At 40.2% G+C, this 144,179-nt stretch overlaps 4 protein-coding genes across 12 annotated transcripts in view; 3 read left to right on the plus strand and 1 right to left on the minus strand.

Moving 5' to 3' along the window:
* geko overlaps window positions 1–6,932 on the plus strand; it is a 15,104-nt gene extending 8,172 nt beyond the window's left edge. For all 3 annotated transcript variants that reach the window (XM_012279783.2, XM_012279782.2, XM_003700814.3), the window contains exon 4: window positions 6,336–6,932. In XM_012279783.2, the coding sequence (XP_012135173.1) occupies window positions 6,336–6,507 (172 nt within the window). In that variant the 3' untranslated portion in view covers window positions 6,508–6,932. The remainder of the gene's footprint in view (window positions 1–6,335) is intronic.
* Window positions 6,933–10,786: 3,854 nt separating this feature from the next.
* On the plus strand, window positions 10,787–18,810 carry LOC100879065 (uncharacterized). Of its 5 annotated transcripts, XM_076537792.1 has the most exons (5): window positions 10,787–11,015; window positions 11,093–11,415; window positions 12,462–12,657; window positions 14,294–14,495; window positions 18,433–18,810. In XM_076537792.1, exons 2-5 carry the CDS (start codon window positions 11,218–11,220, stop codon window positions 18,572–18,574), a joined length of 738 nt encoding a protein of 245 aa, XP_076393907.1. In that variant the 5' UTR covers window positions 10,787–11,015; window positions 11,093–11,217; the 3' UTR covers window positions 18,575–18,810. The 5 variants fall into 5 exon arrangements, with proteins under 5 accessions (XP_076393907.1, XP_076393909.1, XP_076393908.1 ...); XM_076537794.1 differs by lacking the exon at window positions 10,787–11,015 and having other exon boundaries at window positions 11,308–11,598; XM_076537793.1 differs by lacking the exon at window positions 10,787–11,015 and having other exon boundaries at window positions 11,308–11,594.
* A 111-nt stretch (window positions 18,811–18,921) lies between these two features.
* On the plus strand, window positions 18,922–24,283 carry LOC100880222 (uncharacterized). Its single transcript, XM_076537791.1, has 6 exons — window positions 18,922–20,758; window positions 20,841–20,976; window positions 21,727–21,992; window positions 23,206–23,444; window positions 23,691–23,971; window positions 24,174–24,283. Exons 1-6 carry the CDS (start codon window positions 20,607–20,609, stop codon window positions 24,225–24,227), a joined length of 1,128 nt encoding a protein of 375 aa, XP_076393906.1. The 5' UTR covers window positions 18,922–20,606; the 3' UTR covers window positions 24,228–24,283.
* A 22,803-nt stretch (window positions 24,284–47,086) lies between these two features.
* Window positions 47,087–96,590, minus strand: LOC105661826 (uncharacterized). Of its 3 annotated transcripts, XM_076538502.1 has the most exons (6): window positions 96,275–96,590; window positions 88,301–88,712; window positions 88,140–88,233; window positions 84,398–84,615; window positions 67,246–67,676; window positions 47,087–58,826 (listed from the first exon to the last, which is right to left on the minus strand). In XM_076538502.1, the coding sequence occupies exons 4-6, from the start codon at window positions 84,534–84,536 to the stop codon at window positions 58,647–58,649; spliced, it is 750 nt and encodes a 249-aa protein (XP_076394617.1). In that variant the 5' UTR covers window positions 84,537–84,615; window positions 88,140–88,233; window positions 88,301–88,712; window positions 96,275–96,590; the 3' UTR covers window positions 47,087–58,646. The 3 variants fall into 3 exon arrangements, with proteins under 3 accessions (XP_076394617.1, XP_076394615.1, XP_076394616.1); XM_076538500.1 differs by lacking the exons at window positions 88,140–88,233; window positions 88,301–88,712; XM_076538501.1 differs by lacking the exons at window positions 88,140–88,233; window positions 88,301–88,712; window positions 96,275–96,590 and adding an exon at window positions 85,010–85,969.
* Window positions 96,591–144,179: the final 47,589 nt, after the last annotated feature.

Below are 144,179 nucleotides of genomic sequence, written 5' to 3' on the forward strand. Positions count from 1 at the left end.
TTCGATGCCACGCTCGAATCGGTCTGTTTGCCGCACGCTGAAATCTCTGCTACGCGTATCTGTGCCTCATTCGCATTTTTTCACGCCTCGTTCTCTTTCGTTGCGAGTTAATTGAATCGAAATCGTTTCGCGCCATTTTGCTTAATGGACGCTACTGGAAATGATATTTTTTTATCGAAGTTCGGATACAATTTTTTTTAAGTCTCTTTATGTATTCTGTAAGACTATATGTCATTTTTTAGTGTATTATGTATTATATTTATTTTTTTAATGTAGGTTTTGTAACACATAAAATGATATATTCGTTTGTAGGTTATGTGTTACATACCTGTTTTTGTATCACATATTAAGTCTAATGTATGAGGTATAATTTTTATTATATTTTTATTAGTTGTATTACATTAATTCTTTTAATGTAGATCATGTATCACTTCCTTATATGTTTCATATCATGTCCGTTCTTATATCATTATGTCTAATATATGACGTATTATTTCAAGTTGTAATGTATTGTGCATCATGTTATTCTTCTATAACATAAATTATTTGCATGTTACATATATATGTATACATATTTTTTTTTATATTTACTCATACGAGTAGTCTTTTGCAATTATGTAGATATTTAGTTCAAACACAGTATATCCCTATAAACCAATTTAAAGAAGTTAAACTTAATTGATAAAAAAATACTACTTCAATAAAAAACAATGTTAAACATATCCTAAGCTAATTACATCCACATGAGAAACTCTGAGAAAAATTGTGTACAGAAAATTCCCGTCCGCCATCTTATGTACTTGCACCCATCACATAATGCGAAGTCAACCAAACTCCGTCACATAACAGTTTGTATTTTAAACAATTTCCAGTTGCAAATGTCTCTTTGCCCAGACGCGCGAAAACTTTCGAAATTCCTTTACATATTTCAATAAGGAAGAAAGTGCAGTCCCGACCGGTTAAGGCTACCGGAAATTTCGAGTTTATCCAATATTTTCGGCGAATAAAGAATGACTTGTACGAGCGAAAGGTCGAAGTACAGCGTGAAAGTTTTTCGGTTCTTACGTAAGCAGCCACTCCGAAACCGGAACATGCGCCGCCATAACAATCCGCCACTTTCCTTTTCACGAGTTACACAATCTTCCGACTTTCTACGGCGCCCGAAGCTTGAACTTCACGTTTTTATATTCTTGAATTCACTTGTAGACCTTCAGATTTGACTGTAGAAGGTCGTCGAAGTCAACTATTATTTAAATATAATTGATATCTAATTTTAGATTCTGAAATTTTCATGATTAAAATTATGATCTTATTTTAGAAAATTCTCTACTATGAGTGATTTAGAGTTGACTATAGAAGATCGTCAAAGTCAACTATTATTTAGATACAATTCATATATAATTTTAGATTCTGCAATTTCCATGATTGAAATTGCAATTTTATTTCAAAAAAATTCTCCACAATGGATGATTCAGATTTGACTATAGAAGATCACCGAAGTCAACTAATATTTAGGTATAGTTCACATCTAATTCTAGATTCTGCAATTTCCATAATCGAAAATACGATCCTATTTCAGAAAATTCTCCACAATGGCTGATTCAAATTTACGATTAAATTTCCATTGATGCAGAAATTTAATATTGGGATTGAATTTCGGATACGAAGAGAATTTCTGCGAAAATCGCTTACTATTATAATGTACGCTGATATTTGTTTGATTTACAGAGATTGTGCTGCTATTGTTGATAGCCGTACAAAGATGCGGTAATTAATTATGATATAATCGTACGCATATGAGAATTTCCCCGACAAATTTTCTCTTCGGCTTCGGTTTTATGGTACATAAATGATTTAAAACGACAGATCTACTTTAACGATTAATACGCGGCTTCCTGGCCGCAGAGCTTCCGTTCATTTCGCGAAATTATACTCGACTCTACCTCTTTTCCGGTTGAAAAGGTGAATTTCGTTCTGACCGTGTGCCGTTTAATTGACAGCAATTAAACGACCTGTTCCTCGTCAATTTCTTTCTCTTTTGCGCAATTCATTAACGGATTAATTGGTCCATCAAAAACTCGCTGTTTCAGACCGCCGAGTGGAATTTAATAACACATAAACACTGTTATTAAAATTATTCTTCCATTAAAGATTTATATTACTCGGTAACAGATTTTTTAGGGAATTTTCTCAGTCATGTTATTTCATTTCATATTAGTCAAATTATTTGAAAAATTGTAGGATTGTGGAAGTGTATTTCTTTCAAATAGAAAAATGTGTGCAACGTAAGAAAATAATTTATTGCATTTTTAGTTGTTTTGGGGGAACAAATATTTTAAGGAATGCTATTAACAAATTTCACATAAAACATATGATGCATTGTAGAATTGTAGAAGAATATTTTTTTCAAATAGAAAAAATATGTGCAAGGTAAGAAAATAATTTAATTGCATTTTTAGTTGTTTTGGGTGGGCAAATATTTTAAGGAATGCTATTAACAAATTTCACATAAAACATCATATGATGCATTTACATAAATAATTTAGTCAGTGATGGAGGAATTAATAAACAACAAATGTTTAAATTTTTACATTTATAAATTATCATATTTAAAAATAGTTAAATTTATAAATGGTCAAATTTAGAAATTTGCAATTAGAAAATTAAAATTTAAGAATTTTAAAGTTAAAGTTACTGAATATCAAAATACTAGAATATTAAGAAATATGATATCGTTTCAGATTAACATATTATCTGTCTAAATAAAAACAGTCAGTAAAACATAACTAAAGGCAGATAAGAGTAAAGAGTCAGTTGAATAATTTTATGAAAGAGGCCTACCATTATATCCACAATATCCTTCATCTCGTATTAGCAAAATCAATTATCTACTACCAATCTACCAATCAGACGAAGAATCCACCGAACCCCAAAGATAAAACAAAGCTAAAATAGTCCGAGCCGAAAAAAGGGGGAAAGGAGGCAAACAACGAGCAATGATGTCACGATGGATCGTCACGGTTAATGTCCCGGAAGGATTCGAGCTTTATATTTACTTTTATGCGTGCGTAAACGCCGCTCCCGGCTTCGAGTAAGCCCGATTTTTATTAGATCGCGGATCGCTGTGGGTTAAACCGATCAAGATGGAAAAGCTAAGAAGCCGTTTTGCGTTTGCTCGTTATACCGCCTTGAAGAGCGAGAGCCCGAGGCGCATAGACGATCGTAAACGACCAAACAGGGAAGAGTTCCCTTTTGCGGCTGAAACGACGACGTCTTCCTCGGGAGCCATGCGTGACGAAACTGCTTCTTACGACGCGTCCTTCTTCCTGTTGCCTACCATCTTCCCGAAGGATCCTTTATTTCCGCTGCCGCGGTGCCTTCCTTTATAGAATCTGTGGCCACGGATATTGCTGATCGTCAATTTTTTCTATACTCTTCGCAACTTTGCCAGGTTCAATCATCTCTTCTATCTTCATATCGTACCGATATCTTCATGGCGTGCTGAGTTTTAACGATCCATATAATGTTCTTTCCAATTTTTATGTGCATATTATCTAATGCATAAACGTGTTTAAAATATTCTCACGTGATGGGTCAGATGAGTCAGAAATGTAGAGCAATATTTTTCATTTATTCATATGACATTTTCGTATTTTTGAATTTTTTTTTTAATGGATAACATGGTTTTGAAATAACGTTTTGGATAACATAGTAGTGAAAACAATTTTTGCCATTATTACCTTCTGTGATTTTGGCATTATGCAAACATAACCTCAACGAGGAGCGACAGCAAAATGGAGGAATCGCTGTAGATGAACTATAAAGAGCCTAGGTCTAAATTGTTTGATCTACTTCAGGTTCCATCTCGTTAAAACAAAAATTCTTTGCTAATCAAATAGCTAAGTGTTTGCTAGATTATCTGATATAAAATTGCTAGTAATATAATTGAATACTTTTAATGTATTTTATGCAATTATATGTATTTAATATATTTAACGTATTTACTATAAAATGAAGCTACTTGATGCCCTTGCAGTCACTTAATACATTTATTGTAAAATGAAGCTACTTGATGTTTTTACAGCAGTTTTATATATTTATCGTAAAATGAAGCAATTTAATTCCTTTGCAGGTATTTATATTTACTGGAAAATATGATCTAATATGTTTATCGTAAAACGAAAAATATTTAAGTCTACAGTCAAATAAGTGCAGAGTCAAATCAGTATGCAGTCAAATAAGTGCAGAGTCAAATCACTATGCAGTCAAATAAGTTCACATGTAGTCAAAGTATCAGGAAAGTAGAAAAGCAAAGAAAGTCGAAATAGCTGAAAGTGTGAAGGAGTAGTAACCGGAAGGAAGTTTCGATTTTTCCGTGGTTATTGCGGACGTGGAGATACATGTTGCAGTAGAGAAAGGCGAGCGTGTAATTTTCAGTGGGTTTTGTCGAGCGTAACCGGATTCCGTGTCTCGTGTTTACCGGCTGCCGTCGATATCGAAAGTAAAAGGCGACTTGCCTTGTGCCTGTTCTTATATGTCGTACTCCCGACCAGTTTATCATGGTCAAACGTTGGGAAAGTAGAGTTGATTTCGTGCCACCCATTGGCGTCGATTCTTTTCGTACGTTTCGAAACCACTTTATAGTCATTGCGAAAGGTGTTTAAAAAACTGACATTTATTTTGTATTATTATTCTTGCAATTTCTGTTTTACGTTTTCTTTAGATTTTTATCTATTTTTAAGTTCATGAATGTACAGCTATTTGTGAATTTTGTTATTTGCAGTTGTGTATGGAACTGCGATTTTGTACGAGATTAGATGGTTATGAAATAACCAATGTAAACTTGAAATTATTTATAAATTTATAAACTTGAAATTATTTATGGAATTTACGAACTTCAAATTATTTGTAAATTTATAAATTTGAAATTATTCATACATTTATAAACTTGCAACTATTTATAAATTTTTAAACTTGCAACTATTTATAAATTTATGGACTTGAAACTATTTAAAAATTTGTGAACTAAAGTAAATCTATGTACCAGTGTAACTGCACAAAATAAATCGTCAGTATTTACGAATTGTTGAAACAAAAATTTTCAGAAAAATTACAAATAAAAATTGTCAAAGTTATAAATTCTACAGAATATGTGACAATCAAAGTCTCCATCTGAAAATTATAAATCACTAACCAAATATTAAATATTGAATAACCACACAATATATAATATTGTCAATCAATAATAATTAATAACCTTGTAAGCAAATATATTTGTCCACGCACTTTTAAAGCCTCTGATTTCAATGCGAGTTTGATTACTACTACATAATTTGATTAACACGTGATACCGCGTAATTTGATTAATTGGCAGCTGAAATCAACGTTTCGGCTTGCAATTAATTAAATGATATAGCAGAACCATTTGTTTATCTCTTTCTACAAAATGCATTTCAAACATGATTAAAAACAAACACATATTTCATCCCGCGAAACGAGAGCTGTTTATTCGTTTAGCGATTATATTCGATCAATTCGCTTATTTTGTACTTTCTCATCGTATGAAATATAATATTTAATTGTCAAACAATTTTCTGCTAATGTATTTTGTCAATAGAAGTCAATTATTTAGCGATTTTTACATTAAGGTTAGAATAATGAGGTTAGGTTAGGTAAAGTTATTAGAATAATAAGGTTAGGTTAGGTAAGGTTATTAGAATAATAAGGTTAGGTTAGGTTATTAGAATAATAAGATTAGGTTAGGTTATTAGAATAATAAGGTTAGGTTAGGTAAGGTTATTAGAATAATAAGGTTAGGCTAGGTAAGGTTATTAGAATAATAAGCTTAGGTTAGGTAAGGTTATTAGAATAATAAGGTTAGGCTAGGTGGGGTTATTAGAATAATAAGATTAGGTTAGGTTATTAGAATAATAAGGTTAGGTTAGGTAAGGTTATTAGAATAATAAGGTTAGGTTAGGTAAGGTTATTAGAATAATAGGGTTAGGTTAGGTAAGGTTATTAGAATAATAGGGTTAGGCTAGGTAAGGTTATTAGAATAATAAGGTTGGATTAGGTAAGGTTATTAGAATAACAAGGTTAGGTTAGGTAAGATTATTAGAATAATAAGATTAGAATAATATTAGTTGTTGAGTCTAAAGTTAAAATAATATTAATTATTGATTGTTAGGTTTAAATAATATTAATTATTAATTCTAAGGTTAGAATAATATTAGTTATTGATTCTAAGGTAAAAATAATATTAATAATTGATTCTAAGGTTAAAATAATACTAATGTGGGTAAAGAGACTAATCGATATTGATAAAAATGTTTCAGGGACACAAGTTTGAACACAATGGCGGAAGTGCCCTCGAGGTACCACTTCGCAGCTCATATGGGTCAACTGATATCCGGTCTGGAAGGTCAGGGATGCCATAATTTCTATCCCACCTGCCCACTGCCCGGATCCAGCGTTCTGAACATGATGAAGAAGATTCGATTGCGCTGACAGGACGAAATCCTCGTCGACGACAGAAAAACACGACGACAAAGCCTGTGATATTGCAGACGATTCTTTCCTCTTCCAACTTCCACGTTCCAGGATTTTCATTTTATCGAATCTGCAAAATTTCTTCGTGGAAGCGTTCTTTGCGAGGAGACAAGATGGTCGTTTCCTGAGAAAGGGACCATTTCAAATACGTTTGAGATTTTTGTATCTGACCACAGCTATCTGGGTCAAGTTATCGATATAAGATTAATCAACGTTAAGGGAATCGAATAGTATTTAAGCTTCTGTTATTACGGGACACAAATTCACTATGATCATTTATTTATGAAACATCTTTTTAATCATTTTTGAAACTCGGTACCATGTATCCTTATTCCGGAGGTCTTCTGGAAATAAAACTCGAATAAATATTTGTATTTCAACAATCTGTCATTTGTTACCAAATCATTCAAAGCATGAAATCATCCTACTTATATGCTATAACAATATGCAACAATTGTGCAAAGTATTCTGCAGTCAATATTCCAAAAAATAAATTATAATTATAATTACTTGGTCAACAGAAGATGATACAAATTATTATGTATACAGTAGTCGTTATTTTTAGAATAAAGAATATCTAAAAAATAAAACTGACAATTCCTGAATATCCATTTTGAATGGAATAGTTTCAACCCAGAAAGAGTAATTTCTAAATAATAAATTGTTTGTAAAACAGCAAACAGACCTCGTTATCCCTCTGTATATTACACTTTTCTCGACGATTCTTTTTCTTCGACCATGTAGCATAATGGTTTCGAATAGAGGCCCGCTAATTCGCCGGCAATTACCGAGATATTTTCTGCGTCCTCGAGATTCGTTGTTAATAGCCGTTCCAGCGGCGACGCTCGAACTGATTTCAACAAGAACAGCCCTTATTTACCACCGGTGTATATAATATTTAGCGAGAGCGTTATAAAGGTGCACAAAGGAGACCAGACGCGGCCGAGCTAATGGCCCTTTCGCTCGAGCCAGCTTCTTGTAATTATTTCGCGCAGCCAGCAACGAAAAGGGACGTCTAATTTGTGCGATACCAATTTATCCTTTCCCCAAGTCGCTCGTTATCGTCGTTTAATCCATCGCGATCACGGTTTTCGTCAACGAAACCGGAAGCGACTTTACGCCTATGCGAGTCTCTCATGATTTACTCTTAATCTATTATATGCAAAATTTTTAGCAACTTTTATCTTCTCGTGGTAATTTTGCTTGTTTTATTTTCTGTACCTACAGTTTCATTTCATGCGAGTGAATTGTGGTATGCTTTTTTAATTTATGAACTAAAGAAATTTAATTTCATTACTCTTAATGGGAAATGTTAAATTATTACTTTTTTTAAATAGGGAATATTAATTTTATTCTTTAGTGGTGGATTTTAAATTATTTTGTTTTCCTAGGGGATATTAAATTAATTTTACTGGGGAATATTAAATTATATTTTTCAATAGAGATTATTAAATTAATTTTTTTAATAAGGAATATTAAATTAATTTTTTGTTTGATAGGGGATATTGAATTATTTTTTTTAATGGGAAATTAAAATAATTTTTTTAAATAGGAATATTAAATTAATTTTTATTTTGATAGGGAATATTGAATTACTTTTTTTATTGGGGAATTAAAATAGTTGTTTTAAGTAGGAAATATTAAATTAACTTTTATTTTGATAAGGAATATTAAATTATTTTCTTTATTGGGAAATTAAAATAATTTTGTTAAATAAAGAATATTAAATTAATTCTTTTCAATAGGAAACATTAAATTAATTTTTTTTAAATGGAAAATTAAAATAATTTTTCTAAATAGGAAACATTAAATTAATTTTTTTTAATTGAAAATTAAAATAATTTTTTTAAATAGGGAACATTAAATTAATTTTTCTTAATAAGAAACATTAAATTCATTGTTTAATAATACAGTGTACTAAATCAATTCATTTTGAGAAGCAATATTAAATTAATTCATTTTAAGAAGGAATATTAAATTACATTTTCAATACTGAACATCAAATTATTTGCATTTCCAATACAGAATATTGAAATGAAATTTTATTATTTAAAAATCTAGCACGTATGAAAACGTAATTTTCGTTGTCAGTTATACAGAAACAGAATCGTTTAAATGATTTTGCAAACATCGAGAGAGAAATGGAAAATCGAACTGCCACGCGCTGTAACAATTAAACGTCACCTACACTTTATTCGTATTTTATTCCACGCTCCGTTATGAAAGAATTTAATTTTGCGCGTCGGAACAATTGACTTTTTATTTTGCGAGTGATAGCAGGAATATTACACAGCAATATATTAAATTGCAATTATTTAAAACGATAGACAAAAATTTTTATTAAAATATTATTCAGCTCTATAATATTAAACAAGTTTAGTTTTCGCGTTATTTTGAATGAACTGAAAATTAAAATTTATATAATAGAAGTTGTGTTTGTTAATTTGTTTCTTCATTGTTAATGGAACTGAAATTTTAAATAAAGGAGATACATCGTTAAGTTAGGTTAGGTTTAAAAAGAAAAGAAAGAGTTTCTTTGTTGATGTATATAATACATTTGTTTATATATTGACAAATGAACATATGTAAATAAGTTTCTATGAAGATATATTTTAACAAATTTTTATGAAGACACATTATTAAATTTCTGTGAAGATACATCAATAAATTTTTTCCAAAATACAAAAATAAGTTTCAATGCAGACACGTCAATGAATTTCCATGAAGATACATAAATGAATTTCTGTCAAAATAAAAAAACAAGTTTTAATGAAGATGAAGTACCTCTAATGACTTAATTATTAACTTCCAAAAAATCCTCACAAAATTAAGAAATTTCTTATTGAATATACTTGAAGCAAAATACACACTATAACAATAAGTATCAAGAAGAGTTTTCAATTTGATATACACCCGAATGAAAATCCTGTAATAGCATCGCTGCAGGGGAACAGTTCATTTCCTCCTCCAAAAAAAGGATTTCTGAAGGCAAACGTTTTCGTGTGGAAAACAATCCGGACAATTTACAGGGGCAGAAAAGTTATTGTAATAATCTCCGGGCGCCAAGCACTAACGTTTGCTAGCTCGCAAGCTCCGTAACGATCTCAGGAGGAAATCGTGCCAAGATCAGAGGCGGATTTCAAGGAAGCGTGCGATATCCTCGCAAAAATGATCGCACCAGGTTCGTTTATCGGCGCCACTGCCAACTCCGCGATTCAAGCAATCGCAATTCCAGGCCCCGAAAACAGCGGATCCCCTGCTGTTTCGCTCGAAACAGCGTCGCGACGTTACGAGGCTCCTCGCGCGGATAATTGACGAGCGTCGAAAAACGCGACCGGTTATGGCACCGGAATTACGAAACTTCGATAGGCAATTGACCAACGCAGTTTCGAAAGTCGAGTGAAATTGCTTCGGAAAATTCTGAGTCTCGTTCGGGTCGCGAGATAATTTTCAGTGAAATTTGCTGGTTAATGATGTGGACACTTAGGAAGAAATATTTGATGTACATTAAATTGTTAAGGAATTCGGAACGAGTGAAAGCTGCGAATTTTTATTAACCCGTTTCTAAATATTCTAAATATTTGTAAAAGGTATTAGATCTGAGATATTCAAATTTGGTATATTGTTTTTAATTTGGTATATTGTTCTTCTTCGGTATGAGTTAAATTGGGAAATAGTTATGAAAGTCTTAAGTGGCTTAAAATGTGATTACTTCCTGGGGAAATCACCTCCAGATCGTTCACCTATGCAGCCCGGTAAAAGTGCAGTCGCGACACACATTTGGACGTGAACGGGTACACGTAGGAAAATCGTGGTCATTGAGCAATCATTCCAGTTGTTCAAACATAATCGATTCGTTCACCGTGTCGCACAAGAAATTATATTCTTACGAAGTCGCTGCTGCGTGATCGCACTTGGAGAGTAGTTCAGTAAAATATATGCAAATATCAACGAAAGTGATACTCAATCTCAAATTAATACTGTTCATAAAATCTTGACAAAAAGTATAAACAATATACAGTAGATAAATATGTAGACAATATACATATATACATGTATACATACATGTATTCATCACATATAATGTATTCATCATCTGATGATCAAAGAAGAATTAATAGTCGCCGACAGGATTTACAAAGTCTAGAAGATTCATTGCAAAAGTTCTTAAAATTCTGATCATGTCAATCCTTCCTCTTAGACAAGATTGATGATTCCCATCGGATTTCTATCTTCCAGAATTTCAAGATTGTCTTGATAGCAACCTCGACCTCGTTCGAATTCAAAGAGGATTGAAAGCGCTTCAAATTCTGCGAACGTCTTCAATTCTTCCAAATTTCAAAGAAAGTTCCACATCAATCTTCTACGAGTAATCTCAAAATCTCCGTTCAAAGGATCTTCTTCAAATTTGTAAAACTTCGAAAGCTCTTCAATTTTCTTCAAAGTCTACAGAACTTCACACTTCGGTAAAGATACGAGTTTCAAAGAAACTCCTCTTCAGACCTAAATTTTCACTGAAATTTTTCGACTTCGGTTTTTGTAGAATTGAGGACCGTAATTCTTAAAGGAGTGGAGTTCGAAGCGATTGAAATGTATACGACCTTGCGGAGGACGCAACCAGGAAAAGGGTTCGGAGGACGTCACGTACGGGTCCTGTTAGCGCACTAAATGTCGCAATCCGTTGCTCGCCGTTCGTTTGAACGTAAGACGGCGGGTAGGGGCGATCACTTTCTCTTGTCGCAAACCAGCACCAGGCATACGTACAGTGCCCCGAGGAACACTTCACAACGAGTTTTTACCAAAGGAACAAGCAGTCCACGCTTTCGTCCGGTGTTCTGGTGCACGGAAGCCACGCGTTGCGAACAGGTGACATCGTGATCGATTTTGCGAGGACGTTGCGTTCGGATTAAAATTCGGGGTTTGGACCCTGAGGAGGATTGGTTGGTGCATGCTTCCGGATATTTGTGGATAAGGGTTCGAGTGCATCTCTAGGTTCGTTGTGGAAGGACTGTGCATTTGGAGGAATTTTGTGTGGACATATTTAGGTTCGTGAGTTGAGAAACCTTGGTGCATTTGGAGAACTTAGGTGTGAATGTTGTTAGATTCATTATTTGTTGGGGGACCATCATATATTTTGAGAAGTTTGATGTGAATGTTGCTAGGCTTGTGAGTTGCTGAGGAACCGTGGTGTACTTGGAGAATTTAAATGTGAATGTTAGGTTCATAATTTGCTGAGGGACCATCATATATTTGGAGAAGTTTGATGTGAATATTGCTAGGTCTGTGAGTTCCTCAGGAACTGTGGTGCACGTGGAGAACTTAAGTGTGAATGTTGATAGGTTCATAATTTGTCGAGGGACCATCGTGTTTTTAGAGAAGTTTGATGTGAATGTTGCTAGGTGAATAAATTGTTGAATAAATTAAGGATGATGAAAGCTGTGAATGTCGACTAGTTCAAGTCAGTTTTCTACATATATACGTGTGTGATAGTCTCTGAAAATTCTTTTAAAAGTATTTGGTAGTCATTTAGAATTTGATGACTAATAGCAATATTTATATACGTCAAGTTATAAATAGTCATGAAAAGACTACATTGGTGCATATAGTTCTAAATATTTGTTAATGAGGATCTTTCAAGTACCTCTTCAAGTATCTTCTATTTGCTCACGCATCATAATTTGGTAGCACTTTGTGAAGATGTTAATGAATCTTTTCTTTGCAAACAAAAAGTTTACTCAAAACAGAAGTATGAAATGTACATCAGATTTTTTTATAAAATTGCCAAAGTCATTGAAGTATTAAATTGTTTAAAGATTCACGTACAGAAATGTATAAACTTATAAAATAAGCTTTGATAGATTTTATAGACTAGTCGATGTGTCAATAGTAATAGATCAATTTCTTTTATATAGTATTCCACAATGCGAATGACAAGCGCATTTTTTTTACTGGGATGCTACTTCTTGGTTTTGGCACTTGTCAGCGGAGCACCGAGACCAGATGAACCAGCTTTCGAGCTTCCGGTACAGCTGGTCGGCTTTCCGGTGATCATAGCTGCTGTTAGGATTACCAATTTTGTGAAGAAACTCGCGTACTCGCTCAACCCAGGTAAATCTACCAAATGAACTTCTTTTATTTCTGTCATAAAAATTACTTCCATGAAATTTACAAATCCTACCAAAACCTTAAAACTTGAAACCAAAATTAAAATAAATAAATTTTGGTATCTAGAAAAAAATTGTGAACTTAAAATGGTACCTAACAAAAATTTTTCAAATTAAAATAGTACCCAACAAAAATCTTCAAAATTGAAAAAAGTATCCAATAAAATTAAAGTATAAAATCCATAAAACTGGAAAAATGTACTTAACAAAAAAATTTGTTAAATTCATTAGAACTAAAAAGAAGTAATGTTGATGTAATTGACTTCCTTAATAAAATAATCAAAAGAAGAAGTAATTTCCTTAATAAAATAATTTGAGGCAGAACCGTGATATTTTAATGAGAAGATAATGATACGATGCGTAGTAAAAAATGCAGAGTTAACGAGAGAGTTAAAACAGAGTTGCGTTTTAGATCCAGTGATCGCATGAGCAAGTTCAATGCTTCTTGATTATTCTAATCAACGGGAAGTTGCATCCGATCGCCGAAGCGTAGAGAATCTAAACTTCTTTACACAGGTAATCCATGCTTTTCGCGCGTGGATCGAATCGACGAGGAGCGAAAGCGAAAGTGTTCCACTTGTTGCAACTTCGTCGAAAGCACGGAATCTCGTGTAACGCCGTCGTAATTGAGGACATTGACGTTGAAAACGCGAGGTTCAATTTCCCCAAACAAAAAACAACATTTATTACGATCATTTAGTAATTATGGTTAAACGATTTGCATACATTAATAAAACTTTCTATCCAATTACCTGAAGGAAATTATAAAAGGTCGTAATTCCTGCTTTAGGTAAATTATACTTCTACATAAAATTTATAGACGGTTGTTTTCCTTCTGGTTAATTTACTCGAATGGCCGGCAAAATAATAGCTATGAAAGGTAATAAAGTTTGACGAACAATTATGGTGACAGTTTAATAGAACGAACTGTATCGTGCGCGTCAATTTTCATTAAAGTGAACTTCGAAGAAGCGTTGATTGCCCGTTGCGGACCGTCATTTGGTGACTTCGCTGAAACGAATCACTAAAACGCGTCTGGATTGATGACAGCCATATGTCAAGGATTTCTGCTGAAACCTGAATAATGCATTAACGGAACTGACAGTGATGTGTCGTGGAAGTTTTAAATAATTCGAACAATGACATCTATCGCTTTTGACGGGACGTTAAATAAAAAAGTCGATAAAATTAAACTAAATTTTGACAGGTTGTCACATTGCTATTATTTGAGTTTCTCTAAAAGTCCATTAGCAATAAAATTGATGTTTACTTAAGAGATGCTTTATTTAATTTAGACATCAAATACTTCTAATCAGAAAAATATTACAGAGATAAAATACAAGTAGCGAAATTTTGTGAAACTTGTAGATAAAAATAGAAGAAAAACTTATAGATAAATAGAAGATAATAAAGAAAGTGTGGTAATAATTAATTCTACATATGTGTAAATACTAGTGCTAAGATGATAAAGAACATTATCCACATAGACAAATCCATTAAGACCCAAGGTCAAAATTTTTAAATAACAAGATTTCTCAAGGATGAATCAAAAAGTTTTGACATTTACCACGTATTTTCAGAGACTTATGCCAACAGAGTGAAACGGACCCTGCCCCTAGTGCACGACGAAGAGATCCTAGACGTTGGTGAAGTCGAAAAGAAACTAATATCCGAGCTAGGAAACAATGTCTGCGTCTACGAAAGAATTTGCGCCAAATATGCGACCAAAACTCTGAAAAAACGAAGTCGCGAACGTGTTCTGGATTGGGATGTCGTCTTCAGGTACAATCTATATTTTACTCGATAATTATACTGATATGCCATAATCACTATTTATCACCAGTATCACCTGCCACAAATATTTAATACTTCGGGTTTATTACAGTTATTAAGAGATAATTGCGGATGTTCACGCAGTTATGTTGCAGACGCGAGTCTAAATAAAAATATTTAAAAGTAGTTATTAGAGTAAACATGTGTAGATCTCGTAAATCAGATTATTTTGATCTGGATCATAATTATATAAACATCCGCAATTTCGTGACATCTTCTGTAATCGTTACCTACTTCTTGCAGTAAAAAGCAACTATCAGTGCAATTAATTGAAATGCATGTAGGCTGTCTCTGATAATTAGCATAAGCTGCAGATCTAAATGGACTTAGATTCACTCAATATTCTTCCAATAATAAAAACTACACGATCTGCGATAAATTATTCAACTGCAAGTATAAACGACTTTATACCAAAATATAATTTCTCCATTTTAAAGTAGAACAAGAAATAAATAATAATAAGTAATAATGAATAATAATAAATAATACCAAATAATAATGAATAATAATAAATAATACTAAGTAATGAATAATAATAGTAAATAATAATGAATAATAACGAAAATCGCAGCTGTATCTTTTTCACAATAGACTATGACTATACATTCTCGCGTTCCGACGCCATTTTGTGGTTACGCAAGATCTTCACGTTTTCCTGAAAGCTCACATCTTTTCCCCCCATCTTCAATTTGAATAACATTTATCATTCAAAACAATAATGTAACAAAGTGTATCGCTGATTTCTTGCACGGATGTCCTTCGAAGATCGATTATGAGGTCGCATCAGTAAAACAAGAGCCGTGCCTCGATGACGACCGCGTTCCCGATACAATTGCATCTAATGCAACCACGACCCTGAAGTTCACGGTCCAGGTTTTTCACCTTCGCTTCACTCGATCCAGTTGTGAAACGACATGGATATGGAAACTTAATAACACTGTCGTGGAAAAGTACTAACCCGTTTGCGCGGCCAATCGTAAACTAATGAAACGTGTTTCCTGTCATTTAGTTTCCTTTTTGTCCCCTTCGTTCCTTAATTGCGGGTCGACCCTTTTATCAAAGTTGTGTAACGTTGCAGGTTAATTAAACTACTTAATATATGTGAATTATTTTATACGGATATTCGGTAGCTGTCCAATTAAATTATATGGTGCTGGTAATTTGTAGCGCGAGATATAATTTGATGTCTTAATAAATGCACAGAAAGATTTGATACGGATATTAGGTTAATGTATTTTAGATAAAATTAGTATAAAATCTTTTTTTTATGCTCAACACGTTATATTTGAGTTTCATTTAATGTATTATACACTCGTTTAAAGTAGGTAAAGTTGTTCATTTACAAATTGTAATTATTAAATGGTGATAATAAGGGAATATAAATAGAATGTAGTAACGCAACAGGTTAAATTGTAGGTTTTATAAGTTTTATGGTAAATAGCTTTTTCGTGATGTTTAATGTGTAGCAATCCTAGTAAAATGTTGCAAGGTATTACGTTGCATGGGTGTTCTAGGACTTCGTTCGTATTCGCAGAGTGTTTATGCTAATCAGATTTGTGTTGCGTCGTCTGTGATGAAAGGCACTTTCGAGGTTCTATGAATCACGTAATGAGAGAAATGTCTGCGACTTCGACATTGATTGGAACTTGTGAAATTTTCATAAAAATTTAAATTTATGAAATCTTCAAATATTTAGCCTCTGGGTCCTCAAGGTCTCAGACTCTCAAATTTTTATATTTCGGGATGAACAGATTCTCAGATTTCTAAATTTTTCAAATTCTCAAATTTTTTAATTTCCAAATTCCCACATTCCCCAATTCCTGCATTCCTCAATTTCCACATTCTACAATTTCCATATTTCTCCATTCCCACATTCCCCAATTCCCACATTTCCCCATTCCGACATTCTCCAATTCCCACATTCCCCAATTCCCTCATTCTCCAATTCCCACATTCCCCAATTCCCACATTCCCTAAATTCCAAATTCTCCAATTCCCACATTCCCCAATTCCCTCATTCTCCAATTCCCACATTCCCCAATTCCCACATTCTCCAATTCCCACATTCCCCAATTCCCTCATTCTCCAATTTCCACATTCCCCAAATTCCACATTTACCAATTCCGACATTCTCCAATTCCCACATTCCCCAATTCCCACATTCCCCAAATTCCAAATTCTCCAATTCGCTCATTCCTCAATTCCCTCATTCCCCAATTCCCTCATTCCCCAATTCCCACATTCCCCAAATTCCACATTCACCAATTCCCACATTCCCCAATTCCCACATCCCCCAATTTCCCACTTTCCTAAATTCCTAAATTCTCAAATACCAAATTCCCAAACTTCAAAACCCCAAAATCCTTCACTCCACGAATTCCAAATAAACGTCAACTTTCCCATCGCCAGAGGTGTCCCTATACCTCCAACACAGACTATTCCAGGAATTCCCCGATAATTCGTGCAGGACGATCGACCTCGATAAATTCCTGGAAGAAGGTACGAGCCGAACGGTACGGTCCTCTTCTAATGGTCCGGCACTTTCCTCCAATAGAGGAGCTAATAGAAATCCGTGCTACCGGTTCTTTCTCGGCCGCCTAGCCACGAGCTCGCACTAAATTCGGTTGCAAGTAACGCCAGCACCAGATAGCCCTTAATGGCCGCTCCACGGGCGACCTAATGCATCCTGATAACTCTGCCCCGTCCCTTTGCCCCGCTCCTTCTCGGTTTTACGAGCGTCGCGAGCTATCTGCGAGCTGTATTCTGGGGGTTCGAGGGCTTATCTGCGATTCCTCGACGTTGCTTGCTTCGAGATGGCCAGCACGTGTCGTCGACGACAAAACTCGTCGGTTAATCGGTTCTGTCACCTGTGCGGACAACTTGCTGAAGAGCAGGGACGACCAATCGAAGATTGCTTGTGGCAACTTCAGCTTTCGAGAGAATTAATGGACCGTGGATGAAGGACCGACCACCGGTCCTCGCCAGGACCTCCTGTGGCTGAAGAATTGAAATTTCTGAGGTTTTAGATGTTGCTACCAGATTATCTCTTGTAACAGGAATTTATTCGTGGCCACTTTGTATGTACATTTTTTGGAGGATATTATAAATTCATTTTTATGGTGATATTATAAGTCAATTTTTGCGATGATATTACAATTATGAGTTCATTTTTGAGCTAATGTTATAAGTACATTTTTATGATTGCGATGTAAATATCCACTTAAAGCTGATAATAAGGTTGTTTCATTTAGGGACTGTTCATAAACATGGTTGTATAATTAAATTTCTAGAACATTTATTGTGAGTGTGATATATGAAAGCATATTGCAAGGATGGGATATGGAAAGCATTAAAGAAGTTGGTTAATAATATTTCTAAAAAATATTAAATATGAAACATGACCTAAATTATTTTTTACAAGTTGACCATCAGGGTGGTCCATTACAACCCTCATTACAAATTTAGACGAATTCATCATTTACAAAGAAAGTAGACTGAAGGACCTTTTGAAGTGTCTCAAATTTTAGAATTAGATTGGTAACTGTCCTACATCAATATCTGATCAATATCTATTGAGTAATCGATACCTGATTGATCAGTACCTGCTTGAGTGATCGATGGTTAAAGAAGTATCGTCTCCTTTGAGAACGAATATAAAAATATGTCCCCATCTAAAAGTTCATTAAATTAAACTAAAATATGAAGGTACCAAAACCAAACACCAAACACCCATCTTTTGCAAATCAAATTTCTATAAAATACTTTAAAGAGACAATGCGTCTTTGTACCCAGCACACAATAATTTATATCCCCAGTACAAGAGCTCGTTAAATTTTCATATTGGAGCCGAACACGAGGCTAACGTCTCCGATTCGTCGTTTCACAGGGAGTACAAGTCGTCGCCAAACCCGATGAAGGAGAATTATTTATTGAGCGTGTTCCTGGGCGACATCATAGGCAGCCCGCGGCTCTGTCATCAGTTGGCGAAGAGAGGAAGAGGTTGCGACCAAGATACGCTCTCGGATTAACTGTAAACCATCGTTTATGCGGTGCAAAACCGAACTGCTGTACAGACTGTAAATACTAAGATGATATAAACTTCTTGTTTTCTACTGGGTCGTTAATCCCCTGGACAAGGCTGCAGCTGCGTTTGAACAAGAACTCTGTTCCTCGAACTGCGTTCATACACTACCAGCCAAAAGTCGCGGACTAATTGTCGATTAATGTACAGAAAGAAATATTAGTATTGTTTTTATGAAAATTATGGGAAGTTTTTTTTATTTTTCACCTGGTATGAAGGCGATGGGTTTGGGGTGATTTTGGTGAAGTGGGAGGGTTAGATCTACATGTGCTATGTTATGTTATGTTTCTTATGTTTTCATTTCTGAAATTCGTAAATTTTCAAATTTCTAAAGTTTACAAATCATGAATTCTTACAATTTTCATGTACCCAACGTTCTGCACACTTCCAAATTTTTTAAGTTCTCAATTCCCCAAATTCTCAAACTCCCAAATTACTAACATCTCCAAATTCTCAAGTCTCAAAGTTCTCAAACTCCCATAGTTCTAACTTTCCCAAATTCTCAGTTTCCAAAATTCTCAAGCTACTAAATTCTCAATTTCCCAAATTCTCAACTCCCCAAATCTTCAATTTCCCAAATTACTAACTTGCCCAAATTCTCAATTCCCAAATTCTTAATTTTCCAAAATCTCAATTTCCCAAATTCGCAACTTCCCAAATTCTTAATTGCCCAAAATCTCAATTTCCTAAATTCTCAACTCCCCAAATTCTCAATCTCCCAAATTTCTAACTTTTCCAAATCCTCCACTCCTTAAATCCTCAGCTCCCCAGATATCTAAATTTCCCAAATCAGCTCCCCAAATTTCTAGCACCCCAAATTCTCAAATTTGCAAATTTCCAACTTACCCAAATCCTCAATTCCCAAATTCTTAATTTTCCAAAATCTCAATTTCCCAAATTCGCAACTCCCCAAATTCTTAATTGCCCAAAATCTCAATTTCCTAAATTCTCAACTCCCCAAATTCTCAATCTCCCAAATTTCTAACTTTTTCAAATCCTCCACTCCTTAAATCCTCAGCTCCCCAGATATCTAAATTTCCCAAATCAGCTCCCCAAATTTCTAGCACCCCAAATTCTCAAATTTGCAAATTTCCAACTTACCCAAATCCTCAATTCCCAAATTTTCAAATACTCAAATTTTCAAATCCCAAATTTCTACACCTTCAAATCTCCAAATCCCCAAATTCACAAAGGTCCAATTTTCCAAACCCCCACATGTCTAGATCCCTAGACTCCTAACTTCATTATCGACGTTCCAACGTGTGTTCTGTTTACATGCTCAGCAAGTGAGTCGCGTAAAACGAGCACGCGAAGAAGTGAGAGTAGCACGATGACGTTTCATCCTACCTACGCTTCTTCAAGTTTGTATGCGAGGAACGGTTCCGAAGAAAGTTCCAGTTGCCGTGGAACTGTGACACGATCATCCGCGAAGCGTGTCAGTTCGCTTCACGATTCTTTAGCAAAACATTCACTACTTCTTCATATTATCCACAAATTTAAATTTAACTCCCTTAAAATCACTTGATTCAATAACTTTATAAAATTCATCAAAGGTCATCAGAGTAAAGCTATAAAACTTATCAAAGTGAATCTATAAAATTCATCAAGGTAAATTTACAAAATTCATCAAAGTTCATCAAAATAAATCTACAAAATTCATCAAAGTTCATCAAAATAAATCTACAAAATTCATCAAAGTAAATCTACAAATTTGATCAAAATAAGTCTACAGAGTTCACCAGAATAAACCTACAAAATTAAAGTAAATACAAAAAAATTCATCAAAGTTCCTCAAAATAAATCTACAAACTTCAAAGTGCAAAAGTACCGTGATATCGAATTAAGTATACATTACGGTGTCACTGGAAAAGTGACAGTGATCCTTGTCAAGGCGGCCTAACGAGTCCCTGAAACGTAATCCAGCGTTAAATTGAACACTGAGAGGACAAGACGTTGTCGAAGAAACGAAGAGTCACAGGATGATATTCAGATTCGTCCTTATTTGTCTGGTGCTTCGATTCGACGTTCGCGCCGAGGATCGTTTTCAAAGGACTTCGCAGGATAGCGACGGTGCTCGTTACTGCGACTTCGACGAAGCACGAAAGAACTACAACGTGACCGATTTGCTGCAGTGAGTACGGAATCGAATTACTCGACGACCGAGACGGGAAAGAGATTTGAATAATTCAACCGGAAAAACGTTGGTCGCGTAGGTGTATCGATCGATTGGTTGCCGATTTGGTGGATCGAGAAAGCGATCGGTGGGTGAGCGAAGGTCAGTGGAACGGGTCGACTGGCAGACAGATCTCGTTTATGGATATTTTCTCCAGCTTTTTTGAGAATAGTGGGGTAGGTTGAAAAATTTATTATATTTGAGGCGGACAATTTTTAATTTAAACTCAAGTTTGTTTAAGATTGTTAGTTATTGAAGAAAGTAGAGAATGTTGAATCAGAGTTTAGGTATTATTTGGGTAGGTTCTTTGGTTTTGATGATTTGAAGATGGTATGATATTTGACAGTGAATCATATTTCATATTGATGAAATATTTTAGAGTTAATGAGAATATATTTTCAGTAAATTTATTTAAATTTGTTTGAACAAAATTTATTCCTAGGAAAAATTATAAATTAGTACTTCAGATCAGTATATTGTAACAAAGTTATACATATGAATAGTTACTAAATTACTCAAAATTGTTATTAACCTCAGTCATCCTTGTCACTCATTCATTTTTATAAAAAAATATAGTAAAACTTGCAAATATAAATACAAATACAGCTGCACATATAAATACAAGCAAAAATACAAATTAAATGCAAAAACACTGAAAGGTCTAATAAGTCAAAAACAATAATAAATTTCCTACACGTTCAAAGTTTATTTAACAAGTTTCAAAGTTTCATTTCAAACTTTCAAGTTTTCCTTTGTTTATCTCGAATGACGTTTAGGGGTTAGGTTAGGTTAATTTTCAATTTTGTTCTCTAACACTCGAGACAGATCACATTTCAGAAACCCAAAGCAAAGAGAGAACAATGATCAATTATTCCAACGAAATTCGCTACTCCCACACGAACTTTCCGTAACTTTTCTGCTTGCAGCCACATCAGAGCAACCCCCTTCCGGTGTACCCTACTTCCGGCCAGTATCCATCGAATCACCCCTCTGTATCAGGTGGAACGTTCGGAATATCCCCAGGATTCAAGCTGAACCTCTTCGAAGCCTTGTCGACTATATCTCGACACGATGACTATAAATGTGTGCCCAGAATACTCTGCGAAATGGCCAGCGGAAAACTTCCGGGAAGGTCGATAGGCAAACAATTGTCTGGGTTCTTTGACTTTTTTGGGAGAAACACTATTATGGGGTATGTTTCTTGGAGAGCAGTTGTGAGAGATTATTTTGGAAGTACTGAATATTTTAGTAATAATGGTTTTCTGCGTTCACTTAGTTATTACTAAATAATTACTTAAAGACATTAAATACTTAATTTAGCTGTTACTAAATTTTGCAAGGTTATAAATTTTTAAGTTTGCACAGCGGTAGAGATATACATTTCTAAATTTCTAAATCTTGAATTCATTAATTTTATCATTCTCAAATTGCCAAATTTTCAAATCTGCAAATTCTTAAATTTCTGAATTCTCAAATCCCCAAATTCTCAGATCCCTAAATTCTCAAATTTCCAAGTTCACAAATCCCCAAATTCTCAATTTCCCAAGTTCTCAAATTCTCAAATTCTCAAATTCTCAAATTCTCAAATTCTCAAATTCTCAAATTCTCAAATTCTCAGATTCTCAAATTCTCAAATTCCCAAATTCCCAAATTCCCAAATTCTCAAATTCTCAAATTCTCAAATTGACAAATCCCCAAATCCCCAAATCCCCAAATTCCCAAATCCCCAAATCTCCAAATCTCCAAATCCCCAAATCCCTAAATCCCCAAATCCCCAAATCCCCAAATCTCCAAATCCCCAAATATCCAAATCCTCAAATCCCCAAATCCCTAAATTCTCAAATTTCCAAATTCTCAATTTCCCAAGTTCACAAATCCCCAAATTCTCAATTTCCCAAGTTCTCAAATTCTCAAATTCTCAAATTCTCAGATTCTCAAATTCTCAAATTCCCAAATTCCCAAATTCCCAAATTCTCAAATTCTCAAATTCTCAAATTGACAAATCCCCAAATCCCCAAATCCCCAAATCCCCAAATCCCCAAATCCCCAAATCCCCAAATCCCCAAATCCCCAAATCTCCAAATCCCCAAATTCCCAAATATCCAAATCCCCAAATCCCCAAATCTCCAAATCCCCAAATCCCCAAATATCCAAATCCTCAAATCCCCAAATCCCTAAATCCTCAAATCTCCAAAATCCCTATATCCCCAAATTCCCAAATTCCCAAATTCCCAAATCTCCAAATTCCCAAATACCCAAATACCCAAATTTCCAATTTCACAAATTCCCAAGTTATCACTGAAATACTTGCTACAAAGTTTAAAGGAACTCTGCATTCACAAGATTTCTTCTTCTTCTCAAAAGGCGTCAAAGATTTACTTTTCGTCGCCTGTCCATGTTTTCAGTTGGCTGAGCAACTTCGACATCGAGGGTGCGTCTCCTTTACTCAACTTCGGCAGAGCCGTGCTACTTGGATATAGTAATCGCGGAAATTCTGCAGCGTGTTACGAGACTTTTCCAAAGTGTCCAAAAGACATGAACTCTCTGATTTATTATTTGAATAATTATAATGGCGGATTTTTTAGGTTATTCAACAGAGTGCAGGGTGGAAATTATCGAGATGATAGTAATCATCATTATACAGGTACAGTGTCAAAAACAATTTAATTTTGGCAATATATATTTTTACTATTTTAATTCTAGTCAAAATATCATCTATTCTAATTTATAATTAGACATGTATCTATAATCTAGATATGTATCTATAACGTATCTATTATCTATAAGTTATAATAATTATTTAGTATGATACTTTAGCAAAATGATATAAGAAATAAATTTTTATATGTAGTTATTCAAGTATTACTTTTTGAATTTCTTTCTGTTACAGATAATTCGAAGGTCATAATAAAAGGAAGAATAACCTCTGGAATAAAGAAAGATAACAGAATCAGACCCGTTGGAAATCAAATTTATTTTCCGAGCATCAAGTATTATGAACACTATGAGAAACAAGAACCTTCGAGTTATAAGGAAATTTCTAGTGGAAATGAAATCATTTTCCCCAATCAAAAATCGCCAAAGAATACACTTATTATTAATAGTCTACAGAATCATGACTATAAGTCGGAGTCAAACGTTTGGCACAAGAACGTCGCATTTTTCCCTCAGGTAATTGAAGGCACAAAATAACTACAATACAAGTAATAATAATAGACATTGCAAGTAATCAAAACATACATTTGTAAATTTACTTATTTGCAAATAATTGATCGATAAATCCCTTAGAAAGAAGCTATGTGAAAGTGCGAACAAATAATTTATTTGCATTTACAATAATTTTCAAAAATTTAACCTGCATGAAAATTTACAGGAGACAAGTGACAAGAGGTTCTCTGGATTTCGATTTCCAACTATCTACCATTAAAACAAAATTATATATTATAAATAAAGCGATGAATATAATAATTATCCAAAACGGAACTTTATACAAATAATTAATTACCAACAAAAATTTAATAACTATCAATCTCAGATCACTAGCTTCTCAGCTACCTTCGTTATTCAAAATAAAAAATTCTCATCTTCGCTCAAAATAAGTATTGCAAAATTATTAAGTTAAACGATAAAGGTAGTTATTGACGAAATAACAAGTTTGTCGTAGATGAGTGCAAATTTGCGCAAGATTATCAGGGAGAGAGGATTATTTCGTTTATTTCATCCGTGCCGCTCCCACCGAGTATTTTCTATCCACCTGTAGAAGGTGAGCTCGTAACAGGAAGTCCCTAGTCGGTGAACGCGATGTTACTGGCCCGAGTGCCGTTTGTGGAAACAGCATGGGGTGCCGTTAGAGCACCGCCAACTTGTCCAATGAATCTGCGACCAAGCACGAGCCACTTTATGTCTCAGTTACGCGACTCGATAAATTGTATTTTATCCTGCATCGATTTCCTGCTCCCTACGAGTCCGCGTACGGTATCTACAGGGTGTATGTTACTGTATTACACACTTTCGGTACGTGGCAGAAAAATGTTTATGAACAGGAGTTAATTTTGACGTGGTTATAAATTGATAATATTAAGTTCATTGTGAGTTGATAATTTCAAGTTTGTTGTAAATTGATAATTTATTTGAAGTTCGCTGTAAGTTGATAACCAATTTCAAATAGGGTGTAGATTATTACAATTTTAAATTGGGTATAAATTTTTGATGAATCTCATATTGGGTGTAGATTGTTGATCAATTTCATATAGGGTATAGATTGTTAATCTCAAGTTGGGTATAGATTGTTGACCAATCTCATATCGGTTGTAAATTGTTAATCAATCTCAAATCGGTTGTAAATTGTAGATCAATCTCAAATGGAGTATAAATTGTTAATCAACCTGAAATTGGACGTAGATTGTTAATCAATCTCAAATTGAGTGTAGATTGTTAGTCGACCTCAAATTGGATGTAGATTGTCAATCAATCTCAAATCAGCAATTACTATTTTTTAAGACATAAATCCAACACAATAATCACTATAAATTTGTTGCAATATAAAAATATTGATTCATTATATGCACTGCGAAGTACAATTACAAAAAATATAAATAAACATAATAATATAAAAAATCAAAATTAAAGGGTGTTTTTGAAATCTAAAATCTTGTAAACAAAATTCCTACATGAACCATTACAAAAATTGTACACAAATTTTCACCAGAAATTATAACTAGGTTATGTCAGGAATTCAGATGCATCTGCAGTAAAATCAAAATTAGATTAATTTAATTGTACCAATATTGTAATTATATGTATTGAGTTATACAGAAAGAATGAAAATAAAACTTACATTGTATTTCAACAATATAATTTTTCACTAATATTAATATTTGAACAATATAATTTGCTACTAATATTGATATTTAAACACTATAATTTTACATAGTTTCTTACAGTAAATTTGAACAATTTAAGTAACGAGAATCTCCAATATTAGTTTTTCAAGTTTTAACCCTTCTATCCCGCCAGGCACATAATCGTCCGGGTGAAAAATAAATATACGTGTGAGCGGAAACATTATCGTGATATTCGTAGGGACTTTTCAGTAACGATCAAATGGGAGGAGCTGCGAACGGTCGACGACACGCGAATTCTCTCAAACAGTTTCGTTATATCTACATTTTTTAAACGTCACGCTTCCACGCGTGTACCTTATTGCAACCCCTGTTCACCTGCGATAATTTCGCGAGAGAAGCGATAATTTTCGACCGTGAGATAGCAGGTAGGTAATAAGCAATGGCAACAGCTTGCATTTGTCATCATTGTAGCACACAGAGGGATTAAATTATGCACAACGGTATAATGACGAGTTATGAACTACCCTTTAGCTTCATAACCAACGCGACGAGGTGAGCCGCGTCATTGTGAGCTCGTTAATGCTGCATGTTGTCCGTTGCAAACGATTACCTTTTTCTCGTTTTGACCTGCTATCGTAAATACTCGGTGCACTATTTACTTTTACACTTTCCATGTTCTCAGATTTTTCCGTTTCAAGATTTTTAGATTTTTGGATTTTTAGGTTTTTCGATTTTTGGATTTTTCGATTTTCAGATTATTGAATGTTTAGATTTGTAGATTTGTAAATTTCAAGATTTCTAGATTTCTAGCTGTCTAGGTATTTAGTCTTTTCAATTTTTAGAGTTTCAAGTTTGAAGGTATAGAAATTCTAAATTGAATACTTGAAGAGCTTGAAAAATAAATAAAAAATTACTGAACCCCCAATTTCTACATTTATCAATTTCCAAATTACCCAGCACCTTAAATCCACAAGTCTTATCCCCATAAACCAAAAAAAAAACCCTCTCCACTCCCTTCCCTCCTACAAAAAACCGGTCCAATATTCAACCCAAAAGATCCACCATCGTTTCACAAGCCTCCAACCGTCCATAACACGCGCCTCCCCCCAAATTCACGCATACAACGATCCCCGAAAAAAAGAAAAACGCTCGAAAAGAACTGGGAAGGTTGTGGGGGAGGACGTGTAATTATTTTATCCTTTCTAGCGTGTAATTCGAGGCGTGCTCGCGTCCGAGAGTTCGACGTAGGGTGAGTCGAAGGGGGTGGAAATAGTGTGGCCACGGCGATTGCCGTAGCCTGGAGGGCCGTGTGCCTTGGACAAGGCCAAATAGGGTGCAACTGACAGCGAAAGACAATTAGCCTTCTGATACATCCAATGTCGCCCGAAACACCGAGACACGTCTCGTGAATTCGCTACGCGCCTCCTGAACACCAGCCTCGACGATGGCAAACACTCGGGGGTTGTACGTGATTGTTCCTGGCAACCGAATGGGCCGTCCTTCGATTCGGCTTCTATAGCATCGCGTAATTGAACGGTGATTTTTGTATCGGATAGGGGGTCATTTCTGGTGAACGTTGTGGGAGATTCGTTTTAATTCCTAACCTATACGTGAATTGTAGATGGCGCTTTGAGTGACAAAATTGTGATGGACGTTCTCTTAAAATTATACTCAATTATAGTATTTCATTTTTGTATGAATATTACAGATAATCGTCTGAATACTATAACAGTGTCAATAAAATTTAAACATATTCTTGCTCCATATGTTCATATGTGTTCATATGTTCAACAAAAATACATGTTATCCATTAGGAGCAACGAACTACCAATTATTAAAAAATTTGAATGTAAATGTTAAAACTTGCTCCACATGTTCATATGCATTCATATGTTCAACAAAAATACATGTCGTCTATTAGCAGCAATGAACTATTAATTATTAAAAAACTTGAATTTTAAAAATGTTAAAAATTGATAAACAATTATGAACATATTTAAACACCCTTATGTGTAAGAATATGTGTAAGGATATGTGTGAAACAATACATCAATTTTTTGCTCAATTACAGTATAAAATACAAAATGATACACAACTAACCCTCATCCTTTTAAAATCTTCCACCTGGATACACATAATGTGTGTAATCGTTACTAAACCAATTGCACGCAACCACCATTAAGTACCTTAATCAAAGGCACTGCGAAGAAATCAATCCGCAACCCCGGTCGAAATTGAAGACACAAATCAAGGATAAACGGGTAACAGGCTGAAGGTAGTCCGCAAAGGACGAGACTATGATTCCGTGCGACGCCATCCCGCGTAATCTCACTCTATTAGGACGGTATTATTTTCCGTGGTAGACATCAAAGAGGATTTCCCGCGGGCTCATTGTATCGTCGTGATAATTCCTCGTTATTAGGAGCTCGCCGGGAGCGTTGGTCTCATGTCGGCTTACCACACCCCAAGTGCCGAAACAAATCCTTCCGAATTGGAGCCGATGCAAAGGAGCCCTCCTCCTTCGACGAGCCACCGACAAAAGGACCAACAGGAGCGCGACGAGGGGACGCCATAGTCGCGTCATAATCCCCGTGAAAAATGCGTCACAGGTGAACGGGGCCATCGAACCAGGTGAGGCTGAAAGGGAAAATCGAATTTTCCGGGGACTGACGGGGTTAATCAAGTGTCCTTGATCGGGGATCGAGCGGCAACATAATTAGACGGTTTCAGGGGTGGATTGTAGCTACATAGGGGTGCTGCGAGGATTTTGTGGTCCGTTTCGAGGAGTATTTGCGTTGGTAGTCGGTGAGGGAAGGGGATCTTTTAATTGGAACTTGTAATAATTCTTTCGGGGATTGTTTTCATTTCCTTAATATAGTGACACTAAATAAAGAATCTTAACTATAGAGCATAAATATGATAGGGGAGGAAGAAAATTAGGAATCCGTAGGAGTTAATCAAGGATCAATAATACGGTGGACGGTGCACAAAATAAGACATAAATTCCCCGGGAATTCCAACCCTCCGTTTAACCATAAAACACCGCGTTCTATTTAGCTATATATTTTTCTCCACGAGCGGTCCACAATGGTCCAATATCGCCGGATAGCAATATACCGGGTGAACTGTCCTTTCCTCAGGACTTTTCAATTTGGAGGCATCGCAGGGACAGCAATTCGAGCGGACAAAAGGAGCCGACCGATCGTAGATCTTGTTGAAAACTGACTCCCGACCACCACGATCCCTCTCGACCGCTTGATCGACAGAATAATTCGGCGGGAATGAAAATTTCGCGTCCCATGCGTCTCACGATCGCGTGAATCTCCGGGATAACCGTGACCGGAGACCAGGATAAGTGGATATCGTAAGGGAAGGAAAAATATCCCTTCGGCCTTCATTGTCGTCGCCGGCGTGATTTTCCCCTCCCTTTTAAAACGCTCAATCGGTCTCAGGAATCGCTTTGTCGACCAAGTGTCGACCCGTGCACTGATCGATTGATGCTTTATTGGCTGAAGTTTAGATGATACCACTGGTCGGTGAGTTTTAATAAAACACGGGCTAGGATTTAGCTAACCGTTGATGATTCACAGATAGTAGAGATACTTATATCTTTATCCGTGTACATATGTGTTCATAGATCCGTATGTGTAGGTACACATCATGGATTTATACGTTTATACATGTATATTGTAGATTTATGTAGGTACGTATTAGGGCTTCATGTGTAGATGCATATGCAGATAGGTACATATCGTAAGTCCACATGTAGGTACATGTGGATATACGTCTATATACGTATATGTATGTATATGTATATTATAGGTATATGTGCCTACATTCAGCAGATGCATATGTAGATACGTACAGGTAAATATTGTAGGTCCACATACATGTAGATGTATGTGGGTACGTATTATAGGTCCACATGTATACGTACACGTATGTATACATTATAGGTCGATGTGTAAATACATGAACTTACCTTTTGAGGATGTATATGCAGATACGTATAGGTAGGTACTGCAGGTTCAGATATACAATGTAGGTACATGTGGGTACATATTACAGGTCCTCATATACGTTTATGTACATGTACATTATGTATAAGCACATACAGCTTTATATAGCTACATTAAAGGTGCATATATGGATACACATAAAATAAAAATTTTCCTTTTCAAAAGTCAACAAAACCATTTAAAGCATCAACTACGTATCTCAAACATTCGAAACAGCCTGCAATCCTTCAATTTCCATCCTCGATCCCGTTGATCCCATGTCCAGGATCTGCAGGTTTTCCTCATTAAAAAGCGGAATCACCGTCGTCCTTTATCGTTTGCTCAAACACCGATCACTCCCTTTAAAACGTTGGTCGTTGGCCGTAGTCTGATCCAGCGGATAGGCTTTCAAATCGTTCATAAATAAAGCATCGAGCTGCGGGTCGCGTCTCGTGCAACGTCAGTCAGCCACGTTGATTGCAGCATTGAAGACACGTGTCGCGGATCAATTCTCGGCCGCGTGTCAGTATTTTCGTATCATCGCCCGGAGGGAGTGCCTTCGACTCGTTCGCGGTCTCTTTTCTTCGTGGTTGCCTCCTCGTCTCCAACTTTCATCCCTTAGCAACACCACTCTTTTGTGGCGGCTTTTATTTTCTGACCGCGTCTGTCTCGTTCTCGAAGCCGGTCCAACGTCGTTGGAAAAAGGTATGGGTCTCTCCTTCTCTTCCTTGCGTCGTTTCTCCTCTTGCTCGACTGTTGCTTCCTTTTTAAAACGACTAGACGACGCTTTAATGCGACGGGATTATGCGGCCGGTCGAAAGCTCGGGGTTTTCCTCGAGATTGTCACGGATAAAGGGCCGGGCAAACACAGGGGGGCAAAGGACACTCGCCGATTATCGACGCCTCCTCGCTCGCAGCGGGGCTGCTTTTTTTAATTAAAGTATCAACCGTGGCTGGCTTTCTTGCACGCCTTGCGATTTATAAAAGCATTGAAGAGATTTCGTTCCTCAAAAATCAAAAATTAAAATAATATTATTACACGATATTTCATAAGAATATTACAAGGTCCGATGTTTGCAATTATTCTTAAATAAGCAACCAGATCATTCAACTCTGCACAAAGCCCAATATTTTGTTTCCTTGTTTTCAGCAGTTAAATCAGTCATATTTGCGGCACTGTCAGGATCCGAATTAAAACCAACTCTCAACCTTGAATAAAACCGCACTCACGAGCAACCGCAAGCGACCAGAAGTATTTCTCGCGCGAGGCTAGGCGCCAAGCCCAGTGATGTTCCAAGAAAAGCATCCTACCAGGAAGCGTTCCAGGACGAAGAGAGACAACCGTCTTGTCGGCTAGAAGCTGGCTAACGTCTGTGTAAATGCTGGTTCGCGTGGTGCCCGAGGGTTTGACCGACAATGAAGCGTCGTTTTAGGCTCCGCTAGGATCAACAACGTCCGTTCCGCATCGCCGAGGGCTAATTCGTCCTCGAGGACGGGGCAGAGTACAGCTAACCTCGTTCTTGCCGCTGGACGAGTCGCTCGTTTCAGCTCGGCTGCGATGTTGCGGCGTTTCGTCAACAAAAACGGGACGCACGCCGTTTACCGCATGGTGGCAGCGCGGAAATGTGGCCGCCATTGCGAGGAGGTTTTATTCCGGCGCATGGAATCGCGACGGTTCTTTGCAGAATTATGCAATTATGTAAAGCGCGCGGCCGAACGGTTTTATCGCTCTCCATGGGGATGTTTCTTGTCGCTGTCGGTTGAGGTCACGGAATTGAGGAGAAATTGGTGCTGCGTTCTTACACAGGCGTTTATTTAATTTGACGTTATGAGTGAGGAAAAAGAAGCGGTTTCTTCGGCGCAAAGTGGTCACAGATTCCTTCGAAATATATTTCTTCTGACACCTGGGCAATCTCCAAAAGAAATAATATGTAGAAAACGCAGATCCTACTCTAAGACTGCAAATAAAGCAATCTTATTTTGCATGTATCATATCAGAGAAGATTCTGTATTATATTATTAAAAAATCCTAAAAGATATGAACTCTGAAAAGATACGTTATTACAAACTTTTTTGGGGGCTACGAGGGTAAATTTTGGGGTTAGTTTACCCATTCATTTTTGACGACATCGAGCCCCGGAAACGTCAGAACGTCGAACGAAATCAAACAAGAACTCGCAATTACGAACGAATTGGTGTTCCAGTTAATTCACCGGTCGCTGTTCAAACACCTCAACGTGTGTCTTCGCAGTATTTGATATTCGTAGCACGTATGAATCATTGCCAGAAGGTATGTGGAGATGTGATTACACGGTGTCAATGGCGTGTACGAGCAAGGAGTCCCCGCACTTTGCTCCTGCAGTGTATCATTAAGCGGACAATGCGACCGGGGTTTGGGGTGGTTGCAGAACGGTTACCCGATGGGGGTCGAAATTCAATTCCCATGCATCGTGATAGACAGAAAGAGACGCGTGTAGACCGGTAGCTGGTCGTTTTTAAAAAGTGGCATAATTATACGCCTCCCTGTCGTTAATGGCTCTACGAAAATCAGCCTTGGTTTCGGTGGCTCTATTCACCCCTTACTGTCAGTCGTTTTATTTTTCGACTCTCACTTTCATGGAAGTATAATCAATGTTCAAACAATGACAACGATAGGGACGTCGTTCGTTTGACAGGAAAAAGAAATTCTGAAGGATAACTATCATGTTGGATACTTCATTATGTACGGTGCGTTTTGCAATTTTATGAAGGGTGAATGCTGTTTAAGTTGCGTTTGGGGTTGGAAGTTACTTATAGAAGCATTCGATTCTACACTATTCAATTTGATATAATTTGGGTCGTTCCGAATTTAATTCGATACGAATTTAGTTGCTACGTATTAAATTCTATACAATTCAAGTCGTACGTATATCAAATCTCAATACGGTTCAAGTTGTGTGAGTATCAAATTTCAATACGATTCAAATTGTACGTGTATCAAATTTCAATACGATTCATGTCGTAGGTGTATCAAATTACAATATAAGTCAAGTTATACGTGTATCAAATTTCAGGGCGATTCAAGTCGTAGGTATATCAAATTTCAATACGATTCAAGTTATGCGTATATCAAATTTCAATACGATTCAAGCTATACGTGTATCAAATTTCAATACGATTCAAGTTATACGTGTATCAAATTTCAGTACGATTCAAGTCATAGATGTATCAAATTTCCATACGATTCAAGTCACGTATATCAAATTTCAGTGCAATTCGATACAATAAGATTCAATTTAACACCGCTCAATTTATCTCGCTTTAAGTTTAACGCGATTCAATTAAATTCGACATAAAACCGACGAAGTGAAAAATTAATCTCGCTCCAACTTTCTCACGCCACGTTCTCCATAAATACCAACAACTTGTCCGAGTAGTCAGCGACGTACGGGACCTAATCCATAAATTGCAAGCCTCTGGAATAGCAAGAACTTCAGTTTTTCAATTTTCTCCCGTGCAAGAGTCTCGACCGACGGCTCCGCTATTAATAATCCCGGCTGATCAAAATATTACGACGCATCGTGCACAAACACGATTACCCGCGTACCATTTGCTGGCCATTCAACGCGCCACTAATTAAACGTCTTTATCATCGGATAATACATGCAACGGGGGACAGAAAGGGACGAAGAGAGTGCAAAGACGGTGGCAGCTAGAGCAATGGACCACGAGGGATAATCGGCTTATTTGCCGGAGAGTCGAACGGGACTCCGGCATCCGTTTGTCATTCGCGCCACGTGCTATCGTGCTTCTAGAATCGTGGTTTTATTCGGTGCGAGCGATTAGTTCGATCCTTCTGATGAAGAATGTCATTTCTATCGACGTTATCGGTGACAAAAGAGGATCGAAAACGACAGAGGGAAAAAATTAAACCAGTCTATCTTTTCGTTTAACATTTTAATAGGAATGAGATCACATAATTGTAACTGATGAATTTGAACTTTTTTGCCAATTTTTACCTTACTTTAAATTATATAATTTAAGACAAAATTATAAGACATTGCAAATGTAAAATGGTGACGATTCACCTGTCAGCCAAACTGACTGACCAATTGTATTTGTACTTTATTTTAAATTAGATAATTTATAATATAAAATGTAAGACACTGCAAATGTAAAATGGCGACAATTGACCTGTCAGCAAAATTGATTTACCAATTGTATCAAACAGGTTCAAATATATCACTTTCACTCCCCTGACAGAACTACGAGATAAATCATATCGAAAAGGGTTAACTTAAGAGATCAACCCCCTCCGAGTTTAAAATCGAATCCGTGAAGCGTTTAGCGTACACGAGCGTCACGCATAATTGCTTCGAGCAACGGGATAAACGAGCAACCAAGCCCTCGCTTTTTATCATGGCAATTAATATCACTTCACATCCCGGCCAAGTCGCGACCACGGCGTATAAATTCGACGCTCGAATAATTTCGTACATAATTCAACCCTTTCGGTCATAACTCAAACCAGGTCGCTCGTGGTGACTCGTCGATGCAAATTTGGGGTACGAACATTCCTAGATACCGCCTTTCACTATTTTCACGAGTCTGACGCACACTTCAGCTTTTTACTCAAAGAACCCCGCACAGATCTTATGGAAAACGGCCCCCGGTTAAATTAGCTGAACTTTTGATGTGATGTCATGATCAAACGTTCCAATCGGTTTAAGCTCGTAAATTGAACAGTTTTCGAGATACGGGAGATCAAAAGTCAATAATAGCGTCTCATTCGAGACTATCATGTTTGAGCATATCTGAGTGTAAGAAGCACTGTCGCGCACTGTCCATTTACTTGATTCCTTAAAACTCAATGGTAGTACTGTGGGCCCTTAAATATGACCCCTTGATTCCCTGACCCTGACTCCCCTTCAAGAATCAAAATAAAAAATCGCCCAAAGGTAAAATTGAAGGTAAAATTTTTTCATTATACAAACGTGAAGTACCGTCGGCATTAGCGTTACCCAGTGTGCACCACGAGGAGGTTGCTCGATCGGATTTTGCACACCATGTAGCCCTGAAAAGGGCTGTTTTTATAGTTCTCTCTATTCGTTCATAAGAATCTCAACATTCATATTGTCCTGATGCTCTCTATTAGCGGCATCTCTGGTCGTATCTCGAAGACTGCTATCCGGATATTTGACATGCCTTTGAGCAAATCCTAAAAACCATAAAACACTTGCAATATGTGCGCATGTACCCAATGTTCTGACACCGGATTGACAGGTGCAGTAGTAACCATTTATTACTTCCTCTTCTAGTTCCAATTCCCCAGTTTCTTCCCGAAAATGAGCTGGATACATATATGGGTGACACAACGGGTGACATAATAATAGGTGACAGAAGTGTTAATACGCTTTTGGAGTTCAAGAACAATTGTAATTTGCATAGTCCACGATTGTATAATACAGTGACATAACATTTCTATTTTCTTCGTCTGTTTTAATAATGTGGCTGTGATTAGTTAATTCTGACTGACGCTGACAAATAAATACACATAGAGGTTAATGCAAGGATCAAATTAAATTTCTTCGCATTACATATAAACATAAAAATCGTAAATATAAAATTCTTCAATAATTCTGACTCATTATTTTGCAAATGTCATCGAAACGAATTGATTTATGCTTACGTTAGCACGAAATGTGACGTGATTTCTTAATGAGCTGCGACTTGTTTCAGAAACACGAAGATTGTAACAAAGTTTACTCGTTCCGAGGTTCGTCTTTCCTTTTTGTTTCTTTAGCAAAACTTTTCTCGGTAACAAGCAGGGAAAGCATGTTTATTCTTGACTTTTCTTGTGTCGGGTAATTACGGAACATGTTACATGTTTTCTTATTTTCTTAAAAGAAGTTGAACAGTCTTTCTCTGTGTATTAGGTATTTGTGCTTATTATCACGGTATTTAATAATGTTTCGATGCAAATAAGTTATAGGAACATTTGTACGTTATTATTTGTAAATTATTATATATTATTATATTTTTACATGTACTTGTATATTATTTTTATATATGCAGTATATATATATATTTCGAATTTAAAATTTTTAACAATGAAGAAGATAAAAATATTTATTTTATTTGTGCAACTGTTAATTCTTTCATGCAATTGTAAGAATATAGAGTAATTAATTTTGATGGTTTACGTTGATTTCTTGTTTTAGCAACATTGAACTATTCTTCTGACTTTCTTCAAACTCAGCTACATAAAAAATATTCAACTATAATGATATACATATTAATAATCCTTGATTTGTTACAAATTTCACAATTGACACATCAATATTACTTACATCAAACGCACTATATATACTGTTTATATATTTACATTAATATTACCAATTATTACACCGTTCCTATTAAATGTTCATCTTCATTAAGTACCTCTGTGCAACGTACATTGCATTTATTTCCCGAATTAAAAATTTATTTCATTCCTCACCGAAACAAATAACGTTCCACATACAAGCATGAAAACTTCAACGATTCAATCAACCAAAATTGTGTTTCGCATCTCAAAAGATAAACCGTATAATTAAATATACATAGCACATAAAAGAGACTCCGAGAATATGGTTACTGAACATTTTCCATTATTTCTGTCGTGGAAGAGCTCTGGTTCCATTTATTGCGAGCAAACAAACACGCAACTGGCTCGACATTCCTTTCATTTATAATGCACACGGTTCTGTACACGTGTGCAGAATCGAGCGAACGTCAAATCGAACCGCTATCAGGCTCGCTGTTTACTCGTCGCTCGTTTCCGCCGGACGTCAGGTGGAGGCGAAGGTTTTCTCTTACGAAGCAGAAAACTCGGTCACGCGCGACCCACTCATTCAAGATTATTTCGAACGTGCCTAAACTTATTTCAAACATCATGAACAACCTTTGATCCGCGTCTTTTGTTCGCGTGCGAAAGTGTAACTGCGTTGGTGTCTCTTTATTTTGCGACTAATCAAGGTTGGATTTGAACGGTGTCAAATATTATTGTTTCTTGGAATGGTAGGTGGGGATTTGGAATTTTGGGAAATTGGGAATTGAGGAAGATAGATGTTGTGGGATTTTGGGAAATTGAGTAGTGGGGGAGATAGAAGTTGTAAGATTTTGGGAATTGGGATATTTAAAATTTTAGGAATTTGAGAATTGGGGAATTGGGGGATTTAAGAATTCGAGGCGTTGGGATTTGGGAATTTGAGAATTGGGAAATTTAGGAATTCGAGGCGTCGGGATTTGGAAATTTGAGAGTTGGGGAATTTAGGAATTCGGGGCATTGGGATTTGGAGACTTTGGGTATTCGGGAATTTGAAATTTTAGAACATTGCGAATTTAGGACGTTGGAAATTGGGGACTTTGCGAATTTGGGAATTTAGGAATTTGGGACGTTAGAAATTTGGGGCGTTGGGAATTTGGGAATTTGAGAATTGGGAAATTTGGGAATTCGAGGCGTTGAGATTTGGAAATTTGAGAGTTGGGGAATTTAGGAATTCGGGGCATTGGGATTTGGAGACTTTGGGAATTTGGGAATTTGAAATTTTAGAACATTGCGAATTTAGGACGTGGAAAATTGGGGACTTTGAGAATTTGGGAATTTAGGAATTTGGGACGTTAGAAATTTGGGGCGTTGGGAATTTGGGAATTTGAGAATTTAGAACGTTGCGAATTCGGAACGTTGGAAATTGGGAACTTTGGGAATTTGGGACGTTTGGAATTTGGAAATTTAGGAATTTGGGACATTAGAAATTTGGGGCGTTGGGAATTTGGGAATTTGAGAATTTAGAACGTTGCGAATTCGGAACGTTGGAAATTGGGAACTTTGGGAATTTGGGACGTTTGGAATTTGGAAATTTAGAAATTTGGGGCGTTGGAAATTTGAGAGGTCCGAAATTCGGGACGTTGGAATTAGGAAATTTTGGTATTTGGATCGTTGCAAATTTGGGAATTTAGTAATTTAGGACGTTAGGAATTTGGGACATTAGGTATTTATGATACTGAGTACTTGAAAGATTGAGAATTTGGAGAGTTTGAGAATTCCTAATGTTAGGAATTTGGACCTATGATATTTCAGAACACAGGAATTTGAAGCATCACCATATTGAAATATAGAAATGTTTCAAGTCTAAGCCTTCGAAGCTTTAATATTTCGAAACAATAGAATTTCAAGGTTTAAAACTTTCATATCATTAAATCCCCAAAATTTTTTAAGTTTCATGCTGCAGAAATATGTGATCTAAAGTTTCAGAAACTTCAAGGTTTCATATCTTAGGAATTTCAAAACAATACAGTTTCAATACATAAAAACTTCAAATCTTTCTCCATCTTAAAACTTGACAAAATAAAAACCCTGTTAAGTCTAATATAAAATTTCTACAAAAGCACGAATTTGTACTTAGCTTGATATATCATGCGTAGCTTGATACTAAACACTTGCCTTGACTAAACACAGTCCCATTATACAATAACGCTAACTCAGCACAGTTTCCATTAATCTTCACCGATATAAGTTATCCAGCGACACTTTATTACGAGAAAATCAAAAAATCGTGACAAAACACAGTGAACCAAGGTGATTAAAAAAATAAGTGATAAGGGAAGCATGATATCGAACGATGAGTCATGAATACACAGGAGTTTTGAGAATCGCAAATAGCGAGGCTGTCAGTGAAGCTTCGATAATGCATCGATTTTCTGTCTTCGTGAAGCACTGTTACAAATGGATGTACGTGAGAACTACCCTGGCTGACTCATTCGAAGTTACGTGTAAAGCACGGGTGAAGAATTGATTTTTAGAATCTACTTGTTGCTCGCTCGTCGCTATATAGACTCGAAACACAATGTACAACAAAAGAAGCACTAAGAAAAATCATTTTTAAAGAGAAATTATTTTTCCTGACCAACACTTTTATTGAGAAAACAAATTTAATTCTTAATTTCTCTATTTATTGAATTTATTAAATTTATCTATTGAATTTTACTTTAAAAATTTCATCGAAAATTTGTAAATATATCAAGAAAATAATTTATAAATAAAAACTTCAAAATTGTTGTTAATATCTCAAATTAAATTCTATATTGAATACAATATTTAAAAAGTACTTATTTTTGTTGAAAGTAAAAAATATTTGTAGAAGTGAAATAAATTTGAATCAATTACATCGAACAAACAAAAGACGAAAATTAGTTCGCATACCCAACAAATTTTTCAGATTCAATTCCCTAAAGCCGTAAACAGCCGCCAAAGTTACCCACAACAGAGTAATCAAAATCCACCAACTACCGCAGCCACCCTTACACCATTGGCGTCGATATTCGTTCAAAACCCCGAATCCACCCAATTACAAACTTTCACCGATAAACTGCTGGTGAAAAAACCGATGAAACCGTAAGCGTACCCTCTGCGATAAAAAATTCAGGAATCCGTTGGAAGGAGGGTTGTTTCGAGCGGGTCGGCGAACTTTTTCGCGAGCCTTGACGACAAGCTGTCCCGAAGGCGGCTGATTTACAGCGCTGCCAGAGAAATGAATCACATTATCGGCCGGTCGGCTGCCGTGACGATAGCGTAGTCGTCGCGAGGGAACAGGGGACGGAGAAAAAGGCGATAAAGCCGCGGCGACAGGCAGTCTAGCGCGATACGAAGCGAACGTGCACACGAAGGAACGCGCGTAACCGAGTTACGTTACACCTGTGTTCTCGCTCGCCCCGCTCTCGAAACACGTTCCGCTTCCTTCGAGCTTTCTCGGCTCTTGAAACGCACGGAATATGTGGATCGATGCATGACGCCATTTTGTGAGGATGGTTGGATGATATGGTTTTTGGGGATTTGGAAAATTAGGTACTTGGAAGGTGGGATTTGGAAGATGGAGGGAGGATTGGTGGAATTTCTGGCACTTGGAAGATATGTTGGTTTTTAGGAATTTGGTAGTTTTGGTATTTGGAAGATGGAGGGATTTGGGTTTAGGGAATTTGAGACGTGGAGATTTGGGAATTTGGGTAATTTAAAGTATTAGGAATTTGAGGATTTAGGGATATGGGGAATTGAGAATTTGTGGACTGCGAATTGGGGAACTGGGAATTTGGGGTTTAGAGAGTTTGGAATGTGGAGGTTTGGGAATTTAGAGAATTGGGAATTTGAGGAATTTGGAGAATTCGGTATCTGAGGGTTTAAGGATATGGGGAATTGAGAATTTGTAGACTGTGAATTCGGGAATTGGGAATTTGGGGTTTTAGAGAATTTGGAATGTGGGCATTTGGGAATTTGAAGAATTAGGAATTTGAGGAATTTCGGGAATTTGGTATCTGAGGATTTAGAGATATAGGGAATCGAGAATTTGTGGACTGCGAATTGGGGAATTGGGAATTTGGGGTTTTAGAGAATTTGGAATGTGGAGGTTTGGAAATTTGGAGAATTGGGAATTTGAGAAATTTGGGGAATTTGGTATCTGAGAATTTAGAGATATAGGGAATCGAGAATTTGTGGACTGCGAATTGGGGAATTGGGAATTTGGGGTTTTAGAGAATTTGGAATGTGGAGATTTGGAAATTTGGAGAATTGGGAATTTGAGAAATTTGGGGAATTTGGTATCTGAGGATTTAGAGATATAGGGAATCGAGAATTTGTGGACTGCGAATTGGGGAACTGGGAATTTGGGATGTGGAGATTTGGAAATGTGGAATTGGAAATTTAAGGAATTTGGAGAATTTGAGGTGTGGAGATTTGGGAATTTGGAGCATTCGGAATTTGCGAAATTGGGAATTAGGAGGTTGGGAATTTAGGAAGTTAGAAATTGGTAAAATTAGAAATTTGGAATATAGAACTTCGAAAATTGAAAAAATCGACAGATTGGAATTTGAGAAATTAGGAGTTTGGAATTTGGGCAATTATAGATTTAGGAAATTGAAAATTTTGGAAATTGCAAATATAGAGAAAATTAGTACACACCCCTCTAAAAACCATCACAAAAATTTTCATTTTCCCCTCATTACCCCAAAAATAACCATCACAACAATCACCGAGATCAAACCCGTTCCCTATTTTTTCCTCAATCTATTACCACCGCATCAAATTGAATCCAATACACATCACAAAACATTGCTGCATAATCCACCGGCAAATAATTGACTGCACACCCTCGTGATCCCCCATAAACACACATATCGCGGTCTCTCGGGTCGATTTAACCCCGCTCTTCTCGTTTCACGCATACCCTTTCCCGCAACGAAAAAAAGCAACGACAACTGCAAATGCGAACGAATTGCCGAACAAAAAGCGTGAATCTCCCACGCAAATCAACGAGGCGTCGTTAGCGTGGCTCCGATCGTGAACAATGAACACGTATACGGGGCTCCTCCATTCTTAAATTCCAACTCGTCGAGCCGAGGCCGGCCTCATTTTCCGCGTGGCTCGTCGCCGCAATTCGCGAACGCGCCTCCGCTTAATATCCGCGGACAATGGCACGCGCGCGTCCATAATTCACGGGCCAGAGGGTCGCCGATAAAGGGCTAACCGAGCCCGCTAACGCCTGACACGCGTCCCTTTTGTGCACGTATCGCCCATTGTTTCTTTCGTGGCCAAGAAAGCCGCGAACAGACCGGATCCGCTTCATTTCGCCGCGATTTCCGCGCGACACCGCGCCGCGTGTCACGTTCAATGGGCCCTCGATTTAATTTCTACCGCTGGACGATTACGCGACGGATTACGCGTTATTGCGCTTCTCCATTTACATCGGACTATTATATCGCTGTTTGAAACGCACGTTATTAAATAATCGTGGTGATCGATTCGGAGGATGGTTTAGTGTAACTTTGATACGGGTGATTTTGGATGGGAGACCTTTTAGGGAAGATTCGAGTGATGTAGAGAGACATTTTGTGGAGGTAGGATATGGTTAGGTTAGGTTAAGAGTTGAATATTTGGAGAAATGATACTCTAGGGATTGAAGATTTTGGATGATATCTTGTATGGAAGATTTGAATGATGTGAAGAGAAGTTTTGTAAAGCTGGGATGAGGTTAGGTTAGGTTAAATAACAGACATATGGGGAATATAGCTCTAGGGATTGAAGATTCTGGATGGCAATTTTTTATAAAAGTTTTGAATAACATGGAGAGAAATATTGTGGACTTGGGATGAGGTTAGGTTAGGTTAAGTGAAAGACATTTAGGGAATGGAACTCTAGGATTGGAGAATTTAAGGATGTGAACATTTCTGAATGTAACAGAGACATTTAGGGAAATGGTGGTTTAGATAACTGACTTGGGAATTGGGTATTTAGGGAATTCAGTACACATTAGATGTTTAATGAATTGGGTACTTAGGGAATTAGGTATCTAGAGAATTGGGTATTCACGAAATTGGGTATCTTGTGAATTAGAACCTTGAGGAACCATTAGGACGTTGAGGATTTGGACAAATGTGATTTTGTGGCTTTGAGGATTTGAGCACCTGAAAATTTATAGAATTGGAAGTTTAGAGAACTGGAAACTAAGAATGTGAAACTAGAGTCAGAGGAAATTATAAAACCTTAGAGTACTTTCACATTTGAAATTATAGAGTTTAATTTTAAATGACAGGTTCGCTTTATACACCAGAGTTATACATATGAAAATCTTTTGATTCAATTGCAACCAAGCACTTCATTTGTGTGCACTTCTATGCACCGATATCAATTATAAGCACAAAAGTGCCCACTTAAGCAACAATACCAGATACGGACGTTTAAGTGAGAACGCGACTTTCCTCCGAAAGAGAATATCGAAGCAATATCTAGCACTGCTCTCAAGCGAGCACTGTAGGCACTTAAGCGAGGAAAAGTGCGTGCACTCAACCGTGCACTTAATTCGTTCGCAATTTCTCATAACAGTCGAACGATCCGTTCCCTCCGCATCTAAAATCCGCCATTATCCCGAAAACCGAGCGTCAGTTAACAGGAATATCAGGTATCCATACAGCATCGAACGATCGAATAAATACGCGATACCTGGGGCTCGAGTAAACGCGGATCGGCCGAGTGATAAAAGTGGGTGGAAGGTATATCTGCGCAGCTGAGTGGGAGGCATCGAATGACGAGGAGGATGACGAGCAGAAACGAGAAGAGAGAAGGGTCCGCGAGGCGGGTTAAACCAAGTGCACATGTCGCCAAAGCGCGCGTGTCACCGGCTATCCACGTATATCTGCCGTGCATCCATATGCAGATCCCCATTGATATGACAACATTTACATACTGCATATTCGCTCTGGGCCATATACTCGCTCGCCAATTCCCCATTGTTGGCTTTCGGCCACCAGTGCGTTTGATTGACATTATTGGTCGCGCCGCTGACACCAGATTACATTTCTATTTGCATACATTCGCGGACCAGTTTGATCCTGCCCGGTCTCCTCCCTCGCTTTCTGCGTCGTTCACCCTGGCCTCCTGTTTTTTACAACTTCTACACCCTCGATAGGGGCGGAGACGATTTTCGGATGGCACCTCGGTGATCATCGCAACATCAATTTTAATCGGAATTACCTTAAAACGAGGAATAGGTGATGGGTAGGAAAGTAGAGATGATACAGGGACATGTCTGAAGGATATTCTAGGTGACATTTGATAACTTCTGGAACAGTATGACTTTGGGTCAGATTAGGTTAATCTTAAAACCAGGAATAGATGATAGGTAGGAAACTGAAGACACAGGAACATATCTGAAGAGTATTCTAGGCGTTATTTGATCATTTCTGAGCTAGGAGGCTTTTGGGTCAGATCAGGTTAACCTTAAGATGTAGGGACATGTCAGAATGATATTTCAGGTTGCATTTAGTAATTTTTGAGACAAAATGTTTTTGGGTCAGATCAGATTAACCTCAAAACGAGAAATAGGTGATAGGGAGCTGAAGACTCAGTACATGTCTGAAGCATATTCCAGGTTTCATTTGATAATTTCTAGAACAGAATGCTTTTAGGTCAGATTACATTAAGTCATAAATCGCAATGATCCATTAACTTCCATTCAATAAATTGATGTATTTAGAGATTTATTTTGAAGAGACTTCAGGTTTTTCTTATATCATCATGGACTTCCTCAAGAGTAGTTACACCTTTGTGACTTAGTTTGGTTTTAAATCAAGTTATTTAGTTATAAACTCTAACTCTCAAGATTTATAAAATCTTTATAGAATCTGCACAAAGTGCCAATATTTCAATTCATTTAATCACCGTTCAATTCATCCACATCGCAGTGCACAGGTTTGTAATAAGATTACGCATTGCAAAGTACCTCTATTCCCGGGCGATAAATCAGCCCTTACCTGTTCTCGTCGATCACGATCTACATCAGCAGGTAGACGGTGGCAATTTGTTCTTATTAACGCGTCGTGATGTATCGTGCTTCCTCGCGGACCGATCAGCTTCTAATCTACGATCCAAGCACGCAACAACGTCTTACGGCCACCATGAGACCCGGACAGGGTGTCGAGTTGGACAGACGGCCACCAGGGGTTGATTGGTTTGCGGTCGCATCCCTTAGTAATGAGGTTCGCAGATGGCACGTCTCAGGAAACCCATTAGGCCGATTCTAAACACCGGAACTACTGCGCGCTGATCGATACAGATTAAAGGGATCGACTAGCCTCTGGAGATCGTCTCAGATTATCGAAATAAATGATCGATTACTCTTCGAAGTTTCGGGCAATGCACGACATCTATGATACTATTTGTGAACATGAATATTCATTTCGGGACTGCTCTCGGACTTTTGGAGTTGGATCTTTAGATTGGTGTTGGATTTTTAGTTAGATTTAACTCTTTAGGTTGGGGGTGATGAACTTAAGATGTCGTCGCAGCTTGCTAAAATTCTCTTTATATAAATTTATTCACTTGTTATTGCTGAATGTTAATTTTTTGAAAATTGAGATGTGACGCTTGCTGATGTATGGTGGTTTGTAAAATATTCTTATTAATTGCATTTTTATACTGCTTTTGCATCGATGAGTTTATACTATATGTAATATCTTCATTCTTAGGTGTAATACACAAATCTTTTCACTTAGCTTTTTAGGTGTTTAGCTGTTTACTTAGCTTTAGCTGTTTCTGACAGTTTTAGCTGTTTCTGACAGTTTTAGTAGTTCATTATTTGTCAGCCATTTTTAGTAGTTCATCATTTCAATATGGCTGCACTGTATCATTTCACTATGGCTATGTTATATTTCTTTTCTTTTTTTCATAACAAGAAAAGTTTACTTATAAACAAATTTTTAGCCCAAAAAGGATTTAAAAAATTTAATTTCTAAGGTTCAAATAAATGAATAAAACTTATACGTTGCGAAAAATGTCGCAAAATGGTGTAACTAACAAGTAAACCTACCCAAGTGTCACTCTCCGATTTTGATGAAATTTGGATATGTTATAGTACATTGAAAATTAGGGGACACGTATTTTTTTTTATCTGCGGTAAAACATATTTAGGGTATGAAACAACCCCCCAAAGTGTGAGGGTAAAATGGAAAAATTGTGATATTTTCGAGATCAGTGAAGCAATCTTGATGATTTTTGGTATGAAAGTATCTTTCGATAGAAGACAAAAATTGGCCTAGGTATGTTAGAAGGGGAGTGAAAATTAGGGGGTGAAATACCCTAAAGCGACCAATTTTTTGCAGCAAAAAAATCAGTTTTGATCTGATCGAAATAAAATCTATTAAAACTTGAAGAGGAAAGTTAATTAGGGAACACGTATTTTTTTTCTTTTTTATTACATAAATATTTGGGACGTAAATAACTCCTAAATTACCGCGCTCGTTTGGCACTACGCATGAAACGCCTTGCAAAACTGTATCTCCTAACTGTTCGATCTTTTTAATATATCGGTTTTTTACGTTACTGAATGGAAATCTGAAATCAAAATTCAATATAACGGATCCATTATGGCGGACGAAAACTCGAAAACCTACTTACATGGACTGTATTTGTGACATGCGATTTTCAAAATATAATACAATTTCTGACATTCATTGTTAGGTATGTAAGGTGCATCAAGCGTGTTAAGAACATATTGTAAATATATTGTTTATAACAAAATTGTTTGAACAAAGGAATTAATAAAATATGTGATCAATGTTTCCATAAACATTTTTTGCATACGATGAATGCTGTCATCAGATTTTAAAAAATTTCATTTTTAAGCTACATTGTTCAAACAATTTTGTTATAAACAATATATTTACAATATGTTCTTAACACGCTTGATGCACCTTACATACCTAACAATGAATGTCAGAAATTGTATTATATTTTGAAAATCGCATATCACAAATACAGTCCATGTAAGTAGGTTTTCGAGTTTTGTCCGCCATAATGGATCCGTTATATTGAATTTTGATTTCAGATTTCCATTCAGTAACGTAAAAAACCGATATATTAAAAAGATCGAACAGTTAGGAGATACAGTTTTGCAAGGCGTTTCATGCGTAGTGCCAAACGAGCGCGGTAATTTAGGAGTATTTACGTCCCAAATATTTATGTAATAAAAAAGAAAAAAAATACGTGTTCCCTAATTAACTTTCCTCTTCAAGTTTTAATAGATTTTATTTCGATCAGATCAAAACTGATTTTTTTGCAGCAAAAAATTGGTCGCTTTAGGGTATTTCACCCCCTAATTTTCACTCCCCTTCTAACATACCTAGGCCAATTTTTGTCTTCTATCGAAAGATACTTTCATACCAAAAATCATCAAGATTGCTTCACTGATCTCGAAAATATCACAATTTTTCCATTTTACCCTCACACTTTGGGGGGTTGTTTCATACCCTAAATATGTTTTACCGCAGATAAAAAAAAATACGTGTCCCCTAATTTTCAATGTACTATAACATATCCAAATTTCATCAAAATCGGAGAGTGACACTTGGGTAGGTTTACTTGTAAGATATATTAGACGTAATACTTCAATTATCTGAAGATTTACTATAAGAATTAAATGGCTCATCGATATTTTCAGATTTTGAGATAAGCAGAACAAAGTACTAAGCATTAACGCAACATTATATTAAGCCTTTGATAAAATATTAGAAAATTACGTCAACTGTTTCGGTATTTTATCAGTAAATATTGCGCAAGCTTCTTTAATATCGATTAAATAAATCCAAGCTACTTTCAGTACGGCTTAAATTCTTCCACTATGGAAATTTTTAATTTATCACGAAACATCTTTCATTTTTATACAAAAATAGATACTGGTATATTTGAAAAGCAATCGCATTTTCAATAAAATATAAATCTGATATCAAATTCTATACTGAATTTAATTTAATTTTATTTTTTGTTAATTTTCTATGGTGATTAAATTTTATGCTGCCTACTATCTTATGTTGTATTATAAATTAATTAAATTGTATGGTAATGAGGATTGGAGGGAGGGTAAATAGAGAGAACAAACGGCTCTCGAAGAAGAATCACCCGAACGTGTCCATATACTTTCGGCGTGTTCACATTTATTCAATAAAATAAAAAAAATCAAGTACAATAATGGTACGGCGACACATAATGACACCGCCGCAATCGACGTTGCATAACGTTACGATATATCGATAACTATATAAAAGTGAAAAAATCTGTACAATGAAAGACATGCGGGTAGCGAAGAGATGCCCCCGTCCCTTTGCGAACTCCCAATGGTCGACGCTATGCCTTACGAAGAGCATCGGTTTATCTAATCCGTACGTAAATTCCAAATCGACAAATCTCGCGACGAGAAGAACGAAGAAACAAAGATGAGAGGCGTCGCGACGTCTTCAAGGCGACGCGTCGACCGGCGGTCGGGCAGTGGACGCGAGAACAATTCGTAGAAAGTAATCGACCATGGGGAGTGATAATAATTACAGAATGTTAAGATTACATAATAATAATAATAATAATAATATTAATAATAATATTAATAATAATAATATTCCAGATAATAATTCAATCATATAATAGATAATAGATAATAATAATAGATAATAATAATACACGTTCGCGTAGCACTTAAAAATCGTACAATCAATAAAATTAATAACATAAAAAAAAATTGTCATAAACTAAAATCAAAAAAGTAATCAATAACGTATGGTCTGTAGTGACTTAAATAACACAGCATCGTATGATCGGAGCCCCGAGTCGCCGTCTCTCGCTCGTTCGATTCTCGAAGGCTCGCGGAATCGATTCTATGAATCTTCCGGAGCGATAAAAAAGTTCGAGAAACGAACGATCAACGGGACAGAAATCACGGAGCGCCGTACGTTCATTTGAAAGAAAGAAAGAAATGAAGGAAAGAAGATGAAGAAGCGAGAAAAACGAAGTCATGAGAAAAGAACACGTTTTTCATTTTGAAAAAATCGAGAAAGTAGTTCAAGCGGAAAAATGGAAGGTAAACGAACGAAGAGGCAATGAAATAGCGTCGTAGAGCAAAGAAATAAAAAAAAAATAAGGAAAAAACAAAATAAATTAACGGTACCGCTCTTTTTTCTCGCTTACATGTGATCTAAATGGGGCCTGTTACATAACACGAATACACGCTCGTAAATAACATATCACGTGACCGCCGTACATCTTCCGTTCAATCACTCGCATCGGGACAGTCGTCAAGCGAAAAAACGCAAAACTGTAAAAAAGGAAAGAGAGAAAGAAGTCTTCTTGCTTCTCATTCTTATTTTTCTTTATCGTTTCTTCTTCCTACACACGTACGGAGTACAGAGTACAAGTGGGGAGGATAGATTAATTAAAAAAAAAAATACAAAAAGGAAATAATCGTTTCAAGCACCTCAAGCGTTCTGCAACGGCTCGCATCGTTTTTCCCTCTCCTCGTTTATTTGGTCGCTTCTTTGGATTGGTCAGCTGGACGAAATTTCGTTTCAAAATATATATATGTATCTCTTTTTCCGCGTCTCGCAATAAACGGTTTCTTCTCTCTCTTTTTGTTTTCTCTCTTGCGCAAACATTCTACTACATATACGCTTCTATAAGCATATACACAATATGTATACATATCCACGTGTATATATATATATTTTTCTCTGTGTATCTTTCGTTCGCTGTTTTCGTTCCTTTCGTTCGCTATTTTTTTTCCCTCGTTCCTTTTTTTTCACCCCATCGCGCGGAAACTCGAAAAAGGAACCCGAACGTGTCCGCGACGCTATTGCGGAAAAAAAGATGGAAGGAAAAAAAAAGTAGCAAAGGTGAACAAGTTTTCTCCGAGTCCAGACTCTATCACAAGGTTGCTGCGAGCTTTACAAACGGCTTGAGGAGACGCCGCACGCTTCTCCTTTGTGTCACCTCTCTTCTTCGTTCGTTTTCTTTTTTCGTTTCGTTTCGCGGGATTTCACTAAACAACGCGTTTACCACATGCTCGTTCTCTTTCATTCTCTCATGCATCTTACACGCGTTCACGTATGAATCCTAACAATCCATCGCACGATCGACATCTTTCATTTCTTTCTCACAATCACCGTTACGAACAGATCGCGGCGGTCTATATATGGTCCACGGGACATTTGGCTACAGGTAACGTCAAACATATTTCTTTTTTTTTGTTGTTTTCTTTTTCTGTGTAATTGGGGGTGGACGGTCGGTTGCAATGTAGGCTCTACACATGTAGGCTTTTTATAGGTCAGAGGAGTATCACGGTACTCTTGATATTTGCAGAGATGGGAGAGTCTATGTTTGGTACCTCCAAAATTATATTTGATGCAAGTGAATTTGGTCAGTTTGAAACTTGGAAATGGACATTTGATAATTTTGAATTTTTTTGAAGAGGTTTGTCACTTGTCCAACTTCTAAATTTTGAAGCTGTCTAAACTTCTAAGTTGTCCAGCTTCTATGTTTTGAAACTGTCTAAGTTTGTGAGTTGTCTAGCTTCTAAATTTTGAAGCTGTCTAAGTTTCTAAATTGTCCAACTACATTTGGAAGTTGTCCTATATTTTTAAGCTGTCGACTTCAAAATTTCTAAACTGTTCAACTTCCAAGTTTCTAAATTTCCGCATATAGGAATTTGCAAATTAATTAAAAATGAAGTAACGCAAACTATCAGCATATTTTCACATAGTAAGTATGAAAAGGTCATTAATGACATCAGATGGAATCCTAACCTAGAACCTCCAATCTCTATGAAGAAAGAAATGGACACCTAACCGCAAAATGTCCATTCCTTCCATTTCCTCCATTCTGAAGCCTAAATTACACGCGACCGTACAAACATTGCCTTACTTTTAAGCGGAGCACACATTCAACGATTACACGTGGTCGAACATAGCGAACGGTTCCCTCTCGTGACTTGTCGAGAAAAGAGTAATCTTGGATGTTCAAACAGAATCAGCCATCAAATCAATTCTTGTCTCGTTTATTTCGAACACAATCTTACACACATATAATAAATAAAGAAATGTTTAGTCTCATGTATAATCTTCTTTGTTGTAAACGATAACGGAAATATATGGTGGAAGCTGAGCGAGTCACTTCGAGAGATGCCATCGATTAAAAGCGGAAATCGCGAAACTCGGAGGGGTCTTGGGGGGATAATGTCGATAAATGGCAAACGTGCTCCGTTTCTGACGACTATAAAAAAGGAATTCTCGTGGCTATTGCCGTGATTGGCACTTGAATGCACACAGTATGGACAAGAACGACGGAAAATGTCGCAGTTCCTTAACGCTATTTAACACTCACGACTTGTAAATACGGATTCGCGAAAAAAACGCGCGACGCTCGGTTAATTCTCTTTCGTTCTTTCTCTTTTTCGCTTTTCTTCTCTCGATACATGGCAAAAAACATAGGACAGTCTGAGCAAATGAAACTTCTCCTCGCTTTCGTTCCTTTTTTTTTTCTCCTTTTTACCCTCTCGCTCGGTCTCGCGCGCGCGCGCGATCGATACAATTAATTTTACAAATTCGGCAACATTTATGTTCTGTTTATGTGTGTGTGTAGTACAAGTGTAAATGTGTCGTTCACATACAATTCTCTTTCTTTCTTCGTTAAATACGTTCGTAGATACACATTCTTGTGTGCATATCTAAACCGAGGCTTTTATATGAAATCTCGTGCAACGTGGAAGTTGGTCTTTGCTGAACCTCGGTTTAAATATTGGAAAAGTTTATCGTCTAAGGTTAATTTCAACGCATTTACCGCCACAACTATTTATAATATAAATTAAAGATAACTTTCTACCAAATCTACCAATCTAAAATAAATTTCATTTAGCGACTCCTCTCATTTTATAATCACCTAAACAAATTAAATTAGCATCGAATATGGCAGTAAATGCGTTGACCGGAAAAATATCTTACGAGGGAGGAATAAAATACAGGGTTGAAGTCGAACGCGTTGCTCGAGGTCAAAGTTCAAAATTTAAAATTCTTCTTTGAGAAGGAAAATTAATTTGAAAAATGTATTTCACTCCGGGAGAATGTTATCAACAAACGAGTCGTTAGGTATATGGGTTACTGATGAACCACGCAAGGATTAAAATGGCAGAAAATAGAAAAATCTCAATGGTTGGTCTGATAAAGATTAGACGAACATGTTAATGTAACTAGGACTTAGTGGCTTCAAATGGGTTGGACGTTATTTAATATTTTGGGGGCTTGTTTAGTGACTTTTGGAAATTTAGGAATTTGGGAAAATGAGAAATTGGGGATATGGAGGTAAAATGAAAATTTGGGATCTTGAGAATTTGGGGATTAGTGAACTTGGGAATTAGACAATTTGGAAATTTGAGGATTTGGAAATTTGAGAATTTGGAAATTTGAGAATTTGGGAATTTGAGAATTTGGAAATTTGAGAATTTGGAAATTTGAGGACTTGGAAATTTGAGAATTTGGGAATTTAAGAATTTGGGAAATTGGAAATTTGAGAATTTGGGAATTTAAGAATTTGGGAATTTGAGAAATTGGAAATTTGAGAATTTGGGAATTTGAGAATTTGGGAATTTGAGAATGTGGAAATTTGAGAATGTGGGAATTTGAGGATTCGGAAATTTGAGAATTTGGGAATTTGAGAATGTGGGAATTCGAGAATTTGGGGATTTGAGAATTTGGAAATTTGAGAATTTGGAAATTTGAGAATTTGGGAATTTAAGAATTTGGGAATTTGAGAAATTGGAAATTTGAGAATTTGGGAATTAGACAATTTGGAAATTTGAGGATTTGGAAATTTGAGAATTTGGGAATTTGAGAATGTGGAAATTTGAGAATTTGGAAATTTGAGAATTTGGGAATTCGAGAATTTGGGAATTCGAGAATTTGGGAATTTGAGAATTTGGGAATTCGAGAATTTGAAAATTCGCCAATTTGGAAATTTGAGAATTTGGGAATTCCTTAATTTTGAAATCTGAAAATTAGGAATTTATTTAAGATCCACCCTAGTTTCTAGTTACACCAATGTTCGATCGCGTCTTTCCACTTTTCAGCCTCGCTAGCTACAACGTACTACGACGGGGCAACGCGCAATTAATAATAATGAGTGATCGATAACGATAGGCTCGGTTCCAATTAATGGAGTGCGGAACGCAAACTCGATAATCAATCTTCTCGTAACTCAACCTCGCGCATCGTTTGCGGATCGTTCCACAAGGACGCTCTGCTTTTTTTCTGAGCAGTGATTTCCTTTCCCTCTATAGTCACTTTTCCTCTTAAGTCGACTGCGAGCATCAATGACATCTGTTTCTTGATTCGAGCAAAAAGAGCAACTAAAACTAAACCGATTCGAAGAAACAGCGATCATCGATCACGCCATCGGGAGATCATTCGAAAGATTTCAATGTACAATGAACATTCAACGATTACGAGCTAACGCGTACGCAACAAAGCGAAAAGAAATATCGAATGGAGGGGGTGGGGATCGAAACGAAACGAGACACCAACAAAAAGAAACAAACGAGAGGTCGAAAGACGCTCGATTCCGATGCGACAAATCGAACGCGATACCTTTTCTCCAAAAAGGTCGGGGGTCTTTCTCTCTCTTATTCACTGGGCTAAAAGGGGCCGGGGGATATAAAAGGGGGAACGGTACATTATAATATTCATACGATTATTCGTTACAATAATCAGATATTTCATTAATAATTACGAGATCACAGAGACGCTTTGACGCGCGGGGATCTCGGGTGGGCGGGCTGCTTTTGTTCTTTACTACTTCGCTGTTTCAATCACTCAATCTGATCTCTTTGGATTTTATTTCATCTGCAAAAATTTGAATAACTCCATTTCTATTTTCTTTTTAGGTAATTAACCTGTTAACTTTTCTAAACTTTACTTTTCTGGTTAATGCACATGAGTATCATATATCAGTCACATGTACACATGAGTATCATGTATCAGTCACATGTACACATAAGTATCATGTATCAGTCACATGTACACATAAGTATCATGTATCAGTCACATGTACACATAAGTATCATGTATCAATCACATGTACACATGAGTATCATGTATCAGTCACATGTACACATAAGTATCATGTATCAGTCACATATACACATAAGTATCATGTGTCAGTCACATATACACATAAGTATCATGTGTCAGTTACATATACACATAAGTATCATATGTCAATCACATATACACATGAGTATCATATGTCAGTTACATATACACATGAGTATCATATGTCAGTCACATATATACATGAGTATCATATGTCAGTCACATATACATACGAGTATCTATTTTTTTTAAAGAAATATACTGAAACCACAATATTGTCTGCCATCACATATATTTGAATTTTTATAGATTGAATAGCCCATCAGAAATTATGCTAATATTTTTAAACATGAATAATATTAAAGATTGAAATTTTAATCCGTCAACAGGTTAATTGAAGTGGGTGCTGAATGTCGATTGCAGTCGATGATGCAAAAATGATTGAAGGTTCGAAAAGAAATTTGCAACACACAGCCTGCCCCCCACGATCCACATAGTCACAGTTACAGCTTATGTCCCAGCTTCGGCTATTTCGCCGATCTTCGTCAATCTCAAAGGAAAAAGATCATCGTCTCCGTAATGGGAAACATCTCCGTCTTTCCATTTCACTCGCTTTCGCGTTTTCTATCATTTTTTTTTTTTTATCCACTTTTTCACTTAACTCGCTCCGGGCTCGCCCTTTCGAGATACACGACTACCATTATACTTTTTTTATTTTTCTTTATATCGCACGGTACGCCTCGAAATAATATTTCGATAATAATAATATATATATCCAAATATACCATTTAAAATATATATATATTTATATATATAAGTGTTTTCCATTATAATATATATATACTTTTTATTCATATTTATTCGTATAATTAATACGTTCTCAATATGGCTGACTACTAACGCTACGTAAAAATGCTCCTACTGGGTTTCTTTTATTTTTTTTTATCGTTTCTTTAAAGCGTGGTCGAAGATCAACCGAATAAAAACAAGAAAAGACGAGACGAACGGAGGAAAGAGTATAATAAAACGACAGAAAAATTAAACAACCAAAAAATAAAACAAAAACAGAACACGGGAAACAAACAGAGCGAAAATGGCGGGCGAAGAAACGGTCATTTATGGGGCCACGAACAAGCGTCTATGTACAATGCATTTTTTCAATGTTTTATTTATTAGTTTCTTACTTATTAACTTCTATTCTTCTCGGTTTGTTTTTGAATCTCAAACTACCTAGATTAGAGGAGAAATTTGTTCGTGTTTTTAATCGGTGCTCTATCGCTGTATGCGTAACTGGAGATATTCATTTCACGAAAGATACCTGAACAGAGATATCTCGATATCGAAGTCCTTCATCGCAATTTTGTATAATGCATTTTGCTAGATATATGTATGCTAAGAACATCGACAATTTACATTTTTCATAGACTGATCGAAGAACACTAGTATCAGTACACACAAATAGTTATTATATTAAATGACTGACTTCCACATCGAGGTAAATGTGTCTCATTTATAGTCTGTTTAAAATGAACCTAGTTATTCAAATTTGGAATTTAGGAGCAAAAATTGTTTCTGTTAAAATGGTGGCACTAATCAGAAATGTACACACATTAATAAATAAAAGAAAATATATAATCATATGAGGGAACAAAATTTTATAGAATTAAGTATAGAAAATGAGTCAACTTGTTGGATAAATAAGATGACTATAAAGATGATGACTGCAAATATACAAAAGGTAAAGGTTACACCTGTGAAGATGTCAGACAACAAACAGCAGTCTCCAAACTTTGATATCAAGAATATTTAAAAATAAGTAAAATTATAAAAAATATTTTTTGCAATTTTGATTAAACTATAATACTGTCCAAGTTCATTTCAAACAAGCTATACCTTTACCAGCCAGGTACCTCGTAAATCAATAGTTCCAGCGAAAACTACACGGTGTAAAAAAACGAGAGAATGAAAAACAAAATAAAAAAAAAATGAATGGGGGAAAAAAGTTTAAGTAAACCACGGTAGCCTTACAGGCCGAACACTGGGCGCGCTGGTTTCACCGCGCTGCAGGAAAACAGGAAGTTTCGCTTTTCTCTACGTGCGCACCACGTTCGTTCGTTCGAACTCTCCTTCCTTTCCTTTGGTCGGAATGCTATATAAAAAAGTTTATCGCGAACACGTTTAGGGAGCACGTTACGCGTCGGCTCCCATTTCACGATGCCACCGAATGGCAGTTTACTATCTTATTACATCACAATTGTACGACGATCCTGCTCGCTCTCGCGTTTACCCCCTCCTCGGGTAAATAGAGAGGAGAGAAGAAAACTCGATCGACAAAAGAACTTATCAAATGAACCTAGAAAACGACGAAAAGCCGGAGACAAGTTGCTGCTGAACCTCGCCGATGTTGATAATAATAATAATAATAATTCGTTGGACGACGTGGGGGAAGGGGGAGAGAACACTTTAAGGGGGACAAGAGTTCTAATTCTTCTTAGGGTCCTACAAAATACGATAATGATAATAATAATAAAACGGTTTAATCACATTTTTAGACGCATCGTATCCTAATGAACGAACGAGAGAGAGGATTCAAAGAAAAAATTATAATAATTAAACGGAAGAACTAATTCGATTTATCGTCGTAAAGAAATCACAATCGAAGAAAGAATAAACACAGGGTGAAACCTAATGGCTGGTTCACCGCACAGAACTTGTGCTCCCCAGAAATGCTCGCATTTCTGGCGACGAGATTGTAGTTCGTAAAAAATACCCTATATTTAAGTTACTATTTTACGACAAGAACATCAAGACTCTAGGTAATTCGCCCGTCGAACGATTCGGATGAACGTTTCGAAAATCTTCGAGAAGCACTACCACTCCAGGAGAACTACTCGCGGGTCATTCTAAATTTCGCGTTATTGACTTTCCATACGTCTGCACCAGTGACGAGAAGAAATTCAGATTTGTTGCTCTTCATCTTAACGACACCATTTCGCGCGCGTTTCGTCGGGGACGAATGGCAATATAATATTTCTATGTAATAATTCGCGCGGGCTCTAGACACAGACGAATACGCGTTTTTTACCTATAAATAAATACTATTACTTTCTACACACTGGAATACTTTGACGGAGTAACGTCACGAATGCTTATCTGTTAATCCAAGGTGGAAGAGAAAGAGGCAAACAAACAATAATAAAAAATAATATTAATAATAATTAATAATTACTCATAATGATCGTAATCAGAAAAAAATATCGATAATGAAACAAAAAAATATAATCATAAAATAAAGAGAAGTCTTTACTCGGGAGACAGAGACAGATAGAGAGACAGATAGAACAGTCCACGGGAAATACACTATCGTATCGACAGCCTTATGATGATTTTGGTTTCATCCCCTCGAGAACCACCAGGATCGGAATCCGGGTGGTCCCGAACAGGGACACTAACTATCCTTTAATTATAAATTCCTCTTCGAACATCTATGAGTGTTCTCGCTGGGACGAGAAGTCCCGGAGTCGGGAACGCAAACAACGAGACCTAAATACACGCTAATAAACGAGATCAAACGGTTCAATTACGCGAAATCGCAATGATCGACGTGTAACAAAACAGGGAAGAAAAAGAACGAAGTTCGGAAGCGACAGAAAGAAAAGAACGGTGGGACCAAAGTTAATCGACAAGAAGAAAGTGGCAAACTGTCATAAAAGAAAGATGGAAAGAAAAAAAAAATAGAGATAGAAAAACAGAGAAAGTGGCGCGCCAAAGAAAAAGGGTGGAAACCCTTGAATCCAGGGCGCCAAAAAGAGGCGTCCTTCGTGGAGGAGGGCGCCCACTAAGAGCTAAGCTACCGGAGATCATTCGAAAACTGTACACGGGACTCGCAGCTAGCCAATTAAGATGCTGCGATCCACGGTCTATCGATTATCTACTTTAATTATTAAAACGTCGACTTATTACTGAATTTTATTATTTTAGTTAAATCCTCTATACAATACAGTACGTTGCTCCCCTCTCACGTCACGTGTGTCCTCGCCCGTTTCCCTACCTGCTCACTCTTGCTTCTTACACATTTTTCATTTTCCTCGTCTTCATTTTTTTTTTGGAATACACTGAGAGACTCTCTTCTCGAGATACTTTCTATGTACAGATGATTCGACCATCGACATGAACGTCTAACAATTTTCGAACACCCGATTCGATTTCTGGACGCAACTTTTCGAATTTCAATTTCATTCAGACAAATTTCTAGGGTTTTCAGTAATTTTTCTAGGTGACCAAGTTGGGGATCTTCGATCGTTTGCGAGACGTCATGACGCGGTGTCATTATATCCCAGATAGAGTTCTGCCTCGCCTGAATCGGCTAGGTAACCGCGTTATCTACAAGCCACGTCAAAATAACTTCCTACCGACGGGAACGGGACAAATCGGTTGTTTTATGAATAAAAGAGAGAGATACAGAGAAAGAGAGAGTGAGCGAGAGAATACAGAGAAAGAAAAACCGCGCGTAGCCTATCTGTCCCGTTCCGGTAATCACACTACTTTATTTAATTCTCTTTATTTTATATCCGTAATGAGATCATCATTTGATTATTGGGTTGTCCTCTTTGGATCTCGTCCTTAGCTCCCCGTCACCCTCACCAAGACACCCCGTGTCAAGATCGTCACCTTCGTTCTTCGTCCGTCATCGAAAACAACTCTAAACGAGAAACATCATATTTCTCTTACCTTCAACAGTGACGCCTGAAGGCGGACGATCGAGCACGGTCGAACGAACAGTCTCTCTGTTCGGTAACGTGACCACGTTCCGCCAACACGAGCGAGAATGCACCCTGAAACATGTGTACCTAGTTGATCGACGATCATGAAGAGTTTCACTCGAGCAAGGAATATCAACGAGATCGACGAACCACTTGGACGCAACGATCTCTTCACGGTGTGTATCAAAACGTCAAACAACGAGCTGTTAATTCAGGTCACTCTGACTCTTCGACGAGTAACTGATCGACGAGTTCCATCCTCGTCGACGTTAATCCCGTCTACGACATCGTCATTGTCGTCTTCCTCGAAGCCTTCGTCCTGCTCCTCCTCGCGCGAAGGGCCGAACCCGAGGAAGGGCCAAAGACGATAACACAGTACGCGTGCATTCTCGATCGCGGGCGAAACACACGTATACATAGAAAATATATCGTAAGGTAGATCATGTTGGATGTTGTCGCAGGACGACCACCAGGAGCTGCCCGGGCAGTGCCCGTCCTCTTCGCTCTCCGCTGGCCCGCCGGCACTCGTAACACTTAAGGACCGTGGTAAGCACGTCCTGCTTGCAATTCTTCTAGCCGTGGCATCGATCTTGGATGAACCTCCAGAAGAGTGGCTACCCTGAAGAGGAATCTCCGACGAGCTGGAAGGACCAGGTTCACCGGTGGACGGCTCGTCGTCCTGGTCTCTGGTGCCGTTCCAAGCGTCGATGATCGTTCTTCGAGTCCTCGAGCCATCGCCGTCGCCGCGGGACGCGGCCACGGGACGAGACTGTCGCGTCTATCGAAGACGAGAGACCAATCGCCAACCGAGGTACAGGGCCACCGTCGTCCACAGGGTCTCCCGGAGTGGCGCAGGGATCAACAGGGACAGGATGCTGTCCGTGGAACCGGTGGTGTTGCCGGAATTCGCGAAGCCCGGGTTCATCGCGGGCAGCCTGGACTTTTCGATCTCGGCCGCCTGGAACAACAATGAGAAACTTGTTCGTTAATAAGTTATGTTTCTTTAATTTTGGGATGTTGAGTCTTTATGTTGATAAAAATTTGCGTAATTGTTAAGAGAGATCTACGATACCGACCGTCGGTACATCTTTGATATAACCATTAGAGGGAGCGATAATTGCTTGGCGGTTTATATTTATATTTATATTATTTGTTTCATTTCGTTATTAAAATAGGCTTTACAAATTAAGGATATACCTCTAAGTTTCGGCGTAATTTTCGAAATCACAAACGCGATGTCACAAGTATTCGACAAGATCGAGCTACAGCGAGGGTCTCCTGAGGGGTGGAACAAGGGTGGGTGCGGAAAGAAGGGAACGCGGCTAAGGCTCCTAATTGGGAGTGTCCTAATTGGACGGAATTACCGTCGATTCGACACTCCTTGCGGCTAAGCCTCCGGCATAGAAAAAGCGCCGCGCTCTTTTTTTTATCGAGTTCCCTTATCCCTCGGAATTTACACGAGAGGCTCGAAGGGGCGGATGTCCCGACGAAGGTCCACCGTCACTCCCTCGCAACACAAATCGGAAACCAGAGCGTATTAATGCCGGTTAATTGTCAATTAATTTCCACTTTGAAGAATATCGAGGCAATCCCGTGAACCTCTCTAAGAATCTGCCTCCCACCCTTTCCTCTACAAAAGGTCTTCGTTATAACTTCCACGAACGATTCATTATCCAATTAGTCATCGAGGATGAAATCAACTCGACGAACGGTTATCGATAACGCCGTCCTCTCCCGCGAGTTAATTCGTCCAGAAGCTCGTTCGGGCGAAGGTTCGTTAAAATATTAATCGCTTCAAGATCGAAGATCCGTATCAAACCACCCCCGGCATCCGAGATAATGTTTCCCGCGAGCAATCGTATATCTTTCTGCGAGAAATACTCTTTGTTTGCCCTCGATCACGCCACCCCTGAGCCGCAAGGTCTGGGTCGTGCACGACTTCCGATCCTCGTTTCGTCTTAATCCACTCGTGCCGGTCGGACGTGCAATAATAAACGCCGTGGAACAGGGGAGAGAGAGCTCAATCTCCGAGAGCAGAGGCTTTTATGGGGTGGCAATAATATCTGGTCATCGTCGGCTTCGATCTGACCCGCTCCACGTCCCTCCACAAACACGGATCGGAGTATGGGTGCGCATAGAGAAACTCTAAGCGTAAGAGATTACGCTCGGAGCAGGAGGGTGCGAGCAAGAGGAGCAGAGGAAAGCGTCACATTAAGAAAGAATTATGGTGTATGGACTCTTCTCGTGGGAGTCCTCCTCGTCAATTAATAGTGTCCCCTTTCTCTCTGTTGTGCTCTTCGCGCCTTGTTTCAGCTCTCGTCGAGGCCCCTCTGCCCTCCATGCCCCCTCCTCGCGAGCTCTTTTCACCCTCGTTTTATCTGGAATCGTCTCGAGGAAGCGAGAACTGGGCGTGACGGTTGTTTCACGCGTCTCGAGCCACCTGCGACGACTTTCTCTCTCTCGAGGTTGGCGTATGAAAAGATGGCGGTCGAGTTTTATTGCTCCGGGCCCGGAAGAGAACGCTCGCTCGCTTGGCCAACGCGATTTCGCTCGTCCAGCGGTTAAACGCGAAATTTATGCTCACGACCGGGTCGCGGTGATTACGATGTTGAAGTTTATCGTTCGGCGGACGGTAAATTCGAATTGTTCGGAGGTGAGTTGCGTAACCAACTGCAGATCATTGCTGCTATTAGAGTGCGAGTTCTGCTGGTTCCTATGTCATTTGCTTATGCTTTGCTAAAGGTCAGATCTTGGTTGAAAAATACATCTTTCTTATAAGGGATGAATCATTTATGCAGAATCCTCTTATATGTGCCACAATTCTTATAGGAATATTCATAAAGATATGAAAGGTATTGTGCAAAATGGTCTCTAAGATGCAACAAGCTGTAATTATTTCAGCAGCAGCCGCATGTTAATTCGAGCATACAGAATGATTAATAAATCATCCGACAGGAAGCACGCTTCAATTCGTCCAACGCGAAAGGAAACGCATCGTCGATTCAGAAGGCGTGCGTTGCAAATTTAATTAAACACGCGAGATGCACCATGGATCATCCTGTACATCCCGCCTTCTTGCGAAGTTCGATCACGCGATCTTGTTACGGGGAAAAGTTTTTCTGTCCTAAGGAAGGAAAAGATATAGCCTATTGGTTTTACGGACCCCAAGTTCAACTCTGAAGCAACCAATTAAACTATGGATGCCGACAGCATCCTTCTGGAAAACGTGGTCAATTAAGAACGTACAGTATTGCTTTTATAAGTGACAATTCGCATTTTGATTGCAAGGTTCACTTTTATATAAATTGAAAAATTTTATATGTTCGTTATGAAAGTAAAATACTGACAGTGTATAACCTAGAAAAATATAGACCCCACGCTAATGGTTCCCTAATTTTCCCAAACATTCTGGAACCTATCTCTACGTAATATTAGTCTACCTAACCCTCAAACAACGGACCCAAACTACCACTTAGGCAACTGCGTAATCGTTCAGACAGGATTAACTCCAAAAAAAGGAGAGATTCTATCTTCGAAGCCCAGGCAGTGAAAACAATGACCGATATCAAGAAAAGATTGATACGAGTCACCACAAAAGAACAATACACCATCCACGTGCTGTTGCTTATCGCAAATCATGAACAACCACGAAAAATGGACACAATCGCAACGGCAGTCCTCTCGATAACCATTAGGCCTGGCTCGAACGTGTACCGTAACGATGTAAACGATAAACGAGTGTCTCGATAGGAGCCGACCAACAGCAGCCCCGGCTACTGCTCCGGGATTATTGTGCAACGTAATTGCTTGGTTCGCCATGGAAACGATCGTTCGGCCAACTCGGTTTCGCCGAGTCACGTAAGAAAAAGCCGATGGAAAACGGAGGTTTGCGGTCAGGACTTTGAGGTAGGCCAGGTAGCAAACGTACTGTGCCACGGGTCATAAAATTCTGTTAGTTAGGTCGAAGCTTAGAGAGTATCGCGACGAAAATAAGACGTAAACCGAGGGAGGAGCCGACGAATCGCGTGCTCCAGAACAGATGACCGATCAGTTAGCAAGAAAAGCGAGCTAGATGTTTCTTGTTCGCCAACCGAGAGAAGACCCGTTATGCTACCGACTGGTTACTGGCTTAATGTATCAATTTGCGCGTCGGATCATCGTTTGAATAACTGATAAATGTCGGTGCAACGTTTCATTAGCAGCACTGCGGCTAAGATTGCTCTCCCTATTCGAGGAAATCCGATCCATAAGCAGCAACTTGGGCTTCGACTGACCGTAAGCCAATTTTCTCCCCGTTACCATGAATGGTGGTTATGGAGATTCCTGGAAAACGTAGCGTGCTACTTGCACGTCTGACCTCCCTCGATGAACGCTTATTATGGATTAACTGGGGAAAATTTTTGTTGGAAATTTTTATTTCATACTTCTGGTTTTGTAGAAAAATTGTTTCTCACTAATTAACGGATTTTAGTATTATATTTGAAATGCATTTAATTAATAACTTCGGTTAGAAATTACCTAGAATATACAGTTACTGTTACGGTAGTTTACTTGAAAAGGATTAGGTTGAGATGAACTAATGGGCGTAGTCGTAGGAAGATTATCGAGGATGAGTACCAAAGTTAAAAAATTCTGAAGTTCTAAGATTTTAAAATCCCAAAGGAATATTATAAATTCAAGAATCTGAAAATTGCAAAGTTTCACAATCTTAAGGTTCTAAAACTTTGATGTCCTAAGTGCATATATTCCTTTATGTCTTACAAGGACATAAAATTCCAAAATTGTATAGATGTGGGAAGTGCCAAATTATCAACATCCCCAAAGTATAAACTACCCAAAATTTGTGAGTCCCAAATTCTAAATGATCCAAAATCTCAATACCCCTCAGTCCAAAACATACTTCCAAAGTTGCAAAATCCCAAAATTTCAAAGTCACAAACTTCTTAACCCCAACAAGCTTCAAAGTCCACAAATCCCAAGACCACCATCATCACAAAGTCCTAAACAAAATATCAAAAAAATAACAACCCCCACTAAGATCAAACAATTTCCAATTTACTTCCTCAATTTCCTCGAATGGTCAACAAAATTCAAACAACATCCAAACAATCAACAATGTTTTCACTATCCGACGAAATGAAATTCAAGTACCAGTGACCCCGGCGGTGTTTACCGTGTTAAACAGAATCTCCGCGGAATATCAAGCAACAGACCCCAGCAAGAGAGAATCGCGAGCAAGAGGAAACGAGAGGAAAGAATGCTCGCGATTGCACGAGATAATTGAAGATAATTTTCTCGGCCCGTGGCCACGGGCTCGTGCTGCCATGCCCACTTAACTTTCACGTAAGGGGATGTGACCACTTAGCCGTTACATGCTCGCTTACTCTCCATGCATATGTAAAACGGTGGCTTCCCATGACGAATGGGGAAAGAAGGGCCTCGTAACTCGCGCACGACTTCTTCGATCGATTAGCTTTCATTTCAACCCCTATAGACATCGGCTGGATGAATCGCGATGTCACCGAGTAAAGACTTACAACGTACGAAGTTGCATTTGATGTTTAATGCGGAAAACGTGCAATTGAGAACACCTGCCGTTATCGACCGGAGAAAGTCCCCGGACACTCTACAATAATTTTATAGTCACTCATACGCTGTTTCATAGGGAATTCACCTTGTTTTTCCATAAGTTTGATTATTCATATGTACTCTACATGTCATTTGGAAGCGTTCTATTTTTTCAATTTAAGACTGAAGTGCTTGTAAAGCTAAGGACGTATTATGTCGTCTTTCCATAAAACAGAAATTGTTAGAAGGTGTCTATGAAACGTTTGTTCACACAACAGTCGAAAATCGAGCAACACTCAGCAAACAATCGACGAAGCAGTCAGTTAAGTGAATGGTATCGAATGGATCCAAATCTAGGAGGACAGAGATCTGCCCGGACCATCGTCGGATTAATCTGACACTCGGATTCCCCCAGAGGGAGAAGGGCAAACAACAACGGAGGAGACAATTCCCTTGTCGAGAATTCGCCACGATTCGTATTATCAACAAGGCGGTGGAGTTGCTCGAGTTACCGAGCCGTGGAACCGATCGGTATCAGATCTCCGGCGCAAAGGCGGGCGAGATTTCTTTAATTTCACGGATCCGTTCGTCCCCTTCAATTACCGTCACTTAACCAGCAATAATTAGACGTTCCAGGATTGGGTATCACGGTGCCGCGGACCTTTAAAGCGAATCAAGTCGAGACGGATAAAAGAGGCACGCCCTTCCACCTTGTTCATCCTTCTTTTCCCCTTCTTCTCCTTCCCTCTTCCTCTCTCCGTGTGTCGTTAGTTCCGCTTCTTTCTTTCAATCGACCACGGTAAATCACGAGGAATCTCGTGAAACCGTGAAAGGACTCCTTCCTGGTCTTGTCGCCGACGTACAGTGGAAAGGACGACCGTAATAATCGTCTGGACTCCACCGATACTATCCCCGACTCTTTTCTTCACGATCTCGCAGGTTACGACCGACTGCTTCGGGGATTACTTCTGTTTTTATGTCCATCTCGTCCGTTAGAACTGGACGAGCATCGTGTTTCGATCGCTTGTATCGTTCGGATGAAATTAACGCGATCGTTATCGTTTGTGACGCTGTAGTCGGACAACACTGAATTGAATTGCTTCGAGAAGAATTTAATGATCAATCGGATCGTTTAATTTGATGAGCTGTGAGCTTTTGGGAAATGGAGCAGTTGCTTTGAGAATTTGGGGATTTGCGAGTTGGGAAAATTGGAAATTTTTAAATCTGGACTTTAGGATTTGGAGATTAAGTAGTTTGGCAAAATTTGAAGATTTAGAGATGTGACATTTTACAAAGTTGAAACTTTACCAAATACTCCGTCAATATATACCTTTACCCATAACGTTTACCTGCATCTAAAAATCTTTATTCCCCCATCCATAAAAATAAATCTGCAAGCGAAACCCTGTTCTCAAGTAACATCCTACCCATACTCTAACATGCTAATCGCGGTACCCTTTCCGATTTCCATGGAACCTAACAAACATGCCATCTATTCTCGTTCTATCGATGTTCTTGGTAATTCCTTTACGACTGTCCGCAATCAATTTCGCGAGTGACGGTGTACAAGTGGTGTCCCGCCATAAAACCGTCGAGCATCCTATTTTTCTCACCTCGGGCGTCGGTGGCGATGCGTCGTGCAGAAAAAGCGCGACAAACAAGCCATGGCGAGCTCGTAAAATCAGTGGAGCAACATTTCGGGCGTCGATACATATTTGATCGGGCGATCGACAGCGAACGGTGATGAAGCGGCAGGGGTCATACACGTTGGGAGCAATACTAGACGTCTTAACGGTGGCGAACAGATATTTATTGCGCTCGTGGGACACCGTCGATGCCACCGATATAACTAAATTCGCGTTTATGGTCCTGTCTGACCCACTCCAATCGAATATCCTCTCTTCTTCCAATGGACGAAAACGGAAAGATGGGACAGATAGGAAGGGCGAGAGATACTGAATCATTCGTGAGGGCATTAAATTGTGGATAGCGAAGCTGGATATTTCTGGACCTTTGGTAAGATGGCTAATGAATAGAATTTTAAATGTGGATACATTCGTAATGATGCAATTGGCATATCTCAGTGCCAGTGTTTAGTTCTAATGCTACATCGAATATAATAGCGTGAGTTGGAACAATAGATGTGTTTCAATTGTAATTGTAACTGAACACTTGGAAATGTAAGGAAGAGGTGTCTACAAGTATCTAGAGGGTCTATAAGTAATCTGAAGATCTATTCAGGGATCATTGTATCTGGAGATCTAGGTACCTAGATTAGGTATCTGACTATATAGAAAAGTAGACATCCAGGGATCTAATCACCCAATATCTCAGACATCTAGGGATCTGGCTACTCAGTTACTTAGGTATCTACGGATTTAGGTATTCAGTGACCTATGTATCTAGAGATCCAGGTACTCAGTGACCTAGATATTCAAAAATCTACGTATCCAATGATTCAGATGTTCACTAATGTAGATATCTGAACATTTAAGAAATCTGGTATCTGAGAACCCAAATGAGGATCTGGGTGATCCAAATGTTTATGAATCTAATTATCTAAAAATCTAGGTACCCAAAAATTTCAATGTTCTACACATATCTGACATTTAACAATAAAGCTCATGACTACGATTGTTCACTTTCTAATCGCCATTCACTACAGACGTTCCTACTATTAATCCCTCAAATTCTGTTTACCAAGTTGTTGAAAATTATAATACAGTTATTCTCCTATCCCTTACGCGTTAATTGAATAACCCTGTGCACGTCAAGGGAGGGTAGAAAATTAATTTCGAAATTGAGCGAGCGAAGGTAGCAGCTCAGCGCGAATTTTATTTTACACGGCTCGCCCCGTTATTCGCGTGTGCCAGTCGGCTTTTATAACGCATTCGCGCGATGCCAAGGGTGGCTTTATGACGGATGAAAAACACCGTGGAGGTGGAGAGGTTGGAATTGTGACAGACAGGGTACGCGATGCAATTATTTTTATGCCGAGCATGCCGCCTTTGCACCTGTACCTCCTAGCGTCGTAAACAGTTCGCGTTACTGCTCGCAGCGGCGATAAGCCGCGCGTTCAACCGCGGAAAGTTGAAACAAAGGGAAACCCACGGCATTCGTTTCGTTGGATGACCGACAGAATTGTTGCGTATTCTCTGTCTGCTTGATCTCGTTGGAAAAAATATTCTAGGGAGCGCTTGTTCCTGCCTTTTATGTTTACGTCGTATGACTACTTTTTAAAATGTTTTGGGGTGAGCGGCTCGAGATTACAACTTCTGGACTTGTAAATTCTTTTTCTTACGCTTGCAAAACTTTGTATATTGCTCAATTGTCAGTTGTTAATTACCAAAATATTTTCTCATTACTAGTTGTAAATTAATTTTTGTCACACAATGAACTCAAACTCAGGAGCCTATTGAAGGCACATTGTTCATCACCTAACTTTTTATATATGTATTTGGTGAATTTGTTGGAGAACCCCGTCAGCTATATAGCATCTTCAGTTTCAAAAAATCTACCCCATCTAGCTCGTTACATTATCAGTACTCAACTTCTTTCACTTTATATGCTTTTAAGAGGTCAGTCCAAATATTTTGATAAGAAACACTGCTTTATACAAACGTACACAAGAAGTAGCGAAACATGGGTGAAGTTATAACAAATTACATAAACAAGTGTGCTCAAAGTGCTGTTAAAAAGGAAATCAGAATAAGCAATTGTTCTTTCGCGACTGCTAGTAATGAAATTCGTATCTGTTCTAAACTAAGAATATCGTGCTATGAGTTATGTGACGTAACAAATGTACTAACCTTGGTCTTGGACGCATGGAAGTCGTCGGCGATGTTCCTGAGGTTAGCACCCACGTTCGCCCACTGGTTCTCGTTGAATGCCTGACCGAAATGGCCGCAGCAGTTGATGCAGGTCGGCTCTGCTGGTCCTTTCTTCATGGCAACGGCGCCACCGCACTCGGACGCGAGTCTGCGTCTTCGTGGTCGTGGCCTAGGGTTCGGCGTCGGTACTAGAACGTTCTCGTCACCGCTGCATTCCGGAAACTGGAAGGCCGCGTCCCTTGTAGGGCTACTAGGCGCCGACACGGTCACCTGAGGCGTTGCAGCCGGAAGTTGTTCAACGGCGGACAATACCAGATCTGGCAATGGTAACCGGGATAGGTCAGAGTCCACCAGGACCACCGGGTGTTCTCGGGATCCGAAACCATCACCTGCTCGCCGTGGTATCCGATCTGGAAAGCAAATAACCATGGTCGTTTATATTTTTTCTTTACAAATCTTCAGATGTCATAGATTTACTGGACAAGAAAATACAAACACTCTGAATTCGAGATGAAGGGACAAATATGAAGGACACGATGAAGACAAATAGGTTCTTGTGTATCAAGTACACTAGTTTGAAACGAAATTTGATGAAGTATAAGAGTCTCGAAACGTCACCCCTGACTCAAGATGAATAGACAAGATGAAATTGATAAATATATGAAACAATTTAGTTTGAAACATAAAATGTCTGACCTGAATTGATAACACAATAGCACCCTGACATGGAAAGAATAAATGAAATGAATTTCAAAGATATCTTGTTATACGTGAAGGGGATAATATTGAAACATAAAATGTCTGCTAAAGTTCCTAATACAAAATGACTGATTGTCAATGAATGACTTGACGCAAAAATCCCATTAATTTATATGGGCACAACGATATGAGATATTACTAAAAATGATGTTAAGGAATCAAATTCTTGGTCTGAAGAAATAAGTAAGGTGTCTTTGTTTTCTTCGAACATACACGTGGATGAATGCAATTAATATGGTACGTCAGGGTTGAATTTAATGGTAGTTACTCACAGTACTGCATCGCAATTATATCAATTATCTACAGCTTTCCCTTTTCATTATTCTGCTTAACCAACAAATGATGATGAAACAATTAAGCTACCAGAACAGGTCTTTGAGAAAGATCATTTGTACCAACATTCAGACACCACATTATAAGTGTGCACCTGTGCAAATATACAAACTAAATATTAAATATGACAAATTGAATAACATTACTAAGCATAAATTATAGCGAGTGTTAAATGCAATAAGTATGCATAAAAGAACAGTTTCCACAAAAAAGAATATATCGCAGTAGGTAAATGCCAGTAAATAAATCTTCGGTCCGCTAATTACTCACGGTGTCAAGATCTGAATCACAGGAAACACCTCGAATTTCGTCATTCAATGTATCATAGATCACCGGCTAAATTCGACCCAACATCGTGAAACCAACGTTCGATCTTAAAGTTCAAACTTTCGATCGTGCGATACCGATCACCGCGAATTCATCATCGCCATTTTCGAGCCCCCCGGGCGATCTCTGTTCGACCGCTTACCGAAAACAGATGCCCCCCGCGATACACGGCGTGTGCAATCGACGAAACCGCAAACGCGGTTCAACGTATCTGGATTTACCATCGATAATTAATCGCGGCACAGAGTCAGAGTTGCGTCACACACAATGGAAATGCTACGATCTATCTACGCACGCTGAGACGGCCGGTTCACTTATAAGGTTTAATGCCACTGCGAGATAGACAACGGCAAGGCAATCTCGCTGCCCGGTAATGGCAACCAACGACATTGTTGGCTAATGATTGTCTGAAAATTTACAACGCTCGAACCGTTAGCCTTCGTTCACGATTTCCACGTGTCGGACGGGAAAATACTCGTGCACGTCATTCGATACGATTTCTGCGAATTCTGCATTTCATCATCACAAAAATTGAGGGACAAACGTGTGCAAATATTTTTGAATTTTTTCAATAAATATTCAAGGACTCTAGATTTCATCGACACAAAAAATTAAGGGACATTTTTAAAATTATACTTTGGTGAAAATATTTTTAATTCTTTTCTTTAAATATTGAAGAACTTTAAATTTCATCAGCACAAAAATTATAGTGTTCAAACAAAGATTGTACTGTGCAAAAAATATTTTTAAATTTTGTCTTTCATTTTTTAAGAGTAAATACTTGAAAGGAATCGGCAAGAAAAATAAGTTCAAATTTTAAGTCGAAATTTTTTTCTTCATTGTGTTTCACGAAATATTTTATCAGGCATGTTTCGAAAGTAGAGTGCTACGATATCTAATGTGTGGGGAACGCTCGATTATCGAGTAATGGCAGACTGCGTGTCTCGTCAATGAACGCACGCTTTTCGAAACATTTATCAACGGCAATTATTCCGGAAAGAAACATTCTGGGACTGATAAGCAGTCGAGTTCTGTCTCCCGAGCGTCCCGACGAGATAAACGCTGCGTAATTTCAGCCGAAACCGGTAAACAGAAATGCATTCGAGAAACTGTCGCTCGTTTCTACGCCGCCTTCGATAATTAAGAGCGGGGTAAGCGAAGGGTCACGGCCAACGGTAATTAACCTTAACGAAGCCTTCTCTTCTCGACCAGAAGGATTTGTGCGTTGGGTTTGTTTCGTTTACTCACGTTTTGTGACGCAGTATTAATACGTAATGATTTTACGTGGTTGCATTTTTGCTAGACTAATAAAATTAACACGATCACCACATCGTTCATGCAAACTTTCACTTCAATCGTCCACTTTGCGAACATTCTTGCTAACTCAATACACAACTTCTACTAATATTTAAAGTATTTAACAATTTACAGTATTTAAAGTATTTCTTATTTTTAAGTATCTAACAAATGTTAAATATATTAATGGTAAGTAGAATAATCGATTAGTTGAAAAGAAAATTACTATGTAATTTAGAATAAACCTTGGTGATTAAAATATTTGATGCAGCATTAAGACGTATGTAGCATTAAGACTTGTATGTCTTGCACGTCGCAAGAAACATTAATTACAGTGTCCGTACGTCAATTTAAGATTTCAGTACACCTTGCATTAAAACAGTACTAATGTTACTCTAGGTTTCTTCTCTGTACTTAATAACGTGGAAACATGTGGATCTCCACACACGTGTGAAGTACGTAATGAGAACGTTTGAGAAAATTTGAATACGTCGTAGTACAGAATCTGAGAGACGCTTAAACCGCATCGTATCACGCGGACGTATGAATAATCGCGCTTGTATCACTGACTCATCCACCAGCACCATTATTCGCTGCCGTACCTCAGCCAGCAGGGATTAAAAGAGCATATACGTCGTTTAATGCTCTCTTTTAACGTAACAACGCTATTAGTATCTCAAACTGTCTTTAAGCACGTCAAGAATACTGACTCTTACATGTGCGTTCAGTTTCTTTATTATTCAAACATGTTTTCAATCTTATGATGAGTATTACTATAAATAAACATCTGATACAATATTCTTGAAGATAAGGTTATCTTTGTGAAATATCGATAAATATATTTATATCGCTTCAGGTAGTGTTCAATTGAGATAATCTTTTTTATAACTTTAATAAAACTTTTGCAGGAGTATATTTTGTTACTAATTATTCAATTTTTGGATACTTATTTAACAACAAGTGTTAGATGGATTATTCGCTATTTTACGTAAAGTAGTAAAATTATGTAAGTGGCCATTAAGAGTTCATGTGAACTAAACTACGACTCCATTTTGAAGTTAATAACCTAGACACGAAAAACGTGCTGTTTCTGAAGAGGTGTGTTACAGACATCCACAAGCAGAAACCACAAGCTGTGGTTACCTTTGTTTCTAATTCAATGACTCATTTTCCACTACATCATCGAAATATTGAAATTCACATAGACAACGACCTGTGTCAACTAAAGTTTATTCACATTATTAATTTAGCGGAAATTTATGATCAAAACAAAGAACAAAAGGAATGTAATTTTAAAGACGTATATTAGAGTTCCGCAATTGGAAACCATTACACTAACACTTGTTTATAATTCAACGACCATTCTTCCACCGACCACTTAAATCATCAAATCAGACAAATGATAAAAACGGTGTCGATCCCATTAGACGATAAAATCGTGATTTAAACAACGCAGAATTACCATTAAATCAAGCTCAATCGAATGACTCGATTTCACAATCGCATCGTTATCTTTCCGAGTCCCCTCGCCTCGAACCGCAGCGCGGCGCTGCGATCGAATCACCAGAGCAAAGCGACGTACAGCATAATGACGTTTCCATCAAATCACACCACAACTCATATTTTTACCAAATTCAAACACAAACTAATTCTTAAACATATAGAATCACTCACACTTCTATAATGAGCATACAAATTGCATAATATAACACAAACTAAGACCTGCTATTCGGATTTTTATCTGATGTGTATTACTTAGGGTAGTGCTATCACTATGTGTACGGTAAACTTCAAGATCCATGTGCTTCAGATCACTTTGTCATGAACCTATTTTCTGAAATTTGTGCATACTCAGATGGAGCTACATAAAATTCTCCATTTTCATTATCGAAGATGTTTAAATTCCTCAGCAGAGATCTATATGGACCACATATACTGATTTTAAAATACTGTAAATATTGTTAGATATAAAAAGATGGATAAGAAAGTTGAGACTTCGTCCTAAAAGAACTAAAGACAAATTTACTAAAATATTCGAAGAAGAGCTAAAGACAAGATTGCTAAAAATTTAGGGGTTGTAAACCGATATGACAGAAAGAAAATGTAAGTTGCGAGAAAAGAATGAGCTCGTGGGCTCGTCGCAACATTTAAGCGCGGCAATTTTCGCGACGGTGCGGAGCTGGAACGCGGCTCGCACGTAAATCGAGCCGATGCGTGACAAAATAACAATTCTTCGCGCCTCGGGCCGCCATTGTCTCGGAGTCCAGCGGTGGCTCGTTCGCTCGCAAGCACACGCGGTTGCATCCTTGACATTTCGAGTAAACGTCCGCGCGTACAGCGACTCTCTTTCGCTTGTGCAATTCGAGCGAGCGAGCGAGCACATCGGCCACACATCGTCGCCTACTCGTTCGACTGTGGCCGCGCGCGATCGCGAAACCTCTTGCCGGCAATAAAAGCGACGAGCCCCGGTGCAGTCGTCGCTTTTCACCGCTTGCAAAACACTGCCTCCGCGAGCGCCGAAGATATCGAGCCTCTGCTTTCTATCTGGCTTTTCCTCGGCCAAATGTCACTACTCGTACACCGTGAGAACCAACCTCTTCCGAAAGAGATTTATATAATAAACGACTCCGCTAATTATCGACCTCGAGAACGTTGGAGAGAGACCTGCCGATTCTGTCGCGGTTCAACGGTAATTCACAGCTGCGTTATGCGTGATGAATGGCGAGCCTAATTCTGATTTATGCCAGGGATTCAATTTGTTTCAATCCTACCGAAGAATTTTAGCCATTCCAAGGACGTCCGCTTTAAGTGAGTTTCAGGGTGTGCTCTACATTTGGGGTCGGGTGAAGATACATGGGTGCGTGTAGGCAGCATAACTTGGGTAGTTCAAGAGATTTAAAAATGTAGGAATTTGTGAAGTTGTACATTTGGACCATAGAAATGTAGGAAGCTAATTTAGAAATTTGCAAATATGGAGATACGGAAGTTTCAGGTGTTCAGAACTTTGGGAGTTTAGTAACATGGTAGTATGGAAATTTGAGAACTGGACAATTCTCACGATACTCCGATATAGGAGTAGCAATTGTCAGTCCATTTCACCCGAATGTAATCGACCCACCTGTGTTGCATCCAAACCCGACATCCAATTCCTACAACCCGACAGCTCAGATACATTCGATTTCTAGCACACGCTTGAAATTTCATTTCAATGATTGAAGATTAGCATCAAAGTTCTCATGATCGTTCCTCGCGATACAAAAGAATAAAGCACAGGCTCGACGCGACCTAAAATGGAGCAAGAGCGGTGTAGAAGCGTCCTATAAAAGCGGCTGCTAGCCGAGTCGAGCAAAAAGTGCAGCGCGCACGTGGCCAACACCCGCATGCACTGTGTTCGCGGTCTCGCGCGTGCAACTTCGGCTCCGCTTGCATCCGCCTGAAGAGCAACAAGGACGGAGCACGCGAAGAGGAGGACGAGAGGGACTGGAACAAGTATATACAGGGGAGAACGAGTATATAAAGAACGAAAGCGGAGATGAAGAAGGAGAGAGAACTCGTTGCCAGGAGGAACAAAGACAAAGGAGGGAGGAAAAACAAGCGTTTAGACAAAAAAACGAGCTGCACGTCGAGAAAGGAATGTGTGTACGGCAAGAAAAAAAGAGTTACACGCGGATAGAGCGGGAAAGATAATACGCGTATAAAAGAGAGGAGCTCGAGGAAGCAAAAACAGGAACAGCGAATAAAAAACAGAGGAGGAGGAAATTTCGAGCGTATACTGCATCAAGCAGTGTACGGAAGACAATGTACATTATGTACACGCGTTACGTCAAAGAGAAAGAGAGACGGCAACATATGCGAGCACGTGAGTCACATGGAGTGCCCTTTGTACACAAGTACAACGCAACTGGTTACAGTATGTACGTACGTGTGCAACGTCAACCCCGGCGGCGCTCGCGAGCGCTCTGTGCGCGTAGGTGCGAGCGTGCGTGTGCATCACGGTGTACGTGAGCCACGTTGGACGCTGAACCGCACAAAGAACCCCTCTCAAGGCCGCAACACAAGCGCAAAACGCGCTTCGCCGACTCTTCGTGCTGCACGTGCGCGCGTAAACACTTGCGGCCGCCCGCTCGCGGTGTCGCGCGTACGCGGCCCTTGCTGGGCGCTGTACGCGCGACACGCTCGCTGCATCCACTCTGTGTTATTTTTCTAAATTTGGACGAAACTCGTGCAACCTTGCAAACAAATTATACTTTACGCAATTCTGAAAACCTTTGCGTGGCTTGAGCCACGGTTTGGAGCCTCACGCTTTTATGCTGAGATAAATCATCATTAGCACGCAATAGATACTTTAAGATTCTTTTGTTTGCATTGTGCTGGATGATGATAAATTGTTAATTGCTGGCGTAATTACATGTTCATTTTTGGAAAGATGATTGTACGATTACATGACTGCGAAGTGATTTAGGATTATACAGGGTGTTCAACTTGGGGTCAAGTTTCAGACAAATGTGGTGGTCGAGCTTGAGGTCAAGTTTCAAATAAATGTGGTGCTCGAAACAATTGGTGTCGAGTTTTAAGTAAATGTGGCGTTCGAAACAATTGGGGTCAAGTTTGGACATGCAGTGTCCAAAACAAACATAATGGTGTTAATGTGATGACTATATAAGTCTTTAATATTTTCAAGGATATTAACGTATGACAAAATGTAGTCTTATATTTGAAATCATTTTTGCATAAAACATATAAACATACATCTAAGTACGATCAAAGTACACCATACGAAACAGTTTCCATTATTATTATTAGAACAAGAGAAATGATCGAACCTCTGCACAAACCTGGAGTTATCTAAAATTCATTACATTTCGCTGAAAGTGTATGTCCGACTGTGACACTTGTACGAAATAAAACGTAAAATACACCGTGTATTTCGTTACGCATAAATATTATAGAATTGTTGCCCTCCGATTCAATAAAATGGCTCGTAAACGGGCGATGATATCGCGTACAGCTTGTTCGAGCAGCACCGAACCGTTGTTCGGACAAAAGCCTCAAGATTTTGCGTCTTACTTTGCACGTTCGACGGGAATCAGGTACTTTCGAACGGTTCGCGGAAATCTCGTAAAACCTCTGGCTCGAGTATAAATTTCCCCTTCTAGGGAAACGCATCGAGGACAATCGATCGGCGGTTCATTTTTTCCAGCGGAACGATCCTTTTTACCGGTTCGAAGCCGACCGGGGATCCAGAGAATTGTTCCGAGCGGCAATTGCTCGAAACAGATACGTTATCGCGACACAGGCAACCGGGGAAAATGGTAAAAATGAGGGAACAAGGTTGCGCCACGGTATGCACAGCCATCGATTTCCTACGACCGTCTACGATTACCCAATAAATTTTGTCCAACGCCTCACGAGCTCCGTTAAATCGGATTCTGCGGTGCAAAAGTTGTGTCGGGAAACGTTGGCCGAAGCTCGTTCGACCGATTGATTGCGCTCTATGGGATACGTGACTCGCGATCCCGTTGTCGATGGGATTAATACAGCCTCGAAACCTCCAGTGTCTGTAATACCGCTTGTAATCTGAACAGCGGTTTTCCATTAAGCATGAAAATCACCAGGAAAAAGTTGCTACGAGGGAATTATGAAAGACACGAACACGTTATGGCATATTGGATTATATCGTGTGATCTGCGAAGTGGTGAATGTTTCTGATTTTTATGGGAACATGCTTCGAGTACATTCAAGATAGGTTGTGATGTGCATGAGCTTTTAGAGCTGCCTTTAGAAATTTTATGAAACACTTGCATGATTCTATAGGTATGTGGACAGGTGGACATTTGGAGACTTGGGAAGTAACTTTAGGAAGTTTGAGGAAGTAGTGAATTTGAAAGGTTGGATATTTGAAGATTTGAATATGTGAACTTTCACAGATTTGAGAATATTGAATATCCAAATGACCCATTACATCCATCATAAACTAAAGTCTACATCCCCCAAAAGACATCGCTAAAGCCTAGGGCTGAACGGTAAACCATTCCGAGGTAAAAAGTAGAAGCGTGATTCTCATCTGAACCATTTACACTATTCAGCGACAAGTCGTTTCACGGCTTCCGTCATCGGCGTAATCTCTAAGAAGAAGAAGAAGCTACACATCGCTGATTACATCGTTAGCCGGCGGGCTGCTCGTTACACGTTTTACAAGGTTCCGCAAGTCGGTCACGTCCTGCCACCGTTATTCCGCGATTATAATTACGAGCACGTTGAGCCCCACCCCACTTCTCTTCTCTCCGTATATCTCTCTTTCCGTTACACGGCGGATAATAATCGGAGGCTAAGAAACGTAGCCGAGCGGAAATCGATTTCTCGGCGAAGGAGATTCCGCTGAGAACACGTGCGAACCAGAATGCATCTCTCGCGTACGACGAAATTTCGACGAGGAGTTCTATCACCTACATGATATTTTTAGAATCACTCTTCACTTCGTTTAACGTTCCATTTTCGTCCGCTTACGACTCTTCGCGTTGCCTGTTATCGATACATTTTGCAAGTGTCCATCTTGTGAGAAAACAGAGAACTGGTTTTGCAGGATTTCTGAGTGTTTGGCACTTCATTTTCAGATGTACGAAACCGTCGATTCTTACTTGAGATGTAAACAATATCGTGATTATCATTTTAACTCCCTGCATGAATATTCATGTTTGCGATATTGATACGTGCGGCTCGTTAAGCGGCGTTTGTACGAGGCTTTTGATATGCCGAGTTGTTCAAGCAGAATTATTTGTGCAAGGAGAATTTTAATCAAGTAGCCGGTCGAACAACTTTAATTAATATTTGCTTGAAAGCTTTGCGCTATGACTCAAGGATGTGCAACATTTATCATCTTCAAGATGATCCGAATAAACATATGTACATTACTGTATGTATTATATATGTACACACACGGCTGTATAACACATTTGTAGATCGTCTAACAAGTAGTAAATAATAGTCGTCTAGTAAATATAGCAATCAGTGCTACCGAATGGTTCTGTGCAACTGCACATTGAGAATACTTGTTTGGAATAATGTAACGTACGATATACTAATGTATATTGTGACGCAGAAGGTACACATATACTGGATAATTGTTCAATACTGAGCAAGATAAGACACATTATTTATACAATGACCTGATACAATATTTGTACGCATTGTTTCACGAGAACTCTGAATTAATTCATATCATTTGCATATCAACTTCATGTCAGCATTTGTCTCTGAACTGTTATAAAACAATGACACCTGGAGTTTGACCAAAAGAACAATGTAAAAGTTGTTTGGTAAGACATTCAACTCGTTTGCTACCTGTGATTTTCTCAAATGAACTTTTGTTACATAAAATTCAACATAGTATAATACACACCGATCAACAATGCTTTAAATTGATGTACAATGTTGTATTATTAGGGTATGTTCTAATAAAGCAATTGGCTTAGATCCCAAGTACTGTTAGTGTTAATTGAAATTTTATTTACAAAGAACTTGATTAATGATTAACCAGCCAAGCAACAGTTACTTGCTCTAAAAAATGTTGGTAATTAATTAATTAATTAGAGGCTCGAAAGAAGCAATTGAAAAACAATATGTTGAACGTGCATCGTGGAGAAGCCATTGTAATGGCGTTGCGCTTCGAAGCGCAGAGAAGCGGAGCCTCGAGCTTCACGCTCGATAAAATCTCGATGACGAGCGGTGATAAACGAACTCGTAAGCACAGGTCGGGGTAATCGAAGGAAAGGGTTGGACGCAGATAAAAATCTGCCGAATTTCATGTACGGCTGGAGACGCGTGCTCTCGAAGCCGCCTGCGAAGAATACGCTCGGGGGAGCGTAAAAATGTATAACACCGGAGGAACACGAGCGGTTCGGCTCGATGAATATTAATGGGGGATGCCACACGGTGGTCGCAGACAGTTCTGAAATTCTTCAAAACTACGCGTTTCAATTCTTCGAGCAACGCAATTAGTGTTTTTCTTTTAATTAAAAACGACACGAGGCTAAGGATAAGAATCGACTCGGAGGAAACGTTAATTGGACGGAACTGAGAACCTGGCAAGTTGGAAACAATTTGTGACATGGGGAAAAACAGAGTTTAGGGTGATGATACAGTGAATTTTAAGTACTGTTGTATAAGCAGTTAATTATTTTTGTAATTATATCTGGTAGCCATGGGTTGACTAATTGTTAAGCTGACTTTTGGTTTGTGATTTTATCCAATCAAGTTGACTACTATATTGGGTACTTTGGTACTTGGGTACTTTTTACTCATAATTGATAATAGGTATCATTATACTGAGAATAACTTATCAGAATAAATCAAATACAGGTACAGAAATACTAGAGAATAAATTATAAAACAATTATGTTAAATTATAAGTTCAATGGGACTCATGAGTCATAAGTTCAGAAATATTCATTTGTATTTTCATTAATTAAGCTTTTAATGTATTCTAACTACATATGATCATTTTCACTATATGACAAAAAAGGGAAAACTTAAAAAAGAATCACATCACAGATTTGATGAATTTTAAATAAATTTCAACTCCAAGTTAATAAGTTATCTATTCCTTCAGAGTATGTGTGACATCCACATGTGACTAAAAACAGGAAGAATTATAAAAAAGCAAAATGCAGATCAATTTTGAAACGTTCACACCAAAATTGAATGTATCGATACAACAGTCGAGGCTTTACGACAAAGTAACATAATACGAAGTTCAGTGTCGAGGGGCTATCGTTTCACGGACGATACCCGATCTTTCTCTTACTAAGAAATTAAACGCCTCCGATTAGGACGATCGCGGGGAGAGTTGGTTCGATTCGGTGTTATCGATTCGTGTCGTGAGAAACGGGTTTCGAACGAGCAACAACAGCTCCGTTGTAAACGTAACCAGAGATTGGATCCCTAACTCGAACAGGATACTCCAATATTCCGGATAACGCACCTAACTTGATATCCGATATCTATAACCCGGTTAACCCGTTATGGAATATTTTCTGACCTCCGATTTGAGAGGAAGCGATTTGACTCGATTTTTAATTTGATCCGTCTATGCATTGAGGAAGATGTGGACTTCAGAATTGTCAAGGGTAATATTAGGAAATAAATATTAGAAATATTAGGAAATAAATAAGGAAATATTGGATCATGTTAGGTCTGAAGTTTTAAACTGTATCTGTGATAGACCGTGTTTGCACACATTAGGTTTAGGTAATGTTAAAAGTAACAATAAGAAGTAACATTCAGATTATTAAGAATTAATTTGATGGGTTGCGATGGCTATATCACCCTGTCTTTAAAGCAGTGTAATGGTCTTGAAACTGAATGGTGTCAATAAATAGAAACACGGAAGAAAAGAAAAGTGAGGGAAGAGGGAAAGAAGAGCCGCGTTATCGAGTAACCCGCGTAATCGTTATTACCGCGGTGCGTTTACGCGAGCAGAATGATGACGAGAGGGAAGTTTTCTGCAAATGTCACGGGAGAAGACCCGTACAGGGCCGGCCACAGCTGTTTCTATAAATAACCACCCCCGACTCGAACGCTCTTGCAGATTCTGCATCTTCTCTCGAAACCGCCTCAGCGAACTATGGTTATTGACCCTCACACACGCGGCCGCCGTCAACTATTTCCGTTCGAAAAATAATGAACCGCGGATCTCGGCGCATAATTTCATCCGGTAATGAGCCCACTCGCGAATTTCTACGCGTCTGCTTGATTTACGACGCGAAACGGCTTGGTATGAAGCGCGACTTGACGATTGACACTTTCGAACTTTTAGCGCAGTTACGGAGGGAAACTCGATTCGGGGATTTAGGTATTGGGAAGTTATGGGATTTGGAGATGTGACTTTCAAATTTTGGGATTACAGGAGGTTAAGAGACATGAAATGTTGGGACTTTGGGTTATATAGGAGACTGAAACTTTGGGATATTGGAATTTTCAAAGATTGGGATACTGGGTTACTGGGACATTGCAACTTTTGAACATAAACTTGTGGGACATCAAGACCTTACAAATTTGGAACTTTAGGACCTGCAAACCTTTGAAATCTTCAGACCTTGGATTCTACGAAAAATTCACATCATGACGCCTTAGAATTTTACAAAATTCTGACGTCATCACATTAGGTCATTGAAACTTGGTAATACTTGAACTTTGAGCCTTAACACCTACACAGCCTACCATGAGACTTTGAAACTTCATGACATCAAAATTATGAATCTCCAAATCATTAGAACTTCGAATTTCTGGAATATAAAGTACGAAAAATAGTAACCATTCCCCATAAAAATTTCCAGAACCCTAAAATTTCAGTAAAGATTATGACCGGAAACTTAGCAGTTAATATACGATTGTGATACAGTTCCAGATACGAGATAAATATTTCTAGGAACATTGCGTCACAACGAAAGAACAGTAACACTCCGACGACCGGATGCAATTTGCGGTTTCTTTCGGGACACTACACTCGCGTGACGGCGAGATCAAAGACTCGTTAACAACGTGTTGCTTCGTGCAACTCTGTTGAAACGGAGTCTGAATGATATCCATCGATCGGAAAGATTGATCATCGATAGAAAACATTTCGCTTCTATCCCTATTGGTAGCCTCAAAGTCGATTCAAATAGTGTGGAACACTTGTTACTCCGATTATGAATCATAAACTGAATATCTGATAACATTTATTACGATGTATGACAGTTTTCTGATGGATTTGTGGAGGTAAATGTATGGTTGTAACTTATACTGACAGGTAGACGATAAAACACTAATGAGTCAATATATCATGGATGATTAAACGAGCAAAGAAGTGCTTCTGCTGAATGGCTAACAAAAACTAGTTGGCAGGTTGCAGAAAGATACTTCTACTTCTCAATTTGTGAAATATCCTCTGGACTTTTTATCTTTGCTCAAGTACATAGTTATAATGTGAACAGTACCTTTTAATCAATAATGTGCATACTTTTCAATTAGGTTGTATGTGGAATTTCAGTTCAAACACTGTGAAATGGAATTTCTTTTTTTATTCTAACATTTTTGTAGACGGCAAATCATAATCTGGTCATAAAACTGAATATACTAATTTGCAATTGAAGATAGTGAATTTAGAAAATTTGACTAAGTGATGTGAGCTAAAAGATTAATGATGTAAGACTGATATCACAAGTGCAAGAAAATATTATAAAATTAAAAATATCAGGATATTTATGTTATGAATACAAAACTACATCTTAACTTACTCTCTATTGAAAATCATGCACCAGTTATTACAAACAAAAGTGTTTGAAAATCACTTGTATTTACTCCGGATGAAGTGTACCCTCTGGCAGTTTAAAATGGCCCATCGGAGTTGTAGGATATCGAAGGAAGAAACGGGTAATCGTATCGACGCACTTTGCGTTCGATACTGCAATCTCTGGTGGACGATCGACAATCCGAGATTCGGGGAACGAGTCGTTGCATCGCGTTTTATGGCGCGTTTTACTCCGGTGTGCCTGACCATCGCTCTTCTCTCTCGTTCTCTCCCTCCGTGTTCTCTCCTCCTCTCCTGTCGATCCGACCGTCTCTTTCGCCGTAAAGGAGGCTCGAGCAGCGGTGCAGGGTCACGGCCGGACATCGTCTACCATACTCTCTCTCGGGCTTCTACACCCACGCTACATCTGTTACACTCGCCCCCTTTCGTTCGCTGCACCCTCGTAAAGCCTCGTTTCATTATGCTCCGAATATAAGTTACCGCAATTTACGCCTCTAGCTCTCGTTTCGCGCGGGCTTTTCTACCCAGGCCGTGGCAACTGTAACGAGCTGGATTTTCGTAGCTCGCTCGGGAAAACGTGTAACGAGGAAACTTCTGAACACCTACTCGACTCTTTTCAATTATCCCTTTTTGCAAGTTGAAAGAAACGTTCGCGTTTTCAATGTAGCCAAGCTTTGAGACTTTTTCATTCGTCACGGAGGCTCGGTGAATGGCGGCCGTGGAAAGCGATGCGAGGCTAACGATCATTTGCCGGTATGCAAATTAATTGGTCAATGTACGAAATTGAGGGTTCAGAAATGGGTTTCTGAGTAATCCTCAGTCTGGTTTCATCGCGCGATTGATGATTCTTTAATATACACTTATTGCGTCAATGTGTGATTATGTGGAATTTTTTTGTATCTGTCATGTGCAAATATTCAACTTTACTAAATGGTGAACTGTTTTTTTGTACTACATAGTTTCATTCGCTTCACAAGTGTTTTATGAAACTGTTGAACTTTGTTGATGGTTACGTTTATCACTTGCTACGTCTCACTGATCGTATATTAATTATTTTTATTTGATTTTCATATATAATTGGTCTAGTTAAGTTACTTGTACTGTTAGCTTATTATCAATGCTATTCAAAAATTATCTTTCTTAATTTTAAGTATGGAACATTAGTGACTGTGGTAGTCAAGGCGATCGTTATGACTTAGATTTTCAGCATCTGTCAAAAAGTATAGAATCTTGATGATTTTTACAAATATCCAACGTACTGATAAAACTGATACAAAATATAAAATGTTTCATCATTAGCCCTATGACTGGTGTCACACTCATAATTCCATGTATGTGAATTTTTGCATCACTGTTCTTTATTTATATTTACGGTATGAATTTGAAAATGATATAATGTAGTAATAATTTCATTGTATATAATAAACAAATATTTTCTAAAATATGCGATTGTTAAATACGTGATAAAATTCTGTCATTTTGCCTTGCAGCATAATATATCGTCTAACACTGATTGTCATGAAACAATCACTAAAAATTTTACAAGAACACTTTGCTATCAGCAAATTTAGCATACGACAGTCAGAAATTCGCCCAGACTGACAAAGTTCGTGTAGTCAATCTTCTGTCAGATAATAAAAGTGCGAAACTACAGAAGTTCAGTGATGTTAATTATTAAGTATGTTACCCAAAGCAGTCATGCATTCGATATAATTTTATAAGAGAGAAAGAGCACCGGAAAAGTGTTAATAGAAGCGTGAATATCAAAAGGTCGGAAATGAGTTTTCAACTACGCGTCCGAAACTATGCAAAATGAGGAGGGGTCCAGGTGTCGAAATATCTCGCAACGATCAAGGTAGACCCCGAGATGTTTCGACGCTGACTCACAGGACAACGACCGGTGTCAAATGTATCAGGATTTTCGACAAAATCGTGCAACCAGCTCGACGAGGGCCAACGACCTTAAAACGAAACGATCACGCGAGTTGCAAGATTGAACGAATACTTTCGCGAATTCTGCGTCACGCGATTCCGTGAATTTCACGCTCGCAATTACCTGAGGATGACGCTTGGAATGCTAGACGTTCTCCCGTGGAAAGATGCGTTGTGTATCTTTTACCTTTCGTGATCCAGAAACTGGTCCGCGTTGTTGCGCGCGACAACCACGTGTTGCACTTCTAGTCGATACGCACGGAGCGTGCCGTGGAGCGTGCTACTCGAGCGTACTAAACGCGCCTCCCCCGTGTGAGTGGTAATTAATTGCGTGGCACGTGACAATTTTAACGTAAAAATCAGTTTATTGTATACAACAGAACTCTGGTAGTTTCTTGTGTACAAATCAGTAAGTCTTCAAGTGAGGGTAACAAAAAATAAATTACATTATAAGAAATAAATAAATAAGTAGGTGTTAAACTATACAAAATAAAAGGAACAATAACGTTTTGATTCTATTTCCTCCATCTCCTGTCGAGGAAATTTACAATCACAGTTCATAAAATTATATCGCGAACGCGGATTAACAAACTACTTATCGAGCAAGTACTAACCCTCCGCAAGTAGAGTGCTGCAAATTTACACCGAATTCTAACAATACAGAGAGATGTCACTAAAAATAGCCGAACAAAATAAAACTACGAATAAATACTTCGATTATTTGAGAATGTGAAGTGACACGCCACCGGTTAGCGTATGAAGTCTGCGGAGGGTTAATCTACATCTAATATTTAAATTAATGTCATCGTCGAATGACTACGGTAGCCACAAGCATTCTAATTCGACGAGCAGCCCTCGCAGAGAGCAGGTAAATTCTTTGTGACGGCGTCGTGATAGTCATGCAAACGGACCTAAGCACTCCGCCGAGTCTTCTACGTCTTTCTGAAAAGCCGTCAGGACTTTTATCGTAACAGATAAACTTAGGTACCCTAGCCGAAAAGCAACGGGGAGAAAAAAAGAGATTGCACGTCACACGTGATCATGGATCGAGACGGGATTCGAGCTGGCGAAATTCATTTCCACATAGTCTGGGTCAGATCGTTTGTCGTGGCAAGCAGTTCGACAGCCGTGCAAGGACGCGTAGGAAGGCTCCGAGATAGGTGAGAAGAAGGATTAATAAATCGTTGAACTCACGATTTCGGGACGGATGTTGGGCCGTCCTGCTTCGTAGGACCTGTTGCAGAGCTGCGTACAGGTCGAGCATCAATTGCTCCAGCTGCTGCCCCTGGGCTTCCGCCTCGTCGTCGGACGGCAAAGCGAATGGGATCGCCATTTCTTGATCGTGGCAGGTGCACTGGACTTCTGTTTATCGATAGTTCGTTGGCTAGCGCTGTTGGTTGCTCTCGCCGGCACTGTAATCGAACCAATGTCTGTGTGGATCAAGCACTACCACCTTGTCTCAATTTCTGTCTCTCTCTCTCTCGCACGGAACAATGTTTTCCTAATTTCGATCACCGTGGTCGGAGAAATCGACGGTCAGTATCGCGCGCGTTGAATTTTCGGTGGCGGTACACGTGGCTTTCGACGGCGCACGCTCAATGTTCCTCGCCACACGGATTGTCCATACAAAACGCACGTGGCCCGCGTGCAACGCACCGCACCGCGCTAACTTGGATAATCGCGGCGCGCGAATCTCAAACCGAATCGTTTCCGACGCGTTGTCTCAACAGCGTCGTCTGAAGCGTCTGTAAGGTGGATCCTCGAATGGATCACTTTCCATAGGTGCTGAATATTGGCGGGACACACCTCTGAGCTCCAACTCGATCGTGGATCGGAGTTCGCCGAGGGGGCAAAAAGGGCGAAACGCCGGAGATCAGTGAGCAGCGATCGATGACAGGATCGCTGTTCAACGAATCTCACCGATGACAGTTCGAGACAGTACCACGGGCACAGAGTTCAATGTTCTCCGGTCGAAAGCACGGCACACGATGCACTGAGAGTCTCTTTTACAGGAAAGAACTTGTCTCCTTTCGCACGCGGCACAAATGAAAAAACATCCGCGCTTGAAATGGAGTGCGAGAACAGAAAAAGGATTATCTGCCGATCTGCACAACGCACGCACGCACACGGCTCGATACGGTGTAACACGTTGCGTCTCGAGACTGTCCTCTTTGGCGCGGCTATCACACACGCGTGTACGATGCAAGAGAGAAAGTAAAGCGACACGAGAACTCGACTGAGCTTAGGGTAACGAGAAACACGTCTCTACTCCTCGAGGTCTGGCGTGGTAATGATTCTGAACTTTCGTTTCGGCCGCACGTTCTGCCTCGCGGCGGCAACCGACTTCCCCCACTCTCGAGTCCTCGCGCGGCCGGTTGGGTAGGTGGTGGGGGAACGATGCGCGCGCATCCGGACTCGAACCGACTATACGGGAGGAAAAGGGCGATAGAAACAACCACTGGTGGGGCCGTACGTGTGCCCGTGGTCGCAGCGTTGTAAATTTACCGGTTAGGGTTAAGTGGGGTAAAAGAGATGGGACGAAAATCGAAAACTTTGGAAATCGACCCGGTACAATGCCCCCTTCAAGGTGTCGACGAAACGGCTTGATCTCTTCGTCGAGCGGGATTTTTACGAGGAAAAATCTCACGCGTTTTTACCGATTCGTAATACACTTTTATACCGCGACTCCTTTTTGTCTATTTCGCTAATTGGCTCGCGGGATAAAAAGAACACTCTTCGGAGCATAAAAGATTTTTCCTCAAAGCGAAGGCGAAACGTGTAGCATGTAGCAACGAGATCTCGACTGCGGAGAGAGTGAGAGGGAACTTACACAGGCGAGTGGCACGCTTGTATGCACTCCGAAGCGGTTCGTGGAGGCGCGTATGACACGACGGAACGACACCCGAGCGTAACTGCGTAGTTTCTGCGAACGACTCCACGGGGGTAGTTGAGGAGCGGTTTCGCCGATACGCCGCTTTTTACCAGGCGAATTATCGACTCAGAAAAGTGGTCGAGAACCCACTCGTAACCCCGTGATCGAGTAACTCGAGTGTCGTCGTTGCGTCACACGAACCACTTATTTTTCGTGTCTTCGAAACGAAATTCGCAGATGACTCGAACGGTGGCGAGCGATGAAAATAACGCCTCGCGAAAATAGAGTTTTAATTCCGCGGTAATTTGCGATAACCGATATTCATGGAATCGCGATAGTTGGCCGAGTGACAACTCTTTATCTGGCCAATGAATGGGTAAACAGGCAAAGAAACGGGAATACACAGTGCGCTTCTACCGTGTCGCGCTGATTCACAATGCACACGATGCACACAGTGCAGCGCTGCGATACGACCTCACATAAATAAATATCGGTATATTACTCTGTGCTTGAGGGACCTTGGGATTTAAAAAAAAATGGAAAAAGGGGAAAAGGAAATCGAAAACCCGTATGTTGGAATACGTTATACACCGGGTGATATAAATTGCATTTCCATCCAGCGTAGTTTATTTTCAATAAATCGATGAATACATGTACTGATTGAATATTTACGATGAATAACAACAAGGAGTAACTAAATCTACTTTTATAAACAAAATGATGCACATAGATACACAGAAGTTGAAAATATTAAAATCTTCGAAATGAGAAATTTACTGTCCATTACCGGAACATGTCGGTATTCTGGAACAACCAAAATATACGTTTATTGGAACACACTCCACATACTCTCTATCGACACCCATAAACCTATGCCCAACGACTTCGACTCTCCATACAGAAATGCACCAAATTTTCAAAATCACATGCACATATCGTACACATAGAGGAGTTTGGTAATACCATTCGTTCAACGATCATCCTATTCCATTCTACTTGCAAGCAGTCGCCAGACAAAGAGTCCTATAGATTCAAAATAGAGTTGCGCGAAATACGTGCGGTATTATGCGAATCGCGATGCACCGATTCCGAGCGAGTCGCTCGAATCGACGAACAATCGTGGACTATCTGCATTCACCAGGGCAAGTTGACGACAGGGCAGGAGGAGAGCAGATTAATGGCAGAACCGGCGTAAAGAGACAATGTCATCGAATACGAAACGAGACGGAGAGAGACAGAGAGAAGTTAAAGGCCAGGCAAATCCTTCGCGTGTCGGGGATGGCGTTACACAGAGATGACATTACCCGGGACGAACGATAGAAACTGGAGTCCACCTCGACGGAGAATACCGCATCGATATCGACAGATCGACGTTTAATGTCGACCCGGAGCCGATAGATCGCGGCAATTTCGCGCGAGCAACAGTCCAGGCAGATGCACACGGTGCCGTTAATCAAATTCGCCCGCGCGCCGACGTAGAAAGATATTAATTGACTGGATGCGAAGAGCGTCGATCGTGAACGTGCACGAGTGCACCGAACTACTTTTCCAACGACGCGTTCCGTCTGTCCCGTGCCGGTGATTTATGGGCCGCGCGCCGATTACATTTCATTCGGGTCTTAATTAGCTGGTAATGCCGAGCTACCGAGTTACCACCTTCGGCTACGCCGCCATTTCCGAAGGTGGATGCACCGATTACATTGTTCAACAAATTTCAACTTCATTTCTCAGACACACAGAGACAAATCTGATTCTGAACTTGCAAATGCTTAAACCATTTACTTCTTAACATGAACTCTAATATTAATAAACTAACAAATTATAGACTAAGATATCATACTAAACAGATTGATACTAAAATACGAGTTTAGACCTTAAAATGTCAAGTAAAATTTTTCGAAAATTTTAACTCTTTTTCAAAATCACCAAAAACAAAATGTATGCTTTTAATGTTGTCTTAAAACTTCAATATTATCGAAAATATGAAGAGCTAATATTAATTTTACAAAACACAGTACTACTCTGGTATAGTGTTAAGACTTATAGGTAACTAAAGGTACTAACATTTTAGCCGACGCCACTTCACTCCAGATGACTGTTTCTTTCTGAACATGCAGTCTTCAAGTACTGCGATAGCGACGGAGACCGTTCGTCGAAGCTGAACAGAATCGAGAGATTATTAGTACGCTTAACGAGCGCATTAAGGTATAATTTTACTGGCTTACCGAGAAACGTGCACGACGAATGTTTCTCTTTGTACCGTGAAGGCTGACTATCGGAGGATTCTACTTGGAATCGTGGAGGAACTACTGACTCCGTTCGCGTGGTTTCTTTTTATAAAGAAGTAACGGTTATCTTATCGCCACAGAAGCAGTGAAGATTTTATCGATCGTACATTTTAAAAAATTACTTCACCATCAATAGAGATCGCGTTACGGATCGTATGATCGGGATGAGTCAATATACAAAATGTGATTTAATGGCAAATGACTTCATAGGAAAGTCAGTATCTTCGTATTATCGCGTGACGAAATGTTTAATCTTCTAATTATCGTGGATATTGAATTACTGGAACTGGACTATCAAAAGATCGTCTTCAAATCTGGTCCGGTTGGTTTGATTTCCATTTTGTTTTAACTGAGTAGATAAAAATACTGGTCATCAAATTGATCATCAAAATTATATAATAGACACATTAATTTAATAAATCCCTTCGCAACTTGTCCTTAATGTTAGAGCTACCTTGACAGAGCTACCTTAAAATACAAATTCAACAAATTGAATTCCATATTCAAACTTAATTTTAAACTGAAAATAAGGCAACAAAATAAATAAACAAAATCTGAAACATAAAGTTGTATACACAACTCTCCATCTTCACAAAAATCGACCTAAGATAAAAGAACCTTAACAAAAATGTGTAAAGAACCTTAACAAAGTGGTAAGCAATTGTTTAATCTAAAGTGAGCTATTGTTCAACTCACAAACAGCCATTGTGCAATCTGAAGTGCAAACGAATCATTCAATCGTTCGATAGTTACAATGTTAAAACGATCAATAATGATTCAGGAGTCCAATCGTTTAGAAATGTCTGCAGCGTCCTCTCTCGTGTTCCTTCTCTCCTGCACTCCTCGCGAGTACACCGGGCTACTTTCGTTTTATTTCCACGGAAAGTATTGAATCGGTTCCTGGACGGTAGCGTGGCGAGATTTAAAACCGGTAGCACCGTATGCACGGACCGGATTGTATATTTTTAGAACGAGCAGCATCCTCGCGTGGGCGGACATGCTGGTCACCGGTCCAGGAACCTGCGCACCACTTTGTTTCGAACGTGTACAGGCCACTTTTGTCGGGTGACAATCGTTCATCTTTCAACGGGAATTTGTATTAATGGCATACTTATTTCTTCTAGAAAGTTCAGCACAATTTGCTTCGTTTCGTTAATGAATTTTCAAGACTCCAATATAATATGTTGTTATATTAGCATGGGTGGGAATAGTAGGAGTGAAGTCTAAGTCGTTTATAACGATTCGTATTAATATTCGGGCATTATATTTAACAATGAGAATTAGAGATATAGTGGATTGGACGACAATTTTTGCTGCTTATATTGAGGGTAGTGTTCGTGAGTGTGTATGGTAGAATGTGGGGCAATATGGAAAGAGTCGATATGATGAGAAAGAGTGAGTGAGGGTTGAACGTGTAGTAATATTCATATGTGATACAACACGTGATAATACAGAGCGTTGCAATATTCATGCGTGGTGACTCTGTAGAAATATTAACGCGTGGTGATTCGATGCGTGGTAATAGTAACATGTGGAGATACAGCGCGTACCAATATAAACGCGTGGTGATTCGACGCATAGTAATATTAACACATGGCGATACAGCGGGTACGAATACTATAATGCGTGGTAATTTCATATGTAACAATAGTAACGCGTGGCAATTCCACACGTAACTGTAGTATTGCGTGGTAATTCTACGCGTAACAATAGTAATGCGTGGTAATTCCACACGTAACTGTAGTATCGCGTGATAATTCGGCGCGTGTCGATACAGCGTGCAGCAATATTAACGCGTGGTGATTCGATGCGTAGCAATATCAACGCGTGGTAATTCACCGCATAGTAATAGTAACACATGACGATACAGCGTGTACGAATACTAACGCGTGGTAATTCCACACGTAACAATAGTAACGCGTGGCAATTCCACACGTAACAGTAATATCGCGTGGTAATTTGGCGCGTGACGATACAACGCGCAGCAACATTAATGCGTGGTGATTCGATGCGTGGTAATAGTAACATGTGGAGATACCACGCATACTAATATTAACGCGTGATAATTCGGCGCGTGACGATACAGCGCGCAGCAATATTAACGCGTGGTGATTCGATGCGTAGCAATATTAACGCGTGGTAATTCACCGCATAGTAATAGTAACACATGACGATACAGCGCGTACCAAAACTAACGCGTGGTAATTCCACACGTAACAATAGTAACGCCTGGTAATTCCTCACGTAACAGTAATAACGCGTGGTAATTCCACACGTAACTGTAGTATTGCGTGGTAATTCCACACGTCACAATAGTAACGCGTGGCAATTCCACACGTAACAGTAATATCGCGTGGTAATTTGGCGCGTGACGATACAACGCGCAGCAACATTAACGCGTGGTGATTCGATGCGTGGTAATAGTAACATGTGGAGATATCACGCGTACCAATATTAACGCGTGATAGTTCGGCGCGTGACGATACTGCGCGCAGCAATATTAACGCGTGGTGATTCGACGCGTAGCAATATTAACACGTGGTAATTCACCGCGTAGCAATATTAACACGTGGTAATTCACCGCGTAGCAATATTAACGCGTGGTAATTCACCGCGTAGTAATAGTAACACCTGGCGACACAGCGTGTACCAAAACTAACGCATGGTAATTTCGCACATAACAGTAGTAACGCGTGGTAATTTGGCGCGTGGCAATACAGCGCGCAGCAATATTGATGCGTGGTGGTTCGACGCGTAGTAAAATTAACACATAGCGGTACAACGCGTAGCAATATTAATGCCGTGTAGCAGTACTAATCGCGTGATAATATAGCATCTTTCAATTATAACATGCGATTGTAGAATTTGTAATATTAACATGTAGATACAACGCATGGTCATCAAACGCGTTAAGATACAACGTCTGATCACTTGACACGCAGCAATGTTTTATCGCTAAACACAGTGATATAAAATTTTAACAATGTACAACAATATAATTACTCCTACAACATCTAATTGAACAACGATATAATAACGATACAACGCACAGATATAATTGTGCACCTGTACTTACAATCTCCCCAGAAATCCCCGAGTGTTCAACACATCAATGTAGCGATAAAAAAAATAAAAATTTTCCTATCTGTATCACGTTATAAACGTGGTAGTCAACGTGATTAACGCACGATAACAGTCAGCGTTATAAAATAATCTTCCGATATCGAAACGGTCGTCCGATCATCTCGATAGCATCAAAAGTGCAGTCAGAAAAGGATACCGAATTCGAAATTTAAGGTCTCCTCGATTAACGAAGCGCCACAAATTATCACGTCCCATTATCGTGGTTGGAAAGAGAGCGTTATCGCTCACGCGTTCATCGCGAGCAAGCTCGAGCACGCTTCTCGTCCCCTGCTACATTACGGATACGCCGTTTGCCGTCGTTTACGAAGGTTAACGGCAAAGAGCAGCGTTATTAAACGACGTTCGTACTGGGTGTCCGGCAAAAAAGCGGTCGTTGGACGAGCAATTGGCCAGGCACCACGCAAGGTTGCGAACGAAAACTGCCAACGAAATCGTGGACGGCTAACAGGGTCACCGAACACCGAGCGTTAACTTGTATTTTTAATTCCTGCCTCGGGATACTTGACAGCGATCGTTAAATTAATTTTTCATCGTGTTCACGAACCCTTTTTGTACCGCTACTTGTTACGACGTTGCAACATTCTCCCGGGTAAACAGGGGCATATTAAATATCTTAAAATATCATAGATATTTACTTCGGTCTCGATTATACAGTGGAGTCTCGTTATATTGCCGAATGGGACATGGGAGACTATAGTTCTCATAGTACTTGAAACTTTTTATACAAATATTTGTTTCACGGTATAATGGTATGACATCGAATATGTTACCACTGGGAATTTGTTCCTGTGATAGTTTCAGGTTCTGAAGGTACATGAACGAAAAAATGGTTCGGTTGAGAGTCGCATTCGAAAGGTGACTCAACTTATCACGTCCGCGTTACGAATTGCATTTCTTATCATTTTTATCGGGTCATCGGGTGCGTTCACCCTTGTCGCCGGTTCGTCGAACCAGATTTACTACTTGTGCAAATGTCGGGCCCCGAGAATGTCGCATCGCGAGAAATTATTGGAACCGATTGTGAACTCACGCAGACAAACCCAGGGAAAAATAATCGACGATAACATTGACCGGAAAACTGTGGCCAGGTATTTTTTTAAATCGCAATACGGTTTTAGATTACCAATTCGTGGACGTACCACGGGCGTATCGGTTGTTTATCAAATTCGCGAGATCCTCGCCGGAAGAAATGATACCTCGAACAAATAATAAAAGAGCGCTCGTGTTCGATGCCGGTTGGTATCTTAATCAAACAGCAATAAAGCGGTTTTCTCTCTGGTGTCGAAACCGTACGGGAAACATTCTATCAGGGGAGAATAAAATCACTCGAATGGAACTGTTATCGTCGAAATTGAAACTCATCGAGTGATTGCGATTGAAGAAAGCAAAGAATTCGTATACGTAACACTCGGATATGCCGTTTCCGTTTTCCTTCTTTATCTTTCATCGCGAACAAGTGCATTTATGCGACACAGACATGTCCACAGAATTTGGGGTCCCTGGGATAAAAACCAAAATTTTATTATTAGGAGCTTATTAGGTCAGCAATTAGTAGGTAAGGGATTGTAGTAATCGGCAATATAGAAAGAGCTTCCATTCAACTTTTGAAAGTTCTCAAGTTTTCCAATCTGAACTCTCAACTTATAAATTTGCACATGTGAGAATTTCTGATGAGTCTCTGACATTGAAAAGATGACTTCAAAAATTTCCTGACATGAAAATTTGAGACTTCAAGTTTGAGTGTCCCATTTGCTCCCCGCTGAAGACAGCACTGCGTTGCAACGATTCGCGAACAGCAGACACACACCCTCTTTCCGTTATCGCTGATAAGCGTAACGGAGAGGCAGGTTGGAGAAAGCGATAAAGACACGAATAAACATCTGAATTGGCAAGGAATAAGCACGATTTAAAAATCCGTTTTATAGATCCGAGAACGCAACTAATATCGGCAATTTCGTCATTTGGAAGTCGTCCATTCCGAGTGCGTACCGCTAAGTGATCCAAGTGAAACAACTCCGTTCCAAGAAGTGCAACCACGTCAGTCACGAAAGTCTATGGAACACGTGCACCAGGCACACGTAACGAGATGGGATTGTTCGATAAATGAACACCTCGGTATCAAAGGAAATAGTTTTTCCAGGACTTCTTAAGCCGTCCGACGATTACCCTGTTTTCGTTGGCCACAATCGTTCATTCTGATCTTGAAGGAAATGAGTGACAAAAATTCGAGAAAGCGTTAACAATTTACTGTAATCAGCAGTTTGCTGTGGTCCCATATAATTATTTCTATTTGAACTAATTTTACAACTGTGCCGAGTATGTCAATTTTGTATTTGAGAGCCAGATTAACTTCAGGTCCATTATAGTTAATAGTTTTAAACTGAGCAGAAAAGTAATATTACTTTCACATTTTCTGTATAAAAATTCATCAGAAAACAGAGAAAAGGAGAATAAACTACAATAAGCTTAAGCTAGTTTAACTCTCAAATATGTTATAGCTCCTCATGTATGAATGTCCTCAGGTCATTAGACATCCTCTCAAATCATCAAATGATCTCTTCTGAAATCACCATTTTCGCTGGAAAAGCACGTGTGCTCAACACATCCTTTGTGTTCAAAAGTGTACAAATTTCTGTTTCTCTAATATTGATTCCTTCACAGTCTGCAGTCTTCATGCGACCTAGGCACTGATTTACCCATAAATGATTCCTGACATGAACTCCCGGTCAAGCACGTTAAAATGCATACAACGCTAATTGTATAAAATAGCAGAGGATACTTGGAAGCAGACTACTCTTCCGGGAAGGGAATTATATCAATCGTGTCTGCGAAGGACGCGGATTACTCAGTCAGTACGAGCTTGCAAACTAAAAAGCGGAAACGGAGAGCTCGCGAGGGTGTTTGCGGATGCGATAAGTAGCCTAGGCCACAAAACGTTGGCCTGCTTGTCTGTCGCCTTCTTTCGCGTCAAAACATCGTCATCTAACTTTCTGCGCAACACAGTGAACCCGATATACTAATTTTCTTCGAACATGATCTGACCAAACGTACGCTGATACGTACACGCGATAATTAATCGGTGAGTCAAGATAAGGTATTGTGTTGCGAAACACTCGAGCGTTTTCCCATTTCACTTACGCATCGACACTTGTCACCTTGACGAGTTTAACGGGAAAAAAGTTGAAATACAACGCAAACCACGTACGGTACGGAGAACTGGATAGAGTAACAGATGCGAAAGAGGAATGATTACGACGCGAGCGACTTTGTGCACGTTCGCAGGTGCATGGACATGCATTTCCAGCTGCGAGGGCGTAATATGCAGGTAGACACGCGGAAATCGCAGATAACCAGAGAGGTGTATCATCAAGGTTCGATAGGCAGTGCGGTTTAGGCAGAACAAAAAGAGTATCATCAAACCTAATCGTGGGACATGGTTCTAACTTCGATCTCTAAAGGTCTGGAGAATCTTTGTACAATTGTGCACACCTTCCTGATATTAAATAAAATTACTTCTACCGCAAGATCATGATATAGACTGATGTAGTCGACCTCTTTGTGATCCTGTGTCACATGTGGCAACACATCGGTTTTATAGGTCTCATCTGCCAGGACAATAACCTTATTTCAACGAATCTTTTGTTTCACCTGCATATATTTATACGAAGCGTTGTACACTGTTGTACCAAGGTTATTTATAACTCTCATGTTATTAATGTCTTCATCAGGTACTGTGAAGATTACTATGGACCACAAAGGGTTAAGGGATGGCTAATTTGAGGATGCCTCGACCTTGCCTGGAAGGTCATTACGTTGCAGAATGGGCAATTCGTGACGCAGTTTTTATTTAAAGCATTCGATGGGGTTTTGTTAGTCGACCTTGGGTCGTGGCTATCGCCCAAACCGCAGGTAATACGAAGCTGACTCGTGGTCTTCCGTGTGTCCACTTTTATGACGTTTTAATTGGGTGTTCCGGTTTAGGAATCACCTAAGGTGCTTTTAACTTGAAATAACCATGAAAAAGTTGTTCCAAACGATGTAAGGGTGTAGTTCAAATGACTACTGAGATGTTGCACATGATAGAGGCTCACTGACTTCATGTGTCAATGATGAAGAAATAACACATCCATCAAATGTCATTATTTTATTCCATACTTGAACACATCTTGCTCGATGACACTTTGGGTGTCATGTCATTCATAGAGATCCATCAGCAATTTCATGAGAAATAATCAGCAGTAGATAACTTAGGTGAATAATAAAATATGCGTACCATAGATAGACATGAATTAAAAGTAATAGAATCTGAATACTTGATGAGATGTAAAGTGATCGAGTAATCAATAAATGAGGAGTGAAAAATATATTCGAACAGAACAGCTGGTATACCAATAATATAAATTAGAGATGGAGAACTTAGCTTTGAAACATGGACCAGAGCTAACGATGTTCTTAAGAATAAATATATGAAAGCCCACCTACACACTTCAACCATTTTACATGGATGATCAACGTACTAACTTAACCAGATACGATGAATTAACTTATCACTCAATCAATTTTTCACAGATAATACCGATGACTTTATTCCGCCCGTCAAGTGTACCTATACTTCACATTCAATTTACCAGGAACCGCAAAGCAACAAACCGTATCAAATTCGCGCAACGTAACGTGCCATCGATCACGTACGAACATTAAAGAAATCATTATCACACGTGCATCGATAAGAGAGAAACAAAGTAACAAAACAATAAATATGCTTACCTTAATTAGAATCCGGCAAACGAAATTCACAGCACTTGTACTCTCCGAACAGTACTGGGCGACGATTTAACGAAAGTAAGCTTCTTCGGACTAATTTTTAAATTGTCTATCGTGCCTGTGGCCGCTCTAATCTCGAAAAGATTTATCGACTAGCACAAGGAGGGGTTCCGGACACGCGCCTTCGTCTGTCTTCCGCCAATCGGGACGCGCTACTCCGGGTCTCGCTACCCTGCTTGGCCAATCCTGATGTTACCTGCACGTTGCCTCCGCCATCATTGGCAGATACCAGGCCGATGAATCATGTCATTTCAAGCCGATAAACTTCCACGGAAGATTTTTTTCGTGACTTTCCTTATCGGTTGTAGCGCGTTCTTTTCCTCCTCCACGTGACGCGAACTTGCGCGGGCAAATATGTGATCGCGGGGGGTGATACTATCGCACAGGAATTTCTTGATATAATTGGTCCATTGTATTCTCTCTCTCTTACGATTTCACTTCAAGAATATTTCGCTCTATTGTGGACTTTGACACCGTATTTTTGTCGGTGACTTTTCAACAGGGGTGGAGGGGACGTGGATCAGCGTCGCTTACGCTGTTTACTTTCAGATAGCTGAAAATGGTAGCTAATGTGGTGAAATATTTCTGTTGGGGAGTAATGCGTATCAACATTACTTACAAAAAAATCTTTTAAGACTTTAATTTTCAAAGCTTTTTCAGATTTTCACAATTTTTAAGGTCTTTAATATATTCATGACGGGCTGAGTCATCAATGGTACATTCGGGAAGAGAAAACTCAGTCGCGAACGTGTTAAGATTTTCAATCAGGACCTCGGAAACTTCAAAACTTCACGAACTTTCTTCGTTTAACTTCTTCGAAATTTTCAAGGCTTTTAAATATCTGGAGATGTTCAACATTTTCAAGGATTTCAAGGTCCTCATAGTTTTGGAGGTTCTCAAGAACTTTCGAGTGAAGTTCAAAGTGACTGACATTGTAAGACATATCAATCTCGAGCATTGTTATTGCAAATCATAAATAACAACCATCATTATCTGATTACACAAGAAAAGAATCAAAACTCGATGACAATAAACGACGTGGATGTTACGTAACAACTGGAGGTGCGGCGTTTAACCTGCTTCCAATTCGTTTATCATTCTCAACGATATCGCGGATCAAACACAGGTGACATACCGTCTAACAACGATCCACCGGTCGCTGACGATACAGATATTCCCAGGTTGCACTGTTTGTGTGTACAGTGGCCGCTATCTGTGACCATTGACTCATCAAAGCGAAAGGCATCGCAGGGGGATTCAGCGAAATATCAGGCAGGTTAGTCAGAAGCGAGATGAATCACGTGATTTTTCGAAAGAACAGGTTCGTGCCTAGCAACCGACCAATCCCGGACAGTTTTTCGAAGCATCGAAACTCGGTCCCAACCCGAGGGACCCTTCCGCCCTCCCTCCTACCATGCCCATCCATGAAACCAGAACCGTGGAGTTAACTCGAACATCGTATGACGGACCTTCCAACAGCAGGAAACGAACCCGATGACTCACCCGCTCAACTACGGGAATCGAACAAACGTATGCGAGAAGACGACGAACTCTTACAGCACTTACGTGCATCGCGTAACCTCGTTACCGCGGCTCGGTGCACGCGATCGCCGACGAAATTCATGGGCATCGACCTTCGTTCGCGTCCACGTCGTTCTGATAGTTACTTACCCATTTGTACTTTCTTTCAACGTACAACGTTTATCTTCTGCAAATAATTAACCAATGAAAACTCTTATCCTATAATCAGATCAGTGATGCTAAAATCATCAAATATATGAGAAATGTGAATTCGAAACGAAGTATGAGAATGCAACGACCTCGAAATTAATTCCGAGCGTGTCAGGTTCCCTGCCCATGAACTTCGTCTCAACGGCAAGGCAATTTCTCATTCCGCGGAAACGCGTGTCAGTTTTTGAAAATCTCTTCAAAAGACAAGGCCTTCCGACCGTTCTTATTCGACTTAACAAGCCCGTGAAACGGCCGGAAGTGGATAAGCGAATAATTTCGCGATAAAATGTTTCTAATCTGGCACGATCTGGTCTGGTTGGATTTTCAGTGGCGGCGCACGATCCTCGATTAATCGGAGCGGATTCGAGACGATCCGCGCGGAGGAAACGCGCCAGCCAGGAAACGGGAGAAGACAATTTTTCACGCAGGATGGCCGGACGAATCGGCCACGATAAAACCGATAAACACGACCGGACACGCCGCTTCGACCGGGATTGTAAATGCTCCGCGATAAATTTCGCGCCGGTTACGGGACTGGGATCTTTTTTCCGTGAAACGAAGAGAATAAAGGGAGTCAAAGTGGCAGGCAAAAGCGCGTGCACGACACTCCGCTTAAATGGGAAGCCAGAAAATTTACTCGTTTATCAAGCGTTATGGGCATCGCCGTAACGCGTACGATCTATTGTCCCCGCACATGAGAAATTTCGTCGTATTATGTGCCCCTGTGTATTCGGGCCGGCTCAATCCTTTTAATGGCAACCCCCTATAATTTAAATCCTTCGCGGTCACGGGCCTCGCTAAATATTACATCGAGACTCGAATTTATAAAGGTCCTTGCCCTCCAGTAGTAACTCTCGATATGCGCAAATAAAAAAGATACCTGAAATATCTTCGATAAAGTGACAACTGTTCGAAATTACGAACCAGAACATTTTCTCTGTAGGTTGCTGATTTACAAGCTTCTCTTCATAATCTTCTTCCAGATAATCATTCTTCTTTTCAAATACAAACGCATTCACGTTTTACCTACATTTCTAAGCCCCGGTAACAAAACAGTACCAGTCCATATACCCAAAAGCTGTCAGTTCTTTGGCCTCAGTATTTCAGGTCCCACCTGAAACCATAAATCACCGTCCGATCGCAAACGTTCGCAGTCACCTGATCCAAAGGAAACACGCAAACAAAGGAAAACGATCGCCGAGCGATTTCCAAAGTTTTCAAGTCGACCGCAGGCAGCCTACTACTCGTCAATTACGTCGAAAGAGTAGCGAGTAGATCCATAAATCGCTGGGACAGCGGCACGGTTCGCAGGCATAGAGAGCCAGACAGTCGCCAGGCAGACAGACACCAGACGGAGACGGTGAGAGTGGTTTTTTTGCACCTCTTTAAGGCCAGCCTTAATATTCTTATTGGCATTGGCATTGCCAGCGTTTCGTGTATCTTGTCGGTTCCTTTTTCTTTTATTTCGCCGCACGCACACAGAGAGCCGTGGGGCCCGGTTTCGAAATTGTACTTTTTTACTGCGAGCTCTCTAAAACGACGTAAAACTTCTCGGCCAGTGTTTACGACGAGTATATCGCTGATTAAATTTTACCGTGGCTACCTTCATAAATAATTCACGCCGCGAAATCTCGCCTCGAATGTATTTATCCAAGGAACACCGGTTGATCTAACGTTATTTTTATTAGATGTCCGACCAGATGGACCGAGCTTTCGATCGACATTATTGGCGACGTTTCGGATAATCGGTGATGGGTTTCGACAAACCGGGCGACAGCAGGGTGTCTGAACGGCGCAAAAGACGCGCCCACACCTCCTCCCTTTGTCCTTTTTCTCGCTCGACCTGTGCATTATTTTCCTCCACGAACCCCGGCCCGTACGAATGCACCTGCGAGTCGGAACAGGTCCCAACAGGTCCATCTGGTTCGGATTCCCCCTACCCAGACACGGATCCTTACCTGTCCTCGGTTCATCGTCTACTTTCGACAAGGAACTCGTTTCCCGAAAGCACGGGGGAAATTGGGACTCAAATGTACACTGCGATTTTTATTCCTGCTCTAAGCTGCTATAAACCCTGCACTTCCCTGTGAACTTATTTAATCTACGTACGATAGGGTACCTTGTGTGGAGGTCGAGTCAAGGACAAAGAAAGACTCAAGAAAGAGTCATTTTTTATTTATATTCATTTTTCTTAAATAATTTAAATGTGCTAATAATCTGGGGGCAAAATGATTATTCGATTTAATGAAATCATCATTATCTTATCATTTTCGCTGTTCCTTGATTTAGACATACACTGTAACGATTACAAAAAATGAGGAAACGAGTAAGCTGATAAGGTAGGCAGTCTTTGCCGTAAGTGCTTGCAAATATTTTATAATATTCATACAGCTTCGAACAAACTCCAAAGTACAAAAGTATATGTACACGTGTCTTAATGATATATAGATAATGTGATGATCAGATTGCATCGTTTACACAACCCAGCAGAATATTTTCCCTGTACGATATTGTTACTCGGATAACTGTAAGAAGTTTTCGTAACGCTGATACCGAATCTGTTTCTTCATCTCGGTACAAAAAAACCTAGAAAAGAATTCGCCAACGACAAACTTTCAAGTCCGCTACGAAAACTGGGAGTACAAAGAGAAAATCGAGCAGTTGCAGAGTCGCGACGGTAGCTAAGAAAGGTCGTTCAGATAAAGCTAATCTACGCCGATAAAACAGTGTAAATTTGCGGCCGAGAGATTTATGGGAGTTGGATCGAAGCCAGCGGAGGAACCCGTGTCGAAAGGACCTTATTGACCGGTAATCCGACGTGGCTCGAGCGAGAAGGTCGATTCGACCCGTGACCTATCTGAAAATCTCTTCTCGCCCTTGTCTTCCAAGCGTAGAGACGGACAAATGTCCTGACTCGTTAGCAAGCGGATAAACTCGCTCGAAAATATCCTGGCCACCGTGTGGGGAACAGCTTTCGATTTTTTTCCTCTCGCGCAGGGAAAGAACACTTGTGTGAACGTGACCCATAGAGAGGATGACCAGAAACGCGAGAACGCAGTGTCGCCTTGCAGATGGAGAAGGATAGTTGAAATTTCGAAACCCCGTAAAAGCAGGAAGATCCTTAAAGCAGCACCAACCACACATCTGGCCTTGCCTTTCCTCCTCCTCGTACGATCTGTCCGTGAAAAGATCTGCGCCACGTCACGTAATAAATGGTATAGGACCCCGAAAACTGGTCCCTCTCCGCGTCCGTGGCCCTATCTTTATGGGATCTCCTCGTGGAGGTGGACAAAAAGGGTCTGCCTGGGCCTCGAGGGGACCCGGCTTCCTGGAATTTGCCCAGGTTTTCTGAGACTTTCAGACCTCTTACCACGAACCTGCGGACCCCTCGAATCTTGTCGTTTCTTACCCGAGACGGAAAAGCTTCGAGAGGACTGGCTGCCACGGCAACACGACAAATATTCTTCCGAATAATTCACGATGCTAGAATTTCGTAGAAATAGAAAATCGTGATGTTACGGTGCGAAATAGGGAGAGATGAATTTTGGAACGCCAACAGTGACTGACTCCGTTGGGTGCTCTTTGTGTAAACGGCCTGACTACTCGTCTTTCCAAGTGATTAATGAACTTTGGGAGATGGCTGGTTCGCGAGCAAGCATTTTCCAGTTTATTTTTCGTTGCTCGTTAAAGCGTCGTTAGAGCGTAACACGGCTGACGCGATAGGGTGATTTAATCTCGATGTTATTCCGCGACACACGATGCGAGTTGTACATTATCTATCTTATCGGGGTCCGATTGGAATTCGTTAAAGTGCTCTTTGCGACCGGCTCGCTATCCAAACGTTCTTCGGAACATCGACGGACCATCTACTATTTTCGATAAAAAAGCACCGGTGATATGTTTAAAACATTTCTATGGTTATAAGGACGGGGCAACGACAAGAATGGACCTACTCCTTATTTATACACAAATTTATTTATTTACACATTATAGGTACATATTTATAGGTATATTTTTATATGTATCGAAGAATATTATTTTACATGTGAACAATTCACTGTCTATATTGCGACAATGCAAATATGGAAATAAATAGTCAAGTATGCAAGGAGTTGATGAAAAATTTGTAGAGAAATGTTTCTGTTTACATTGAAATGATAATAAAAGGATAAAGTTTTATGTCCATAAGCAGACACAAAGAGTCTATCAATAACACAAAAATCTAACCTCTGCCTCAGTGTCTAATCGCTTCGTTCACCCCAAAAATTAAAGGATCTTCAAGAGCAGTCCTCATGGGGAACAAAAATTAGGCCATTAGAGGATCCACTTTGTAGACGACACGAAAACTGGCGTTCACGGTAACCTTGGTGCGTCGCGATCAAAAGGAAAACACAAGGGGGATCCGCGGGGGTAGAATTAGGGCAAGTTAGAACGGTGGTTAGCGTGGGAGGGTGAACGGCTAATCACAGTAATTTCGTTATGGGAGCCACCAGGAACAGGGTCCGCCTCGCAGCTCCTCGTGGTGCATTTTAATAAACGCGAGAGAAAGAGACGAAGAAAGAGAGAAGACAAGGGAATAAGAGGGAGTCCGATTTCTTTTTTCAGGGAACGGTCGATGGAAGGGCAAAGGAGAAGAAACAAGGGAGAATCGAGCCCTATGGTGTTGCCGTATGGGAAATCGCCCGCGGGCATGGTCAACGCGCGCATAATCGGTGGGCGTTGCGCGGATTATTACGGGAAGCCAAAAAGTAACGATGAATTATTCTAACTCTGCACAGCACCCGCAACGAGGAAACCTTCACGTCCGTAGGGAGACGTTCTTTGACCCCGAATTGCAACGGGGAGACCCAGGTATAAATGCACGCAGAGAAATCGTTTACCCAACCTTTCTCCCACTACTAGGACAAGGTCCACCCTCTAAAATTATAGGTTCGTGATTCTTCAGTTTCCTTCTTCCTCTTCCTTTTCTGCTGCGTTCGTTTGAAGTCTAGTTCTATATTAGTGTGGCAAATGACTGGGTATATTAGGGCAAGTTAAGTTTACCTGACCGCTCTGCTACTTTTATTCGTTTTAAACCTGATTTACAGTGGAACCGTTGTGCTAACCGAATCCCACTGCAAATATTTCAGTTGTATAGTAAGGTAGTGAATTGATATTGATAGAACTTATTAGTTAGTTCAGTTGCTAGTTACAGGTATGATTCACGCATAAGATGTTAGGTTAGGTTAACTGCAATTATTATGTATTAGATAGTAACTACTGCGGATAGTCAATTGATATCGATAAAACTTATCAGTTAGTTCAGTTGCTAGTTACAGGTATGATTCATAAGATGCATTTTGCTAACATTGCTAGCACAGGAATCAAAATGATGTCTCAAGTCCAGAATTATAAAGTACTGTACACCTGTCTTTCAGTGTTACATGTAAAGTTTAAACAAAACTCAGGAGATTTATAAGATAAAATTATCTGTAACACTTCGCAATACTTCTTACAATGTTACTTATGTTTTATGTCTTACAATGTTACTGATACGATAATTAAAAATGAGTACAACATTCATAATGAATCAACGGTAGATAGTAGCTTGAAGGAGCATCTAAAAACCAGGTAAATCGGTGCTGAATTTTTCAATGCGCTTTCGAAATCGGAGTTAAGAGAAAAAAGTGGAGGTAGAACCGAGAGAGGGTCCGTAGTTGTACTTTCATGAAAATAATGTCCCGGCCGAGCTTGTTTGCCCGCGATAAGGTTTCCTCGTGCGTCTTGTATCGCGGTCGCCGGTGTCCCCGCGGGCCTCGCCACTCGAATTCCCCGGTATACATTTTTTCTGGCCGAACAGGCCCTCGGAACAACGAGATAACGAGTGCCCGTAGCCCTGCAGGCGGCCTATGCGAATCACAGTCCGCTCCCGCTTCGGTTTCGCGCTCGTATCTCGCGGCTCTCAGCTGGGGGTGGCGACGGGTGGAAAAAAAACGAGGACGGCCAACTGTCTAATTATTCATCATCGTGTCCGAGTAGGGGAAACAAAACTGTCGGGTCCTTCCTCTCCGTTAATACTTTCATCCAAAGAGGATTCCACGAACGCTCGGATTAACGAGCACTTTATTTGCCCCGGAGATTCTTTTTCCGCTTCGAAACGCGATTCTGCTTCGTGCCACGCGGCCGCTCGCAAGGATTATCAGTTATCTTCGATCGATGATTTAGAAAACGGATTTATAATACTGGTCGCTCAAAAATGATCAACAGCCATTTTGTAGGGTAGGATATGGGCCAAACAAAAGTCCAAGTTTTTGAGAAGTAATCGATCTTTATTTCTGAATTTGATTGTCAGTTTGGTGTCAAAGCATTTGATTACGAGAACTAAAAAGAAGGCAAGTAGCTCCTCCATTTTGAAGTCGATCACTTTGGTAAATGGACATTTCGGTCTCTGAGTGTAAAGTTGATGCAGATTTTGCAATAAAGGAGAGTCAACCGATCGGAAACATTCAACTCGCATTACTGATTACGTCCTTCCAACGTGGACTCCTCCGCAATACGCTTTAAAATCTCTGAGAGTAAGGGGTTACGAGCAAACGAGCGTAGTCGATAACCTCAATCGCCGAGGTGTATAAATATTTAACGTGGTCCCGTTAAACTTGTCTTACCGATTCGTAAACCAACTCGTGTGTCGACGTCTGATAACGTCACGTTTACGCGGTCTGATAAAAATAGCAATATAAACAGGTTCGATGAGATACTCTTTCAGATGCAGTTGAAAAAAAGGACGAAACGTGATGATAAATTGTGCGACCTATGTTATCGAACGCGCTATAGATCGGCTACTTGCTAACTATAGTTTCTTATCGTTTTCTTCAGATAAAACGCGTGTGAATCAGTATTGGATCGTCTGTTTTCATTCTATTAAAATGCTATTAATAACTTGGCAAATTACACAATATTACGCTGAATTATTCATAATGTTGATACCTGCAGATTTACGCAGTGCGAGGGATTACTGTTTCAGAAGAATGAGTAATTCTGAGTATTGCGGAAGTACAGTAAGAGGTGATACAATACGTGATAGTATGACGTTTGAGAGAGTAATGCGTGGCGATGTAACGTGTGCGAATTCAACGGATGAGAATGGAAGACATAGGGATTTAATGAGCGGGGACTTAACGAGCAGGGATATAACGAGCCGGGACTTAACTAGCAAGGATATAACGAGTGAAAATACTACGCGTTGGATTTCAATTCGTGAAAATTCCACGCATGCAAACTCGACGCATGAGAATTCAACGCGTGCAAATTCCATGCATCAGAATTCAAAGCGTGTAAACTCAACGCATGAGAATTCAATGCGTGCAAATTCGACGCATGAGAATTCAATGCGTGCAAACTCGACGCATGAGAATTCAACGCGTGCAAATTCGACGCATTAGAATTCAATGCATGCAAACTCGACGCATGAGAATTCAACGCGTGCAAATTCGACGCATGAGAATTCAATGCGTGCAAATTCTATGCATGAGAATTCAAAGCGTGTAAATTCAACGCATGAGAATTCCATGCGTGTAAATTCAACGCATGAGAATTCAACGCGTGTAAATTTGACGCATGAGAATTCAAAGCGTGTAAATTCAACGCATGAGAATTCAATGCGTGCAAACTCGACGCATGAGAATTCAAAGCGTGCAAACTCGACGCATGAGAATTCAACGCGTGCAAATTCCATGCATGAGAATTCAAAGCGTGTAAATTCAACGCATGAGAATTCAACGCGTGCAAATTCGACGCATGAGAATTCAATGCGTGCAAACTCGATGCATGAGAATTCAATGCGTGCAAACTCGACGCATGAGAATTCAACGCGTGGAAATTCGATGCATGAGAATGCAATGCGTGCAAACTCGACGAATGAGAATTCAATGCGTGCAAACTCGACGCATGAGAATTCAACGCATGTAAATTCAACGCACACAAATTCAACGCGTGCAAATGCAACACGTGCAAATTGAACACACGCTAATTTAACACATGCGAATTCATCCACATACAAATTCAACGAATGATACGACGCATTCGAATTCAGCACGTGCGAATTCAGCCCTCAGCGATAAGGAACATAACATTCTAACGCATACCGATCTAACCCGTTAACAGGCCATGCGGCAATCTAACATACAGCGATCTAACGCGACACGCGTAATAATCCCACCCGATATGAATTGAAATGACCCCCAATTACCAGATTCCGTAAAATGAAGGCCACAGATCGCGAAAGTGATTTTAATAATTACGACTGGACACCAGCGAATCGCTATGGAATTGTGTCACCTGCGTCTCTAAAGCAGAGACTCTGGACGGTTTTATGCGTCACGATTCGGTTGTTCCGTCATGCCTTCGAGGGGCAACGTCTGATTGTGCAACGGTCCCCGTTTTATTAAGAGGCTGGAGAGCGTGCTTTCGCCAAACGAACGGCGCGGCCTAGTAGCAGTCCCTCCTCTCTTGTGTGTCGGCACTGAAAAGCAAGGGCAAAGAGGCAGGGAAAGGGGCAGACAAGTGGCGACGAACAGGAAGGATTGGATAGTGAATCATACCTTGCTCCAGCAGCGTCACGAGACAACATTATTTGTACCGTGCAACAAATACGCCGCTAATTTGACCTGACACCGACTTTTAAAACATTTTGTTTTAAGCACGACGCAAGTGATGCGTCCTAAATTGAAAAATGGTGATCATTGTTCCTAGGAAAATATTAAAACTACACAACGCTTAGGTATAATATTACTTGTAAAATGTACAGCTTCCACCTCTTATGTTTTAATTTAATATTTGTAAAAAAAATGGCGGGGGAGACGCATGACATCCTGTGGGCGGCAACGAGGAAGTCATTGGGGAATATCAACTTTTAAGGAAAATGAAAGTGATGCTGGAGGAAAAACGATCTGAAGATCATTTTATAAGATGCTTTTTATAGAATGTTACTTATATAAATTTGTACCTCATGTTTCCATAATAGCTCTACTATAAATTACCGAATAAAAATACGTAAAATTTGTTGTTACAAAATAAACTATTCAAATCGTACATTAACTGTATCTCATTATTTCGATGATTTAAGAAAAATTGCAACGGTAAATCTTCCAGTGAACATTCAATTGGCGGTGAAAAAACGGTGGGTAGACACGAAAGAAACACGGCGGAACGATAGACGCCAGCCTTCTGATTCATTCCCTCGGTCTTGTCGCGAAAAGATATTAATTTGCCTCCGCTCGCTCGTCGAGAGCGGCCGACTTCGTGGAACGGTACTTTCGATTAGTTTACTACTCGCGTTGGAGTACTTTTGCTCGGTTGTTGCACGAAAAAAAAATTATATTCCTCGCCACTGGCTTTTGGCTTTCCGCGAGGCCCGCGCAACCGATAAACACGATTAACCAATTAGCAGTGCCCTGTTCGTACTCCTTGTTCCGCGAATGGCTATTTTATCGCCGTCCCTTTACTTTACGACACGTTATTTGGGTAACCGACTCTCGGAATTTCAAACGAGTTCAAATACGCCATTTCAGAATAATAATTAAACATTCAATGCTGAATTTAAAGTTAAGGCGCAGTGTACATGAACATGACTCACTGTTTAAGAATTAATTCGTTATTTTAACAAGTTAATACTTTCAGCAAATTTATATTATCTTAATATTAATATACTTCGTGCAGAATAATGAAAGCCAGTATATAAAGTATATTGTATATTCGAATGATTCATGTCTGCAGGAATATACGGTATCACCTGATTGCATTCCAACCAATCAGAAAAAAGTGTTGAAAACATAGGTGAAAGAAACCATTGACCTTCGTGCACAAAGATATTTAAATATTCAACAGGCCGTTTACTATATAAGCTGCGATCATTGGCGTAGCTAGATGTGGACCTGGTCCTCCAGAAATGGAACTGGTCCCGGAAATGTGGACACTTCTTGTTTGCTTTAGAAATTACTGAAATAATTGAAGAACAAATCATCAGTACACAGTTTGGTTTCCATAGGATGGAATACAATTTGCAAATAAAATATAAAATGTACAGTTGTTATTGCAAAAGATTATGAATTCAAGGTATCTTGAAATTAATACCAAAACTATTGTATGATGCAGTTTTATCATAACATAAGACCGAAGGTGAAAGATGAATAAATAAATGATGAAATATGAACTAGTTACAATTTAAATGGACACTAATTGATCTCAATGATGATTGACTATATCAAGCCATCAATTCTGTAATTCCAGCTAAAGGAACTGGAAGATGAGACATCTAGATAACAAGACACCTTGACATTTTTATCATAATGTATTTCTAGCTTTCGACAGCTTTAATAAAGATACCTGGTCCAGGTTCATAGTTACGCCATTGTGTATGGATTCAGCGATCTCCGATTCCGCGAATCCATCTTCACCGCGGACAAACTAAACCAGACAATAATGCAACAAACCCGAACGATCATCGACCTCCGGAATCAATCCGCATTCCTCGGACCGTATCCCGAGCGTGTGGAGTCGCGCAATGACTCACAGAACGATCGACAAACGAATTTGCACATTGTACGTTGAGCTAGACAACCACCGGTCTTTCTAGTAGTTTACTCGACTATTTAACACGTGCATCGATCAGGTGAACCTCCCGGCAACAGGCGGCGGGTACACGAGGGCGAGGAAGAAAGAAGGCGGAGAGGAGAATAAAGAGGAGAAAAAAAGAAGAGGGACGATGACTAACAGAGGCGCACGTGGAGGAGCAGCACGATGCACCGTTAACGGGGTGGCTCTGGAAGGGGCTCGCAACCACCATCATCATCGTCGTCGTAGCCACCAGCAAGGCCCCGATGAGTCATCTGACCGACCGTTGGTCTCCCTATTGAAGAAAACGACGGAAGGATCCGAACAGGGGCGCCTCCTTCAACATTCGGACCCCGCAGGCCAGACTAGCTAACCTTGTTAGACCTGGCACACACCTTGCACGATGCTGCTAATTATTCTCACGTACAACGCGCTCTGTGTGTCTCGACACGCTAGTAAACGCACGGGAAGTCGCTGGTCAGTTAGGGTACTCGTAAACATGTTGTTCTAGCCGCTGAAACGATATGAAGATTCCAGTACTGAAAAATCAATGATCTGAGCGATAATATCAGTGCAGCCTCTGCTTCTGTCATTAGAGGCATACGAGAGGTAGTTTCACGCAAGTAGTAATGCAAGTACTGATGCGAATATACCTATGTACACACCAAAGTATGGAGAAGTCTATTTCTAGCGTAAAGGTACATTTTTCAAATGGATGGGTTCGTACAAATATATGACAGATGTACCTACCTACCCCAGATGTACCTACTTCAATATATGCAATAGGTAGTTAGATGAAAATTTCTCCGGCTACCGTATAATGGATACAAGGAGAACCGCAACAGGTGAAACAAGATAGGGTCAAGATGCGATCTGGGGAAATTAGAAAGTACCTGGAGGCCCGATAGCCTGATAACACGTAACTATTTTTGTCCAGCGTTTCGAACACCGCCGCTCCGGTAAATGCTAATGGCGGCGGAACATGACTCACTCTGTTTACCGTTCTATTATCAAGTAATGGATTGTAGATCTATCACTTTCTATTTGAAGTCGATGTGTATCTGCAGCCAGCGTGCATGGAGATACCGACTGCGCGGTGCTCGTTTTAACGACAGAATAAGTGGAAACTTAAAATCAGATTACCGCATCGCATGAGATCGGCGAAACAGGAAGAGTTTTGGCTTTGGAGATTTATGACGTTGGTGCGGATGGAAGTAATTTCGCTTGGAAGACTGGGAAATTGGGAATTTGAGGAGGTGGAAATTTAGGAAATTGGGAATTGGAGAATATGGAAGTTTGGAGATTTTGGGATTTAGGGACTTAGGGACTTGGAGATTTAGGGACTTGAGGTCTTAGGGACTTGGGGACCTAGCGACTTGGAGACTTAGGAACTTGGGAATTTAGATAATTAGGGATTTGAAATTTTGAGTATTTGGGGACTTGGGAATTTAGGGACTTAGGGATTTGGGGTCTTAGCGATTTGGGGACCTAGGGACTTGGGGACTTGGAGACTTAGGGACTTGGGGACCTAGCGACTTGGAGACTTAGGCACTTGGGAATTTAGATATTTGGGGATTTGAAATTTTGAGTATTTGGGGACTTGGGGATTTAGGGACTTGGGGTCTTAGGGACTTGGGGACCTAGGGACTTGGGGACTTGGAGACTTAGGGACTTGGGGACCTAGCGACTTGGAGACTTAGGCACTTGGGGACCTAGCGACTTGGAGACTTTGGCACTTGGGAATTTAGATATTTGGGGATTTGAAATTTTGAGTATTTGAGGACTTGGGGATTTAGGGACTTAGGGATTTGGAGTCTTAGGGACTTGGGGACCTAGGGACTTGGGGACTTGGAGACTTAGGGACTTAGGGACTTGAAAATTTAGGGATTTGAGGATTTGTGGTTTTGTGGACCACGTTTGGCAAGTTGGGAGATGAGGTACTTGAAATATTGAGAACTTAGAAATTGGGAATTTGGAAATTTGAAGTACGAGGTACCCTACATTCCACGTCCCACTAACTATTAACAAAGTATCACCACATATGGTGATTAAGTTAACCTGATTCCCCAGTTACCTAAATGGCACCTACGGTTACCTAGAATCAGCCATATATTCCTAACATGCGTTACCCAACAATATTACCTCTTCGACATGAATGTATTCCTTCCTTGCGTTATGGGACAACTTGCGATATTATAATCGACGTCTCGATGTACTCGCGAAGGGAAAAGATTGCGTAAAAGGCGGACGAGGCAACGTCGAGAGAAAAATCGTGAAAAAGGAGGCCGCAGTCATTCAACAATGTCACCGAGGTTGGCCGGGAAATAAATGAAATGCATTTCCATGGAGTGCATACTTCGATACCCGCGGACTATTAATATCGCTATGACAGTTTGACTAATGATCCTCAATATCGAAGCACGGCTTTGACATTACCAGATTAAAATGCTACGGATGAAGGAAAAAGTGATAGGGGATGGGGGTGACAGGACAAGGAACTTTTAGCATGGTGAGCAAACTTAATACGATTACTGTCATTTGTATTTCTGAATCAATCTAGTGACTATCGAAACATGTTCTATTAGAAGGAGGAATAAAAATGATGAAATGGAAATGGAGAAATAAATGTGGACGTTGGTGAAGAGCAGTGACATTAATAAAATATTGAACTTGAATAGTTATGATATATATTACGGAAGCTTGATGGGTCTATCAAGCTTCCAGGTACGTTTTACTTTTCTCAACAAAATTTAAAAGTATATTCAAAATTATATTACAATGGAGGTATACAGAACTCATCCCAGAACAGATACACATATTAAACCTTCATAATATGTTCGTAAATTTCATCTTTATATCCAGGATTCTAATTGTAAGAATATAAATATGCAACCTAATAAAGTATTATACAGTTCATAATATGCACATGATATTCTATGAAATAATGAAGAGTATCGTGAATGTATCAGATGCTAAAAAAAATGAATCTGATAAAAACACGAAACAGATCAATAATAAATCTTCGAGCAAGTACCGCAATAAAAAGCAACGACCGTTATTCGGAAATAAACATCGAGCCAACCCATTGTATCGACTGGTCCGGTCGATTTTAACCGCAGAAATGACAAGCCAAAAAAAGCAGACGAAATTACCCCTCGAGTCGATCACAGCACCAATAAGGGGGGTAGTTAACCAGGAACCGACGAATTCACGGTCAGCCGAGAGGGGGTGGGACAATCATGGGGTGTTCAGAATAACAATCTCGCGGAGTGTTTCTGGATATCAGCCTTAATGCGAGCTGTCTGGTCAACCAGATGCCCCGATAGGTCTCGTCGCAAATTTTTTATTCATGAGCCTTCGTTCTGATGGGATTTTCATCGCGGCTTTCACCTGTCCAACCCTACACTGTCGATCGTCGACTGGCACACGTGGAGCCGCGAAATCCACCACGTTTATTTATGCAAAACACGATCCCGTGCAGCCTGTTTTGTACCATATCGTCGGAAAAAAATCGACCGAACGTAACAATTGGTATAACACCGCGGAAAACACGATCCCTTTTTGCATACATCGTTTTGGGAGCCGGTTTTATTGGTTTGAAGGTTTGTAGCTTTGTAATGGTATTGATGCCATACCGCTTTTAACATGGGGATAAAAAGTGTGATCATGTGATTTCTACACACTTATATAAACAGTACATTCGTTTACAAGGGAATATTATTCTTATATCAATTTTACTGTTTTAGGTAAGTTTTATAATTTCATTAATTTACCATTTTATAGTTTCAGTATATTTTAGTATATTTTAGTTTCAGTACATATTTTACTATTCTAATGTAAAATATTTCTTACGCTATATTACTACGTATTTACTTTATAATATTGTGGATTTATTTACGCAATAAGTATACTCTTTAATGAAACATATTTCTAAAATCAATCCTATATTTTTAGTTACCCAGTTTTTCTAAACTAAAGAATGACGTAAGCGAAGGAATTGATAGTTGAGAGAAACTGCGTACAAAGACACGATTTGTAAAGTGAGCTACGGTATTTATACATGTTTCCCTTTATCGTCTCTAATCTATGTTTTATCATAAACGTTAGCAGCGGTGAGTTTGGAGAGCCCTTTCGGGTCACTCTGCAAACAATCCTCCTGTTTGCTCAATAGGGTATCTTCATATAGATGACTTCCTTTATCTCTTGTTCAACAATGTTTTTCCTCCACGGTAAATAAAAATTAAAAGACTGTTTTATATTCACGGAACTTAAACTCGATAGAATAACACCTGCTGCACGTCAAATTATTTCTATGATCAAATTATGTGACAACTCCACAGATAAAAATTTAAGCTAAACTTAATATGAGTTGAATATAATTTTAATTAAAATTTGAGTTGAACATAAGTAGTACGAATAGAATATATTTTACAAAGTACATATTTGTGTATGAACATACGTGTACTCATTATCTACTATCACAGCCTGTATCAATACAATCATTCCTCTCTGGTGATGAAGTTAAAAAATTGTTGATCACGTAAAAGGTGACACATCGATATCGAAAATTTAGTGTGCTGCTTAATTTTCCCAGACACGCGTAGACACTTCTAAAATACACAGCAGGCATAGAAAGTAGTCCCATCTCAAGGTTCGTACGATTCGATGAATCATACCGGTGCTCAGTCGCCGGTAAGCCTGGTTTCCTGTCATCCTCGCGGTACAAGTTGACCCGTGAAGAAACGAGATATCGCAAACGAGTCGCGAGGAATCGAGCAAGCGACGTTAAAGGGGTGGCCAGTTGGAGCGAACGAAGCAAAAGGAGAGGAAGGGAATCTGCCGAAATTATCGTTCATCAGCGGAGTGCTCGCGGTGCTCCCACGGGAATCTCCAGTTCATCCGCCCTTTGTTACACAGCAATTAAAATTAGCGCTGTTAATTACGCGGTGCCGCGACGCTTGTTAGCGACTGGCGAGAACTACCAAAATTGCACGAACGAAATGCAACGCGCCGCATCTAATGGCACGGTTGTACGACCCCCCTCTGTCTCTTCTTTTTTTATCTTTATTTTTACCACCGGTTGATTTAGACAACGCACGGAACGAAAATATTTTTTTCGTCGCACGATGGTCCTTTTTTCTAGCGATACAAACCACCGGACGGGATTAATCGACCAGCTCGTTTCGCGAAATTTCCTCGCTAATTGTGTCCTGCGATCCTCCTCTGGGTGTGGTTGAAAATGGCTTCGAGTTTTTTGGACCAGGTTGTTCCGTTGGTAAATTGCATAGGAATGAATTTTGCGAACTTCATGAAGTTGAGTAATAAACAAGAAGACTGATTATTTTTAATTTATTATGAGAAAATTATGAAGGTTCACATAATGAGGGTTGCACATATGTATACCTTCATATGTGAGGGTTCCACATATGTATATCTTCATAACATAAACTTTGAGTTTAAACCAAGTCCAGTTAGGGCAAATGTAACAGTACCAATTAAACAAGAAGATAAAAGACAAAATGCTCTCTGATACACTTACTCACAGTGAAAATACCTATACACTGAACCTTTCACAAAGTCGTTAAAAAATATATTAACCAAATAAATTTTAAACGAACTGTTTACTTTAGCTCCATTCAAATTAATATTACTTTACAGCATTTATCACGCTAACAACACTGTACTTTACGTGACATAATACAGCAGACAATGAAAAAAGAAGAAAGGGTGCTCCGAGCCGTTCAACATTTGAACGCCCCATTAGCAAAGTCGAGCGGCCAGTCACTCGTGCCCTTCGACGTAAATGCACTTTAAAGGAGCGGAGAAAAGGGACGAACAAATTTTCCTGACCTTTTCTCGGACGATATTTTCAAGCGACGATATCCTCCATCCGGATTCACGTCTGCGTAGAGCGTCACGCGGGCATTACTTACACCCGATGATTACAATCAACAGCCATTCAGAGAAACCACCCTTCGGGGTGTGTACAGTCTCTGTTTTACTTTCCGTTCGAGCGATGCGAGCCGCCACGTGACCGCAATCACCGTGCAGTTTGTGGGTACTTACACAACTGTTTAACAAATACATGGGGGCGTGGGTTCCGTTTCGTTTTGTTCCGTGATCTTCCATGGGATTCAACGGATTACCCCGATCAACACAATGGAATTTTTGTGGATTACATTTATGGTGACCATTGACTTCGTGTATGGGATTTGGAAGCGTGGAATATGGTTGTGAGATGAATTTGAGAGTTAACCCGTCGAGTGGTAAATTATGTAGTGTCCTCAATCGTGATTAAGTACTAAAGAATATCGAAGTTCTCAGATTCCCCAATCTAGGAATTCTTACACCGCAAATGCAAAAATCGTCAAAGGTCAAATTTGAAAATTTCCACAGTTCCAAATCTCCAAATTCCCGAATTCACAAACAGCCCAAATCTCCAATTAGCAAATGTCCCAAATCACCAAAAGCCCCAAAAACTCCACATCCTGAAATCACCAATCACCAAATTATCAAATAATCAAATCCCTAAGATCCTAAATCTCCAAATCCCGAAACCCTTAAGTTATCAAGTCTCTAAATCCTTAAGATTCACGAATCTCCAAACCCTCAAGCCCCCAAATTCCCAAATTCCCAAATCTTCAAACCCCCAAATTCCTACATTAAAAAATCTTCAAGTCACCAAATCCCAAAATTATCAATTTACTAATTCCCTCACCCCATGCTCAAAAAAAAATCCATTACAAACATTCTCTCCTCGGCGAACATAGCTCGTTTTACTTTCTGCCATCGACCGAGCCCGATATATGCAAGCGAACGTATCGATGAAACGAAATGTCGTTCACGTGTCCCTAGTAACTTCTCCGATGGTCCAAAGAGGATCGACGTTAATCCTGCAGTCGTCTTCACGACACGTCTGCGGCAACGACCCTACGTGATACAGATGCCAGTCGAAGATCAGGAAAAGCCGGGGAGAAAGAATCTGGACGCGGGGAACAATGTCTAGCAACGGCGCCACTTGAACACTTAAACCTAATTCCTATGGGCGACGATCTGTTACTTCCCTCTGGTTCTTCGGACGCCGCTTTACAGCCGGAAAGTAAAATGGACCGTTTGTATCGGATGGGAGGAAACTGCACTTCCTCGGAAACAATGTTCGCCGTTGGCGAATTGAGCGTGCATGATTTTCATCGTCCAATGTGCACGTGTAAATCGACTTTGAAATTTCATACGGATTTTCGTTCGAGAAATGTTTTTGAGGCGAATAGGAAAACTTGTCGAGGAATTTTTTAAAATAACAACGTTATTTGTTTCAATACAGATAGAAATTCAGACGGTACTTCGACAACGTGCTTATTACTATGCATCTCCGTGATTAATGTTTTATTCGAATCACGTCGCAGTTGTATCCACTTTCGGAAACAAAATGACTCACTTTGTTTTGGAATCATGTTTTGCTACCGAATTGGATAGACATACTAATAACGTAGCAAAGAAGTAGCTAGTACGAAATTATTCAGTATGTAGTTATGTAGTAAACAGCTATCTAGCAGACACTTATCTAGCAGACAGTTATATAAGAGGAAGTAACTTTAGTTCGTATAAGCGGACTGAAAGTCGATCTGTTTTTACGTTCTATTTAGAAACCGAAGGAACAGGATCGATTATCATCAGTTTCTCGAAGTACGTCGAATTTCATCTGAAACGCAAATGCTCGTCAGGGAGACTGTTTTCGCGCGGAATGACGTTTAATTAATAAAAGGCCGCGTCACCCTCGACCCGACACGCCGCGATATCAAACCGCGATGTTTGAAGACAAGTGTCTGAGCGGGTTGAAAACGGATCGAAGCTGTTTGTCGGGTTAGAAACACGTTGTCAAACCGGCTACGAAATGGCCCTCCCGCAAACGCACACAAACGCTCGATTCTAATTGGCTGGCGGCTGTGCTACGAGCTTCTGAACCACGCTCGGCTCCTTCTTGACGCTTCTCGCCAAATTGAACGTGTATGCTCGCGCGGCAAATTGAGGAATTGAATATTCATACGGTTCCAACCCTCTCTTGCACAAAGGTGAATTCAATTACGCATGATTGCCCGGCTACCGCCCCCTCCCGCAACTCCTCTCCGCTGCGTAGCTTCTCTTTCCGAGCATCCTCCACCCGCGTCTTTCGCGTCTCCTCTTCCTCTCCGCCATCAATGGCGCTTATCTCTCTCGCCTCGCTTCTCTTAACTCAACTTCCCTCTTCGAGGCTTGTCTCCCGAAGCAGTTAGGCCAATTTTACGCTTATTGGTACGTAAATACGGATCCACCTGGTGAGAGGACTCGCCGAGGTGCAACTCTATGGCGAGAGAAAATCCCTTTCGTGTCGGTTTCCTGTAACGGTGAACGGTTATGGCTAAGCAATCTCCACCTTCTCGTCCCTTCTTGTGCAATTAGCGTGAATGCTGATAAAGGACAGGATCCTCTTGGACCGACGATATTTGCGCCGTATATTACCGGCATTTCTGTTTATCCTGCTGGGTACGGAGACACGTGTTGATTGATATGTGAATTTCGCGTGTGCGGTAGGTATCGGACTGTCGGTGTTCCTACTTTATTACTAGATGTTTTAATAAATGGAATATAGAAAACATTAACTTGTTGCTGCCTTAAGCAGCTTATGGCTATAAACGTTTATGCGTAAAGGCGTTGATGACGGGTAATAGAGAGACGCACACAAATTGCACTACGATTCTCCAAAGTTATTACTGATCACAGATATAAGTCCTTCTGTAAAAGATTAATGACAAATAGTGTGACAAAGAAATCGAAAGTCAATCAAACGATTAATTAATTCGGATGGTGCAGAATGTATGTTGAGTCAACGAGTCTTCCGTAAGACTCCGCAGAATGTCAAAGGAGAAAAAAATGATGCAGAATCGAGTCATCGGGACAAAATTTTACCAGATTCACGTGTAAGAAATGACGCATCGGTACGTCGTACTATGTCCTTGGCACACTTAATAAAGGAGCGTCATTATGATTAATACATTGTTTACAAACAAAAACAAGAGCATCGAACTTCCAAGAATAAACTAACCCCTTTCAACATTTCTATAAAATAACTGTAAAAATAATTATCAGAAGTAGTGATCATTTATCTCTACACAGTTCATTTACAAACATTACAGTGTATCGCAAACTATTTTCTATGTTCATGGAGGTGGAACCTAAAAATTGCTACAATCATTAATATACTTCGAGTCTTGCATAAATTATGGCACAAATACTGTAACCTTGAACTCAAAATGTCCAACAAATTCATGCACGGTAATTAGACAATTATCTAAAAGGAAATCACAGTCAGCAAAGTGACTCACTGAACGAAACCGCTACGCGTGAACGATAAGATACACATCGCTAGATACCTGGCGGTAACTACACGTGGAAGAGCACGTGTAAATTGCGGTTAATTGACAAATTTATAACACATCAGATTATTAAAATAGTCAAGGACAGTAGCAATAGTTCTGTACAAATGCAGTTTTGTGGAATGATTTGTCTCTTGCAGAATCACTTTGTTCCATACTGTTGCAATAGGAAACTTCAGTGAATAAGCGTTTGTGCAATATACGGAGTGTCACGTGCGGAGTGTCACATCTTACCTAGAATTAGTAATTTAATGAACAAAAATGTTTTGATTCAAAATTTATTCGTATTCGACACAAAAAGTTTGAGGAAACGATTTTGTCACGAGATATTGAAATGAGTGGTTCAGAAATAATTTTGCATATTTTGTTTTTATATTTCCAAACCACATGAGTCATAATGATGAGTAATATTATGTGGTTTTAAAATAATTTATACGTATTTAAAAAATGGAATTGGTGACATGAAAGTTTATTCAGAATATTATAATTGTTTAATTCTATGTCAGAGCAAGCTAAGCTATGACGATGTCACTATACGATTTTCGGAACGTTGGTCAGCAGATTCGTTAAGGTCAAGCGTGTTTCGGTCCCATAGGCATTCCAGCTGGAAATAAAGGCGAAAGAATGACGGTTAGCGTTCGGAGGACTCGTCTGGGTCGAAATTCGAGGCATTTCCTCGTCGCGGACGAATTCCTATTACGACGAACGAAAGACACGGCGATGCGGGTATAGAACGGGAGGCAAGAAGTTGGATAGTGTTTTGTTTTGTCCAGCGTGTAGGTGGACATCATGATGACAGGATAGAACATAAACGTGGGGCTCCCGAGGGAGTTACGGGACATAAAACCCCGCGTCGCCTCCTTCCACTCTGGCGTCGAGATGTCGGGCTTCCCCGGTTTTCCCATATAAAACGTGCCACCGCTACTTTACCCTGCCCTTCTTGGCCCTTCCTCATCAGCCGTTGACAGTCGATCCTCCCTTCGTCCTCGAATTTGTCCCATGATCGGACGGCCAGATTGAATCGAGCCGTTCCTCCTCGATTTCGGAACAATCGAATTTCGCTCTTCCTCCCTGTGCAACGCGCCGTTTCGTTTCATCGACAAAGCGTTTTGCATTCCCGATAGAATAGGAAGATCTGTTCGCTAGAGACCCAGCCGGTGAAAGGTTCGCTGGTGAAATTTCTTGCGTAAGGTGCTCGCGCGATTACGCACTTCGACGCTTCGATTATTTATCTTATCGGCATACTGACCAACTAAGACCGCTCGACGCCGCAACGTGATGCAATCAGACTGTAATAAGCACCGGCAATGCATTACGCTCGTAAAATGGTTGCTTGCAGCTCCATCTGCAGTTTCTCTGGCTTTGGTAAATACGAAGCTCGTTAAACGGTGAAGTTTGATACAATCGTACGGAGATTTCAGAGTGTAATTTGCTGTTGAAAAACCTGGCGTTAATAACGGAATGAACATTCTTAACCCTACGTTTAAAAAAAAAATCTATATTATTCACCACTCGAACATGTCTAAAACAAATGACACCGGTCCGCGCCCCTCGCTGTCATAAATCAACGAAACAGGTCACGGCAATTTGAGCAGTCGCGCCGATTCCGGCGAGGGTTAAACAACGTTGAACCCTGATTTCATTTTTCCATCAAGGCTCCACCGTATGCTCACCGGGCCCTCGAAACATAATATATAATGACTTTGTTTATCGTGTCATAAGGCGTCCAGGTGAATTATTGCATCGGATTGACGGTGACCGGCTTAATCGAGCCGCTCCGCGTCGTTTCCAAACGACTTTACGCAATAACGATCATCGGCCCCGGTGCACAGGTGTACGCGCGTGAACGCATGAAATTACGTAGTAATACGTGTTTCCGCGTCCCCCGTCTTCTCTCCACAGCAAATCGAGATGACTCACGTGTTACCGTTATATCAAACCAACCGATCTTTGATTCTCTTATTCTCGGGACGCTACTAATTTCGTTTCTTTTCTTCCGTTTTGACTACAGTAGACCTTCGTTATATTGGCTGTTCGACGAATTTCATTTTAAATGAAATTTTGCATGTAGCATATTGCATTATTATAATGAAGAACTTATAGAAATTATGTGCGTTTTAGGATCAAGTATTACTACGCATTGGCATAGTCATGCGTTAGATCACAAGGTAGCTTGTATGGCCACGTGTAAGTAGAGCTAGTCATCAGTATAATGTACTAGTAGAACCACGTGTTAATTCATCATGTGTTAGTCCACTATGCGTTAGTATCGTCACGTGTTAAATCACTACAGGTTAGAATTACTATGTCTCAGTATTACTACACGTGGTGATACAACTTAGTGTCACCACTTGCTAATATCACTATGTGTTTGTATCACTAAACGTTAATTTATCACGTGTTGTAACACGACGCGTTAAGTATTGCTACGCGTTAGTTAGCTAAAAAGCGAATTGCAATGCGTTAGATTGCTAAGCGTCGAATTACAACGCGTCGTATTTCCACGCACCGTAACTTCACACGTCGTAATTCCACGTATTGTAACTTCACGCGATGTATATCCACGCGTTGTACTTCCATACTCTGTATCTCCATGCTCCGCAACTCATCGCGTCATATCCCGACGCGTTGTAACTTCACGAGTCGTATCTCCACGCGCTGTATCTCCACGCTCTTTATCTCCACGCGTTGTATCACCATGCTCCGTAACTCATCACGCCATATCTCCATATATTGTAACTTCACGCGTCGTATCTCCACGCGCTGTATCTCCACGCGTTGTATCTCCACATGCTGTATCTTCACGCTCTTTATCTCCACGCGCTGTATCACCATGCTCCGTAACTCATCGCGCCATATCTCCATATATTGTAACTTCACGCGTCGTATCTCCACGCGCTGTATCTCCACGCGTTGTATCTCCACGCACTGTATCTTCACGCTCTTTATCTCCACGCGCTGTATCACCATGCTCCGTAACTCATCGCGCCATATCTCCATATATTGTAACTTCACGCGTCGTATCTCCACGCGCTGTATCTCCACGCGTTGTATCTCCACGCGTTGTATCTCCACGCGCCGTATCTCCACGCTGCTTATCTCCACGCGCTGTATCTCCATGCTCCGTAATTTATCGCGCCATATCTCCATATATTGTACCTTCACGCGTCGTATCTCCACGTGCCGTATCTCCACGCTCCTTTTCTCCACGCGCTGTATCTCCATGCTCCGTAATTCATCGCGCCATATCTCCATATATTGTAACTTCACGCATCGTAACTCCAAACCATGTATCTCTACGCGTTGTATCTCCATACTCCGTAACTCACCGCGCCATATCCCCATGCTCCATTACTCCACGCGCCATGTCGCCACTCCTCACCTACTGAGCGTTGTAATTTTCAAATACCACCATAACCGACAACTCTCTTCATCCGTAAAACAAATTGAAAAACGAAAATCCGAAGACAATCGGTTAAAATCGGCGAAACAGCGATCCACGAAGATCCTTGTCATCTCGTGTATTATTGTCGGTGCACGCGCGAAATCGAATTCGATCGAGGAGTCGTGAAAGGATCTAGGATCGAGGAGCACGACCAGGCTCGCTCGATTACACGGTAGCCCCGCAGAGCAATCGTCGGATCCTTTCCTCGCCAGGATTTCTGCTCAACGATCCGTTTTATGAGTCAGCTTGACTGCCTTCGCGGAAGGGAGCTCAAGCAGATTCGCGGCTTCGGAGCATCGCGAGCTCCGGAACAGAGGCTGAAAATAGGGGAGGGAGTTGTATCGATCAGTTCGAACGATCGGCAAAGAAATTATTGCGGCTTCGTTCCGACCTGATAAACGACCTCTACACACCATCGTCCCGGTGTTTATACTTTTTTTTCTAGGTCCCTTTTTCCAAAGCGGAGCGCGTGGAAACGGTAGTGTTACGCGCGAAAAAGTGGAACATGACACCAAGAGCATAATAAAAGTGCTTCGCAGTGGACCGGGTCTAAATTGCTCTCTCTGTGAGCTCGTGTTTATGTTTCTTTTAAGACTGGACACGGTTCGCTTGGACCGTGGAGAAAGAGCTGCTATCGTCGCTCGTGACACGGTCACCTCGTAAAATTTGTATCGGAAGTCTTACTCGAATTGCGACCCTGTTGTTTCGCGATCGTCCTCCATTTGCCTCTCGGAAGCAACAAATCGGTTTGCAATTCGGAACATGTGCGCGACCCGGTTACTCATACTCGAATTTATGCACATTTTCGATACCCCGACGATGAATCTATGCTAATGGGAATCGTTAATGCGTCCATGGAGATCTAAATCGGCGATGATAATCTGTTGGTGAAATTAAAATTCACGAGCGCACAGGTGGGCACATCGCGTGATTCGTTCACGGTTTACAGGACCAATTTGCGTTGCGTCATCGAGATGGTGCATACGCAATATTTCCGGATTATATTTAGAAACAACGAGTAATTTTGCGAGTTACTTCTGTCCTTTACAAATTGAAATTTTTCATTCAGTAATTGCGAAGACCCACCACAAATCCTTTCTGTCTGTTACAAAATCACAAACTTTTCAAGTTCTATGTTTAGAAACCGAACAAAAACCGTCATCGCTTTTCTCTAGAAAATCCCACCGTGCTCGCCAGTACTTTAAGACAGGTTAAAAGTGGCTCAGCATCAGGTAGAATATGCATAATGAATATGCATCACGGTTTAAACTGAACATTTAGCATTTGAAATCCTCCCTGGTCACCTCTGTTTATAATTGTAAATACATGAAATACGAAGCATTCACCCTTTCGTGTCGTTTTGTCGCTCTCGTTCGATCGCATTGAAACGTAGATTGATAAAATGAGAGTCTGGAAAACCACTCGTTCTTGATCGAATACACGTATCGGGCAAAATACCGTTGTGAAACTGGGAAAATTATGTTCCGGAAAATTGGAAGTTAATCTGGTCCGGGCGGAACAAAAATGGGGAAAATTGGAGGGTCCTTTCGGCGGAGCTCGACTAAAATCGGGCGGAACGATACGTATCTGCGTCGATCGAAACGAACCTATGCTTTGACAATTCGATTGAGGACGAGAGAGATTCGGGATGAAAAAGCTTCAATTGAATACTCAACGGTTCGCGAATCAAATCCATAGATACCGTTATAAAACAGTCAGCAATTTCAAATAAAATCTCGAAGCTCGACGTCCGACAAATATTTGTTAGTTAAGCATTTGCAGACCATTTCGAGCATGTACAGTACTTCACCCAAACTTCAATATTTGATGTTTCAGGTATAAGACTTGAAATCATCAAGTTTCATAAATTAATTTCATTAAAACCCTGCTATTATCAATTTGGTCATGTGATCCACATAAGGACCAGATTGGATAGTTCCATAGTTTACCACAAAGTGATCAAAGTTCAATGATCACGGTTAAATAGAAAGACCATACTCAACCAAATATTTAAAGTTTAAGAAATAGGTAATAGGATGGAAATATCAGACTTTATGATTCAGCTTCGTTACAAAATTGTCATCATTCATCTGATCGAGAGAGACATGGACCGGTCAATAGCCCGACGCTAATACAGACTGGCGCCAGGTAAGCAATCACTATAGCCTGGCTACCTGTTCCCGAAACTGTCGAATCATGCTCGAAATAATAAATCCGGTAAACGACGTAAATCCCGCGGCACATTAATGTAAATTCATGCGCAGTGGCTCCTAATCGGCTCCATGTACACCTGCACGCGCCATATGGTGTTTTCTATTCCAAGACCACGGTGTTGTCGGTCGAATAATGGGTATTCTAACAGGGTGGTAGGGCCACGACCCCTTCGTAGGTGAGCTCGGAAGCGACTCCGAACCCTCCACCCCGATTATTATGTGGCACAGCGCTACGGATTACGAGCTATTATCATTCCAAACTGGAGAGGGGCTGTTCCGATGTGGTGATCTAGGAAAAACAGCAGCATATGTTTAATAAGTTCGTATGACGGTTCGTTTCTCGCCCTACTCGACCACCAACACGCAACGAATGTTGACACACGCGGTAATTAAATCTGAATGGGAATAATTGGAAAGTGTGTGTCTCTGTAATTGCTGTTTGATCGGCCGGTGGCGATTAAACGGCCCGTGGTAAACGAATTTAATTGCGAGACTGGAGATTGGACAGGGGTATGTTAGACCTGCTGTTTCTTCAAGTGGCGTGGGATGAAACTATTTCGATGACGACCGATACGACTGGCTCAAATTGAGGAAATTGGAAGGAAATTTTGAAACAGTTAAGCAGCTAGATCCTAGTATTGATCGTTGTATAACCATGTATAAAGATCCAGATCGTTATGTACGTCTTTATACGTCCAGATCCTTGCATCTAAGTCCCTAAACGTCGAGATATCTATATACATCTGGATACCTTTATGATAAAATCTCTATATCTCTAGATACTATACATCCAGATATTTGTATATCCACATATCAGTGAATCATCATATCTCCGAACCCTGTCACCAGATCCCACATGTCTAAATCACTGTCAGACCATCAGATCTTATTATTGTTAAATTTCTGTATCTCCAAATACCTCCAACCTTAGCTTCCTACATCCTCTTATTCTACCCCTAATTGAATACAAAATATCAAACTCAGAATACAATCTCTCCGATAATCGCAGAATTAAGTTAGAACATGTATAGCCTAAAATACATAACAAAAATTTGAACCTTTGTCATTTGACGAAAGGCATCGAATCTCAAACGATCCGAAAGTAAACTCCAGAAACTTTCCACGTCTCTCCGTTTCATCTGGCGCGTGACAGAAGAAACTAAACTACCCGATAAGGCCAGCGAGCATTTCGCTTTTGAAATCTCACCTATCTGCACCGTTTCTTTTGGTTGCCGTCGAGACTTTTTCATCAAAGGAATTTCTATTTTCGTCCGGGTCTTGTCTCTGTTTGAAAGAAGACAAGGGACGAAGGAACGGCTGGAAGCTACGAGCGAAGATTTTAGAACGCATTACGGCCAGCGACAGTTTATTATCGCACATGTGGGTTTAGTCTGAGAGTTGTCTCCAACGAGGAGCAAGTCGGCAAAGAAGCTTTCTCGGCTTCTCGCTCGGACGATCTTCCTCGCGGGGCCACCGAATGAAATGAGTTTCTTCTGACCAGAGAGCAAACAGGGGAGGGGGGACGGAATCGAGAAAGAAGAAGGAAAGGAGTACAGATTTGACCTGCTACGCTCGGATCAACGTACCTGCTTTCAGTGCACGTGAGATCTTAGGAAAAAAGAAACTGGGAATTCTTTTTGTGAGACGAACTTACGACTGGTTCAACGCTTGATACAATTTTGCACAATGTTAAAACTGGTCCTTTCCTTGCAAAGTTTCTTACAGCGAAAACATATATCAAATGTATTGAGAATAAAATACAAACTCTTAGTACAAATTTATGTTTGTTCAATTTTTGTCAGCAATTAATCTTCCACATTGGAATAAATTTTTCCTCCAACAAAATTCAATCAAAAATCTAAAAAAAATTTTAATAGGTAGTAAGAAAGGAAGTCGAAAGACAGATACTTATTTTGTAGATCGAACATAAAATGCGGTGGTTCGGAAGAAGGGGAACAAAGACGAGAAAAAAGAGAAGAAAATAGGAGGAAATCCTCGCTTTCGAAATTTCCATCAGAAAGGATTTCGTACGAGGATTAACGCGCGAGAGAGGCGTTTCTAGAATAAGTCTTTAGAAATTCTGATCGTTGCCAGCGCGATAAATAAAACGAAAGTCCTTCGAGTATATCTTTCGAAAGATCAGGTTGGGATAATGAGAGGCAGGGGCTGACCTGTGCAGGTGTGGGATGGGGACCTGCTACCGGGCTACGCGTCATTGGCGTAGCCACCAAAAAATCGTTTCCTGTCTGACCGCTTGCCTACCATTTCGTCTGGCAAGACTCCACAGTCCCATTATCCTTTCTTTTTTTCACCGGAAATTTTGATTTGCTGCCACAGCTATAAAAACACCGTTCCTCAATATTCGATCCTCCATTATACCATTGAAGGAACGGCGCAAAAACCCGACGACTATCTCTGCTGGCCATCCAAGAAGTCGAGACAAAACGAGAACGAAAACGTACCGCGGTAAAAAATACTTGACAACGGTAACTAAATCCTGCGAACATGTTTTGGATGGAACGTGATTTTAGATACGCTGCTGGACATGGTAGACAATTAATTAACGAATGCTTAGAGCTTTTAGGAATTTTTAATACACGGGTTATTACCGTTTCAAAAAAAGTAATAGGCAGTTATTACTTTGAGTCGTGAAAAAAATTCTATGCATGAGAATCGCCCGATCTTCTAAATTTGTTTCCTTCGCTCACGGGATAAGATACTTCGAGTCTTTATCGCGGCGTATACCTGTTTCCAGCTGTTGTAAATTAATCACGTAGAAGTAGCTCAAGGATATGGTGTAGACGCGCGATGTTGAAATCGTGGTGTAAAGTATTTCATGAATATTGTTGCGCCGAGAGATTTTATTGGCATGATCATGGATGATCGGTGTCGAGTTATACATGAATCCGTAGTATCGCCTCTGCCATTAGTAGTGAATCATTAATTTACAGGTCAGAAAGGATTCATCAAAATATGTACTTTCCGCAGATAATAAATGCGATGATGGTAAAATTGTGTGATATTATGGTGACAGCAGGACAATGACTTTAACACATAAGTGTTGTAAGACGTGTTGACATATTTAGACGCGTTCAAAGAGCGACTATTTGTAAGCCAACACGACACGAAGAATGCACTCGTTGCATCAGCACCTCATCTTCTGGCGAGGCATTGTACAAGATTAATGAATAAAGATAAAAGAATGTGGTACCAGACACTGATCCTGTGAAATATGTAGTTTGAACGACGAACTTACAGTTATCCAGACAAACGACTCAAATTTTGAAAAATGAATACATTTGGATTCACTTCACATAATCCTCGTTTACATAAATTTCAATTTAAAAATTCTAAGTAAAAGTTACAACTATAATCCTCTTATTTAATAAAAGACAAATCACTCGTTTGGGTGTATTTCAGATAATAAATTCATTTGGAAAGCTATGGGAAAAAGTGTCCAAAAGTAGAGCAGAGTTGTACGCTTCATATATCTCGTTCCCCGTCCACATAATTCTGAACCTCAATTCAATCCGCAATTATCCAGCTAATAAACCATCAAACGACCCGCTGAATTCCTTCGAAATCGATGAAATTCGCAATCGAAGCCATCTAGGGATGTTCACCCCGGACCCGGGTCTCACGATTTACAGCCGTAGTCGTTCGCGGCATTCGAATAAATTTCCCGATGCCGCGTGCCGCTTCCGGAGACCGAAGAAAGAGAGAGAGATGGGAAATAAATTTCCGGGATCGACGAGGCTCGCCGCGACGTCGAGGAAAATCGAGTTGGCTAATTGCGGCTTCCCCGTGCCAGCTGGAAAATCCTCGTCCGCATTCCGCGTGGACGTTCCTGCGCCCCTTGCTCCGCGTTCACGACAGAACGCGTCCGGAAGCCATCGACGGATGGCGGAATGTAATTTCGTCTTGGCTGAAATTCTGCCGCCAGGAGACGTGGACCGCCTTATTGGCCCTTATGTGCTGGCACGACCGCCATCCGTCGACTGCTGCACCTATAAAACCCGCTTGGCCATTATTGCGAGCCCTGCCACCTAGACGAGTCCAAATGTGCCACGGGCTACGAGGATTCTGTTTCCTTTTATACGACCCGGCTGGACGACCAGGGAAATTAGGAAGATCAGTTTTTGAGGTATGAAGACGATTTATGAGGGTAGGTTTTGTTACGTTTAGTTGGATATTGGCAATTTATTGTGTACCAAGGAGCGACAGGTGTCTTGGAAGAAATATTAAGGGAGATAGTCTATGGATGCTGTAGCTTCTATAAACATGTTGTGGATCTTTAGTGTTATGTTCATTCAAGTACGATTATAAAGACCCTCCTGATGTCTGATGACAGCACTGAATTGATCTTTAATTATCATTCTTTCAAACTTGATAGACACCTCATTTGTCTATTAGTGTAACTAAGTGTACCGTGTACAACTCAGACAACTCCAATTGCAATAAGATAATCTATTCAATTCTTATTAACCTATTAATTTCTACTGTACCACTTAAAATAAAGTCACATGTCACCTCTGAAATACAGAGATTAACACAGAGAGCATCATCTTTCCACATCCAGCATCTCACAGCTATCTTGTCAAAGGTGAACCCGTTTATTTTCGCAGGCCAACTAACAAGAGAAAACACGAGCCGGATGTGTCAGCGAAGATGCGCATAGCAATGTTTCACGAAAACGAGTTTTTTGAGCATTGAATTTCAGGGTTGTGGATCGTCGACCCTCGACGACGACCTTTCAAGCGACGCGCACAACACGGCACTCTCTGGCCTGTTTACATGCCCGACCCGACGAATATCGGCGTAAGTCTGGTCATTTCAGCAGACAAACGTCGGGGGGCCACGATGACGGCCGATGATGACTTTGATTCGCAAACACGAACCCCAATTACAGCGAGGTCCGCTGCTGTCCGTGGTCAGCACGCTAGCTGACCGTGCATTAGCTGCACCAACAATGCATTATTCAGTGCATACAGAATTCTGTTGACGTATCTGCCTGTTTCGTAATTTGATTGCCATGATATTATTCCGTGTGTACGTATTTCCACCAGGTCACTGCATAAGTTGCCGTTTGGCAGATAGCATTAACGGTAGATATTAATCTGACAATCCGTTGATCGAGCAGTAGAGCTGATTGCCGTTCTTCGTTTGGATTAAAAAGGACGCTGGAGAACACTTGATCTGCCTACTACGGCTCTATGCCATAACAGGGAACGTTTCCTGAATGAACAACTACAGAAGTGACCTACATGAAAATCTGGAAACTCGAGGCAAACCGTGTGATCCAACAGCTGGAACAAGTGAATGACTGCACACTGTCAGTCAACCGAAGTGACAAACCTTCTTTCTTAAACTTTCTTTGAAAAAAGACTTGAGCAACATCCCAAACAGCAGCGTCTCAATGCCCAGTTAACTTAAAGAGACACGTGAACCGATCATTTAAATATCTATGCAAACGGTTAGGTCTCTTCCGCTGAACGGTTTCTCGCGCGTGGCATCGGCAGAGAGAGCACCGTGAGAAAACGATCGGCGAAAAGAACGATCGGACGTCGTACCGCTCGAAAACGACCCACCACCAGAATTTCTATAACGCTACCAGTAGCGGAGCGAGCGAGCGAGTGAGCGAGCGTGAAACCAGCGTTTCGCACGTATCCGATCCGTGACTGTTGTACAGATGGGCATGTCTCCATTGTATTTTTGCTGCATGTGCCATTTAGCTTGCTATTCCTGGCTGAACTTCCGCGTACCTGCCTTGATTGACGGCGGAGGCGAGCGCAGCGTCTTCGCGAACACGCGCGCCGAGACTCGCGCGGATCCGCACCGAAGGGACCGATTGAGCTTCTCCTCGACCCTTTTGGACGTCGATTAAATGGCTGTCGTGCCGAGTTGTCGACGAGATTGACAGCCTCTCGAGATTAAAGGGCTAATAATTGATCGGTACAAATTTTTCTACCGGTTACGATTAATCCAACACGCCGATAAGTTTCACACCTCTTGATGTTGAGTACGCTTGAAACATGGCCCACGCTTACGAAAGGGACAGATAATTGTGATTAAAAATTTACTTATCTTCTCCAATTTTTTTCACCATATTTCTTTGAGGTATCGTTGCTACATTATGACGAGTAACATTTACTATTTGTACTAACCTATTGGAGATAATTTTATTTTCCAAAATCGTTGCATGACCATATTCAATAATTTCTACAAATGTAGAAATATGACCTTGAGTGACCTTGAGCAGAAAACGAATCAAAATTATAGTACCTTCATATTCATGATCACGTGCCAAATGTTAGCAGATGAGACATAAAAGATGAAGAGCTCGTTACGTGCAAAAAGTGCCACAGGATATTTTAAATCAGAGGAACGAAAACGAAATCGAGACGAAGATTGCAAATCAGCGACAAATTCATCGCGAAAGCTTTCGTCGTTTAAAGCGCGACGGATAATACAATTCAGAATTGAATTTCGCGATGAACGAGAAACGAGAGTTCGCGGAGCACGGTGCAGCAGTTCGTTCGGGTTTTCATTTTCCAGATAATTAACGTAGAGCGTGCAAGGGGTAATGGAGAAAGAAGTGGAATATCGGAGAATATCCAACGGGGATAGTCCAGGATATAAAATTCCACGCGTTCTACCAGGGAGAATCTGTCGCGATACAAATAAACAAATGCGCCAAATGTTGAACAAAAATATCGTCGGTGATGCGGCGACGCATCGGGGCCGGCCGGTAAATATTTACGTTGTAGAGTGCTGTCCTCGGTAATAACAAAGGAAAATAGAGTGGACGATTGGAACTTTGCTTTGGTTATGCATTCGCGTGACAAGCCGGGAATACGCCCTTCCTATTAAGGTTGTACACGGTCGTTGCTGAGTTTTTAACACCGTTAAACGTGCCATGCGATTCCGAACAGGTGCGCCTGCTACGTCCTGCGGAGCTAAGGCAAGCTTTTTCTGGTGAATGCCTCTAGACCACTATACACCTACACATACAGGTACCCGTATCTTCTATATTTTATACATGCAGATTCTCCGATATGTATAACACACGTTTACCTCTAACCCTGAGTATTTTTATTATTGCATTTTATATATAGATCACTATAGTCTTAAAGTACATTTCCAAATACGTCAGGGTCTCTACAACTCTAGATCTCTATATCTCCATATACTTATGTCTTTAGAATCCTACATCTTTAGAACTCTACATCTGTAGGATCTTACATCTCCAGATCTCTAGGATCTTTAGATACCTATATCACCAAATTCCTGCATCTTCTGATCCTCACATCTCCATATACCAACTCCAGATCCTTACATCTTCATACACCTACATCGTTAGATCTCCAGGTCTTCAAATCCCTACATATTCAGATTCCTACATTAACAGACTCTCGCATCTTCAGGATACCTGGCATCTCCATATACCTACAATTCCAGAATCCTACAAGTCCGGATTTCTAGGTCTTTAGATCACATTTCCTACGACTACAAAGTCTTATACCTCTAGATACCAACATCTACAAATTTCGACATCCATAAATTCTACACCTTCGAATCCTTACATCTACAAATCACTATATTTTCGAATTCCTTGTGTGCTGACGTACCTATATCTCCATATCCATACCCTTACATCTTATTTGCAGATCCTTATGCCAACAGAGTATAACATTCCAGGATTCTCCTATTCTTAGATAGAATTCTGCCTTGTATCATCAGATTTCTCATCCGAATTCTAAATTTCTCATATCCATTCCTTACATCAATATTCATTAAAGCGTCCGCTCGCAAATGCCAAGAATGCAGCATCCAAAGCCGCAAAGTTAACGCGCGAAAGCGAGCGAGTCCGATCCTCAACGGTGGATGACCGAGCGGTCGATTTAAATTAATAAAGCTAATCAAGCCGTAATCTATCGGATAGAGCGCCTAAAGCAACGGAGTGCGCCGGCCCCATTGTTGATGGTGCGCTTCAAAATATGCAAATGAACGGGGGTGGGTTGAAAGCGCCCTGACGCTGTCCGCCCGTCATCACTCAGGTGGTCGCGCGCGACGCCAGGGCTCTCTCTGTGTGCGGACACGCCGGCGATAATGAAAATACCGCGATGCCAGCGGGTTCGCCGATCATTACGGTCATCAGCGAGATGACCGGCTCGATAGTCGATCAATTAAATGACCCTGGCGGGTGAAATCGATGCTCGTTCGCTTCGATGCAACCCTCGTGTTTCGTCCGCTAGGGAAAACGCTCTCTGTCTTTGTGCGTTTAGATCACACGACTAAAGCTGTTTTGGAAAAATTAATGGGGAAATGAATTTTCAACCGGATCGAGTTTCCCTTTGAATTAACGACGTTAACGACGTGGATTTAATCTTGTTGCATTACTAAAAAATGTCCGCGGCAACGATACGGAACAACAAACTGTAAAATATAATTGGAACGCTATATGGAATTCGGGTTTGTTCGTTACGGTAATTAATACGTCAAACATGGAAATTCTTTAATTGGAAATTGTATCCGTATATGGAATAATGATGTATGCATTGACAGAATGGTTCATAAGGTTATGAAAAAGTGATAGTATCGCAAATTTATTCAAACTAAATTGTTTGATGTACCTTATTAACTATGGGATTATTACCTTTGTGACGTCAAAAGCTACTTGACAATTTTATAATTTTAAAGCTACTTTTATAATTTTCTCTTTAGAGTAAACTCGACACGAATCTTTTCAACAAGATGTTTTTCTAATTGAACAATCTGCCTAGTATCCATGATTTCACGATTTTTATCAAACTGGTAGTGAAATCGCGTTGTGCGATAAATCGCCGACTAAACCGAGCTTCCAGTAAATAATGTTTACGAATGGTTTCCATTACGACGGGCTCGTGCGCGAGCTACGGGGAACAGCGTGTACTTTTTCGATGTAAATTATTACAGTCTCGAGCAGCGATCCTAGGCCATCTTGCGATTGTAAAAACAGGCAATAAGAGGCTGGCCACAACTATCGCTCGTTTCTATGCAACTTCTTCGACATTACCTTGAAATACGAGCAACCAGGAGAGGTCAGCTCGCTGTTCAGATTGTAACGGATCACGTGGTCCATCGTAAATATTGCATCCACTTTGCGAACGCGTCTGACTTCCTTCTGTGAATCGAATGAGAGTTTAAAAGCGAGTTGTAAACGCAAATTCGTGACCTACTTGTGGCTGGATCACATTTTCACTTGTTATTGTCTGTCAGTTGTAAATGATAATTTGGATAAATGTGTTTTGATCAGATCCTTTGATTCGAGTAATTATTTAATACTTCTGTCAACAAGTTTGTATGACATTCACTTTAATATTTGTGTCTTCAAATTAGTCTAGGTGCAATTGTGTGGACACTTGTCTGTGTCATGTTAAGACTAAATCACACATGACATCATAACTGAATATCATTGTAGTGTTAAGTTTGAGTAATACTTGTCTTCTTCATGTTCTCGTTGTATATTAACTTTAGTAATCATGCTATTGATCAGTTTTAACTTTATTGAAGTTACAATATGTATACACTATAGCTTGAACCTTGTATTAGCTACTTCACTGATGTAGAAATTAGATGACAACCAATATTGAACCCACTTCACAATTTCAGCCACGTCCCTCAAACACAGCAAACTTCACAAACAGAACCTTAACCAAAGCTATTCATCAAACTCCATAAACAAATATCGATCTCCTCTTCTACCCAGAACCACAAACTTGTAATTTCGCACCCTTTCAGCGGAGAAGGCTAAAAAGCGTTGAATTCTTTCCGGGGTGGTAAATCGCAGCGGCAGGAAATCACCGGACCCGCGTAGCGAACGCTATCGGCGTGATCGTGATCCATTTCCTCGGTCGAAGGGCGTTTATCGCGATCGTCGCCAGTTTGGAGCGTCGACCAGACGTGACGCAGGATATGGTCGCAATTACCGTCGAGGATGGGGACTTACCCGATTCGAGGAGCCTCGTTTCCGTGAAAATCCGCCTGCAACGCGTCTTGTCCGTGCCGGATCAGCCTTGGCTAGCACACTCGAACGCGCTTCCTCCAGCAGCTTTATTGGCCTAATTTAAATAACGGGCTACAATGTGAGACGTAATCTCGTGCCTGAACCTCTTCACAGGCTTTCCACGGTCCGCTTTCTATTCGACAGCCCGAATATCCACCCTCCTCCGCCGCTTCAGACTTCGGTGTCGTCGATGATTGAAGGATTTACGGACTTTTATTGCGTCGAGCATTTATCTCGAGCGGCGCGGGATCATGCAAATTAAGATCTCGCCAAGCTGGTAGACACGTTCCACGGGCATAATGCTGGCGGAGCACAGAAAAGAAGCTTTTGTCTTAGACTCGCGCGAGCCTCCGACTCGCATAATGCTCGCCTTTGTGGCGTTTTGCTACCAGGGCTCGTTTCGCTCGTTCGTTTTCTTCGTATCGCTCCTTTTCAACCCTCTTCTCTCTGTTTCTGCTTCGGCTCTGCTGATCCTGATATCGTGTTCGCTTTTCTCGTCGTGCTTTCTTTGCCTCTTTCGACGAGACGATTTGTCTTTGCGCTTTATACCGAGGTTTCAAAGTTATATCTCGGGTTTTAATTATTGTACTGTATTTTGGGCAGCCGAATGAGGTCATAAAGTAAGATTCCAAGCTTTTGAATTCATCTTGCACTATATTTGTCAGGCGTGTCAGTCAGAACTGACAGTTGAAATGTTACGTCAATTCGGTAATAAGTAATCGTTAACTATGCAAGTTATAGTTGGACACTCCAAGTCAAAATGTATTAAAAATACGAGTAAAATTAATCGCAACTGATGTACAAGTCAGACGCATCAAAATAGTGGGTTTAACACAATGTGTATAATATCTGTACCTTATTTAAACATTCCCAAGTCAACATTCAGACGTTTCAAGATATCAAACTCCTTTCTAGAGTTTCCATGAAAGTTTCAATGTGAATCTTCATAAAAATGAAATTCGTTTCCGAGGAACACATACAGTGAAGCGAGACGAATAATTCATTGGCAATTTTCGACTCAGGCGAGCGAGACAATAAACCAGTTTATACGAGCAGTAAAGCCACGCTTTTTCACAGGCAGACTACTGGAATCGTAGTACGATAATTGCTGAAAACAAAGGCGTGTTCGCATTTACCCGACTAGCCTACTTTCTAATCTCGCAAAAGCCGTGAACTTTGTCCGCCCTCGAGTAATCTCGCTTTTTCTGCGCGGATCGTCCACTCTGAACTCTTATGGCCGCTCCTAATCCCTTGACCCATGAGGAAACGAAAATTGCGGAATTATTGCGGAGACGCGAGATCAAAGGAGACATTACATTAGGAAGAAATTGAAGGTTAAAAATGTAGAAATCTCGAGGCGAAGATTGAAAGATCCGCGTAGATTAAAATGTCAAGGGAAAAAGGTGGAGTCTGAAGGAAGCGTAAAGAAGCTCAAAGAAAGATAAAACTGACGAAAGTGGTACGCTGAAGATGCTTCAAGATGCTCGCGGAGGAAGGAAGATTAAAAAATTTCTTGGAGAAAAATGATGGAGAAAATTGTTCATCTCTTCAAACGTTTTCAACGGTGTACGAAGAAAAATAGATGAAATGTTAAGGGTTGACAAATATTGAGAATTTTTATACCCTACTATATTATTAAAATTCTTCTGAATATTAAATTGTCATAGTATTATTATAATTCCTAAAATCTAATTTAGTGGCGAAAGGTTTGAAGGTTGACTTAGCACAATACAATTTATCTATTTCATCGCTCTCCCAGGAAAAGTTTGTCATAATAAAGAAAAGTATGAAACTATTATAGATACGGAAATCCGCAAAAAAAGGTATAAAGGCCATTAGGGTAAAGTATGAGTCGATAGTTTTTTAACGCAACCTTCTGTTCTCTCAGGGGAATGGCTGCGAAAAAAGTCAATCACATACACGATGGAGACAAATGTCTATCGTTTCAAGCTTTCTGAAAGTTTCGCGATGATAGGCATCGTTATGAGTGGCCATAAAAAGTAAATCTACGATTTTTTTTCGACGCCAATTTCGTCAAATTGTCTTTGCTTTATCGCGGCAATTTAGATCCCGTACTATTGATAAGGGGTTGATGTTGGGTGTCGGTGAAAAAGTGCTATCGTCGCGACACGGTCTATTCGTCAACTCGATGAATCTCTTCAGATCGTGCCAAAATCTCACGCGATGGTCCGTGCAAACGGGGTGGCGACAATGGCCTTAGGGGTGGTTCCCCTTTGTAGAATAACGCAATATTCAATTTGTATCTAATGAATATATATTAACGATTTAACAATTTATGTTTGCTTAAAGGCAATCCTTGTTAAAGGGCTTTTAAAGAAAATTTTAACTAATGTATCCGATTGATAAATTGTTCAAAAAGTTCCTCAAATTGACAAATTCTTAAATATTGAACTTCCACATTTACAAATGATTAAATATTTAAATTTTGAATTTCTGTAAAAGTATCAGGTGTTATTTTTAAATAATTTGTATTATTTATGTCCGTCGAATTTGATAACAGGGTCGAAACTATTTCTCTGTCAAGCGTTGTTCCGATAACCCGTTAATTAAACGCTGGCCGATGTTTGACGAGTTTAAGTCGCGAGGAATTACAACGGGAGCAGGGGAAACGTATTAATCGAGGCGGATAGCACGCGATTCACCCCCGCACAGAACATTTCGGGATTATCCGGGCATGAAGAGCGATCGGTCAGCGTCGAGAATCCCTCGAAAGCCTTTCGAGCACGACCGATCCGGATGACACATTCGTTTCGATCCCCAATCGTCGCCGACACCCCTTTTGCGAACGCCAGTATTTATCCTCGAAGCCGTATGATGCGTTTACTACCCTCGAAAAACCAGCAAACTGACAGTCGCCGTTGACAGAGCCGCGGCCAGGACTAGGAATTACCTCGATGCTCACCAATTCGAACCCCTCTCGACAGTTGCATTTAATTTTCTCCATGACGAGCGTGCGCCAATCCTTTCGTCCATATGCAGAGGACGATTAGCCATAGGAGCACGCGACACGTGGAGAACATTCCTTCGTTGGAGGCGGTTCAAATAGATACCCTAAATTGTTGTCATCGTGGCTGCGACGTCATATGGCGTGTATTTCGCGAATTGGAAACCGCCTCTCGAACACATGACTATTCCGTCACGGAAAACTCTGAAGCATACTTTGTGATCGTCATACGTAGACACCGTAATTACGATCCATTTGGCTACCCCTTTTCTAGAAATAATGCCTATTATCATAAAGTTCTATTTTCTGGCGACGCGACAGTCTGCTGCATTTTACTTTGTAGTCCTTTGTAAATGTTACAATTCCTCATTTTACAGTTTCAAGAAACATGCAATACAGAAGGAAAGCTCACATCAAATCTGTTAGTCAGTTAGTCTCTGAGTAGTATGACAATTATGATGACTTCACTGATAATGATGATGGTGATGACTGATGGTAACGACGATGATGCAATACGAAAAGTTTCAAAAGTTATTCTCAAAGAAACTCTCCTTTCATAAACCACCGTGTATAATGTAATAAGACAGACATATTTTTTTAGATGTGTTAACATTGAATTCCACACTAAAACAGTTGCAGAGTTCAAACAGATGTATTCCATGAAAGGTCAGCAAGAAGTGAACAACGTTAAAAAGAAGGGAAAGAATAAGGTGGACGACTTCCTCGCGCAAAAAGCGTTCTCGATGCTATCAGCCACTGACCCGAGTATATCGCGGTTCGTTTGATTATACGTTCCAGCAGAGATTGTAGCAGGGACTGTTCGAGGGGCGTCCGTCTCCTCCCGCTGATCCCTTGGCAGAGTGAAAATTATGGCAATATACGCGAGACCTAACCCCTCTTTTGTTAGCGTGGCCTCTGCTCGAAGAAAGACGGTTCTTAACCGGTGAGCATAGGTTGCACCGTTTCCCGGATAATTTCAGCCCTTTTGTGTGTCGTACATTAGACTCGTGGGCGTGTGTCACCCCGCGAAGGAGCCTCCACGCGAACAGACACGGTCGTCTTCGTGGTCGCGTGTGCAACGTGCGTGCGTTGCAACGTGTTATGAAACGCGAACGTCACTGCCCTCGCGGACTACCTTGCTAATGAGGGGTTCTTCCGTCTCCTCCTGGCTCTCTTCTCTCCTTGCCACATTCTCGTTCCCGCCTCTGTCCACAGCGTTTCTTCCTTTTTCTTCAACCAAGGATTCAAGTCGCGAACTTCGTGGAACGAGTTGGCCACTTCGTAGAAAAGACCCGTTGGGGTGAAAATTGGGTCGAGAGGTGATGCTGCTACTTTGAAGACCCCTTTTTACGGAAGCCAAAGATTCGTTGCAGTTTCTTACTCTTTGAGCATCGAGTTTACTTGACATTATTTCGCTTTCGACAGAAAGACACAAACAAGATTTGATCTGGAGTTGTTTGAACAGAGAAGAGATGGAAAAGGGGTGCAAATTTCCAAATTTTTAATTATTATGTCTAAAAATTTTATCTTTGTGGAATAACGATGCTTGATGCTTGCATCACGCTCAGCGGTGCTCATGAATTATTTGGACGGTTAACATGTCCATCACTGGGTTAGAGCAATACCCGCGAAGGTACTCGCATTATTTCTCACGAGAATAAACGTTAAATTTCTGTTTCCCGTTTTCTAAAGGACAGAAAGAACTGATACTTCAAAGAATCTTCAGTGCCTTTGGCGAAGGTAATACCCCTTTTGTTCTGGTTTCGTTCCATTCACCAGGGGTCGATGAAAGGATTGAAAAAGGGTCCAACAAAGGTGGTGGGCGTGCACGGCCCGTATCCGCGTCTTCCTTTTCAATAAGACGTAATCAACATTCGTAAACATGCAATCAAAATGAACACATCCTGATTCATTTCGCGGTCAATGTCCTGAAACGCCGAAAACCGGACTTGTACGTGCTGATTTCGAAGAATGAGCCAACTTCGCAAACATCACGTGCACCTTCTAGGTCGTAACTGTGCAGAATTTTGAAACCTGTGGCGGAAAGGAAAAGCGTGAAGTTTCTGAGGTTGCAGAACTAAGACACTGAGGGGTCAACCTTGTTCAATTTTATCTGTATCACTAAGGAACAGCTTACTTTAATCCAGATCCCACACGATCATCCTTTCTAATTAACGTCTGTTGGTTCGGCCGAAAAAAGACCGAGGATCAGCAGAAGAAGTGGGAGGAGGAGTCATCGGTTCGATAAAGGAAAAAGCTTTCTCGAACGCTTAGAGAAGGTTTACCCAGGTGGCTGGCCGACCTCGAGGCAACCCTAATTGAAGGGAACTTGCAACCATTGCAGAAATGATTAAACTCTTACGGGGAGGGACCGAGCGAGAGTGGAAAAACGTGCCACTCGGCTTAATGGAGCCACGATGACGTGTCTCCACCTATTCTCTGTAATAATTATCTGGCATTACCAGCTTGATGATACCTGTACTCGTCACGCGTTATACTATACGCTGGTCTACCTGTAATGCTATTGCGATACAACCGGCCAGTTTACCGCGTTCAAAAACGTAAACTGTGTATTAGCCGGGTATGTTGATCGCAAGTTTCTTAACATTTGTTTGCTGCAACTGCTGAAACACTTATTGCGTTGCTGGGCGAGGGCACCAAATGTAGGAGTCGAGCGTATGCCTTGGGTAATTGCTGAAAATTGCAGAAGTATCGTGAGGTGAAATTCTTGGTAAATTAGACTGTTGGCAATTTTGAAAAAGGTGGGGTACATCATTGAATTACTATAATAAAATTGAGAAACAGAACTAATCACAGAGGTTATTCGATTGGAATCACAGAAGTAAATTTTTAATTTAAAAATTGAAATCTAACTACGTATTCACAATTAGTACCGTGGTCGTCTCCCCTCACGAAGATACAACGGAGGTTCAATAGAGGAGAAGGGAGAAGTTTTGGATCGACACATCCTATCGTGTTACGATACCAGGTAACGAGATCATCCTTGATCTCGGATCAGCAGCTTCCAGAGAAAAGGCCGCAGGCGTCGTCAAGCTCCAGTTGCTCGCATCGAAGACGAACGACCCCCTCGGGAGGGCCGCAATTTCTCCAGATCCGGGGCTGGAAAATGCTACTAATTATAATCGCATTAGGATCGTTGGCGCCGGTTCTCGTTTCAGCCGATTCGGTTCCCTGTTCCTTGGCGTTTCGGTGGCCAAGTACGATGTTTACTTTATCCGTTTTCCGGTTACTCCCTTCCACCTGCTAATTATCTCGCGTGTTCGGTACTCCTGCTTGAATTAACGTCGTAATAGCGGCTCGAGTTCAATGCTTGATTTGTTTACGTATTATAATGAGCACCGCGGGGCTTGAACGAAACTTGCGAAAACAAATCCAATCGATCATCGCGAATGGATGAAGTTTCGTAAGGGACTTGAGAGAACGATGAACTTTCTGTACATTGACTCTGCCGTAAGGATTCACTTTTATAGCAAATAGGAGGCAAAAATGATGCAGTATGCACTGATATGCACTGATATCTAGTCAGATGAAGACAATTTTGACAATGAATTATAGCATTCCTTCATGCTAATATTTTGAATAGTGGGATACAGTCAGGTTGTGTAGGTTGTAGTGTTGGGTAAGAACTAGAGTAGAGCTTCATATGTGAAAAATCACTAATCAAAATTCAACAAGTGGGAAGTCTTCTACGTCTCAATTTTCTATGAAAGACTACCCAGCACTATTTTACAATTATCCGGGTTATTTATTAGACCTGTCTCCCAACATGACTTACTGAAGCGAGCTAGCTGTAGGGATTGATCTATCGGCAACCGATTTCGTTTCACCTGTCCGGTGAAACCCAATCTTGGCGACAGGCGATCGAAATCGGACAAGCTCGCGGCCGATCCTCGAGGCGCTCCGTTTACAGGAGCAACCGAACCGTGTCCCGTTCCTCTTCGTCGTTGGTGTTTCGCGTGCGCTTTGACCGTGACCACGAAGCGTGGCAGTCGTGCGTGTGTCACTCGATGACTCCTGGCCCTGCGGATCGCTCTCCTACTCCGCCCAGAACGTGCACGCGTTGCGCTCCAGCTTTGTTCCTCACCGATTGGCGAAGCTTGCGCTCGCTGCGACCACGTCAATTGCAGACCACTGGTGGTCTCTCTTCCCTATGCTTTGTCGTTGTACACATTACGTGCATATGTAGTTGGGACAGGTCAGTGGAACGCTGCTCTGTGGCTTGTTCCGAGTGAGCAAGTCTGCAGAATTTCCCTCTGCTCAAACTCTCAAATTCCCACAATTTCTAAATCTACCAGCTAGATCCCTTAATTACGCATTTGACAATTTAATTACTGTATGACCATTTTCACTGCGGCTACGTAGTTCGTTGAGTTTGAACTAGAATTTGATTTACTGACAGGAGAAAATTAGTCGATTTGTACTCCTGTTCTTACGGCACTCAATGTTTCTCTTTCGCCACTGCCACTACGTGATGCGACTGCTTCGGCCCCTCTCCCATTTCTTTTTCTCTTGTTTCTGCGTACTGCAGCTCGTGCGTACGGTACATCAGCTGCAACACAGCCGGGTAGCTTTAGAACGGTACTGCTAACAGCTACCGACGATTTATTCAAGAGTGAAAATTAGGGTCGGCTCCCTTGACCATTACGATTCCAGCCACCCGTCATCGTAAGGATACATTGACGTTAAGTATAGGAACATATTGATAAGCAAATATATTTATTTGAAATTCAGAATTGAGAGGACATTAGATCTGGCATTGGATCATTATATGATGACTGTGTACTTATAACGAACTTTCCCTTGTAAATTCACATCCATTTTGATTGAACAATGAGAAATATACCATAGGAAAGCTGCGTAGCTAAACCTAAGCCATCATTTAATCGAGACAAATCATACGAGCCACTTGTTCTACTCAAATCCACCCACTCGATCTATTATCAACCGCTGTAGAAAAAGGAACGGAATAATAGAGAACCAACGAGATCAGATTCGATCGGTAGCGTGCAAAGAAGCGTCGGAGCAAGGAAACGCGGCACGCGTACATGTAACTCGTTCCACGACGGAGGCGCCTGCCTCTCGTAATTTCAGCTAACCCCATAGCCTGACCCTGGTCGTATGAGCCGAGCGTGTCACGTCATGTCAGTCCGGAATACTGGCAATAATCGCGGCTCGCTCGAGCGACGGAGAGGCAAGCCGCAGGAAAACGCAGACGAAGAAGAAGGATGAGGAATACCAGAAGCGAGAAGAGAAGGCCATGTGGCGAACAGTAGTTGTGTGTCGAGGCCTACGAGAGGAAAGCCGACCTCTCGAGTCATCCACCCCTGAAGGAGAGACGGTAAATGTTGCAGGCTACCGTCTTTGTCTTCAACATCGCTGTTTCTACTCGCGACTCCCTGTCCTCCTCCTTCGTGTTCTCTCCGCTATTCGTGTCTCTGTCGTCGTGGTCGATGCACCGGTTGTTAAACGCCGCGACTTTGCAGAGGGGATTGGATGGTAAATTAAATGATAGGCGACCGCTCGGTTAGGAGGTTTCTCGTTGAGATCTAATCTCTCGTTGCTCCGTTTTTAATTCGATCTCGACGGAGCATGCTTGCTCGAACAGTATTATTTTCTGCGTTACGCTCGATGGATCGACAGTGAAATTATAGCTGTGTCCCGGGCTTTTTCGTCTACTTCTCCACAAAGAATTTTTCTGATAACTTCGAACAGATCGGAACAATTAGCTTTCATAATACCAGATGCTATCGCGCAGGATAGGCTCTAAGTTAATTACACTGACAATAACGCGAGGTGATGTAACGGGCGGTTACAGAAATTATAAAACTGTTAACTTCTGTTCCTTCAAGCTATTCACAAATTGGTAAATATAGTTCTTCCAGATCAAAGAAGCTCAAACATCGATCTGAAAACCCTTTGATCCCACAAATCCTAAAGAACAGCTCAAAGTTAAATCCCCCTCAAAAATACACGAGCCACCAAGAAAAACTGGGAGAGGTCATACTTCATTATCGTTTCTTCTCGAGATTAAGCGGGCTCAAAGCGTGTTCGCGCGTCAAGTCTGCAAACTGTTGAAAACTCGGCTCGTCGCAAAAACGCAACAAGCTTCAAAACGAGCGAGCAGAAGAAGATATTACAACCCGGGTAAGAAAGGGTGAGGGCCAAACGACGTTCAGCGAGCGGATTCGAGCGCCGTTTACGTTCGACGAGCCGAGAACGTCGGAGAAGAAAGAAGCAAATCCTGAGATAGAAGAAGAAGAAAAACGGAGAAGAGATCGAGCAGTGGAGAAAGAGAAGGCACGTTGAGAGGGGTAGAGGACCGTGAGTCGGCCGTGATATCGCGATTACGTTCGCACACCTGTGCCCAACTCAACTTTGGCGTAAGTCAGCCATTTACATTAGCAATCGTCACGTGCTGCTAGGACATTGCCACGCGCCTCACCCTTTAATACTTATGCATTCATCAGAAATTTAGAAATTTACAAATTTTTAATTACTGACAAATTCCTGGAAATCCATAGTTTCAGATTTTCAAATCCCTCTTTGACATCCTTAGGCTCCAGAATCAAAATTCTTGAACACCCATGGTTTCACAAATTTTCAAAACCCTCTTTGACATCCTTAGACTCCAAAATTACTTCAGAAAAAATTACATACTTACACCCCAATAACATTGTTGTGACATCTGCCCTATGGATGCACAAGTGATCCCGAACGGTGTAAAATAGTGGATTAATTCGTAAATCAGTGTGATCCGATAGCATCGATACGAGGAATGCACGGCCGTTTTGCAGCGGGTCTAGGGCTTCCATAGCGCAATACGTGATGCGTAACGCGTGGTAACATTAAACCGGTCGACGTAGAGAAGAGGAGTGCCAGGTTGTAACCCAATAGGAGCCGGTGCTGGGCACACTTGTGGCATGCGCCAGCTTCAGTAGCCTTCCTCTCTCCCTTACCCTCTGAATCCCTCTTTTTTTGCCCGTTTCTTTCCACGATGCCCCGTTGGGTCGCGCGTTTTAATTAGAAACGAAACCGCGCGGGGATTCGCTCGGAATTTGCGCCGACGTTAACGCCGATTTATCGTCAAGGATCAGATCTCGTCGCCTCTTTCCTCTCGATCAGAGAAGTCTACAGGTGAGCCGTCAGGATTACTCCATGAAGGAAAAGGCAACGACTCCGAAATCGGTCTCCTGTAACTTAGATAAAACTTATATGTTCAAACTCAGCGAAACTTGTATGCTTTTTGGAGAACTCTGATAGGATTGAGGTTCGACATTTTTTCTACTGCGATTTGTATCTGCACTTTCGTTGTTGGTATCAAGAGACAGCTCAGAATTTTGTGACGTTCAGCGTGACCCAAATTCCATGAAATACATAAAGTAACTGGTGAGGAATAGAAATGCCTGGTCGATGACTGTCACAGCCACT

The sequence above is a fragment of the Megachile rotundata genome, chromosome 12, assembly GCF_050947335.1.
Source record: "Megachile rotundata isolate GNS110a chromosome 12, iyMegRotu1, whole genome shotgun sequence".
NCBI classification, from domain to species: Eukaryota; Metazoa; Arthropoda; class Insecta; order Hymenoptera; family Megachilidae; genus Megachile; species Megachile rotundata.

Excerpts from the sequence above, each read along its gene's own strand:
- LOC100879065 (XM_076537792.1), top strand. The coding sequence starts at position 11,218 with ATGTCGCAATCCGTTGCTCGCCGTTCGTTTGAACGTAAGACGGCGGGT. Across the intron at positions 12,658-14,293 it reads CGCGTACTCGCTCAACCCAG|AGACTTATGCCAACAGAGTG; the intron begins GTAAATCTACCA and ends ACGTATTTTCAG. Across the intron at positions 14,496-18,432 it reads GATTGGGATGTCGTCTTCAG|GGAGTACAAGTCGTCGCCAA; the intron begins GTACAATCTATA and ends GTCGTTTCACAG.
- LOC105661826 (XM_076538500.1), bottom strand. The coding sequence starts at position 84,536 with ATGGCGATCCCATTCGCTTTGCCGTCCGACGACGAGGCGGAAGCCCAG. Across the intron at positions 67,677-84,397 it reads CCAACATCCGTCCCGAAATC|ATCGGATACCACGGCGAGCA; the intron begins GTGAGTTCAACG and ends TTTGCTTTCCAG. Across the intron at positions 58,827-67,245 it reads TCCATGCGTCCAAGACCAAG|GCGGCCGAGATCGAAAAGTC; the intron begins GTTAGTACATTT and ends TTGTTGTTCCAG.
- LOC100880222 (XM_076537791.1), top strand. The coding sequence starts at position 20,607 with ATGATATTCAGATTCGTCCTTATTTGTCTGGTGCTTCGATTCGACGTT. Across the intron at positions 20,759-20,840 it reads AACGTGACCGATTTGCTGCA|GTGTATCGATCGATTGGTTG; the intron begins GTGAGTACGGAA and ends TTGGTCGCGTAG. Across the intron at positions 21,993-23,205 it reads GGGAGAAACACTATTATGGG|TTGGCTGAGCAACTTCGACA; the intron begins GTATGTTTCTTG and ends CCATGTTTTCAG.